The 121,689-nt window shown below is 56.6% G+C and overlaps 9 protein-coding genes across 13 annotated transcripts; 6 read left to right on the top strand and 3 right to left on the bottom strand.

The window, feature by feature from the left end:
• Nucleotides 1-2,716: 2,716 nt before the first annotated feature.
• Nucleotides 2,717-9,569, bottom strand: PRNP (prion protein). The gene is made up of 2 exons (XM_056508566.1): nt 9,513-9,569; nt 2,717-5,041 (listed from the first exon to the last, which is right to left on the bottom strand). Exon 2 carries the CDS (start codon nt 5,037-5,039, stop codon nt 4,257-4,259), a length of 783 nt encoding a protein of 260 aa, XP_056364541.1. The 5' UTR covers nt 5,040-5,041; nt 9,513-9,569; the 3' UTR covers nt 2,717-4,256.
• Nucleotides 9,570-23,386: 13,817 nt separating this feature from the next.
• Nucleotides 23,387-29,826, bottom strand: PROM2 (prominin 2). The gene is made up of 23 exons (XM_056508568.1): nt 29,564-29,826; nt 29,348-29,397; nt 29,050-29,252; nt 28,826-28,946; nt 28,569-28,632; nt 28,401-28,490; nt 28,098-28,297; nt 27,941-28,015; nt 27,790-27,853; nt 27,514-27,673; nt 27,251-27,403; nt 26,803-26,926; nt 26,146-26,237; nt 25,987-26,071; nt 25,736-25,882; nt 25,579-25,650; nt 25,413-25,505; nt 25,263-25,316; nt 24,877-24,957; nt 24,296-24,364; nt 24,079-24,168; nt 23,855-23,961; nt 23,387-23,741 (listed from the first exon to the last, which is right to left on the bottom strand). The coding sequence occupies exons 1-23, from the start codon at nt 29,778-29,780 to the stop codon at nt 23,678-23,680; spliced, it is 2,475 nt and encodes an 824-aa protein (XP_056364543.1). The 5' UTR covers nt 29,781-29,826; the 3' UTR covers nt 23,387-23,677.
• Nucleotides 29,827-32,444: 2,618 nt separating this feature from the next.
• On the top strand, nt 32,445-40,055 carry DUSP11 (dual specificity phosphatase 11). Of its 2 annotated transcripts, none has more exons than XM_056508570.1 (9): nt 32,445-32,518; nt 33,380-33,455; nt 34,629-34,760; nt 35,800-35,923; nt 36,361-36,421; nt 36,676-36,722; nt 37,313-37,388; nt 37,789-37,890; nt 38,920-40,055. In XM_056508570.1, exons 1-9 carry the CDS (start codon nt 32,484-32,486, stop codon nt 39,248-39,250), a joined length of 984 nt encoding a protein of 327 aa, XP_056364545.1. In that variant the 5' UTR covers nt 32,445-32,483; the 3' UTR covers nt 39,251-40,055. The 2 variants fall into 2 exon arrangements, with proteins under 2 accessions (XP_056364545.1, XP_056364544.1); XM_056508569.1 differs by having other exon boundaries at nt 32,449-32,518; nt 37,786-37,890.
• A 259-nt stretch (nt 40,056-40,314) lies between these two features.
• Nucleotides 40,315-56,026, top strand: STAMBP (STAM binding protein). Of its 2 annotated transcripts, none has more exons than XM_056508571.1 (10): nt 40,315-40,376; nt 44,292-44,513; nt 49,037-49,112; nt 50,041-50,136; nt 50,768-51,095; nt 51,778-51,902; nt 52,578-52,715; nt 54,346-54,458; nt 55,034-55,133; nt 55,531-56,026. In XM_056508571.1, exons 2-10 carry the CDS (start codon nt 44,311-44,313, stop codon nt 55,585-55,587), a joined length of 1,236 nt encoding a protein of 411 aa, XP_056364546.1. In that variant the 5' UTR covers nt 40,315-40,376; nt 44,292-44,310; the 3' UTR covers nt 55,588-56,026. The 2 variants fall into 2 exon arrangements, with proteins under 2 accessions (XP_056364546.1, XP_056364547.1); XM_056508572.1 differs by having other exon boundaries at nt 50,771-51,095.
• Nucleotides 56,027-60,526: 4,500 nt separating this feature from the next.
• Nucleotides 60,527-64,359, top strand: ACTG2 (actin gamma 2, smooth muscle). The gene is made up of 9 exons (XM_056508573.1): nt 60,527-60,633; nt 61,401-61,572; nt 61,657-61,785; nt 61,866-61,976; nt 62,515-62,599; nt 62,670-62,831; nt 63,003-63,194; nt 63,829-64,010; nt 64,101-64,359. The coding sequence occupies exons 2-9, from the start codon at nt 61,447-61,449 to the stop codon at nt 64,242-64,244; spliced, it is 1,131 nt and encodes a 376-aa protein (XP_056364548.1). The 5' UTR covers nt 60,527-60,633; nt 61,401-61,446; the 3' UTR covers nt 64,245-64,359.
• Nucleotides 64,360-65,177: 818 nt separating this feature from the next.
• Nucleotides 65,178-68,555, top strand: DGUOK (deoxyguanosine kinase). 2 transcript variants are annotated; one of them, XM_056508576.1, is made up of 7 exons: nt 65,178-65,300; nt 65,626-65,738; nt 65,817-65,998; nt 66,334-66,481; nt 67,088-67,203; nt 67,296-67,395; nt 68,146-68,555. In XM_056508576.1, exons 1-7 carry the CDS (start codon nt 65,222-65,224, stop codon nt 68,230-68,232), a joined length of 825 nt encoding a protein of 274 aa, XP_056364551.1. In that variant the 5' UTR covers nt 65,178-65,221; the 3' UTR covers nt 68,233-68,555. The 2 variants fall into 2 exon arrangements, with proteins under 2 accessions (XP_056364551.1, XP_056364549.1); XM_056508574.1 differs by having other exon boundaries at nt 65,232-65,300; nt 65,626-65,998.
• A 5,842-nt stretch (nt 68,556-74,397) lies between these two features.
• On the top strand, nt 74,398-103,396 carry TET3 (tet methylcytosine dioxygenase 3). 2 transcript variants are annotated; one of them, XR_008842040.1, is made up of 11 exons: nt 74,398-74,601; nt 88,692-90,909; nt 92,221-92,311; nt 93,076-93,169; nt 93,522-93,730; nt 94,841-94,991; nt 95,309-95,398; nt 95,501-95,638; nt 95,968-96,304; nt 96,610-101,761; nt 101,942-103,396. XR_008842040.1 is itself a non-coding variant. In XM_056508577.1 (10 exons), the coding sequence occupies exons 2-10, from the start codon at nt 88,737-88,739 to the stop codon at nt 98,343-98,345; spliced, it is 5,019 nt and encodes a 1,672-aa protein (XP_056364552.1). In that variant the 5' UTR covers nt 74,398-74,601; nt 88,692-88,736; the 3' UTR covers nt 98,346-103,396. The 2 variants fall into 2 exon arrangements, 1 of the variants encoding a protein (XP_056364552.1); XM_056508577.1 differs by having other exon boundaries at nt 96,610-103,396.
• A 3,409-nt stretch (nt 103,397-106,805) lies between these two features.
• Nucleotides 106,806-108,453, top strand: BOLA3 (bolA family member 3). The gene is made up of 4 exons (XM_056508581.1): nt 106,806-106,884; nt 107,440-107,563; nt 107,715-107,803; nt 108,322-108,453. Exons 1-4 carry the CDS (start codon nt 106,855-106,857, stop codon nt 108,385-108,387), a joined length of 309 nt encoding a protein of 102 aa, XP_056364556.1. The 5' UTR covers nt 106,806-106,854; the 3' UTR covers nt 108,388-108,453.
• A 61-nt stretch (nt 108,454-108,514) lies between these two features.
• Nucleotides 108,515-112,861, bottom strand: MOB1A (MOB kinase activator 1A). Its single transcript, XM_056508580.1, has 6 exons — nt 112,355-112,861; nt 111,608-111,774; nt 110,772-110,865; nt 109,735-109,868; nt 109,494-109,657; nt 108,515-109,043 (listed from the first exon to the last, which is right to left on the bottom strand). The coding sequence occupies exons 1-6, from the start codon at nt 112,366-112,368 to the stop codon at nt 108,966-108,968; spliced, it is 651 nt and encodes a 216-aa protein (XP_056364555.1). The 5' UTR covers nt 112,369-112,861; the 3' UTR covers nt 108,515-108,965.
• Between the last annotated feature and the right edge of the window lie 8,828 nt (nt 112,862-121,689).

Below are 121,689 nucleotides of genomic sequence, written 5' to 3' on the forward strand. Positions count from 1 at the left end.
ATGCAGCAACTTTTTGGAGCAGGGATGTCCCCGAGGCCACAGCCTTGTCCAAATCCTCAGCATCCCTGGCCGAGGAGCAGCTTCTGGGCTGTACAAACCCACCCACACCTGCAGTGCACCCAGGGGTTTTTATTTAATGAGCTCATTTGAAATCACCAAACGAACCCGGCAGAACCTCTGGCCGCAGCTCAGATTTGCATTTTTCCACCATTTATTTTGCATCCAGACCCGAGTTAAGCTTCAGACTCTGCATCCCTCAAGAGCATTTTCTGCTCCTGGCCCTGATTTGAGCTCAGAAACGCTGCAGGAATGACCCCACACTCCTAAATCACATTCTCGAATTTTTCTTGCCTTTCCCCTCCCGTCAGTGAGAAATACACGGGGATGCTTCTGATGCGGGAAGGATTTTCCACACGGAGAGCCAGGACAAGGGGAAATGTTTCCCACTGCAGGAGGGCAGCAGTTGGATGGGTTTGGGAAGGAATTCCTGGCTGGGAGGGCGGGGAGGGGCTGGGATGGGATTGCCAAAAAAGCTGTGGCTGCTCCTGGATCCCTGGAAGTGTCCAAGGCTGGGTTGGACGGAGCTTGGGACAGCGGGAGGTGTCCCTGCCGCGGCAGGGGTGGCACTGGGTCACTGGGTGGGATTTAAGGGATTTATGGTCCCCTCCAACCCCGGTTTCATTTCCAGACCCCTGCAGAAAAAAACAAAACAAAACAATGGGAAAAAAAAAAAAAAAAAAAAAAAAAACAACAAAAAAAAAATCTCAAAACAAACAAAGAAAAACCTCTTGCCAGCCATTAAGGCCCTGGTTAATCAGCTCGTGCTGCAGAACGAGACTGACCTCGAGCATCCCCGGACGCCGAGATCCTCGGGATGCGCTTTCCAGGTGAGCGGTGGAGTCAAACCCAGGCATTTCCCAGCCCCCAAACAGATTCCGGGGCACGGAGCGGATTTTTTGGGATATTCAGCCGTGTGAAACCGGCCCCGGGCGCTGCAGCCCGGCTCGGACGGGAGATGGAGCTGTTGGCTCGGGATCCCGACAGCGGAGCCGCCGCAGGGAAAAACCAGCCCCGACTGAGGTCCGGGTTCATTGTATCCCAAGCCTCTAAATCAGACTATTCCTCCTCCAGCTCTCTGCAAACTGGGCAGCTCTGCACCAAAATTCCTCTTTTTACGGCTTTTTCCAGGCAGGAAAAAAGTATTCGGTTGGTCTGCCTGGATGGGGAGTGTTTATTTGTGGAGATAAAGAGTGGTGTGATGAGAGATTTGGAGACGACTTTAAAACACCAACCTCAGGTTTTATTGTATTTACACTTTGGGGTGTGTTTATCACCATCCTGGTAAATCAGAAACTCGTCTGTGCATGGCTCCTGTGCACACCCAGGATTTGGAGTGTTTAGCTAATTAATTAATTTCTCTGTTTCACCAGATCACTCCAGGGAGCCCAGAGGAGTTATTTGATCCAGCTGTCCTTAAAGGACACAGGAGTTCAGAGTGTGTCACCCCACTTGGGTGTTCCCAGAGCCAGGAAAGTTCTGACCTTCCCTGCTGAGCAAACAGCTCCAAAAATCACCCTAAACCCCTGTGATGGGTAAAAAAAAACGGGTGCTGTGTGTGAAGGGAGGGGGACATTTTATTTTTAAACTCCTCTGAGTGTTGCCCATGTGTTTCTCATGGCTGGGAGGGAGAGAATTGAAGATGGGGGTTTTGGGGTTTAAAATTAGAAATTTATAGTTCTGCTGCTGCTGAGGTCAAACCTCCCCAGGGGAGTTCACAGTGCAAGTGCTGGGAGCCTCTTCCTGTCAATACCCACGGGTTCTCAGAGAATAGAGGGATGTTTTTCTTCATTCCTTTTTTCCCTCGTTTTGGATAGGGTGAAGCTTTTTCCTCCCTGCTTTTGGGGAAGTGCCTGGAAGTGCCCAAGGCCAGGCTGGATGGAGCTTGGGACAGTGGGAGCTGTCCCTGCCATGGCAGGGGTGGCACTGGGTGGGATTTAAGGTCCTTCCAACCCAAACCACTCCAGGACCCCAGGATTAATTGCCCAGGACTCCATGATTAAGTACCCAGGATCCCATGATTAATTGCCCAGGATCCCATGACTGAGTGGCCAGGATCCCATGATTAAGTGCCCAGGATTTCATGATTAAGTGTCCAGGATTTCATGATTAAGTGCCCAGGACCCCATGACTGAGTGCCCAGGATCCCATGATTAAATGCCCAGGATCCCATGATTAAATGCCCAGGATCCCATGATTAAGTGTCCAGGATTTCATGATTAAGTGCCCAGGATTTCATGATTAAGTGCCCAGGATCCCATGATTAAGTGCCCAGGACCCCATGACTGAGTGCCCAGGATCCCATGTCTGAGTGGCCAGGATCCCATGATTAAGTGTCCAGGATTTCATGATTAAGTGGCCAGGACCCCATGATTGAGTGCCCAGGATCCCATGATTAATTGCCCAGGATCCCATGACTGAGTGGCCAGGACCCCATGATTAAGTGCCCAGGATCCCATGATTAATTGCCCAGGATTTCATGATTAAGTGCCCAGGATTTCATGATTAATTGCCCAGGATCCCATGATTAAGTGCCCAGGATCCCATGATTAAGTGCCCAGGACCCCATGATTGAGTGCCCAGGATCCCATGATTAATTGCCCAGGATTTCATTATTAAGCAGGGCTCGGGTCAGGCTTAACGCCACTGAAACAGCAAATGTAAAAACTCCTTTATTAGACAGAAACTGGAATGAGACAGAAATTAGAAAACACATCTTGGATTGCAGCGATACCATTGGTGCGAGCAGGGGGAGGAGAAAAGGTTAACAGGGACTGTGGGGCTCGGGCCAAATTTGCTGCTGGAAGGGAACAAAGGCTCCCTCAGGCTGGGGAGAGGGGACAGGGAGGGCAGAAAATGTGGGAAATGTGGAAAATGCCGCTTCTGTTGCGTGGAGGGGCCGCCGGGGGCTGGAGAACGAAGGAGGCTGCCGGGCACCTTGGCTTGATCCGTTTTAATTGGTACCAGACGTGGAACACTGAGAGAAGGCTCAGCACTGCAAATCCCGGGCATGCACCGTGACAGGCTGTACAAAACATCCGCTTATCACAGAGTGTGGGGCACCTCAAAGCCCTGCTTCTCCGGTGGCTAGCCTCAAACGTTCATTTTCTCTCTATTTATATATATATATTTATATAGAATATATCTTCACTTAGCTTACACCAATGCAAAACAAAACAAAACAAAACAAAAAAAAAAGAGGAAAAAATATCTCGTTCAGGACAGTGTTATTCAGTGCCTTGCAAAATAAAAAATAAAAAATACACGAGAGATATTAAATCGAGCTCGGTTCGACAAGCGCAGCGCCACGGATGTTACAGCTCGTCCCCAGCCCAGCATCGACACGAGAAGCCAGAATTCCACCCGTTGCTTCCACAGGCCAAAGGAATTACTCACAAATGTGGCTTTTTTTTAAGCATCTCCCTTCCCAGCCCGTTTTTCCCGATGCTGTTTGCTGTACCGGCGTGGTTTAGCCGGTTGCAGTCTCTTGCTACATGCTTGACTCCCCTGAGAATCCTTTCTGCTGCATTTTAACGTCCTTATGGTCCAGGTGCTGAAGTATGAACACGACTTGTCACCTAGAGCATCCAAAATAGCTTTTTTCCCAGGCTGTAACACCATTTTGGGGGTGTTTGGGGCATTCAGCAGCATTTTCTGCCTCTAAAAACCGACTGGTGCTTCAGCCTCGCTGTGACAGGGAGTAAAAAATGACTTTATTTTGGTGTTGCTGCAGAGGGGGGGTTGCAGCATGCAGGGTGTGGAGTGGCAGCTCTTCATGTACGTGGGGAAGGGAATTAATTTTTTAGGATTAAACAGTTCAAATTGCAACCTGGCAGCTCGAAAACCCCTCTGAAGTGCCCTGAGGTGCCCCAGGAGGAGGGAGCGGGGGGCCTGGGGGGCGAGATGAAACCCTGCCTGTTAACAAAGAGGATTTTTGGAAACGCTCCTGCGGGGATGCCAGGGGGAGCTCCCCTCTGCCTGGTCCCTCTCGGGGCGGCCCCGAGGAGGAGGAGGAGGTGAAGGCCGCGGTTTTGGGCTGCAGCGCCGTCCCGGGGACGCGTTTGGGGCAGAAAAGGAAATTTTCATCCCGTTGCCTGAACCGGGGAGCGCCCCGGGCGCTCCTCACCAAACCCAACCAAGCGCGAGCGGGGCGGGGACCCCTGGGGGACACGGGTGACACCTGGAAGGCGCGGGCAGCTCTAGTGCAGGGCGAAGAGCAGGAGGAGCAGCAGGGCGGCCAGCGAGGCGTCGGCGAGCGGCGGCCGCACGCCCGAGGCCAGCCGGTACTCCTGGTACTGCTGGATGCACATCTCGCGGATCACCTTGGTCACCACGCGCGCCTCCAGCTCCGCATCCGTCTGGTTGGCGGGCGCCGCCTCCGAGGCGTTGCGCCTGGCGGCGGGGCCGATGTTGTGCTCGGTGACGGTGATGTTGAAGCAGTCGGCCACGAAGACGTCCTGCGGCACGGGGCCGCGCTGGTCGCGGTAGTCGCGGTAGTAGACCTGGTTGGGGTAGCGCGCGGCGTTCTCGTTCCACCAGCGGTACTCGTCGGGGCTGTCGAAGCGGTAGTGCATGCCCGACATCACCCTGCCCATGGCGTAGCCCCCCAGGCCCCCCACCACGGCGCCCGCCGCCGCCGCCCCCGCCACGTGCTTGAAGCTGGGCTTGGGCTTGGGCGCCTTCCACGGGTTCTGGTGGTAGGTCCCGCCGCTGGACGGGTTGTAGCCCTGCCCCCAGCCCGGGTAGCCGGGGTTGTGGGGGTAGCCGGGGTTGTGGGGGTAGCCGGGGTTGTGGGGGTAGCCCGGGTTGTGCGGGTAGCCCGGGTTTTGGGGGTAGCCGGGCTGGCGGGGGTAGCTGGGCTGGCGGTGGCTGCCCCCGCCCCAGCCGGGTTTGCCTTTGCCCTTCTTGGCGCGGGCGATGTCGGTGCAGACGCCGAGCAGCAGCAGCAGCAGCAGGCAGCGGGTGCCGAGGAGCCGGGCCATGGCTGTGGGGACAAGGACAGCGTCAGGCAGGGCCGCACCCCTCGCTCGGGGGCACACAAAACACGGCTGGGCCCTTAAATCCAGCTGCAGAGTAAACTGTGTTTATCCTCCCTCCCACAAACCCTTTACTTCTAGATAAATGTAAAATATTTTATATTTAAATATATGTGTGTGTGTATAGTATGTGTATTCATATATATGTGTATATATGTATTTTTATATATGTATATACTTATATATGTATATATAGAAGTATTTATGCATTAGATATATGTATATATTATTTATATATGTATTTATATATGTGTATGTGCATTCATATATATGTATATATGTATTTTCATACATGTATATATAGAAGTATTTATGTATTATATATATGTATATATTGTTTATATATGTATTTATATATGTATTTATAGATACATTGAATATATGTATTTATATGTGTATGTGCATTCATATATATGGATATATGTATTTTCATATAGGAGTATTTATGTAATATATACATGTATATATAGATACATTGAATATATGTATTTATATATAATGTGTGTATAATACATGCATTCATATATATGTATATATGCATTTTTATATATCTATAGAAGCATTTATGTATTATATATGTATATATTATTTATATATGTATATATACATATACATTTAATATATGTGTTTATATATAAAATGTGTGTATTTATATATATATTTTAAATATATGTATTTATATTTATCCCCCAACAGGACCCTGCTGCTGGCAATGGCAGCTTTAAGCGGTGAAAGAAAAGCTCTTGGGAGAAAATGCTTCGTTCACCCGATTTCGAGGTAAAACTCCGCTTATCTTATCAGAGCTGCCCCGTCTGAGGGCAGCAATGAGATTCCTGCCGGGCAGGATCGGCGCCGGGAATGGATCCAGCCCGACCCAAAGCTCTGGATCACTGAGATCCGCCGGGAGGGCAACGCCCAGCCCGGCCCGGGGGGCTTCTCTTCCCAAATTCAGCGTGTTTTACCCCAAATTCCTGTTCATGGGCGCCAGGCCTTAGCTGAAAACCGGATTTTTTTTTTTGTTATTCAGTGTTTGCCAACATGCATTGACTCAGAGCATCCACTGACTCAGCGCTTGCTGTTGGCATCCCGGGCATCTCCCACCCCGGCCCGGGGGCTGGCGAGGCCGAGACCCCCGTGGCTACCGAGCCATTCCCGCCCCGGTGCAAAATCCGGCCGAGCAAACCCACAGCAGGGCTGCAAACCCCCGGGAAAAACACATCCCAAACTGCCACAGCAGGGCTGCAAACCCTCGGGAAAAACACATCCCAAACTGCCACAGCAGGGCTGCAAACCCTCGGGAAAAACACATCCCAAACTGCCACAGCAGCCCTGCAAACCCCCGGGAAAAACACATCCCAAACTGCCACAGCAGGGCTGCAAACCCTCGGGAAAAAACACATCCCAAACTGCCACAGCAGGGCTGCAAACCCTCGGGAAAAAACACATCCCAAACTGCCACAGCAGGGCTGCAAATCCCCGGGAAAAACACATCCCAAACTGCCACACTAGGGCTGCAAACCCTCGGGAAAAACACATCCCAAACCGCCACAGCAGGGCTGCAAACCCTCGGGAAAAACACATCCCAAACTGCCACAGCAGGGCTGCAAACCCTCGGGAAAATCACATCCCAAACTGCCACAGCAGGGCTGCAAACCCCCGGGAAAAAACATCCCAAACTGCCACACTAGGGCTGCAAACCCTCGGGAAAACACATCCCAAACTGCCACAGCAGGGCTGCAAATCCTCGGGAAAAAACACATCCCAAACTGCCACACTAGGGCTGCAAACCCCGGGAAAAACACATCCCAAACTGCCACAGCAGGGCTGCAAACCCTCGGGAAAAACACATCCCAAACTGCCACAGCAGGGCTGCAAACCCTCGGGAAAAACACATCCCAAACTGCCACAGCAGGGCTGCAAACCCTCGGGAAAAACACATCCCAAACTGCCACAGCAGGGCTGCAAACCCTCGGGAAAAACACATCCCAAACTGCCACAGCAGGGCTGCAAACCCCCGGGAAAAACACATCCCAAACTGCCACAGCAGCCCTGCAAACCCTCGGGAAAAACACATCCCAAACTGCCACAGCAGCCCTGCAAACCCTCGGGAAAAAACACATCCCAAACTGCCACAGCAGCCCTGCAAACCCTCGGGAAAAACACATCCCAAACTGCCACACTAGGGCTGCAAACCCCGGGAAAAACACATCCCAAACTGCCACAGCAGGGCTGCAAACCCTCGGGAAAAACACATCCCAAACTGCCACACTAGGGCTGCAAACCCCGGGAAAAACACATCCCAAACTGCCACACTAGGGCTGCAAACCCTCGGGAAAAACACATCCCAAACCGCCACAGCAGGGCTGCAAACCCTCGGGAAAAACACCTCCCAAACTGCCACAGCAGGGCTAAAAACCCTCGGGAAAAAACACCTCCCAAACTGCCAAACCCTCCGGGTGCCTCCCCGCAGCCCCGGATCGCCGCTCCCCCGGGTTCAAAAGCGTTTTTCCACCTTGCCCGAGGCTGAGCCGTCCCCCCAAAATCGCCCCTCGCCTGCTGGGGAGGGCGAGAGGAGCGCTCTGGGTGTGGGTGGGCGTTTCTCAGCATCCCTGGATGCGCCTTCTGGCTCGTGTTACAGCAAGAAACAATTCCGTTTGGGTCCTAATTTTTTTTTTTTTTTTTTTTTTTTTTTCCCGGTTATTAGTGGAGCAGCTTCCTACAGAGCCACCCCAGGAATAACCTGAAGGCTGGCAGGAGATGCTGAGCTTTACCGAGCAGCCAAAAAGGCCAAACAAGCCCCTGTTTAAACCAGAATTTTCCTGTTGCCACCTAGACACAGCTTTGTGGGCCACAAAAAGCGAATTGATCACTTTGGGTTCGTTAATGATGCTTTTTCTTCCCTTCCCCTGCCAAAAAAAAAGTAAAAAAACCCTGGTTTTATGTCCAGAAATGTTTGAATTAAAGCCCTTCAAGCTCAGTGGTTTTGATGGGATCGTTAGCAAGACCATAAATAAAAACGCTGGGGAGATGCACAAGCCTGTCCCTGGTGACAGGCAGGAATTCCAGCCTTGGAATTGCTTTTTCATGGAAAAATCTGGGCTGAAGGCGCCCACTCCGGAGCGGGTTCGCTGCCTCCCTCAGCACCCACCCGCTGGGGGCAGGGATGAGATCAGGGGGGTTAAAAATAGCCAAAAGGCAGGGGAAAAACAACCAGCTCCTTGGGTGCTCGGGAAAATTAAAAACGGAGGGGGAAAAGGCAGCAAAAAATTTAATTAAATATATTTAATTTTGGAAATATCACTCCCCGCTGTGAGCTCCTATGAGGGGAAAAAATCAGGCCCTGGTTGAGGAGGGGTTCTGGCAAAGCCCTGCGATGGTTTTATGGAAGAAGTCGCAGGGTTTGATGCTGATTCAAGAACCTTGGAATGTCGCAGCGCCCGGCAGCGCTGAGCTGCTCCTGTAATTGCTTTTAGAGCTCTGATAAACAGGGCACAGACGCTAATTAATGAGCGAGGAGCTTCGCCCCAGATAAATGTGTTCCCTGGCACAAACCCTTCATGGGGGTCAGGAGCCGCTTCCGGGGAATCCGGGAGAATTTTTTTCTCCCAGGAAAAAAAAAATCCCAGATTCTCTCAGAGAAGAAAAATCCCTGGCTGGGATCTCTCTGCTCGGAAATTCTATTTATGGCCTGACCATGACATTAATATTAAATTATAAATGGAGTGGATTCACACTCGATCTATATTTTTTTTTTAACCTTCTTCCTCCAAATTCGCCCAAGCGGAGGATGCTGGAAATGAGGAATTAATTCAGGTGGTTTGTGCCGGAGCTGATTTTTATCCGTGCCGGAGGAACCCTGCGCTCCCTTGGCGGAAAATGGAGGCTGCGAGGAGCGATCGCAAGCAGCAATTATGTGCTCGGCGTTGGCAAGGAGGAGGTTCCGCTCCGGAGGGGAAAAACCAACAGCAGGGTGCCAAAATACCCCTGGAAATAACCTTGGGGAAGGCCCAAGGGAAAGGAGGGAGGAAAAGGGAGGTGGGAAGATGCTCGGGGCGGGAGGGGCGCGTCCCGACCCTCCTGGCGATGCTGGGGTGAAAATTCCGGCTTGGGCTTCTGGGGATCCGAAATATAATGGGAATTTCCCCGGGTTTAGAAATCTCGCCCTCACCGCTTTCTCTTTCACCTCTCCAAACAACGGGGGAGTAGCTGGAAAAAGGCAAAACCCTCCGAGAAGAAATTCCCCACCAGCGCTGAGTAAACAAGGTGTGGGCAGGAGCAGGGCTCTGCCTTTAAGGAGCCGCTGGAAATGGCAATTTTTAGGCGGCCAGGGCAAGAAAAGAGGCAGCCCCGCATGGGGGTTGAAACCCCCGCGTCTCCCGGGGTTGATCCCTCCCCGAGCCCCGTTTTCCCCGCACTCACCGGCGGCGGAGGCGCTGCCCGCTCGCTCCGAGGTGATTCAGCCCCGCAGCTCCGCGCAGGAATAAATAGCGAGAGGGAGGAGCCGAGCCCGGCTCAGCCCGGCCCGCGTCCACCGCCCACCGTTCATCACCCATCGTTCATCACCCACCACCCAAAATCCATCCCCTTCCCCGGGAAAACCGCAGCCCGCTCCCCGCAGCCCCAAATCCTCCCCCCGGGCACGGGAAATCGCGGCAGTTCCACGGTTTTATTGAAGGATTGTCAGGGTGTGAGGCTGAATGTAAAATCCTGGAATATTGCAGCAGTTGGATTTTATACTGAGGAAACACCAGGGCTTGAGGCTGATTTGAAAATCTTGGAATATTGCAGCACCTGGATGGTTTTATTGAAGGATTGTCAGGGTTTGAGGCTAAATATAAAATCCTGGAATACTTCAGCACCTGGATGATTTTATTGAAGGATTGTCAGGGTTTGAGGCTGAATGTAAAATCCTGGAATATTGCAGCAGTTGGATTTTATACTGAGGAAATATCAGGGCTTGGGGTTGATTTAAAAATCTCAGAAAACTGATGGCTTTATTGAAGATTTATCAGGGTTTGAGGCTGATTGTAAAATCCTGGAATATTGCAGCACCTGGATGGTTTTATTGAAGGATTGTCAAAGTTTGAGGCCTATTCCAAAATCTTGGACTACTGCAGCAGTTGGATTTTATACTGAGGAAATATTTGAGTGTTGGGGATTTTGGGAAATGAAAACATGTGGGTGGTTTATTGAAGAAATGTTGGTGGGGCCATCAGGATTTGGGAATCTTGGAAAATTGCAGTGCTTTGATGGTTTATTGAAGAAATAATGATGGACTCACCAGGATTTAGGGCCAGTTTGGAAGTCTCAAAATATTGCAGCATTTGGATTATATACTGAGGAAATATCTAGGCTTGGGGATGATTTAAAAATCTTGGAAAACCACACACACACACACAAAAAAAAAAAAATCTTGGGAAACCACAGCACACTGATGGTTTGATTGAAGAGTTATCAGGGTTCCAGGCTGATCTGAAAATCCTGGAATATTGCAGCAGTTGGATTTTACACTGAAGGAATATCAAGGCTTGGGGAAATCTTGGAAAATTGCAGTGTCTTGGTGATTTATTGGAGAAATACCAAATGGAATGAGGAGGTTTGGGGCTGTTTTGGGAAAATTGGAAAATTGCAGTGCGTGGATTTTTTTATTTGAAGAAATATCAGGGTTTGGGGTGGGTTGGAAATCTGTCCTGGGAGAGGACAGGATGCTTTTAGCAGCTGCTGACTGCAGCTCCAAAGCCATTATCCCACGGAACAGAGCTGCTCCCAGGGCTGATGGAGAGGAAATAAAACCCTCAGACCTGTGGGAGAGAGGATGGATTTGTGTTTCAGATCTGCCTCCCTCCTCCCAGAGGAGCAGAACTCACTCCTGCAACCTCACTTTACGTCAGGGAATCCTGGAAATGCCACAGAAGAAAATTAAAAATCAGGGGATGGCAAATTCGGGTTTTTCAAAGGGTTTGGATACACAGCTGGAATATACAGAGACCTGAAGACCAGAATGGGGGAGTTTCCCAATTTTTAGGGGTTTCCAGATTTGCTGTGGCTGCCCCTGGATCCCTGGCAGTGCCCAAGGCCAGGCTGGAGCACCTAGGACAGTGGGAGCTGTCCCTGCCATGGCAGGGGTGGCACTGGGTGAGTTTTAAGCCCAAATTTCAGAAATTCATGATTTTAACATGGCCAAAACCCTCCTGAGGCTGCCCAAAACAGCTGGACCATCCTGGACCACAGAGCACATCTGCATGGAAAAGGGATTTTGCCTTGTGATCCCTCTGGCTGGGTTAGCTTAGAATAAATAAAAGTGGTTTCTGCCTGGCAGGGAAATGGGAAAACATGGATATTAATTCAGGCAGGAGAAAATGGAATAGGCAGGATTGAGGCCTGTGGAAGATCTACCCTACAGGAGAAATTTATTCTGTGTGTGGATGAGCAGATGGCTCCTGATTGCCTGGTTTGAGTTTAAATACTCACCCAAATCCCATGCCAGGAAAAGAAAGAAACAGAATGGGCTGGTTGAGATGAATTAATCCTGCATAAATCTAAAAATCAGGGGTTTATTGTAACAATTTATTCCAGAAGAATAATAGCAGCAGAAAATTATTTATCTGAAAAGAACATTTACTGAAAACCATGCTCTGGCCAAAACTGAAGAATAAACCATTTTTTCCCTTCTGGAAACAGAATTTCTGTTTGCAGAAATAAAGACATTTGGTCAGATTCCAGCTGCACGTAAATCAGGAGCAGCTTATGGATTATTAATGAATTTTTAATTTATCGTAGAAGTCATCAGAGCTGAGATCTCCCCACCAGCAGCTCTTTAATGGTTTTTTTTGGTTTTTTTTTTACATCCTGGGGTAAAATTTGTCTCAGCCTCAAGCCAGGAGCTCCATTGATCTCCCCTGGAGGTTTGGAGGAAGTGGAAGCAGCAGAGCAGGCCCTGAGCCAGCTCAGAAATCATTAATGGGATGAGTTTTTCAGTAACACTGACTTTGGTTTAATGCTGAGCTGGGGAGGGAGGAAGGTTCATCTCCTTCGTCACCTCCATTGATTTTATGTTGGTTTTTTATCACTTTAATTCACGAAAACACTTTTATTCACCCAGCTCTGGCTTTGCAAAGGCAGGGAAGGCATCCAGGTGGTTTTTGGGGATGGATTTTGGGGTGATCTGGGGGGTTTGAGGAAAGGGTGAAGTGCCCACCCTGCCCTCACTCACTGGAGCCAAAAAAAAAAAAAATCCAAACTCCAGCTGAGATTCCACTGAGTTCATCCAGAAACCTCCTGAAACTCTCCAAAGGGGAAAATAATGGAGAATAATTGTTTTCAGAGGGTTGAGGGGATGTGTTTTACAGAGCTTGGCTTGTCCCCTAATGGAATTCTCACCGTGGAATTGTCCCTTTGAAGCAAAACTGGATTTTTCTTGGGAATTCTCTCTGGATTCTCTCTTTGGATTTTCCTTTTTTTTTTTTTAATTTTAATTATTTTTCTTGGGAAGGTGATACTTGGCTGCTGCCTGGATGAGAGCAGAGAAAATCCAATTTGGGGACAACCAAGGGTGGTGACAAAACCTCCAGGGGCACTTCCTGCCCAGGCAAAAGGAAAGATACCACTCAGGATTTTCCCACCTCAGTTTATAATTTTAAAAATTTGAGCCTTTATGAGAATATTTCAAGTTTTTTTCATGGTGAGGTTTTTGGTGCTCACTTGGGCTGTGCAGCCCTGCAGAGAGTTCTCCTTCCAGAGGGAAAAAATGTCATTTTTAGCCCATTTTTGGTGGCAGAAAGACTTTTCCATGCTCAGGGAACCTTGACCTGCGCCATCATTCTGTGGATTGAATGGATGGGATTTCTCCTTTGCTCTTGAAACCTGGATATTTTTCAGTATGAAGAAAAAACAGGATAAAAGGAGTGGAAAAAAGGGATAAAAGGTGTTCAGGGCCAGCTTGGATGGGACAGTGGAAGTTCTGATGAGATTTAAGGTCCTCTCCACCCAAACCATCCCGTGATTCTGTGATTAATTAATTTTTTTACCTTTTCTGGGAGGGAAAACAGGCCAGGAGGAGGAGGTGGGAGGAGCAGGGCATTAATTACGTGCTGTTCCAGGGAGTCATCGTTATGTAACCCACGGTGGGGAGGAGGAGGAGGAATCCCAGCAAATCCCAGAGAAACGTGCCAGGAGAGGAAAATCACCCGGCCAAACTTCCCACCAGCACCTTCCAGAGGGGTTTTCTCCTTAGCCCTGCAGGGAAGCCAAGGAAAAAATAATTCAGTTTATGGCTCTGCAGCCAGGGCAGCCCCAGGGCTGGGCAGGAGTTGGTCCCTTCCCTCTGGAATTAATTCAATATTTGTGTCTTTTCTGTGGCAGTGGACACTGGAATATGAAATTTTGGGGGCTGCACTCACCCTCCTGAGCTCTGCTCGTGGACAAGGCCTTAAAAAGGCTCTAAATGGTCCTCTATGGGTTATAAGTGTTCATCCCTTGGGGTAAAAATGTTCCTCTATGGGGTTAAAAATGTTCATCTTTTAGGGTCATAAATGTTCATCTATGAGGTTATAAATGTTCATCTTTTAGGGTTAAAATATTCATCTTTAGGGGTTAAAAATGTTCATCCATGGGGTTATAAATGTTCATCTTTTAGGGTCATAAATGTTCATCTATGGGGTTAAAAATGTTCATCTTTTGGGGTTATAAATGTTCATCTTTAGGGTTATAAATGTTCATCTTTTAGGGTTATAAATGTTCATCTTTGGGGTTAAAATATTCATCTTTGGGGGTTAAAAATGTTCGTCTTTGGGGTTATAAATGTTCATCTTTGGGGTTATAAATGTTCATCTTTTGGGGTTATAAATGTCCATCCATGGGGTTAGAAATGTTTATCCATGGGGTTATAATTATCAGTGGGGTTATAATTATCAATAGAGTTATTAATCTTTCTCCACGGGGTTGTAACTATCAATAGGGTTTTAAAGGTTTATCCAGGGGGTTAAAATGATCCTTGGGGTTAGAACTCTTTATCCATGGGATTAGGATTTTCCACAGGGGTAAAACTCTCTATCCATGGGGTTATAATTATCAATAGGGGTAGAATTTTTTTATCTATCATATAATTATGAGTAGGGTTATAAATGTTTATCCATGGGGTTATAACTATTTATAGGGTTAGAAATAATTATCCATGGGGTTATAATTATCAATAGGTTATAAATATTTATCCATGGGGTTATAACTATCTATGGGGTTAGAAATAATTATCCATTATAATTGTCCATAGGGTTATAAATATTTTTCCATGTGGTTGTAACTATCTATAGGGTTAGAAGTATTTATCCAGGGAGTTATAATTGTCCATAGGAGTAAAAATATTTTTCTATAGGGTATAAATGTTTATCCATGGGATTATGATTGTCCATAGGGGTAGAACTCTTTATCCAGGGATTTATAATTATCAATAGGGTTATAAATGTTTATCCAGGGGGTTATAAATCTTTATCCATAGGGGTATAATTATCAGTAGGGTTATAAATGTTTTTCCATGGGGTTATAACTGTCTATAGGGTTAGAAATAATTATCCATGGGGTTATAATTATCAATAGGGTTATAAATCTTTATCCATAGGGTTATAATTATCAGTAGGGTTATAACTGTCTATAGGGTATTAATGTTTATCCATGGGGTTATAATTGTCCATAGGGGTAGAACTCTTTATCCAGGGATTTATAATTATCAATAGGGTTATAAATGTTTATCCATGGTATTATAATTATTATTATTATTAGGGTTTTCAATGTTTATCCAGGGGGTTATAATTGTCCATAGGGGTAGAAAAGTTTATCCATGGGGTTATAACTGTCTATAGGGTTATAAATCTTCATCCATAGGGTTATAATTATCAGTAGGGTTATAAATGTTTTTTTCCATGGGGTTATAACTGTCTATAGGGTTAGAAATGTTTATCTATGGGGTTATAAATGTTTATCCATGGGGTTATAATTATTATTATCAGTAGAGTTATAAATGTTTATTTCCATGGGGTTATAAGTGTCTATAGGGTTATAAATCTTTATCCATAGGGTTATAATTATCAGTAGGGTTATAAATGTTTTTTCCATGGGGTTATAACTGTCTATAGGGTTAGAAATGTTTATCTATGGGGTTATAATTATCAGTAGTGTTTATCCATGGGGTTATAATTGTCCATAGGGGTAGAACTTTTTATCCAGGGGTTATAATTATCAATAGGGTTATAAATCTTTATCCATGGGGTTATAATTATCAGTAGGGTTATAAATCTTTATCCACGGGGTTATGATTGTCCCTAGGGGTGGAACCCTTCATGCAGGGGTCAGGAAGGTCCCTGAGCTGCTCCAGCCTGCTCAGGTGATGACCCCAGGGCTGAGCTCGCTGCTATTCCAGGCAGGTCCCTGTAAGCTCCTTACCCTCCCCCAGGGGTGCACCAGGCCTGGCCACACAAAATAAACCTTTCCATAAAAACCCTCAGCAGCAGAATTCAAACCTTACTATTCCAACTAAATAACCTATTAAATTCCCATTAAAAAAAAAAAAAAAAATCGATTTACATAATCTTTTACAGATTATTACAATATAGTATTACTATTAGAATATAGAATATAGAATATAGAATATAGAATATAGAATATAGAATATAGAATATAGAATATAGAATATAGAATATAGAATATAATACAATATTTTGTATATTAGTATATTGTATTATATAATATATAGGATATACTTTCTATATTACATTCTGTATTATTACATATATTATACATATTTTTATATATTCTTATATGTTGTATGATATTATATATTATATTATATGTATTATTACATTATACTATAGTAATATATACTATACTATATACTATAATATATAATATTATAGTATGACATTATATAATTATAATTAACATAAAATATTAACTATTATATTATTTATTGTATCGTATATCAATAATTATAATATATTATTATATTTATCTATTATTACAATATTACAGTCTATTCTTGTAATAAACCACTTTGCACCTGCAAAAATCAAAAATCTACCCCATAAATATCCATTTAAAAATATAAATATATCTCCAAAAAATTGAATGAACTTGTACATTAAGCATTACCAACCAATAAATTAAGTTTCAATAAATTACGAACAAAATAAATTCCAACAGGTACCTTATAGCAATCATATAGATATCAATTATATAAATAAAAATTCGGCTATTCTGCATAAAAAAAAAATCAAATATCCTCTCCAACTTTATTACAACAATATAGCTCCCAAAAAATTCTTTTGGCCTCTCCCAGGCATCACCGGGGTGCTAGAAGGTAAAAGAACAGCTTTTATTAAAAAAATAAAATTTATTTATTAAAAAATAAATAAAAAATGCTGGTTTTGGGGGGAAAAAAATTAATTTTGGTACAAAAACTGGTGTTAAAAGTGCTTTAAAATGGGGGGAAAAAATCGATTTCTTGTGTTGGAGGCTGTGTGCGATGAATTTCTGGGAGATGGGAGCAGCGGCTCCGGTTGGGAGTTAAAAATAACCGCGGGGGCAGCTGCTGCAGGGCTGCAACAATCCCCTGCTGTGCGGGAAAAGCCTCCAGAAAGGGCTCCTTGTGCCCTTTGTGATGGAGAAAAATCCCTTTTCTGCTCTGCCAGATCCTCCCTGCGGCTCCAAACCTTTCCCAGAAATCCCGGGGTTCCCATGAACTCTGAAATTCCATTACCCAGCGCCGGCTCCTTGGCAGGAAAAAGTGGATTTTTAATTTTTTTTTTTTTTTCCCCTCGGAGCGGGACGGTTCGCACAGGACTCACCGGGAGGTTTTCCCTTCTTTTCCTTCCCTTCTCTCCCGGGTTATTTTGGACACTCGCGATCCCCTGGGAGGAACTTTCCGGGCTGGGTGACATCAGGAGCTGAGGTCACCTCCTCCAAAATAACCCGCCATGGCTCAGGCGCTCCTTCCCACCGCTTTGGCACCCATCCCAAAATTTTGGGATTTTTGGCACCTCGGATGCAGCTCCGGGAATCGCTCCGGGGAGCTCAGAGCGTGCAGGGACTTGTTGAAATCAGGGCATTGACATTTAATATTTTTGGGACAAGGAGAATGTTCTGGGAGCTTCTTGTGGGTAGGAAAAAATCTCATTTTTTTTTTTTTTTCCCCTCTGGGAAAAGAGGTTGGGGGTGAGCTGGAGAAATGCAGATAATGACTTGATTTTTATTTTAAAAAAAAGAAAAAAAAAAAAAGAAAAAAAAAAAAAGTCAAGCAACAGACTGAAATAAGGGCCAGGTTGGAGGTGGAGAAATAATTTTTAAAGTAGAATTTAAAAATCAATTTCAAATTATTTTTTTAAATTATGGGGGGTTTTTTTTTGGTTTTTTTTTTTTTTTTTTTTTTTTTTTATTTTTTTTTTTTTGATGCAGCCATTTTTGGCCCAGGTCTTCTCCTTGTTTCTTCACCTGAGAACTCAACAAGCTGTTCCTGCCCTGACCTGCTTTCTTGAGGAGGATGAAATGATTAAACCACACGTGTAAATCTTCTTACCCGAGCTGGGGAGGAAATTTCCACCCGGATTTTCCCCTTTCCCCCCATGGGAATTGTTCCAGGGACTTTGTGGTGTTCACTCTTTTTACTCTGAATGAAAATAAAAATAAACGAAGGAATCAGGCTCAGGAAATGTGGGCTGGGGGAAAATCTGGTTTTATCCATTAGGATTTATAACATTGTGGAACAATTTCCCTCCTGTCCCTTTTGGGGCATCTCCCAGCTGGGATGAAGACCCCAGACCCCACAGTAAAACCTTAAAGTGCTTTTCAAGCAGCACTTTCAAGGCTCTTTATGAAGTTTATCTCTATTAAAACACCAGGGAAGTTTTATACACCAAATATTCCATCACTAAATGTCAAATCTGCCCTTTGACCCTGCAAGGGGAGTGTGTTGGGTTGATGTGGCCAGAAATGTGAATTCTGTCCCCATCTGCTGCAGCCGGGTGGGGCAGTGACCCTGATCTCCTGGGAGATATCTCCTGCTCATGGGCCATCTTTAAACCAGCTGGGCAATCATCTTTATCTTCCCACAGCCCATCCTCCCTCCAGGAGATATCTCCTGTTCATGGCCAGTGAGTCCCAGGGCATGACTGATAAAATTCCATCATCCCATGGGAGATGCTCCACCCAGGGGGAGGAGCCAAACATTTCCTACCCAGATAAAAACTGAGATTTGGAACACCAGAGCAGCCTTTTCCACTGGATTCCAGAGGAAATCCAGACCCTTCCACATCATCCCTGGAGCTTCAGAGGGAACTGCACCTTCTCCAGGAGCACTGCTCCAGCTGAACCACATCTACCGCTGCAGGAGGATGCAGCCACCATTGAATGGGACTGTGCCAACACCCTGACTGACTGACGGGTGTCAGCTTGGATTCTGACTCTGGCAGGGCTGGGATTGTTCTGTGTAATACTGTATTTCTATTTTAATTTTCCTAATTCCCATATCTTTGCCTGAGAGCCCCTTAATTTCAAATTTATAATAATTTTGAGAGAGGGGGTTTACATTCTCCATTTCAAAGAGAAGCTCCTGCCTTTATTGACAAACACCTGTCCTTCAAACCAGGACAAGGAGCTGCCCACAAGGAAAATTTTGCCATCCCGAGAGCAGGAAGGAGCCAAAACTCGGAGCCTGGCGCGAGGAGCAGCCCAGGGAGGCTCTGAGGATGCTCAGGATGCTCCTGCGGGGTTGCCATGGGCACGGCGCTCCCGCGGGGCCGTTTCCGTGGAGACGGAGGGATGCGAGGGATGCAGGGGCGGAGCTGGAACGCTGCTCCCTCTGCCGCAGCTGCTGGAAATAAACCCTGCTCGGAACCACCCCGGAGGTTTAGCCCGGGATAAATGCTGGGTTCCACCTGGAGCTTGAAGACAACTGGGGTTCAAAAAGGTTTTGTACAGGAAAAATCCGAATTTATTTCGAATTTATTTTTAATTTATAGCGTCTCCCCCAAGGCCCTCAGGGTGATTTAACTCAACACTATTGAAAACCCCAGATAAAACTCCTGCCTCTGACCCAGGATTGTGCCACGGGAAGGTGAGAAATGTAGGAAATGAGGAAATGGTGATGAGGGGTTTTTCCCCATCCGGAAATATTTTGGATAAAACCAGAGCTCGTGAACAGAGGTTGTGCCAGTTTTAGGGGCTGAGTGGAGGCAGGAGCACTGACAATTCTCCCAGAGGATTTCTCCTGGAGTTTTTCCCTCCTCAGCTTTTCCAGAGCAGCTCCCAGCAGCTCGTGGAGAACACCAGGGCAATTAAAGCCTTGTTAAGCCTGGAATCAGCAGGCCAGGAGCTCACAGGCCCTCAGGGCTGGGGAGAGCTGTGATCCAACGAGAGGAAAGATCCAGAGACATCCAGCACAAGCTGCAGGGTGGCTTTATCTTGTTCTCCTCCCAGATCATGGAGGAGAAGGTTTGTAAAGGATGGAAATAAACCTGGCTGGGAGCAGCACCAGAGGCCAAAGCCCAGCTGGGGACAGGCTGTTGTACCCCAGAGATAAAAAAAAAAAAAAAGGATTTTTTTACCCCAAAAGGACTTTTCCTGCCCCTCAGTTGTCACTAAAGCTGCCACCCCTGGCAGGTGCCCTTTGCACCTTTGGCCACCTTGGCCCCTGGTTTGGCTTCCTGTGCCCCCCCCAGCGAGCCCAGGGGGACTTTGGGCAGAGAGCAACGATCAGAGCACAGAAAATGAAGGAATTTGGGTTTGCATTCACAGCAGGAGGTCAGGGCTGGCACCAGAAGCAAAGCCCCGCCCACAGCCATTAATTAACAATTAATAATCAGCATTAATAAAGCACAGTTTGTATTTCCCAGGGTGTTTCCTTGCCTGTGTTCAGGCCTGAAGGCTCCAAAATAGTTTTGTGGAGTCAATAATCCAAGGAGTTCTCATGTTAAAAACAAAGGGAAATGGGAGCAAAACCTCTGGGATTTGGTTTCTCACAAAGCTGGGTTTGGGAGTCAGTAGGGAATCAATCCATGCCTCAAAAAAAAAAAAAAAAAGGGAAGTTTGGCACAATTCCACCAACTCCTCATCTGAGATTGAACGAAATTCAGCAGGGAATTGAGATCTGGCTGCTCCCTCACCCATCGCTGGAGCTCTGCTGCAGAAACAGCTTCAAAAGGAACATTTTGGGCACGGGGATGAGAATCTGAACAACTCTCCATGGCAGCTGTGTCGAGTCTCTGCTTCCTGAGCTGTTTTTAGGGGACAATGACAGAAACAGATGGAAGAGGTCACGGATCCTTTTTGTGGAGAAGAAAAGGAGGTTGGTGCTCAATGGAAAACAGGGAGAAAAATCGAGGGAAGTGGAATAAGAATGGTGAAATTGAATGCTGATAGAATTGCAGGAATGAGCTGATCCTGACAGAACTGACCAAACTTTTCCTGCATTTCTCCTCAGTTCCGGGAATAAAGAACAATTTTTATCCTGGAATAGGAGCTGGGGAGCAGCACCTGGGCTGAGCTGAGCTCCCAGCCCAGCAGGGAGAGCTGGCAGAGCTGCAGCCCTATGAATTATTGATTTTTTTATGAATTATAGACACTTCCCAGGGCAGCAGGGACAGCAGGAGGGAGGTGAGGTATCCCAGGGGCTGAATTCCAAGGGGGATTTGACAAGGGAAGTGGTTTAAGCAACACCAGTTAAGTCCTTAGAGGGCAAAGAACACAGGACCACATAAACTGAGATAGAAAAAAAAACCTCAAAGAACACAGATCCAGACAAACTGAGAGTGAAAAACCTCAAAGAACATAGATCCAGATAAACTGAGATTAAAAAAAAACAAATTCAAAGACTACAGATCCAGAAAAGCTGAGATTGGAAAAAAAGCCTCAAAGAACATAGATCCAGACAAACTGAAATAGAAAAAAAACAAACTCAAAGAATACAGATCCAGAAAACTGAGATAGGATAAAGACCTCAAACAACACAGGTCCAGATAAACTGAGATAGAAAAAAACCCAAACCCCTCAACAGATAATTTAAAAATGCATTTAAGATTTAGAAATGAGCTGATTTTAGTTTTTAATTCACCAATATAAGTAATGGAGGAGAGGCAACGTGCCTTTGTGAGGGTGGTTAATGATGAATTCTGGTTTTGCTTGAGGTGAGCAATCATTATCCAGCTCATCCTCCCTTTTTAATTTTTCCCCTACTAACAAAGTGCCCTCCAGTTGGTTTAGGGCAATTTTCTAGACAATTCATGGGTGATTTACCATTAACTCAAAGATCCTCACTTTTTTAATCCATCCACACCCCAGGCAAGGAGCAGAGATATTAATGGATCCATAACAGACATTTATTTTGGGGAGAATTCCTTGCCATTTATTACTTGTCTGTTATTTATGTGGCCCAGCTACAAGAAATAAGCTCAGGATGAAGATCCAGCTGAATTAATCTCATTTGTCTGCAAAGCCACTGGATTTGATGACCTCAAAGCTCTTTTCCAGCCTGAACAGCCCTGGGTTTGTTTCTGTGATTTCTTTAATCAGTGGATGGCCTCAGTAAACATTATTGCTTTTATGTTATTTAGCCTTTAAAGTCGATAATCCCTTTGCTCTCCTGCACCACCAAGTGGGTATTACAGCGTTCAAAATAATGACTCTGCCATGAAGAGGGGCTTATAAAAAATAATTTATAAAAACAAGGCAAGCCTCTCCTTTTTAATTATCTCAGAACTTTGTGGCTTCAGGCCTTTGGAGTGCATCCAGCTGGGAGCATTTTGTCTCCTGACTGAAGCCCAGGTAAGAACATCACTTTTCCACACACCTCTGCCCACCTCAACCCCCTCTGACCCCAAAATCCTCCTTTTTAACGCTGATTTCTGATGGTTTCCAGATGGGCTGAGGACATCTCCGGGGATGGGGGTTCCTGCAGAAATCCTTGGGGCTTTCCACTCCCCAAATCCCTTTGGAAAAAGCCTTTCCAATGCTGACCTCTGCCGGCTGAGGAGCTGCTCAAACCAGCTGGCTCCGGGCAGTAAGAACCTAAATAATGCATAAACCAGGTGTTTTTATGGTTGCTGGCCGTGGGTAGGAAAAGCCTTTTAATAATGCATAAAAATGGGGCGTTTCTCTCCGGGCTGGCAAGCAGAGAGCATTTCAGGGAGGGAAATCCTCGTTTGGTGGATGTGCAAACTCCTCCGTGGGTTTTTGTGAATCATTTGGTGGTTGGACAAAGCCCTGAGAAAGCAGGGGATGAAGGATCTGAATGAAAAGTGGGAATTTCACACCAAAAAAAGTCACAAATTTGGCTTTCTTGGGATGGGGGGCAGAGCCCTCTGTCCACACCAGGGGATGGATCAAGATGATTTTTTAATGTCCCTTCCAACCCAAACCATTCTGTTATTGTACTCACAGCAAACCTTTCCTCCACCTGCAGCTTCAGCCTGGATCCCCCACCTCTAATTAACATCTTATTAAGTTCTAATTAATTACAGCTCGAGGCCAGGAGGGGTTTTGTGTGCTGGTTACTGGGGGGGTGGAGATGGGGGTGCCATGGGCCATCCATGGCCTCAGCCCAGGGCCCCCTTGGCCCTGTCACCCCCGTGTCCCTGTCACTCCCCCAGGCCCACCGTGTCCCTGTCACCCCCCTGTCCCTGTCACCCCCTCAGAGCTGGCCCTGGATCCCATGTCCCTGTCACCCCCATGTCCCTGTCACCCCCTCAGACCCCAGAGCCCCCTCAGCCATGGCTCCCCTCAGCCATGGCCCCCCATGTCCCCAGAGCCCCTCAGCCATGGTCCCCCCTCCTCCCCAAAACCCCTCAGCCATGGGCCCCTCATGTCTCCAAAGCCCCTCAGCCATGGGCCCCCCATTTCCCTAAAGCCCCTCAGCCATGTGCCCCCCTCAGCCATGTGCCCCCCTCATCCCCAGAGCCCCTCAGAACCGTTCACTGTGGATACGGGAATGCGATGCCGCCAACAAAGGAGCCAAGGACAACTTTTTAGGGGAGGGTTTAATGTGCCCCACACCACCAGGGGTCCCGGGGATGAGGAATTGTCGTGGGGCAGCGGCGGGCGCCCTTCCCTGAGGGTGTGAGAGGGGTGGGGGGAGCCGGGGGAGCCGCCCCTCCCCTCCCAGCCGGGATCAGCCGGGCTCCGGGAGCGTCCCCACGGGTGCTCAGCACCCCCGGGATCCCAAATCACCGGGAAGGACACCGAGAAAGAGACGGCAGAGGGATTCAAAACCCTGAGAGGGGGCAGAGGGATCCGGAGCCCTGCAATGCTTTGGGTTTGTGGGAGCCCCTGGAGGATCGGACACGGGTTATGGAGCCCCTGGAGGGTCGGACCCGGGTTTGTGGGAGCCCCTGGAGGGTCGGACACGGGTTATGGGAGCCCCTGGAGGATTGGGGTCGAGTTTGTGGGAGCCCCTGGAGGGTCAGGCTCGGGTTTGTGGGAGCCCCTGGAGGGTCGGACACGGGTTATGGAGCCCCTGGAGGGTCGGACACGGGTTTGTGGGAGCCCCTGGAGGGTCAGGCTCGGGTTTGTGGGAGCCCCTGGGGCACCGCACCCGGCAGAACACCATCCTAGAGCTTGAGCGCCGTGACACGGGGGATGTGGAAGGGACAGGTCTCCTCTGAGCCCGTGGAGCTGCAAAGAAGAAGAAGCACGGGGGATGGTCAGGGAGGAGCCCACATCCCCTGTCCCTGTGTCCCCCCCATCCCCATGTCCCCCCTGTCCCATGTCCCCCCTCAGCCTCTCACATGAGCCGGTTGCGGATGGGGCGGAAGTGTTTGGTGAGTCTGACGGCGAAGATGATGTTGGGGATGAGGAAGAAGGTGCAGCAGCCCAGGCTGAACCAGAAGGCGTTCTGCAAGGAGAGCGCACGGGGCTGAGCTGTGCGGGGAGGGCGGGGCAGCCCCCGGGCTCCGGGAGGGTTTGGGGAGCCTCGTGCTCGCCTTGGAGCCCCACGGAGGGCGATCCTTACCCAGGGGTCAGCGATGCGGTCGCACAGGATGACCCGCCCGTTGTCCAGGGCCGTGGCGAGCGGCTGGCACGAAGCCACGTCCTCCCTCAGCTGGAACGAGGAGCAGGGACAAGGCGTCAGCCCACGCCTGGCTGCTGGGGCGCATTTTGCTTGCGGGAGGGATCCGTGGGGGCTCCTGGACCCCAACAATCCCCGCGGGGTGACGGGGAGCACTCACCGTCTGCCCGACCCAGTTGAGGTACTGGGCGAAATACCGCAGCTCCTTCCTGGTGAAGCAGCCGAGCTCCTGGGCAGGGGAAAGGCAGCGCGGATGGAACTCCGCGTTTCCCCAGCGTGGATGGAACCCCGCGTTTCCCAGCGTGGATGGAACTCCGAGTTTCCCCAGCGTGGATGGAACCCCGCGTTTCCCCAGCGTGGATGGAACCCCGCGTTTCCCCAGCGTGGATGGAACCCCGCGTTTCCCAGCGTGGATGGAACTCCGAGTTTCCCCAGCGTGGATGGAACCCCGCGTTTCCCCAGCGTGGATGGAACCCCGCGTTTCCCCAGCGTGGATGGAACCCCGCACTCCCCAGCTCGGATCGAACCCCGAGTTTCCCCAGCTCGGATCCAACCCCGAGTTTCCCCAGCTCGGATGGAACCCCGCGTTTCCCCAGCCCGGCTCCAGCCCCCTCTGGGCCACTGTGGGCTGGAAAATGAGAGTTGAAGGTTCCCGGTACTCTCCCTCAGGGCCCTGTTCTCCCTCTTTCCTCCTCGCTGTGGGGAATTCTACCCCCGATGGTTCATCCAGCCCCGCCTCACCTGCCGCAGGATCTGCTGGGCTTGCACGGGCAGCCGGGCTTCCACCGAAGCCGTGGTGGCCAGCGTCCTCTTCACCCGCTCCTGGGGAAGCACAGGGAGGGCAGAGCATCCTTAGGGCCCGGAGCAGCGGGATGGGTGCCCGAGGGGAGCAGGGAGCAACGCCGAGCTCCAAATCGGGTCTGGTTGCCGGAGGGCAGGGAAAGGGATGTGCCCTGAGCAGGGGGATTTCTGATTTGCAACAGCAAATCTAATCACTAGAGGAAACCGATTTTCCTGGCTGGCATTTTTCCTGGCTCTCTCATCACCCTGCAAATGTGGGGTTTTTTGGCAGATGGGACCCATGGGGAACCACAAGTTTTTTGGGGCTGGAAGAGACGCGTGAGTACCTTGAGGTGCGGCGCCAAGCGGGAGAGGAACTGGACGCTTTCCCCCAGCTTTGCCTGTGGGACAGGGAGGTGAGAAAGGCTCAGAAACCTCTTTGTCCCCTTCAAGGGGGTGCCAGTGGCACCGCTGCCACCAGCCCAGCACGGACTCACCACCAAAGCCTCCTGCGGCTGCACCGTGGAGTTCTGCATGTGCCACAGCGCCCGCGCCTCTGCTGCGAGCCGCCCGGCCACCGTGCTGTTCCTCTGCGGGGCACAGCGGGGTGAGCGCGTCCCCGTGGCCACCCAGGGCTCCCCCGCCGCTCGCCCCGCCGCTCACCTGCATCTTCTGCAGCCCCTCGAGGTTCCTCGCCAAGCCGGGCAGGCTGGTCTGCACCACGGGGATTTTCATCTGCGGGGAAACGGAGTCGGGGGCTGCCCAAAATCCAGCCCCGCTGTGGGGCACATCCTGCAGCACCACCGCCAGCACCCCTCACCTCCTCCTGGAAGCGCCCGTAATCCACCTCGTCCACCCCGCTGCGGGCGAAGGTCTCCAGGTCCTGCCTGCCCTCGCTGCGGAGGAGCCGCACGTCTCCCAGGTTCGCCGTGAAGTCGCCCAGGCGTTTTTGGAAATCAGCCGCGTACTGTGCGGGTCAGACAAGGGGTTCTTCAGGGCTCCCAGTAGCCCCAGTACAGCCCGTGCGTTCCCCTGCCGCTGCCGGCAGCTCTGGCCGGAGCCAGCCCTCACCTTGGGGGTTCCCAGGTGCTCGTCCAGGTCGTAGGACCTGTCGAGCTGCAGCACCTCCCAGAGCCCCGCGCCGCTCTTGCACTCCCTGGAAGGCAGAGGGACATTGGCAGAGCGATCCCGAAGCCGCCCCGGCTGCCCGGGGGGTCCTGCGGCGCTCACCGGTACGCGGAGCTGAGGTTGGAGTCCCTCCTGAGGTTGAGATGGTGCGTGACGTTCATGGACGGAGGGAGATTCCCGGGGGTGTCGATGAACTGGGCCGAGGAGGAGGAGAACCAGGGTCAGGGTAAGGCACAGGCGCTCCCAGCAGTGGTTCTGGGGGTGCTCTGCCCTCGCAGGTGCATCCTGGGGTAGTTCAGGGTAGCCTGAACTAATTTTGTCTTTATTTGCTCACGGTAGCCTGAACTAATTTTGCCTTTATTTGGACATTACCACTGCGGAGCCTCGCAGGGTGTGTTTGGAGGGACAGCCCCGTGCTGGGATCTCCCGTGTGTGTGTGTGTCACTGCCGTGGGAAGAGTCCCGATCCCAGCCCCGCTCCCCCAGTCCCTCTCCCAGCCCCATCACACCGAGCTGCCTGTCCCAAGCACCCCAGGGATGCCCAAGGATCAGGAAACAGCAATTAGGAAGTGAATTAGCAGCACAAGGGCAATTCCCAGCTGATGATGCAAATCCGAGGAGCTAATCCTAAACTTAATCGTCTGGTCTAGGACGGGGCTTTTCCAGTCGGGTTTAGGGGGAGGACACAGAGGCTTTGGAGATGTTCTGGTGCACGGAAGGAGAGATTTCCGGGGCGATGGGTGGATGTGTGGCCACCCACCTTATAAATCTCCTGGTTGACCCAATTCCTGCAAACCAGCGTCTGGATGTTGCCCCCGACCAGGAAGGTGGCGAAAACCAGGAGGATGAGGAGCCAGGAGAACAGGAAAGCCAAGCCCACGCCGCTGAAAGAGGGAGAGGAGGCGCCGGTGGTGGCTTTGCAGACCCGAGCGGGCAGGAAGGGGCCTGCCCGTCCAGCTGCAGCCCCGCGGCTCCTTCCCGAGCCCGGGCACGCCGGGCTGGGCAGGGCGCTGGGAGCGGGGTGTGCCGGGCAGCGGGAGCTGCCAGCTCCCAGGGAGGAGCAGCTTCTCCCAAACCTGCCGGCGCAGGCGGCGGCTTCAAAAGCTTTTCCGCTGGGACGGCTCCCAGTCCCTCCCTTGGCTTTGCCTGGGTTTTTTTGAGGGGTGTGTGAGATGGAGCAGCCCCCCAGCATCCAGAGAGACTCTTACACCAGGAGAAACTTGGCGCCAGCTTCTCCTCGGCACTCGTAGTCACTGGGGTCCTCCCGCTTGGAAAGCCCGTACGCCCCCAGGGCCATTCCCGTCACGTTGCAGGCGAGGATGAGGAGGATGATGGAGCACAGCACCGTGCCCGCGATCCACCTGCAGGGAGCAGCAGCAGGGCACGGCCTCGAGATGCGGGGCTGAGGCTCCTGGAGCTCGCGGCCCTTCTGTGCTGCACCCCCTGCGCCCCGTCCTGTCCCCAGTGTCACCTGTAGCGCTCGAAGCGCTCCGCCTCCCGCAGGTACGGCTGGCTGCGCTCCTCCGCCTTCAGCAGCGCCTCGCTCACGGGCCGCGTGTAGTCGGGGAGGGGGAAGCCATCGGCGATGGACTGCACCTTCTCCGCCGTGCGGGCCAAGTCTCCCCGCAGATCTGCGGGGTCAAGGCTGTGCTGGACGGGTGGACGGTCCCTGCACCCCACCCTGTGTCCCCAAGCCGGGATTCAGCGCGTGGAGGATGTCCCCACTCGGTGTGGCAGCCCCACTCACCCTGGATGACCTGCGCCATCCTCTCCACGGCCAGCTCCGGGATGGAGTTGAAGGTGCCATTGCCCTGCAAGGAAAGAGGGGGTGCTGAGCAGCTCAGCTGGAGCTGCCTGCTGGACCCCAACCCCCCACTCTTCACCCTGACTCCCCCAACCTGGCGAATCATCTCCGCAAAGTCACTTCGGGGCAGACCGGCCAGCGCCTTCAGCACCTTCTCCACCGACGGCACCTTGGAGTGGGAGAAGGAGCCCGTGAGCCGCGGGCCGGCCGGGAGGGGAGGTGGCGCGGGGGAACACGGGCCCCGTGCCCACCTTGCCGTAGTCGGCGCCCAGCTCCAGCCCCTGAGCCCTGCCCAGGACGCTGGCGCAGGAGGTGCAGCGCGGGTCGTCCAGGAGCGCGACCACGCGGCGCCTTCGTTCCCGCAGCGCCGGCTCCAGCTCGGCCCGCGCCGCCGCCAGCGCCCGCGCCGTCCTGTGCAGAATCTGTAAATGGTGCAGCGAGGTCTGTAGGTCTTAAAGAGAAAGCCCAGGGCTAGTTCACGCTGCTCCGCTCGGCCAGCCCGGCGAGGCTTCGGCCCCGGGGCGGTCCCGGGGACAGCCGCGCTCCGGCCGTACCTCCGGCCCTGTCCTGCAGGTCCGCCAGCGCCGCGTAGGTCATGGCCTTGAGCTGCCCGTGGATGGAGAGCCCCACGCTCCTGCTGAGCCCTGCAAGGCACCGAGGCACCGTCAGCGCCTCATCCATCCCCGGGGCAAGCTCGGGGTGCCGCCGGGCGCCGTGCTTACCACCCAGGTCGGAGATTATCTGCTTTCGGGGCACCTCGAACTTGTCCACCACCATCTGCACCCCCTGCAAGGAAAGAGGAGCGGGTCAGGAGGGGGCAGCAGCCGGTGGCAGGGGAGGGAGCCCCGAGTTGCTATTCAAAATACATTTTTAATGCAGCCACGTCACCTCCTCTTGCCTGTCAAACTACCCCCTGAGGGAAATGCGGCCATCCCTGGGCAGCGCCCCATGCCGGGGGCGAGGCCGCTCGGGGACCCACCTGGGGGACATTGGCAAGGTGCTGTCGCAGCGTGCGCAGGGTGGAGGGCACAGCCCCCAGCCCCGGCTCCATCTGCCCCTTCACCCGCTGGCTGGTGACGAAGGCGCAGGTGACGCTGATCCTGCGGGGGATGAGCAGGCGGTGACGGCGCTGCCCGGCAGAGCCTCCCCGTCCCGGTTTCTCTCTCCCAGTGGGAGTTTTGGGGGGTGATTTGGGGGACTCACAGGATGACGAGGGAGGTGAAGGACAGGCAGGCCAGCAGGCAGCGGCGGCGGCAGCCCAGCGAGCGCCGGTGGGCGCGGAGGCGACCCCCGCACCGCCGCCGGCTCCGGCAGTAGCAGAAGCACATCCCGGCCACCGGCACGGCCACGGTGAAGAGCAGAGCCACGGCGGCACAAATGACATAGCCCAGCTCGTACTGCACCACCTGCGGCACGGGAGAGCCTCGTGGGCACCTCTGCACCGAGCTCCGGGTGCCCTGAGCCATCCCCGTGGCGTCCCCCGCCCCACATCCCGGCTCACCTGCGACGTCCGCACCGAGCCGGGGTCATTCAGGACTGTCCTGAGCAGCTCTGCAAAAAAATAAATCACGGCACAGGTAGAGGAGGCCCCACCCGGTGCATCCCCAACCCTCCTGGGGCAGCAGCACCGGGACAGAGGCAGAATGCTCCTCCTGAAGCCCTGGGTTCCCCTGGAGCCGCTCCGGGGGTGAGTCGCAGCCCCCGGCTCGGGGCTCACCTGTGGGCAGCGGGTTTTGCTGGATGAGGTCCAGGCAGCTCCGGACGAGGCCGTAGAGGGGATCGAGCGAGCTGGGCACGCGGTGCAGCGCCGGCACCCGGATCTCGGCGTGCCTGTCGGTGAAGCGCAGGACGGCGCCGGGGCCGGAGGGGTGGCACTGCTGGCTGGCAGCGGGATGCAGCAGCGCCCAGGCCAGCAGCAGCCCGACCGCCCGCATGGCTCCGGCCGCGGCGAGCAGAGAGCCGGGGCTGCTTCAGCCTGCGAGCGGGCGGAGGGGCATTCCCGGCCCCGGACGGCTCGCTGCGGCTGGGCTGCTGCTCCGGGAAACCTGCCTGACGGGTCAGCCGCCGCGCAAAGCCCAGACGCTGCCGTGGCTTGTTCCCCCCACAGGCTCCCCGGGGCGGCTGGGCTTGGCGGGGCTGCGTGGAGGCGTCTCCCAAACCATCCCAGGCCTGTTTCGCAACCCTCGGCATCCCTGAGTCACCGCCGCGGGGTCCCCGCTGTCGAGACCTTTCCCCGAAGCCATGGCAAAGCCCCCCCGGGGTTTTGGGGAGAGGGGCGGGGGGTGGTGAACCCCCTGTCCTTGGGCTGGAGGGTGCTCCAACCCTCTACAGCCGCCTTGGAAGGGGGGATCTGGGATTTTGGGCATCACTTGGGGAGTGGCAAAGCCCTTGTGGGGGGACCCTCATGTGTGGATGGGGTACCAGGGGGTCAGAATCACGCTTTGGAAAAGCATCCCGGGATCCGGGGTAGCAACAAGAAGGCAGAATAAGGAGGAACACATGGAGAGGGCCCCTGCTGCCCACTCGCCGGCCGGGTGTGAGATGAGTTTTCCAGCCTCAGCCAGCGCCTGTCTCACACCCCGAGGCGGCCGCGGCTCCTTCCCAGGCCCGGATCCTACTCCCCGGCATGGGTCGAGCGCTAATTACAGGCTGGGCTAGAAGCGCAGGAGGTTCAACCTGATCTCTGGGTGCGGGGGGAGCAGCCCCGCTGTGCCCGGCAGCCCCGGGGCATCCCGAGAGCCGGGACCCTGCTCGGCCGGGCGGGTCGGACCGGCCCTGCCCAGCGCCGCCTGCCCACGGCCCCGTCTCCCCGGCGTTGATGCTAATGCGGGTGGTTCCCCTCCCTCTGGAAAAGGGGCTTTCCTCCCAGCAGCTTTTTTCCAGGCTGGTCCCCACCACCTGCTTGGGAATGGGATGTTGCAGACAGGAAAATCCTGTCCCGGCTCGGCTTGTCCCATCCTGGGCCAGAAGAGCCTGGGATTTTCAGCACGGCTCGTTCATGAGTGAGTGTGTCTGTGCACGGCAAGGGAGCCCCGGCTGCCCACACTGCTGCTGGGGCAGTGATGGGGAGGATTTCCCACCGTGATTTCCCATCCTCACGATGATTTCCCAACCACAACCTCGATTTCCCATTCCCACGGTGATTTCCTAACCCCAATCTGGATTTCCCCATTCCCCAAATCCACGAGGATTTGCCATCCCACCACGACTTCCATGCCCACGATGATTTCCCATCCCCACAATCATTTCCCACTCCCGCCATGATTTCCCATGGTGATTCCTCCATATCCACGATCTTTTGCATGGCCAACAAGCTTCCGTCCCAACAATATTTTTGGGAGTGGAGGCGATTTTCATGTCCAAGGGGAAGGGATGGAGTGCCACAGTGTGCCCCAGTGGTGGGAGGGGATGATTTTGGGATGGTTTTGAGTTGGTTTTGTTCTCTCTCTTCCTTGCCCAAGGTACAAGTGCTGCTTCCATCTGTGTTTGAGCCATGCCAGAACAGTCTGACTGTGACAGGGAGCCCTTCAGGGTGGCACTTGTGGGATACTTGTGGGAATGGGGTAGGGATGCTGGTTCCAGGGATGCTGATGCCAGGATGGGGTCGGGGGTGCTGATCCTGGGAGTTCCAGTATTAATTAGGGATTATTGATTATCCCGCTCCTGGGGATGCCAGCACCAAGTCAGGGTTCTGGTACTGGCACAGGCAGGGGATGCCAGTCCAAGGTGCTGCTGGGACTGGGACGGTGATACTGGTACCAGCAAAGAGGCGCTCACACTGGAGTCATGGTTCTGGTGCTGGTACTGGGGCAGTGGGGCTGCTACTGGAGCAGTGACACTGGTTCGGTCCCGATGTGGTGGCACTGGTTCAGTCCTGTGGCAGTGATGGGCTGGTCCCAGTTCGGTGGCTCCAGTTCAGTCCTGGTTCAGTCTCAGTTTGGTGGCTCCAGATCGGTCCTGGTTCGGTCCCGGTTTGGTCTCAGTGAGGTAGCGCTGGTTTGGTGACTCCGGTTTGTTTCTGGTTCAGTGGGTCCTGTTCGGTCCCGGTTCGTTCCCAGTTCGGTGGCTCTGATTCGGTCCCGATTCAGTCCTAGTTCGGTGGCTCCGGTTCGGTCCCGGTTCGGTCCTGGTTCGGTCCCGGTTCGGTGGCTCCAGTTCGGTCCCGGTTCGGTCCCAGTTCGGTCCCGGTTCGGTGGCTCCAGTTCGGTCCCGGTTCGGCGCCAGTTCGGTCCCAGTTCGGTCCCGGTTCAGTGGCTCCAGTTCGGCGCCAGTTCGGTGCCGGTTCGGTCCTGGTTCGGTTCCGGTTCGGCCCCAGTTCGGTCCTGGTTCGGTTCCGGTTCGGTCCCAGTTCGGTCCCGGTTCGGTCCCAGTTCGGTCCCGGTTCGGTGGCTCCAGTTCGGTCCCGGTTCGGCGCCGGTTCGGTGCCGGTTCGGTGCCGGTTCAGTCCCGGCTCGGTGTCCCTCCGCTGCAGTGCCGCCCGTGACCGCTAGGCGGCGCGAGAGCCCCAGGGCGCCGCGCGGGGGCGTGACCCCTGCTGGGCGTGGTCTCTGCTTGGGGGCGTGGCCTCGCGTGGCTCCGCTGGGCCGCGCGGCGGGCGCGGAAGTGACGTCACTCTCGAGCGCTGCGCCGTCGCCATCATGGCGGGCAGGGGGTCCTGCCGCGTCCCGGAGCGGTGAGCGCGGCCTGAGCGCGGTTCCTCCCGGCCGGGGGCTCCCGCCTGCGGGGAGGGACCCAAAACCCGGCCGGGACCGGGCAGTGGCGGCGCTGCTGCACCGTCCCATGGGTGCCGTGCGGTGGGGAACAAGGGACTCTGGGGCTGAGGGGTTTGAAGGTCCCAGGGCCTGGGGAAGCTTGAAGGATTTCTGGCCGGGGTGGGGATTGAGGGTCCCTGAGCCAGGGGTGGTTTGGAGCCCAGGGCCCAGTGGAGTTTGAGGGGGGATTTGGGAATTCTGGGTCTGGTGGAGGTTTGAGGGCTCTAGGCTTGAGTGTCCCGAGAACTGGGGGGAGTTTGAGGTTCCCTGGGCTGGACAGAGCTTGAGGATCCCCAGACTGGGGGAATTTGAGGTTCCCTGGGCTGGACAGAGTTTGAGGATCCCCAGACTGGGTGAGTTTGAGGGTCCCTGGGCTGGACAGAGTTTGAGGATCCCCAGACTGGGTGAGTTTGAGGTTCCCTGGACAGAGTTTGAGGATGCCCAGACTGGGTGAGTTTGAAGTTCCCTGGACAGAGTTTGAGGATGCCCAGACTGGGTGAGTTTGAAGTTCCCTGGGCAGAGTTTGAGGATGCCCAGACTGAGTGTTTGCAGTCCATGGGTCTGGGCTCCCTGGCCATGGGGGATTGTGAGGCTCTGATGCCAGCGGGAGGTTGAGGCTCCGCGGTGCTTTGGTGCTTCCCAGGCTGGGGGGAGTTGTGTTCCCGGCTCTGGGGGGGCCCTGCCCGGGGCTCTCTGGCCCGGGGGGCTCTGCCCGGGGCTCTCTGGCCCGGGGGGCTCTGCCAGGGGCTCTCTGGCCCGGTTTCACCCCCCTCTGGGCCCAGGTGGACCGAGTACATCCCGCTGGGCCGCAGGATGCCGGGCACGCGCTTCGTGGCCTTCAAGGTGCCCCTGAAGGAGGTGAGGGGCCAGCAGGGTCCTGGGGCACTTTGGGGGGTGACAGCTGGGGGTGATGTGGCTTGGTGGGGATTCCTGGAGGGAATTTGCTGAGATTTTGGGAATGGGGCAGTGGGGGTCAGTGTGGTGCCTAGAAAGGCTGAGCTGGAGCAGACACTGGGCAGAGCTAAAAAAATAAAGTGGATATTTATTGAAAGGCCTTTAATGAGCAGTACAGGAGCCTGGCCAGGTCTGCACCCAGGATGGATCCTGGCCATGAGTTTTCACACTTTTAGAAGTTTTGGTCCATTTACATATTAGAGTTAATTTGTCCAATCACCTTCACACTATGAAGTCCTGTCCTTGTTTGCTCTCTTCAGCTCCCTGTTTATGCTTTTGGGGCCTGAAGCTGTAATGATTATACTTGGCTCTTAAGCTGGAAAAGAATTGTTTTGTCTGACTAAACTTTGAAGAGAACTTGCTAACACACTTACAAAGCTCAGAGCTATGTGCCCAGGCAGCATGGAATCTGAAAAATATGAGAGCTGAAACTTAAGGCATCAAGTATGGCAGCAGCTGGGCCTGGGGCTGGGCTCTGCTCCCAGACAGCAGGGACAGGAGGAGAGAAAATGGCCCCAAGCTGTGCCAGGGGAGGCTCAGGCTGCACATCAGGAGGAGTTTCTTCCTGGGAAGGGTGGTCAGACCTTGGAACTGCCCAAGGAGGTTTGGGGTCCCCACACCTGGAGGTGTCCAGGGAGCTCCTGGACGTGGCACTCAGTGCTGTGGGCTGGGCACAGGGTGGGGATGGGGCACAGCTGGCACTCCATGGGGTAGAAGGGCTTTTCCAGCCTCGGTGATTCTGTGATTCCACATGTTTGAGCTGAATCCCAACTTCCACCAGGAGAGCTGCAGTGCCTGGATGTGTTTGTCACTGCGGGGTTAAAGTGTTCACTCAGCCCTGGGAACTCTCAGCTGAGCTGCCCCAAAGCTCTGAGGCTCTGAGCACATCCCTGTCCACAGAACTGGATGAGTTTTAATGTCCTTTTCAGCCCAAACCCCCCCAGCATTCAGTGCCCAAACTGGTTTTTCCTGCTGCAGCCTTTGCCCCTTGCTGAGCCCTTCTCCCTGATCTCCTCTCCCCACCCATCACAGCACATCCACATTTCAATAACTGCTTTAAAACATCCTTTCCTGCAGAGCTTTGATCGGAACCTCCTGCCAGAAGAGAGATTTTCCCCTCATGACCTCATCAGGAGGGTGGAGGAGAGGAAGGAGGAGCTGGGGCTGATCATTGACCTGACGTACACCACGCGCTACTACGGCCGTGAGGTCGGGGAGGATTTGGGATTCTCCTCAGATCAGCAGCCAGAAAAATATTTGTCTTTTTTGGGAGTAGAATACCTGAATCTTCATTGTGCACAGTTTAATGTTATATGTTATGCAGTGGTTTATAAAGGTTTCCTGGAAGTTTTACCTGCTTCGTTTTTTCTTATGTTTTTTTTTCTTATAATTTTTCCTTATGTGGTTTTTTCCTTTTGTGTTTTTTTCCTTATGTGGTTTTTTCCTTATGTTTTTTCCTCCTTGCAGTTTTTTTCCTCCTTGTAGTTTTTTTGCCTCCTTGCAGTTTTTTTAAATAAGATTTTATCAGTATGTGACACCTGAGAGAGCCTGGAATCCTCTGGCAGGGGGTGAGGTGAAGCCTCAGGAGAAAAAAAGAGCAAAGGCAGGAGAAATAATCCAGAATATTGGTACTCTGTCCAGGGAGTGAAACTTTTCTTACTAAAACTGTGTGCCTAGCTGGGACTCAGTTTTTTCATGCAGGAAAAGCAAATTTTTTTAGTTAAATAACTCATTTTATACAGTTTTACAGACTTTGTGTTGAACTCTTATTGGCTGATCATTTTCTTGCCCCCTAACTCATTGGTTTAAAGGTGTTCTGTGTGTCTATGCTAAAAGACTTCCTTTTACTTAGATGTTTTCTACTGATCTTTTGCATCTACTGATTTTTATACCTTTTTAAATGATTTTTATGGGACAGATCTTTTGCTTATGCAGGTGCACACTTATTTTCTTACTACAATAATTTGTGGTGTTAAGTGGCTTTTCATTTCTAAGGTTTCTTTTGTATGGGAACTTCTACAAACTACTGCTAGCAAGGTTTAAATTATACTATATAAATATATTTATACTTATATTTTATATTTACTAGATAGTTTTCTTTTATTATGTCTCTATTTTTGTAACAAACTGTGTAGCTGCTCTTTAGGGCTTGGTGGGAAAACTCATCTTCTCCTGGTTAATTACCTGGGATTCTTTAATTAATGAGAAATTTGTGTTTTTTCTGGAGTTGATTGAGTTTTTCCTGCAGGAGCTGCCACCCACCCTGCGCTACTGCAAGATCCTGACCATGGGGCACGAGATCCCAAACAGAAAAACCATTCTGAGGTTCAAATACCTTGTGAAAAAGTTTCTGACAGCAAACAAAGACAATGGTGAGTGTGGATCCCCCTGACTGCTGCCAGCAGGGATTTCTTTTCCTGCTCTTGACTATGGGAATTTCAAGGCAATAAATTGGTTTTTTCCTCTGATACTCCTGGACAGGGCTTGGAGCAGCCTGGGATGGTGGGAGCTGTCCCTGCCCATGGCCCTGGGTGGGCTGTAAGGTCCTTTCCAGCCCAAAGCATTGCAGGGTTCTGTGATCATTTGAGCCTTAATTGAGTTGGAGCTCTGGGGTTGTGCAGATGAGCTGCCAGAATTAATGAGTTGATGAGCTGAGTGCTAATTAGACACGGCCATGGTGATGTGTGGGGTTATTTCTGTTCATTGTGCTGGTGTCACTGCTGGGGGGTTGATGCAGATGGGCTCATTTTGGGGAGATTGGAGAGATTTGGGAGGAAAAGCAGCTGAATGTCCCCTGTGTGTGTTGCAGATAAACTCATTGGGGTGCACTGCACACATGGCTTGAACAGGACTGGCTACCTGGTCTGCAGGTGAGTTCTTGGTCAGCTGGGGGGCAGTGGTGGCATTCTCAGGAGTGATTTGTGTGATCCCAGACTTGCAGGGATTTACAGCTTTTGCTAGGGGGTGTTTTCACCCCAAAATCCACCCCAAAATACTGATTTTCCATTGGGGAACATGAATAAAGGATTTGAAACTCCCCAGTCATTTATTTCCTGTTTTAATCATCACTAAGCCCTCAGTGTTTTCATAATTAATTGTGTAATTTGATTTCTGCTCTGTGCAGGTACCTGATTGATGTTGAAGGCATGGAGCCAAATGCTGCCATAGAATGTGAGTATCCTGCTGGCATGGGGAGTGTTCAGGGAGGTTTGGGATGGCTCCAGGGAGGGGACTGTGCTTGGGGAAAGGGGTTAAAACCCTTCTGGAAGGTTTCAGTTATTCAGCAGCCCCAGGGGGTCACTTCTTGTGGTGGTTTATTTATCCTTATTAAAAAAAAATCAAATCCCAAATTAAAAAAAAAATCATAAACTAAAATTTCATTTTTTTGAACTATTAGAAAACTCTTTTTCCCCTGTAACACATAAAAATATTATAAAGTAAATATAATTGTTCTAACTATAGATATATGTAAACAGTAGTGTTTAGAATAAACAAATGTTAAAATTACTAATTATTTTCTATGCATTTTCAGTAGAAATAAAGTAGTCTAAAGTATTATTTTTTTTTCTTATAGTTTCTAGTAATAAAGTTTTTATTTGTACCATTTAAATTTAAACCTGTATTGGCTTCCTCCTAATCCTGCCTCACAACAAAAAAAAATTCAAATTGATAATCCCAAACCATTAAATTTATTGGTGTTTCTACCCAGTTACAAACTAAAACCAAAACACTTGTGTTGGGGTAACTCTGTCTCTCCCCAGTGTTCAACAAGTGTCGAGGGCATCCCATAGAGAGAAGCAACTACATCCAGGATCTGCAGAAGAGAGCCCTGAAAAAGTGAGTCTGGCTGTTCCAGGAGTGAGGAGAGCTGCTGTGAGCCTCAGGGGCTGCAGGAGGGGAGGTGGGAGCTGGGACAGCACACAGGGAGAGCCAGGGCAAGGGAGAAATGGTGAAAACCCACAGAGGGCAGGGTTAGGTGGCATGTTGGGCAGAAATCCCTCCCTGTGAGGGTGGTGGTGGAATTCCCAGAAAATCTGTGGTTTCTCCATCCCTGGAAGTGTCCAAGGGCAGCTTGGAGCAGCCTGGGACAGGGGAAGGTGTCCCTGGCCATGCTGGGATTGGAGCTGGGTGGGAAAACCCCAATCCCCCTTTTCTGGGTGTGAGACAGCTGATGTGATCACTCTGTTTTTCCTGTGAAAACATCTGGAATTGTCTTTCAAATTCCCTTCAAAAGCAGCTGTGAAGTGAAGAGCTTGGGCTCAGATCTCTCCAGGAGCAAAGGCAGTGCCCCAGCCAAGCCCCCAAAGCAGCTGGTGAAGCCCCCCCTGGCAGTGCCCAGGTAGGTGTGTGCCCCTTCCCCTGGCAGCCTCAATTGCTGCTCCCAAGGGTGGTTGTTGTGGTGCTTTGTAAAGATTTCCTGAAATTTCAGCAAAAAACCAATCAAATCCCAAATAAAAAGAAAAATCATAAACTAAAATTTCTTTTTTTAACTACTAAAAAAACCCTCTTCTTTCCCTATAACACATAAAAACATTATAAAGTAAATATAACTGTTCTAACTGTAAATATAAGTAAACATTAGTGTTTAAAAGAAACAAATGTTAAAATTACTAATTATTTTCTATGCATTTTCAGTAGAAAAAAAAGTAGTCTAAAGTATTATTCTGATTTTTAAAATAATGTTTCTCTTTGTACCATTTAAAGTTAAACTTGTACTGCCTTGCTCCTGAGCCTATCTGACAACAAAAAAAAAAATTCAGATTGATAAACCAAACCCACTATATTTATTAGTGTTTCTACCCAGTTACAAACTAAAACCAAAAGGAATAAAATTGGTATTTATGGACAAGATTCACCTTAGGCAGTGCAAGAGCCCAGCAGGGCTACACCCAAATCAAATCCAAGATGGATCCTGGTTATGAGTTTTACACTTTTATAGGTTTTGGTTCATCTGCACATTGGGGTCAGTTGTCCAAGCACAGCCCCAGGACATGAAGTCTCAGCCCCCTGGTTTGCCCCCCTCCCTTAGCCATTGTTTCTGCTTTTTGGCTGTCCTTGATTCTCCAGCTGGGAAGGGATTGTTTTGTCCATCCACCCTGGGAGGAGAATTTACTAACACCACCATGAGGTTTCAGAGTTAGACATTAAGAAGCAGAGATTCTGAAAAATATCAAAGCTAAAACTCAAGGCATCACCTTGGGGGCATGGAAAACACTTCCTGCTGAAACCCTCTTGTCAGGAATCAGCAGTGAACCTCTGGGTGTTCTCATCTTTCAGGCAGCAGGAAAAGGCTTTGGGTGCACCCAGAGGGGCCCAAGGTGTTCCCAAGCAGCCTTTTTTGGGTGCTGACTCCCACATTTCCTTGCAGGAACCCTGGCAGCAGCAAGAAGAAGCAGTGGCCTGGCCCCACAGCTCAGGAACAGCCCCAGGAGCTGGGACACAGGCACGGGGCCCTGGGCCAGGGGCAGCTGCAGCAGAAGAAGCTGGAGCAGAGGCAGCTGAAAAAGCTGGAGCATCTGGAGCAGAGGCAGCAGAGCTGGAATCATCTGGAGCAGGAGAAGCAGATGAAGCAGAATCACCTGGAACAGAAGAAACAGATGAAGCAGAATCACCTGAAGCAGAATTATTTGGAGCAGAGGCAGCAGAAGAAGTGGAATCACCTGGAGCAGAATCACCTGGAGCAGAGGAAGCAGAAGTGAAATCACCTGGAGCAGAATCACCTGGAGCAGAGGAAGCAGAAGAAGTGGAATCACCTGGAGCAGGATCACCTGGAGCAGGATCATCTGGAGCAGAGGAAGCAGAAGAAGTGGAATCACTTGGAGCAGGATCACCTGGAGCAGGATCACCTGGAGCAGAGGCAGCAGAATCACCTGGAGCAGAGGAAGCAGAAGAAGTGGAATCACCTGGAGCAGAGGAAGCAGAAGAAGTGGAATCACCTGGAGCAGAATCACCTGGAGCAGAGGCAGCCCTGCAGTCTGGCCCCCAGGAACTGTTGGCTTTCCCCACCCTCCAAGAAGCAGCACAAGGAGCTGCTGCCCCCCCAGAGCCCCCAGCCCCAGGAGCCCCCGCCCGCCAGGAAACGGCGGCGCAGGAAGCACAGAGTGGGGGAGCAGGACATGTCCTGACAGCACTGGGAGTGGGATCCGTGGGGAAAAGCCCTCCTGGGGCTGGAGGGAGCAGCTGTGCCTCGCCCAGGAGCTGCCAGGCTGCTTTTTAATCTCTTTTTCTCTTGCTCTCCCCAGCACCGATGCTTTTACAAGGAATTTTTTAATCCGATGCTGATCCATGAGGGATGTGGGGAATAAAAATAAACACAGACTCAACCAGAGCTGGAATAATCCTAAAGAAACATGCTCAGGCATCCCTAGGACCTTCAACAAAACGGGCTTTTGTTGATTTCCTCAGCACATAAAAGAAACAGAACTGGCTGTGTAAACACGAGGGTTTTTTCCCTCCTTTTAACCCACTTTTGCTAAAGTAAATTTCCACGCTGTGCAAACTGCAGCCTGGGTGTGGAGCAGTCCTTTCCCCTGAGGGGCCCGCGCAGGATCCGCGCTGCGGGGGTTGGGCGCGGTTTTGGGGTGAGAACGGCCGGGTTTGGGTTTGGGTGGAGCGCCGCCTCTCCACGGGCGCTGCCCCTTTAAGACCTGCCGCTGTGACGTCACGGCGCACAACGTCCCATTGAGGCACCCAGGCGGAAGTGGGCGGTGCGTTGCCGCATACCCGGATTTTGCGGTGAATTCTGATTGGCTGTCGGAAGCGAGGCGGGGCGGGTGGGGGAGAACCCGGAAGTGCTGAGGGGCGAACGGCGGCGGCGCTCGGCAGGTCAGGGCCGGGCCGGGGATGGGGGGTCCGGTGGGATGGAGGGTCCCGGCTCTGCTGGGGGGAATCCCTCTGAGCATCGGGGGCGGCTTCAGGCGGGCTGCGCTGGCTGTGGGAACTTCGCCTTGGGGAGGGGGATCTGCTTAGGGAGATGTTTCCCCTCAGGACAGGGGATCCGGCGGGCGGCTCTGCCTGGGCCATCATTTCCCCTCAGGGCAGAGGGATTCGTTTTGGGGCTCTCCTTTTGGAGATTCTGCAAAAGATTCCCTCTTGAGGAGGGCGGGGGCTTTGGTTCGGCGGCTCTCTCACTTTTGGTGGAGGAGGAGGAGTCTTGTGGAGGATTTTTGGGCTCGCTGCTTCCACAAGGAATCCAGCAGCTCCTGTCTGTGGTGATTCCCACATGGATCAGGTCATGGTGCATTCCTGGGGTGACGGGAGTGCCTCCCACAGCACGGGCAGAGAGGGATTTGGGATGTTCCCGTTGGGCCAGGATGAGTTTGGGGGGATCCTCTTGGCTCAGGATGGATCCTGTTGGGTCAGGATGGATTTGGGATGGATCCTGCTGGGTCAGGATGGATTTGGGATGATCCTGCTGGGTCAGGATGGATTTGGGAGATCCTGCTGGGTCAGGATGGATTTGGGATGGATCCTGCTGGGTCAGGATGGATTTGGGATGGATCCTGCTGGGTCAGGATGGATTTGGGATGGATCCTGTTGGGTCAGGATGGATTTGGGATGGATCCTGTTGGGTCAGGATGGATTTGAGGGATCCTGTTGGGTCAGGATGGATTTGGGATGGATCCTGCTGGGTCAGGATGGATTTGGGATGGATCCTGCTGGGTCAGGATGGATTTGAGGGATCCTGTTGGGTCAGGATGGATTAGTTGAGGTGGTGCTAGGGCATGGGTTGGACTCGATGATCTTAAAGGTCTCTTCCAACCTTGTGGTTCTGGGATTTCTGTGGATCTGTGATTCCGTGATTTCTGTGACTGTGATTCCATGATTTCCATGACTGATTCCATGATTTCCATGAGTCTGTAATTCCATGATCCCGTTACTCTGTGACTCCATGATTTCCATGACTCTGTGATTCTGTGATTCCATAATTTTCATGACTCTGTGATCCAATGATTTCCATGTCTCTGTAATTCCATGATTCCATTATTTCCACGACTGTGACTCCATGACCCCCTGACTCCGTGATTCCATGACCCCATGATTCCATGAGTCTGTAATTCCATGATCCCATGATTCCATGACTCTGTGATTCCGTGATCCCATGACTCTGTAATTCCATGATCTCATGATTCCATGACTTTGTAATTCCACGATCTCATGATTCTGTGACTCTGTGATTCCATGGCTCCATGACCCCCTGACTCTGTCATTCCATGATCCCATGACTCTGTGATTCCATGGCTCCATGACCCCCTGACTCTGTAATTCCATGACCCCATGACCCCCTGACTCTGTGATTCCATGATCCCATGATTCCATGAGTCTGTGATTCCATGGCTCCATGACCCCCTGACTCTGTCATTCCACGATCTCATGATTCCATGAGTCTGTCGTTCCATGATCCCATGAGTCCATGATCTCATGATTCCATGACCCCATGATTCCATGACTCTGTGATTCCACGATCTCATGATTCTGTGACTCTTTAACTCCATGATTCCATGACTCTGTGATTCCATGATCTCATGATTCCATGACTCTGTAATTCTATGATCCCATGATTCCATGACTCTGTGATTCCATGATCCCCTAACTCTGTAATTCCATGACCCCCTGACTCTGTGATTCCATGATTCCATGACTGTAATTCTGTGATCCCATGATTCCATGACTCTGATTCCATGACCCCTGACTCTGTAATTCCATGACCCCTGACTCTGTGATTCCATGACCCCCTGACTCTGTGATTCCATGACCCCCTGACTCTGTAATTCCATGACCCCCTGACTCTGTGATTCCATGACCCCCTGACTCTGTAATTCCATGGCTCCATGATCCCATCGCTCTGTGATTCCATGACCCCCTGACTGTAATTCCATGTCTCCGTGATCCCATCGCTCTGTGATTCCATGCCCCCCTGACTCTGTAATTCCATGTCTCCATGATCCCATCACTCTGTGATTCCATGATCCCATCGCTCTGTGATTCCATGTCTCCATGATCCCATCGCTCTGTGATTCCATGTCTCCGTGATCCCATCGCTCTGTGATTCCATGTCTCCATGATCCCATCGCTCTGTGATTCCATGACCCCTGACTCTGTAGTTCCATGTCTCCATGATCCCATCACTCTGTGATTCCATGCCCCCTGACTCTGTAATTCCATGTCTCCATGATCCCATCACTCTGTAATTCCATGACCCCCTGACTCTGTGATTCCATGTCTCCATGATCCCATCGCTCTGTGATTCCATGACCCCTGACTCTGTGATTCCATGTCTCCATGATCCCATCACTCTGTGATTCCATGACCCCTGACTCTGTGATTCCATGACCCCCTGACTCTGTGATTCCATGACCCCCTGACTCTGTGATTCCATGACTCCTGACTCTGTAATTCCATGTCTCCATGATCCCATCACTCTGTGATTCCATGACCCCCTGACTCTGTAATTCCATGGCTCCATGATCCCATCGCTCTGTGATTCCATGACCCCCTGACTCTGTAATTCCATGGCTCCATGATCCCATCGCTCTGTGATTCCATGACCCCCTGACTCTGTAATTCCATGACCCCTGACTCTGTGATTCCATGTCTCCATGATCCCATCGCTCTGTGATTCCATGCCCCCTGACTCTGTGATTCCATGTCTCCATGATCCCATCGCTCTGTGATTCCATGTCTCCATGATCCCATCACTCTGTGATTCCATGTCTCTGTGAACCCCCTGACTCTGTAATTCCATGTCTCCATGATCCCATCACTGTGATTCCATGACCCCCTGACTCTGTAATTCCATGGCTCCATGATCCCATCGCTCTGTGATTCCATGACCCCCTGACTCTGTAATTCCATGACCCCTGACTCTGTGATTCCATGTCTCCATGATCCCATCACTCTGTAATTCCATGTCTCCATGATCCCATCGCTCTGTGATTCCATGACCCCCTGACTCTGTGATTCCATGACCCCCGACTCTGTAATTCCATGTCTCCATGATCCCATCACTCTGTAATTCCATGACCCCCTGACTCTGTGATTCCATGACCCCCGACTCTGTAATTCCATGACCCCATGATCCCATCGCTCTGTGATTCCATGTCTCCGTGATCCCATCACTCTGTAATTCCATGTCTCCATGATCCCATCACTCTGTGATTCCATGACCCCTGACTCTGTAATTCCATGTCTCCATGATCCCATCACTCTGTAATTCCATGTCTCCATGATCCCATCGCTCTGTGATTCCATGATCCCCTGACTCTGTGATTCCATGTCTCCATGATCCCCTGACTCTGTGATTCCATGTCTCCATGATCCCCTGACTCTGTGATTCCATGGCTCCATGATCCCATTGCTCTGTGATTCCATGACCCCCTGACTCTGTAATTCCATGTCTCCATGATCCCATCACTCTGTAATTCCATGACCCCTGACTCTAATTCCATGTCTCCATGATCCCATCGCTCTGTGATTCCATGTCTCCATGATCCCATCACTCTGTGATTCCATGTCTCCATGATCCCATCACTGTGATTCCATGTCTCCATGATCCCATCACTCTGTGATTCCATGTCTCCATGATCCCATCACTCTGTGATTCCATGCCCCCTGACTCTGTGATTCCATGTCTCCATGACCCCCTGACTGTAATTCCATGTCTCCATGATCCCGTCTCTGTGCCTCCATGCCCCCACGCCCCCGAGCCCGTTCCCCCCGTGACGGCCGTGCCTCCCGCAGCGCCCGGCCCACGTGGATCATGCCGGGCCCCGGCAGCGCGGGGCTGGCGCCGGAGGAGCGCGTGCGGCGGCTGATCCAGGCGGGGAGCAGCGTGGAGGTGAGCGAGGACATCCCCCCGCGGCGCTACTTCCGCTCGGGCGTGGAGATGCTGCGCATGGCCACCGTCTACTGCGAGGAGGGCAACCTGGAGCACGCCTTCATCCTCTACAACAAGTACATCACGTGAGTCTGGGGCTCCGGGGGCGCTGCGGGGTCACAGGGACAGGAGAGCTCCACAGCTCTGGGTTCCCGAGGGATTTGGGTGCCACAGCTCTGGGTTCCCGAGGGATTTGGGTGCCACAGCTCTGGGTTCCCGAGGGATTTGGGTGCCACAGCTCTGGGTTCCCGAGGGATTTGGGTGCCACAGCTCTGGGTTCCTGAGGGATTTGGGTGCTACAGCTCTGGGTTCCCGAGGGATTTGGGGTGCCACAGCTCTGGGTTCCCGAGGGATTTGGGTACCACAGCTCTGGGTTCCCGAGGGATTTGGGGTGCCACAGCTCTGGGTTCCTGAGAGATTTGGGTGCCACAGCTCTGGGTTCCCGAGGGATTTGGGTGCCACAGCTCTGGGTTCCCGAGGGATTTGGGGTGCCACAGCTCTGGGTTCCCGAGGGATTTGGGTGCCACAGCTCTGGGTTCTGGCCTGAGCTCTGCTCCCGAGTGATTTGAGGTGCCACAGCTAGTGGGACTGGCCAGGAGATCTGGGAAAAGTGTGAGGCACAAAGCCTCAGATGCAGCTCAGACTGACCAGGACACATGGGACAGGTGAGGCACAAAGCCACAGATGCAGCTTGTTTGTGTAAGTTTTCAGAATCCATAATCCCAGAAAACTTTAGCTTGGATACCATCCACTCCAACCCTCTGCCCCAGCAGGGTCACCTGGAGCAGGTGACACAGAGCCAGGTCCAGGTGAGTTTGGAATGTCTGCAGAGAGGGAGGCTCCAGCTGTTCCAGAGCTCTGCCCCCCTCCATGAAAAGAATATTTTCCTCCTGTTGAAGTTGAACTTCTTGTGTTTGATTTATGGTCCTCACTCCTTGTCCTGTCACTGGGCACCAATGGAGGAGACTGGCAGCATCCTCTGGCAGCCTTTTGGGATGTTGGTATTATGGGAATGAAACTCCCTTGGGAACCAGGCTGATCTTGGGTCACTCTGCCCCTCTGGAGACTCCTGCCAGCAGCAGAGAGATTTTATCGACCTGGAGGTCAAAGTTTGCAGGTGTTTCATCACCTCAGTTGGCCTCAGTTTTTCTCTAGCTCAGCTGTGACATCCTAGGTCTGGGCAGGGATCTGTGGTCAGGGATTTTTGTATCTGGTATCTACCTAAAGGATCGAGGCTGGGTTGGGGTGTCTCTGCTAAGCCACCTTCAGGGGAGAAGCCAGTTTTGCTCTGAGCCTGTTTTACTCTGATCCTTTTACTCTGAGCCTGTTCCACTCTCTACTCTGAGGTTACTACAGCCTTCCACTGCAGGGAGTTTCTCCTTTGGGACCAGGGACCACTCGGGGATTTATTTTTACACCTCAGCAACAAAACCCAGCCTGCTCAAACACAGCTGTGGGTGTTTAAAGGGATGAAAACTCTGATCCCAACACTGCAGTGTCCTGTTCCTGTAGGGTTTTTTCCCCTTAATCTGTCCCTCCTGCTCCCACCCAGTGCCACTGGTGTGGTCTGTGCTGTGCCCACTCTCCCCACTCACCCAAAACAGGGTTGGCATCTCCGTGGGCATTTTCCCTCCCTGCCCCTGTGTGCAGGGTTGCTGCCCCTTAAACCCAACACATTTTTCTCTGATTAGCTTTCCTCCCCACCTCGCACTTCCTGAGCTTTTATGGGCATGGTGGCGAGGGCCTGGGAGGCTGCAGGGGGAGCTGGGAAGTGTAAAACCTTTGGGAAGGGTTCCAGGAGGGTTACGCAGCTGGGCCCGAAGAAGAAACTTTTTAACTAAACAAATGAGCTGGAGGCTGGTTCATTGTAGCAGCCAGAGGGGCTGGGGTGTGTTCCCAGCAGCTTTCAAATGATTCTCCTGGAATTTCTTGTCTGGCTGCTGGGCTGCCAGGAGGGTGCAAAACCTGACCCCTGACCAATGTGAGCTCCTGCCCTGGATTGTCCAAAGACAGGAGCTTGATGCCACTGTCATTTCTTCCAGGGAAGATGGGAGGCTGGAGCTCGAGCAAAGGTTTGATGTTTCCTAGATCCAGAGAGCAGGAGGAGGCACTGGCAATTCAGTGGAGCCTCTCATGGATTTGCTCTGCTCTCCCTTTCCTAGGAATGGGGTCAGGCTGGGAGAGGTGGGGGTGTTCAGCCCGGAGGAGAAAATGCTCTGGGGAGACCTGAGAGTCCCTTCTGCTCCTAAAGAGGGGTCAAGAAAGAAAGAAAAAAGTAATAAGACACAACTTTTCTGTTATATTTGGGCTCCTCCATTTGCTTGGATCAGCTCCAGGAACTCATGGGGGTGTCTCAGGGCCTCCAGAGCCACTGGCTTGGCTGGGCACCGGAGCTGGGCTTAAAAATAGTCCTGGCTGTGGCTGCTGGCTGCCAAACAGCTGCTGCTTGCTGGGCTTGGGAGCATGCAGAGGTTTGAACCAGCCCAAAACTCCTGGCCCTGGGAGGTTCTGGTCTTGCCAGGCCTCAGCAGGGCTGTGCATAGGAAACATGAGGAGTTCCAGCCCTTCCTGTGCCCCATCCCAGGCTGCCACTGCAGCTCCTGCCTGGAGTTTTCCTCTGCCCCATCCCAGCCACTGCAGCTCCTGCCACTGCAGCTCCTGCCTGGAGTATTCCTCTGCCTGCCTGAGCCCTCCTCTCACCCTCCTGCCCACTTTTTTCCCCCACTTCCTGACTTGTGGAAAGCCAGCTGTCTCTGCTGGTTTTTCCATCCTGCCCAGGCCAGCATCTGCTCTTAATCCTTCCTAATTAATCCCTTCCATTTTAATCTACAAGCTGCTGGCAGCGCTCGGGGCCTTGTTGTGTCTCCTTGGCACAGTGACCTACTTCACACCCCCAGCTGGGAGCAGGGACCTCACTGGGGCTCTGGGAGGGAGCCACAGCCTCTGCAGGGCTCCAGGCTGTGCCCTGGCCCTGCTGATCCTGCATCCTCACCAGGAGCACTCAGGGAGGCAAAAAGTCCTTCCTTGTCTCTGAGGGCTTGGAGCAGCTGCCTTTGTTTACTGCACACACAGAGGTTTCTCAGAGTTTCTCTGCCTCCTGAGTTTTTCCTGCTTGGCTTTACTTGATTGGTTTGTTCTGCTCTCTGTGGCACTATTATTCTCTCTGTGGCACTATTATTCTCTCTGTGGCACTATTATTCTCTCTGTGGCACTATTATTCTCTCTGTGGCACTATTATTCTCTCTGTGGCACTGTATTCCCTTCTTCCCCTTCTTCTTCCCCTTCTTCTTCCCCTTCTTCTTCCCCTTCTTCTTCCCCTTCTTCTTCCCCTTCTTCTTCCCCTTCTTCTTCCCCTTCTTCTTCCCCTTCTTCTTCCCCTTCTTCTTCCCCTTCTTCTTCCCCTTCTTCTTCCCCTTCTTCTTCCCCTTCTTCTTCCCCTTCTTCTTCCCCTTCTTCTTCCCCTTCTTCCCTTTTCCCTTTTTAATTCCCTTTTTCCCTGTGCCTGGGCAGGAGGCTGGAACATCCTCCTGTGGGTGCACAAGCAGGAGGAGGGCAGGGATTTGGAGTTATCCCCAAAGCTTTGTGGATCCCAGAGCCAGCAAAGCTCTGCTCACAGGAGGGAAGGGCCTGGCTAAGCTCACCCTGAGCACTCTGTCACTGCTGGGGACTTGGTCACAGATTAACTCAAGGAGCCTCAGAGAGCTGAGCCAGAGTGAACTGCCTCTTGTTTGTGGGATTTTCTCCTTGTTTTAGTGCTCGTAGAACTCCATGGAAGGATCTCACTGTGGCATTCCAGCACTTAAAGGAGGCTCCTGAAAAAGAGAAGAGAGACTTTTTGACCTGGGCAGTGACAGGACAAGGGGAACAGCAGAGCTACAGATTGGATGTTAGAAAGAAATTCTTCCCTGTGAGGGTGGGGAGGCACAGGGTGCCCAGAGCAGCTGTGGCTGCCCCTGGATCCCTGGAAGTGTCCAGGCCAGGCTGGAGGGGGCTGGAGCAGCCTGGGGTGGTGGAAGCTGGGTGGGATGGTGCTGAGCTCCGTCTTCATTTCCCTCCCCAGAAGCAGAATTCTCCCTCCTGCCTGGAGAGCCTGGGGTGCTCAGGCTGCAGAGCCCAAAGGCTCCTGGTGCAGCAGGGGCTGTTGGGAACTTGCTTCTTGCTTTTAGCTCACCTGCCAGTTTTCCCTGGCCAAGGTGTGAGTTAATTTCCCCTCCTGCACAAACTGTGTCCCTGCAGAAGGACAGGGAGCTCTGAGTCAGCCGAGTCCTTGAGCTCGGGTGGAATCCTGGGATGCTCCCAGCTGTGGGCAGGTGCCCAAGCACCTCCCTGAGTCACCTCAGTGCCCTTGGTGGTTTAGAGCAGGTTATTAATGGTTCTCTTCAAAACAGATGAGTTTATCCCTGAGGATCACCTCCAGAGGCCAGGTGGAAGGAAAACCTGTGTGAGGCTCCCTTGGGATTGAGTGAGATCTCCTGAGCACTCCTGAGCTCCAGGGGCTGTTACGGGCTGGAGGGTTCCTGCAGACAGACAGACTGCCTGAGAGGGAGCACAGGGATCCCCAAAACACCACTGACTGTCCTGAGCTGCAGCTTCTGTCCCGTTTTTGCAGGCTGTTCATCGAGAAGCTGCCGCAGCACCGCGATTACAAAAGCGCCGTCATTCCTGAGAAGAGGGAGACGGTCAAAGTAAGTGGGGACAGTGCCAGGTCTGGAGTGGGAATGTGGCCAGGATCCTGGACCCTGGGCTCCCATGGCTCTGGGATGAGTGATCCACACAAATGCTGAGAAGCCTTGGCTTGGCCAGGCAGTTCTGACCCCTTGGGAGTTCAGTTCTGGGCCCCCCACTCCAAGGAATCCATTGTGGGGCTGGAGCGTGTCCAGGGCAGGGAATGGAGCTGGGGAAGGGGCTGGAGCCCCAGGAGCAGCTGAGGGAGCTGGAAAGGGGCTCAGCCTGGAGAAAAGGAGGTTCAGGAGGGACCTTGTGGCTCTGCACAACTCCCTGACAGGAGGGGACAGCGGGGGTAGTTCAGGCTCTGCTCCCAGGGAACAGGGACAGGACAAGGGGAAACGGTCTCACATTGCACCAGGGGAGCCTTAAGTTGGATACTGGGAAATTCCTTCCCCAAAAGCATTGTCCAGTCCTGGCTTCCACCATCCCTGGAAGTGTTTCACAACACCTGGGGACCTGGATTAGTGGTGGGCATGGCAGCTCTGGGGGAATAATTGAACTCGATGATCTTGGAGGTGTTTTCCAACCTAAACAATTCCACAATTCTCCAGGTTATGGTTTGGAGAGTTCTTATCCCATTGCACTGGACTGGCAGTGGTGTCCAGTTTACCTCCTGTTGAGCACTGAGGTGTCCTTTCTTCCCTGTTCAACTCCATGCTTTTTAAAGAATGTGTGGTCCATGCTGGATGTCCCAAGCAGTGATTTTCCAGGGAAATCCTTGGAATCTCCCAGCCACAAGAAGCTGCAGCTCCTCCGCTCAGTGTTGTCCAGAGGAGGAGAGGACAGCACTGCCTGAGCTCTTGCTCAGTGATTTTGGTGTGGTTTTTGGACTCTTCAGCTGCTGGGGTTTTGTTTCCCAGGCTGATGCTGTGTTTCCTCCCCCAGAAACTGAAGGAAGTAGCCTTTCCCCGAGCTGAAGAGCTCAAGGAGGAGCTGCTAAAGAGGTACGCCAAGGACTATGCTAAGTACAAGGAGCAGGAGGTGAGTGACAGGAGACTGGAGGCCTGTGCTCCCCAGGAGCCCCTCAGCCTCTCAGGGTTTGGAAGCTCCAGGGCTCCCTGGGTGCTTGGGAATGTCCAGTCTGGGTGGCCCCAACTTTTCCAGGCTTGTCCCCTGCGGGTGACTCTGTCAGAGGTGTCCCTGCCTCTTCTCCCTGTGCCTGAGCTGGGGCTGCTGGCTTGGGTTGTTCTCTCTGTCCCAACACCACATCCAGGTCTTGCAGTCCAGAAACTCAGTGTGGGCAAGGATCTGGGGTTCTGTGGGCAAAGCAGTCACCTCTGCAGTCAGTTTAGCTCTGGACAAGTGTGACTTTAGAGACAGGATAGAGGGAGATCAACCTGGGACTGTGATTCCATGGAAGAGGGAGGGTAAAGCAGTGGTTTTCCCACCCTTGGTCCAGCTGGCTCTGGATCTGTGCCCTGCAAGCTGAAGTTTCCTTGCAGAAAATGCTGTTTGCTGGTGATCATTTGCAGACCCTGGGAATGGCTGGGGGTCTGCAGAGGCTTCGTGTTCTGCTCTGGGCTGGTGTCCCCCTCTCTGCTCCTGTCCCTGGGCATGTTCCTCCTTGGAGCAGGAGGAAGAGGAGTAATTTGCACCCACTTTGGCTTTGCAGCAGCAGCTGGAGGAGGAGAAGACTCGGGTAGCCCTGATGAAGCAGCAGCAGGCAGAGCAGGAGCAGTTCCACGCCTTCGAGGAGATGATCCGGCGGCAGGAGCTGGAGAAGGAGCGCCTGAGGATAGCACAGGAGTTTGGAAAGCCAGAGCCAGAGTCTGTGGATGGACCCCTCATCCCTGGCGTGGAAAAGCCCCCAACAGACCTAATCCCAAAGGTTCCAGTCTCTCCAGTTCACCCAGCAAGTCCATCAGTGGGGACTGTCCCGTCCAAACCTCCTGTTGTGGACAGATCTTTGAAGCCCAGTGCTTTGGGGAGCACAGAGAACAGTTAGTACCTCTTGGAGCATCCCTTCTCCCCTGCTGGGGCTGAGCCAAGCACAGCCACTTTTTCTGGGAGCCTCTTGGAATGACCTGACCATGGCTCCATCCCTCCTGGGTGTTTGCTGTCCTGAGCCACTGGGTGTTGTCCAGTGAATGCTGACAGGGCTGGGGGGAGCTGTCTCCTCTTCTGAATGTGCCCTCCCTGCTTTTCCAGCCCAGTCTCTCTGCTGTTCCAGGGTCTGCAGCCTGTTTGCCTTTCCTCCATTCAAGTACTTGCTGGAGAGTGGGGTTTAGCTCCTGGCTGGGCTCATTGAATCCTCCTCCTGACCAAATTCTACTAAATATGGTTCCAAAATACTGATTTCAGCATGTCCAATGGCTGAGTCTTGCCCAGCAACACATCCTGCTTTAAATAACATTTTCTGAGGGTGTGTGGTTTAATTTTTGCTAACAAAACACTCCTTTTGATCCCCTGCTAGAGGATCCTTCCCCTCTCCATCTCCCTTTTCCTCTTCTGAGAGAAGTGGTGCCTGTCCTTTACCACGTGTCCGAGTGGCACATTTCCCTGAGCCTGCCACTGGAAGGGGACTTGATCTTCCCAGGTGGATTTTCTCCATTTCATCCCTTCAGATCCTGCCCTGGGGCACCACCAGTGCAGCATTGCTGACTGTGCTGCCCTCCTCCCCAGGTGCAGGTGTGGATGTCCTGCGCCAGGTGATTGTCCCCAGGGAGCTGTGCCACAAGTTCCTGCAGCTGGCTGACGCCAACACGGCGCGGGGCGTGGAGACCTGCGGCATCCTCTGCGGGAAGCTGGTGAGGAAACACCCCCACGGGCACCCCAGGAGTGCCACAGGGACTGTGTGGCACAGTGCCACGGCTCTGGGAGTGGCTCAAGGACTCTGATTTTTGTCCTGGAGTTCTTCAGTGTGTTGTCAGGAATTATGTGCCCCTCCCTTTCCTCGTTCTTGGTTTCCCAACCCTGAGCCCCCATTCAGCTTCTCCTCTCCCCTTGGTGACATTCCTGGTGGCAGGCAGCTCCAGGCACTTGTCCTTTGGGTGGCCCAGCTGGTGGCCCTCACTCAGGACACTGCTCTCCCCAGACTTTGCGTGCCCAGGTTTTGTTGGCAGCTCCAGCCCATCTGCCCTGAGACACTCCCACAAGTTTGCTTTGAAGCAAAGTTGTTTGATGTAGCAACTTCCTGCAGTTCAGCTGCTTCCAGACACTGAGGATGGTTTAGGGATGAGGCATCATCCCCTTCTGAGTGGAGAGCTGGGTTTGGGGGGTGTCCAGGACTTCTCTGAGCTCCTGTGGGTGCTCTGCACAGCAGGGAGAATGAAACGGGAAGAAAATCCTGCAACTCCTTTGCCAGTAACTTGGAGCTGCACCTGCAGATGGGTGCTGGATGCATCCATGGGCTTGTTCCAAGGCTTAGGAAATTCCCTCATGTCTGGGAGGTTACAGCCTGCTGTGCTGCCACTGCCTTGCAGATGAGGAACGAGTTCACCATCACCCACGTCATCGTGCCCAAGCAGCTGGGAGGGCCTGACTCCTGCACCACAGAGAGTGAGGAGGAGCTCTTCATCATCCAGGACCAGCATGGCCTGGTCACCCTGGGCTGGATCCACGTGAGTCCCCTTGCCCTGCCACTTCCCTGGTCTCCAGCCCCAAGGGGAAGGGCTGCTGGAGGAGAAGGTGCTGGAGGAGATGGCAGGAATGGGCAGCAGCCTCTGGTTGGGTTTTCTCTCTGGTACACTCTCATTCACTACTCTGATGGAGAAATCCAGGCCTGGCTAATGTTTGGGTCCCTTCCTAAGCCTGGTTAATATTTGGGTCTCTTCCCAAGCCTGGTTAATGTTTGGGTCCCTTCCTAAAGCATCAAGCCTTTTGACAGGGAGGGAGGAAAGGTTTAGATGAGATATTGGGAAGAAACTTTTCCCTGTGAGGGTGGGGAGGCCCTGGCACAGGATGCCCAGGGGAGCTGTGGTGGCTCCTGGATCCCTGGAAGTGTCCAGGGCCAGGCTGGACAGGGCTGGGAGCAGCTGGGACAGTGGGAGGTGTCCCTGGCATGGCAGGAGTGGCACTGAGTGGGCCTTAAGGTCCCTCCCAACCCAACCCATTCTGGGATTCTCTGGAAGTGGATCTCAGACATGAAGCTCATGTTTCCTCCAGCTAAAAGCCAACTCTGTGGTTCTGTGGGGGCACCCCAAGCTCCTTTCCTAGAGGGACACATCTCCCACCCAGTGTCCCTGTGCAGCCCTGTGCTGTGAGCTGTGCCAGCTGCAGGCTCCTCCCCGTGTCCCCACGGAGCCTTTGGCACTGGGATCCCTGCCAAGCAAAGCTGAGTAATCTCTCGAAAGCAGCAGCTGCCTGAGGGCTTGGGCAGGGAAGTGCTGCTGCTCTGAGTGCCTGCTCCAGGGCCACCTCTGCAGTGACAGTGACAGTGACACCTCTGCCTCATTCAGGGACCCCCTGCAATTCCTTTGCTGGTCTTGGCAAAAAAACAACCCAAGCAGCAAAAGGAGCGAGGGCTCTGAGCAGGAGCTGAGTGAAACGTGGCTGTGAGCAGGAGCTGGGTGAGGTGGTGCCTGTCAGGGTTGTGCAGCCCTCCATGGGATGTGATATCCTCCATGGGATGTGATATCCTCCATGGAATGTGATATCCTCCATGGAATGTGATATCCTGGAGTGCTGTGGCACCCTGGGATGTGCTGAGCCCCCAGAGCTGCACTTCAGGAACAGGAATGTGTGAAGTGCCCTGCAAGGACTTTGTTGTGACTTCAAGGTGTGATTTTTTGTGGGATGTGGCAGGAATGTAGAGCTCCTTTTGTAGGTAACACCACATGGAGAACAGGAGCACACGTTTTAGGACAATCCAAAAATAAAGGGGCTACAAGAGAGCTGGAAGGGACTCAGCACAAGAGCAGGGAGTGTGGTAGGACAAGGGGGAATGGCTGCCCACTGCCAGAGGCAGGGTTAGATGGGATATTGGGAAGGAATTCTTCCCTGTGAGGTTGGAAAAGGGCTGGGATGGAATTCCCAGAGAAAGCTGTAGGTGCCCCTGGATCCCTGGATCCCACAGCTGTGACAGTGGGAGGTGTCCCTGCCCCTGGCAGGGGTGGCACTGCATGAGCTTTAAGGTCCCTCCAACCCAAACCACTCCACAATTCCACGAATTCCACCCCAGGTGTGTCCCCTGTCCACAAGGCTCCCCTGGCAGGTCCCTGCTGTAACTGCTGTCCCCTGTGCCTGTTGCAGACCCACCCCACCCAGACAGCCTTCCTGTCCAGCGTGGACCTGCACACCCACTGCTCCTACCAGATGATGCTGCCAGAGTCCATCGCCATCGTGTGCTCCCCCAAGTACCAGGAGTGAGTGTGGGCTGCAGGAGTGAGGGAGGGTGGGCTGCAGGAGTGAGGGAGGGTGGGCTGCAGGAGTGAGGGAGGGTGGGCTGCAGGAGTGAGGGAGGGTGGGCTGCAGGAGTGAGTGTGGGCTCCAGGAGTGAGTGTGGGCTGCAGGAGTGAGGGACAGTTCCAGGAGTGAGGGAGGATTCCTGTAATGAGGTTGGTGGATTCCAGGAGTCAGTGTGCATTCCAGGAGTCAGTGTGCATTCCAGGGGTCAGTGTGCATCCCAGGAGTGTGGTCTGGGGAGGCTTTTCCCCCTGCCTGGGCTGTCAGCCCCACCCTTCCCCTCTCAGCTCCGGGCCTGGGGCTGGACTGTCGCAGTGTGGCTGGACAGCTCCTGTGAGCTGTTTGCAGGGGCTGTGCTTGGGCAGGGGCTGCCCAGCCCTGACAGGAGGTTCAGAGCTGGGGAGAGGAGTTTCCCAGGAACTGGGGTGTCCCTCAATCTCTGCTCCTGCTGGAGCTGAATGGCCCCAAAGGTGTCCCTGGGGATGTGGCTGGGCCTGCAGAGGCTCGAGCTACAGAGCTGCTATTCCTGTTCCAGGACAGGGTTTTTCAAGCTGACAGAGCATGGCCTGGAGGAGATCTCATCCTGCAGACAGAAGGGGTTCCACCCTCACCCCAAAGACCCCCCTCTCTTCACAGTGAGTTCTGTGGGGGCTGTGGGGAGGGGAGTTGCTGTGTTGTGCCCTGATTTAAATCCACATTGAGGTGCTGGGGTGGGACCAGGAGGCTCAGCCTAGCAGGGGCTGCTCTCCAATTCCCAGAGTGGAGGTGCAGGAGCTTCCCAAGGTTTTCCAGGTGTTGGGGGTGTGATGCAGAGCTCCTGGCTGCAGCCCAGGGCTGTTTGAGGGGGGATTTGTGTTTGGGGCCTGCCATGGTCACAGGGCAGGGCCAGCAGTTGGGGTGATCCAGGGAGCTGGATCCAAGGGCTGTTCTGGGAAAGCACTGGCTGCAGGTTGTGTCAAGAGGAAGAGGAGACTCACTTGAGCTGTGGGAACATCTGAATAACCCCCTGTCCCCTGTTCTCCTCTCTTCCAGACCTGCAATCACGTGTCAATAGTGGAGAGAGACGTGGTGATGATGGACCTCAGATAAACCTCTTGCCTTGTCCCTTCTCACAACCCTCCTTTAGGCCCAGGGAACCGGTTTTGTTCTCCTGTAGCAGATGATTTCCATGTAGTGATCCCTCCCTCCCTCCCACTCCGTGGTGGAATGGGATCCCTGCCCTCTGCAGGAGCCCCTGGCCCTCAGTGCCTGGCGTGGGGCTGCCAGGGGCTCCAGCTGTGGGGAGAAGCCAGCTGGGAGCTCAGACACAGAAGCCAACACTAAAGCAGTTGTTTAACTCTAATCCAAGCCTTGAATGGCCTCCTGGGGAGGTTCCCTGTGACTTGCTGCAACCCTGAGGTGTGGAAATCTCTTCAAGTGCTTTTGGGACTTGTCCAGTTTAACCCATGTCCTGTTTTGTCCCTCATTCTGGGCTGCTCCATCTCAGCACAGCTTCCAGGAGCAGATAAATCTTCCTATTTAAAATTTTCCTGTGGTTTAAAATCCAGCCTTGCTGACCCCTCTGACCCCCACAGGAGCTCAGTGCTGCTTCCCTGCACTCCTGTGTCTGCCCAGGAAGGGAAGAGAGCCCAACCTCCTTTGGGATCCCTCTGTCAGCATTTCAGGGCTGAAGGTCCCTGCATGTGGCCCTGCTTTGCACCCCAGCAGCGTTTAGGGATGTCTGGGCACTTCATCCCTTTTCCTGCCTGGGGGATGCCCTGGTGTTACCCTGGGGGAGCTGGGTCTCCTGGCTGCCACTGCCACACCAGGAGGGGATTTCCAGCAGCTTTGGCCACTTCCATGCTCCCAGATCCCTGACTGTCTCTGCACATCCCAGAGCAGCTGGGAGCCTGTCCTTGCCAAATCCCAGCCCTCGGTGACGTCGCTGCTGTGCAGGACCCTCCTGGAGGTGCTTTAGTCGGGTGCCAAGCCGAGATTTTCCTTCCCCGCCCTCGGGAGGGAGGGGAGCAGCAGCGCTGCAGGGTGGGAGGCAGCTGCACGTCCCAGAGCCCGCAGCAGGCTGGGATGGCCGGCACATGGCAGGGCTGGGGCTGGGGCTGCCTCCCCACCTGGCAAACATCGTGTCCTGAGCCCGTACAGCCAGCAGCCCGTGGCTTTCACACATGGACGGGATTACCCAGCCCGGCCTCCTGTGCCACTCCTCTCCTTTGAGCTCTCTCCGTGGGGTGGGGTCTGCCTCGGGGGTGGGGGCCATCCCTTTCTTTGGGGGGTGCCGCCTTTGCGTGACAAGTGCTGCTCCCGGCTTTTCATTTTTGGGAACAGGCTGGCCCCGGGGGCGGGAGGGGAGCGAGGGGCCTTGGGGCATCTCTGGGAACTCGTTTTCAGCCCTAATTAATTTAAGCCATGCTCGGGAGGAGGGTGCAGTTTCCATGTAGGACTGTTCATCCCGCAGCTGTGCACAGCTCCTCACCCCCAGGGCTCCCCTGGAGCAGTGTGGGGACACGGAGTGGAAAATCACATCTTGCAGAGCAGCAATTCCTTCAGATCCGTGGGGAACATCCCAAGGGATCCATCCCAGCTCCCCTTCCCAGCAGGTCTCAGCAGTGAGCTGGCTCCAGGAGAGGAGCTGGTGGCACATCACCCCTTTGGTGCTGTCCCAGTGACTGACAAACCTTCCCAGGGAATTTTCCACCTTCCTTGGAGCAGGGAGTTCCTCAGGTCGGGACCCAGCTGCCACCTCCCTCCCAGCACTGCTCCCTGAGCCCCCAGCTTTTTTCATTCCATTTTTTCACCCCAAGTCCCCGGGTTCCTCACTTTGTGTGTCAGTGAATGTCAAGTTCCTGGCACTGCTGCCAGGCTGCCCTGGCTCTCCAGATGTGCCAGATGTGACTGTCACACCTTAAAACCACCCAAAACTGGGGTGGATTTGGGAGGAGCTGAACCCGAGCTTACACCACACTCAGCAGGAATGATTTATTGGCTGGAACAACGCGGGCCGTGCGTTTCTGAGGGGGCTCCCGCAGGCAGGGAGCGATGCTTATCTCCAAATCCCTCTTTTCACACTTGTGCCCATCCCCAGCAGCATCCCGCGAGCTCCCAGCGCTGAGCATCCCCCCGCAGAGGGAGGCGCCGAGCGCTGGCGGCCGCCGGCAGGTTTGAAAAGCGGCGGCCGAGCGGGGCTCGCCCCTGCTGCTCCCGGGGCTGGCCCGTGCCGGGGGATGCCTGGCGTTCCTGCGAGCATCCCGGGCTGGATTGGCTGCGGGGGACAAACCTTGCCTTTTTAGGCTGCGCTCCGCCGGCCCCGAGAGCCTGGCTGCTGCGCGGTGCTCAGCACAAGCTCCGGCGCTTCTGTGTTTTGCTCTCGAGGTTTGCAGTTTGTTGCACAGGGCGTGGGTATAAAGGGTCCTGCCGGGAGCTGCCAGCTGCAGCTCAGAGCAGGGAAAGAGAGTGGGGGGGTTGTAGGAGTTCTAAGAGATAAGAGAGGGAAGTTAGAGAGAGATTTTTCTCGTTTACAACACAATAAATCTTCTATGTTGAATATTCTAATTTCTACTAACCAATCTAATACAAGATACAAATTCTCTAACATTTACATACAACCTATAGGAATAACTACATTACCATGTTTTACTACTCTCTTATCTCTAAACCTTATCTTGGATCCTTCCTGTCATGCCTGGAGAGGGTCTCTGCTGCTCTTTGGTATTTGCAGCAACTGGGATTATCTTAACAAAGAGAGAAGATCTTCAAGCATCCACGTTGCTGCTTTCCAGCTGCTCAGTGGAAAACTGCTTTCATTTCAATCTCACTTATGGTGAGATATTCCATATTCTCAAAATCTTTTGCTAGGCAATCATATTTATAAGGTTTTCCTGATTCCTCCTTCCCAACACGGCCCTGCTGCAGCCCTGCTGGGCCAGGATGCTCGGGGATCCCCCAGGGATGGGGACACCAGGGCTGCTCTGTCCCCAGCACCAGGGGTGAGTCCTGCAGCTGCTCAGGGGGACCTGGGGTTGCTGGGAGCAGCCCAGGAGTCAGGGATGTCTCTGGGGTTTGGGAATGTCTCCCTGCCTGGGTTGGGATGGGATCCTGCCACTGACAGCTGTGCTGCCTCCACATGGGGCTCTCCAGCTCCAGCAACTCCCTTTTCCCACCCCCACTCTGCTGGGTTTGGGAAATAATTTATTTTAAAGGGTTTTATTTTCCAAGGTTGTCATATATGGCAGCCTTTCCCCTCAGTGACCTCATGTTTGGCAGGGACCCAGCCATGCTGGGGTGTGGGGTTGGAGCAGGACCCCAGGGCTGGGGGTGTGGGGGGGACACCAAGGGCAGGGCCAGGGGACAAATCCAGCCCCTGTGAACTGTTTAACAGGGAAAGGGAACAGCCTGACACAGCCATCCCGGGGGACACTGGAGCTGTGAAGGACTGGCAGTGTTGGGGACACACCATGTCCCTGTCCTGCCCCATGGGTGACAGCCCAGAGGGGACAGAGCCATCCCTGGGGACACTGGAGCTGTGAATGGAGTGGCAGTGCTGGGGACACACCATGTCCCTGTCCTGCCCTGGGTGACAGCCCAGAGGGGACAGAGCCATCCCCGGGGGACACTGGAGCTGTGAATGGACTGGCAGTGCTGGGGGGCTCCTGTGTCCCTGTCCTGCCCCATGGGTGACAGCCCAGAGGGGACAGAGCCATCCCTGGGGACACTGGAGCTGTGAATGGAGTGGCAGTGCTGGGGACACACCATGTCCCTGTCCTGCCCCATGGGTGACAGCTCAAAGGGGACAGAGCCATCCCTGGGGACACTGGAGCTGTGAATGGAGTGGCAGTGCTGGGGACACACCATGTCCCTGTCCTGTCCCATGGGTGACAGCTCAAAGGGGACAGAGCCATCCCTGGGGACACTGGAGCTGTGGAGGACTGGCAGTGCTGGGGACACACCATGTCCTTGTCCTGCCCCATGGGTGACAGCTCAAAGGGGACAGAGCCATCCCTGGGGACACTGGAGCTGTGAATGGAGTGGCAGTGCTGGGGACACACCATGTCCCTGTCCTGCCCCATGGGTGACAGCCCAGAGCCTCCTCCCTCCCTCTGGAGCCATGAGGGACACCAGGACCTTTGGGTCCCTGGCCGGTGGTGTCACCCTGCAGCTCCTTGTCACTGCTCCAGTGCCGGAATGTCCCTGCCCCAGGCTCGGGACCAGCCTGGGCCTCCCGTGCCTCAGTTTCCCTCGAGCCCCTCCAGCCCCGGGGGGTGACTCCGGGGCATCTCTGCTGCCTCCCTCGGGTGCTCCGGGACGCTCCCTGCTGAGGGCCCGTTGTCCTTAAAAAGGCAGCCAGGAGTTTGGGAGCTGCTGGTTGGTTTGGGCGCTGCCAGGGCCAGGGGCCTCCGCGGCTCCGCTCCCCCTGCCGAGGCTCGGCCGGGACAGCTCCCAGCCCGTCCCTTGAGGGCTCATCCCACCAAAACCCTGCCGGGAGGAAGCAGAACCGGGCTCACCCTCAGTGCGGGGCTGGGATTTGCACCCACACCCCCTAACCGGGCTCAGGTCGGACATTCGGGGCACGAGGGGCTCTGGGACACCAAAAGCCCAAAACTGGGGGCGGAGAGAGGAGAGCGCGGGGAGAGGCTGGATCCAGGAGCGCCGGATGCCGGGGCTGCGGGGGGAGCGATGCACCAGCCCGGCCGCGCCGAGCTCCCGGCCCGGCCCCGGGGTGTCCCCACGGCGGGGCCCAGCTCCCACCCCCACCCGCGGGGGGATTCTCCACGCGCTCCCCGGCAGCTGGAGACACTTCCACCTCCTTTTTCCCAGCCTGTTGCTTATAAGGACTTGTGTCTCACTTGTTTATCGGAGCGGAGCATAAAAGGAACGGACTCACAACTCGGCCGTTGCCTCCCAAGCATCCCTACCATACATTTTCCTACAATAATTAACCGTGCTGGGTCCTACCACCAGCCCAAGGTCAATTTAATGAAATAAAACACCTTATATGGCCATATGGCCAACACACCATCACTGAGCCTATTTAGGGTCTTTGTTTAGAGCGGATCCGCCTCTGAGGTTCCTCGGGCTCGCTGGTATTTATACCCACGGCACATCGGGGCTCGGTCCCAGAGGAAAGGAGCTCTCGCCTCTGTGGTGAGTACTGCCCTGCCCAGCCCTGCTTCCCTTCTTCCCTGGAGGAGAGCAGGCAGCAAAGGCATCCCGGGGGTGGGGTTTGGGGTGCCCCAGCATTTTTGGGGTGGCCCCAGCTTGGTTTGCATCGCCAGCCTCGGCACGACCCCACAGCTGGGGGCCTCGCTGGAGGTGACAAGAGCTGGGCTGAGGCCAAAGCAGGTGTTGCTCTTGCAGAAATCCCTGTGATTTGGGGTTTTGGGGGTTTTTTTTGTTGGTCTTTTTTTTTCTTTTTTTTCTTTTTTTTTTTTTTTTTTGCTTTTTGGGCTCCTGCAAGGTTTTGCCAGTTTTCCTCTGGATTCAGGAGCTCATCCTCTGCCCAGGGGGCACCCCCTCGGGAAGGGCAATCTTTCCCCCCCGTTTTTGGGAGTGGATGCAAGGTCGGAGCAGCAAAAGGCTGCTGAGACAGAAGCGGATGAGAGGGCATCACCTGGCACCCCCAGCCCAATTTTGGGGGGCACCAGTTGGGCATGGCAGCACCGGAGCTCCCCGGGCAGGAGGAGCAGGGGGCTTTGGCACCGATTTTGGCTGGAGAAGGACGGAGGAGCAGCAGCAGCGTGGAGCAGCACCCAGGGGAACGAGCATCACCCCTGTCCGGGGTCAGGCTGCCCCTGGCACGGCCCAGGGAGGATTTTGCTGCCCGAGGACTCCAACATTTCCAACCCCAAATCCGGAGGCGCGGGATGAGCCCTCGTCCCGCGGCCGCTCCCTAACGCCGCTTCCCCCGGCAGCTTCTCCCCCAGGTCCCCCCGAGCACCGAGCGCCGCCAGCCCCAGCATGTGCGAGGAGGAAACCACCGCCCTGGTGTGCGACAACGGCTCCGGCCTCTGCAAGGCGGGCTTTGCCGGCGACGATGCCCCTCGAGCCGTCTTCCCCTCCATCGTGGGGCGGCCCCGGCACCAGGTGGGTACGGGGGGGGCTGGGGCGGCCCCCACCCCGCTCTGGTCACCGGGACGTGGCTAACGAGGCCTCTCTCGCCGGCGTTAGGGTGTCATGGTGGGCATGGGGCAGAAGGACAGCTACGTGGGCGACGAGGCGCAGAGCAAGAGGGGGATCCTCACGCTCAAGTACCCCATCGAGCACGGCATCATCACCAACTGGGATGACATGGAGAAGGTGAGGCCCTGCCGGGGCGGGGAGAGGGCTCAGCCCTGCCTGTGCTTTGGGGTGACACCCCAGTTCTTTGCCCGCCTTAGATCTGGCACCACTCCTTCTACAACGAGCTGCGTGTGGCCCCCGAGGAGCACCCGACCCTGCTCACCGAGGCACCCCTCAACCCCAAGGCCAACCGGGAGAAGATGACCCAGGTACGGCACTGCAGGAGCCCACGGATGGGGCTGGACCCTCCAAAACCACAGGGAGGGCTGCGGGATTTGGGGGTTTTGTGGGGTGGGTGAGTGCGGGGTGAGGTCCAGGATATGGGTGGGAAGTTGCCTGATCCCCCCAGGCGTCTCTTGGCAGCACGTGGACCTGCAGGATTTGCCCCACCATGTGCTCCCCATGCTGTGCATGGCCCACATGGCTCTGTGCCCTGCAGTGACCCATCTGTGCCACCCCTTGACCCCATTTCCCACACCGAGCAGGGCCCCACGTGGCTCTGTGCACAGCTGTGGCTCACATTTTAGTGCCACCCCTTGACCCAGGTGTTTCCCAGAGCGGTCCCTGTGCCACACTGCCCCACGTGTCCCTGCAGTGCCACCACCCGCCCGTTTCTGCATGCACCTCAACCATCTGTGTGTTCTTCCATGCAGGAAGGCACAGCCCCCAGGGGCTGGGGTAGGGTGGGCAGTGCTGGTGACCCCCGTGCCCCCCCTAACCCCCTGCCCCTCTCCTTTTCCCTCCCAGATCATGTTTGAAACCTTCAACGTCCCCGCCATGTACGTGGCCATCCAGGCCGTGCTCTCCCTCTACGCCTCCGGCCGCACCACCGGTGAGTCGGGGCCCGTGGGCGGCAGGGACCAGCCAGCCTGGGGTGTCCCCTCACCTTCCCCCTGTCCCAGGCATCGTCCTGGACTCCGGGGACGGCGTCACCCACAACGTGCCCATCTACGAGGGCTACGCCCTGCCCCACGCCATCATGCGTCTGGACCTGGCCGGCCGCGACCTCACCGACTACCTCATGAAGATCCTCACCGAGAGGGGCTATTCCTTCGTCACCACGGGTACGGAGCGGGGGCGGGGGCTGGGGGACCCCCCGGTGCCACCGGGCTGGGGGACGGGACCCCGCGGTGCCACCGGGCTGGGGGACGGGGATCCCCCGGTGCCACCGGGCTGAGGGACGGGGACCCCGCGGTGCCACCGGGCTGAGCCTGTCCCGCCATCGTGTCCCGCAGCCGAGAGGGAAATCGTGCGTGACATCAAGGAGAAGCTGTGCTACGTGGCGCTGGACTTCGAGAACGAGATGGCCACGGCCGCCTCCTCCTCCTCGCTGGAGAAGAGCTACGAGCTGCCCGACGGGCAGGTCATCACCATCGGCAACGAGCGCTTCCGCTGCCCCGAGACCCTGTTCCAGCCCTCCTTCATCGGTGAGCCCGCCCCCAGCGCCCCCAGACCCTGTTCCAGCCCTGGTTAATCACTGAGCCCGCCCCCAGTGCCCCCAGACCCTGTTCCAGCCCTGGTTAATCACTGAGCCCACCCCCAGTGCCCCCAGACCCTGTTCCAGCCCTGGTTAATCACTGAGCCCGCCCCCAGCGCCCCCAGACCCTGTTCCAGCCCTGGTTAATCACTGAGCCCACCCCCAGTGCCCCCAGACCCTGTTCCAGCCCTGGTTAATCACTGAGCCCGCCCCCAGCGCCCCCAGACCCTGTTCCAGCCCTGGTTAATCACTGAGCCCACCCCCAGCGCCCCCAGACCCCGTTCCAGCCCTGGTTAATCACTGAGCCCGCCCCCAGTGCCCCCAGACCCTGTTCCAGCCCTGGTTAATCACGGAGCCCGCCCCCAGCTCTCCCTGGGAGAGGTTGCCCCATCCCCACCAGTGGCCCTTTGGGATGGGCCGTGTACCAGCTCCCGTGGGTACCCACAGAGATATTTTGGGGTTCCCCCCAGCCCTTTGCACCGCAAATGGTGGGACAGACCCCTGGGCGTCCAAGTGTCTCTTTTGGGGAGCCCTGAGGAGGCACAGGCGGGGGGCAGGAGGGTGACAGTCCCCTCCCTCCCCAGGCATGGAGTCTGCCGGGATCCACGAGACAACCTACAACTCCATCATGAAGTGCGACATCGACATCCGCAAGGACCTGTACGCCAACAACGTCCTGTCCGGGGGCACCACCATGTACCCGGGCATCGCCGACCGCATGCAGAAGGAGATCACGGCGCTGGCCCCCAGCACCATGAAGATCAAAGTAGGTGCTGGGTGACCCGCCCGTGGCCGCCAGCAGCCCAGCCCTGTCCCGGTGCGGGCGGGGCCGGTCCCACAGGCTCTGTCTCCGCAGATCATCGCCCCGCCGGAGCGCAAGTACTCGGTGTGGATCGGCGGCTCCATCCTGGCGTCCCTCTCCACCTTCCAGCAGATGTGGATCAGCAAACCCGAGTACGACGAGGCCGGACCCTCCATCGTCCACCGAAAATGCTTCTAAGCCCCCTCCCTGCCCCGTGGGGGACCCTCTGTGCCCAGGCTGGGGGATCCCGCTCCTCCTCGGACCCCGCTGCTCCTCCCCACCGCCCACTGCGCAATAAAAAGCCTTTTCTCCAGGCTCTGCACCTTTCTGGGGAGGTCCGGGGCTGGGAGGGCTGGGGGGCACTCAGGGTCACGGGGGTGGGGGAGCCCTGAGCTCACACTGGCACCCGTGTCCTGCTGAGAGCCTTGACTCTGCCTTGATGCCCCCAACCCCGTGGCAATGCCCCCACCCAATATCAGTGACCCCAACCCCATGGCAATGCCCTCCACCCCATATCACTGCCCCCAAATCTGAGCTGGTGACCCCAGTCCCACGCTGGGGACCCCAACCACACGTCCATGCCCTTGACCCCAACCCCCTTTCGAGACCCAATGTTGTTTTGGTGACCCCAGCCCCATTTTGATGTCCTTGATCCAAGGACATGCTGGGGACCCCAACCCCGTGCTGGCAACCCCAATGCTGTTTTGGTGACCCCCAATGCTGTTTTGGTGACCCCCACATTGTTTTGGTGACCCCAACATTGTTTTGGTGACCCCAACCCCATGTTGCTGCCCTTAGCCCTGTACTGGGGACCCCAAACCTCTGCTGGGGCCCTCAAAGTGGTTTTGGTGACCCCAATGTTGTTTTGGTGACCCCAACCCCATATTGATGTTCTCAGCCCCATGCTGGTCACCCCAGTGTGATTTTGGTGACCCCAATGTTGTTTTGGTGACCCCAATGTCGTTTTGGTGACCCCAACCCCCCTTTTTGCGCCCTCCCTCTCTCCCCTGCCCCCCGCGTTGCTGTGGACAGCGTCTCATTTGCATTAATTACAATATCGCCCCCAGCCCCCCCCGTTCCGCCCCCCCCCGCTGTTTCCGCCCCTCCGCCCACTTCCCGCGCGATGACGTCACGGGGGCGGCGGCGCGCGCCGCTGATTAGCATCTCATTAGCATATGACGCGGGAAGGCGGAAGCCGTGGCGGGATGGGGCGGTGCGGGGCCGTCCTGAGCCTGGCCCTGGAGGGGAACATCGGTACCGGGGGGACAGAGGGGGCGGCGGGGGGAGCGGGAGGATTCGGGGTGCGGTGGGAGGGGGCGGCGCAGGCTGCAGCACCGCGAGGTGCGAGTTAATGGCTGTAATTATCTTAATTGGCGCCGCTGTGCGGGGCAGCCCAAAACCCCGAGCTCAGGGGAGTTGGGAGGGGGGACACAAAGGCTCCCCCCGGGTGAGGGACACCCAGGCTCACCCCACATTCCCAGGAGCTGGGATGGGGGGCACACCCAGGCTCACCCCATATCCAAGGGGCTGGAACGCAGGGGACACCCAGGCTCACCCTGCTCTCTCTCTGCTCCCACAGCCGTGGGGAAATCGACCTTCCTGAAGCTGCTGGGTGCCACCTTCCCGCGGTGGCACCTGGTGACAGAGCCGGTGGCGCAGTGGCGCAAGGTGCCGGCCGGTGGCACTGCCCAGGTGAGGGCGATCCCAACCACACCCCGGCCGTGCCAGCGCCACCCCGGGACCCCCTCATGTCCTGCTGCCCCTCCTCAGGCGCCCGTGGGCTCTGCCAACCTGCTGCAGATGATGTACCAGGAGCCAGCCCGCTGGTCCTACACCTTCCAGACCTTCTCCTGCATCAGCCGCCTGAAGGCGATGCTGGAGCCGCCCGACGAGGGGCCCCCCGAGAGCCCCCCCCCCGTGAGGGTCTTTGAGCGCTCCGTGTTCAGTGACAGGTACCCAGCACCCCAAAAAGAGGGATGAAGGGACTGCAGCTGGGTTGTGGTGTTGGGTGCTCAGGGTGAGCAGAGCCCAGAGCGATGCTCGATTACAGGAATGGGATTTTGGGGTGATTTGGGGGCTGCCCCATCCTCACCTGTGTTGGGTGATGCCAGGCTTGGTGGGCATTGCACGTACCACAGATTAGGGATTTTTGCCTTAATTTAACCACCTGCAGCTCCTCATTGGTACAAAAAAAAAAAAAAAAAAAAAAAAGAAAAAAAAATTTAAAAAGGCTGTAAAGCCGCCAGGGGCATGGAGTTGCCTTTCCCCTCTCTCCATCCCTTCCCAGGTACGTCTTTGCCAAGAACCTCTTTGAGGCCGGGCACCTGCAGCCCCTGGAATGGGCCATTTACCAGGACTGGCACGATTTCCTGCTGCGGCACCTGGGGCCCCGCGCCGCCCCCCACGGCTTCCTGTACCTGCAGGCCAGGCCCCAGGTGTGTGCCGGGGGCAGGAGGATCCAGCTCCGCCTGGATCCCGGCAGAACCGCCCAAATGCTGGGGTTTCACACCAATCTCTGCCCTGGAGCAGCAGCTTCTCTTCCCATGGGAATGTGGGCGGGAGTTTTGCCGTGGGTTCCAGGGCGGGTTTTGGGGAGAAGGGGCTGCAGCATCTGCTGGGTTTGTGCTTCCCACGTTCCTTCTCTGCCACTGACCCCCCGTTTTCCTGCATCCCGCTGTCCTCCCGTCTGTCCTGCTGTCCTCCTGTCTGTCCTGCTCTCCTCCCGTCTGTCCCACTCTCCTCCCCTCTGTCCCACTCTCCTCCCCTCTGTCCCGCTGTCCTCCCGTCTGTCCCGTTGTCCTCCCCTCTGTCTCGCTGTCCTCCTGTCTGTCCCACTCTCCTCCCGTCTGTCCCGCTGTCCTCCCCTCTGTCCCGCTGTCCTCCCTCTGTCCCGTTGTCCTACCCTCTGTCTCGCTGTCCTCCTGTCTGTCCCGCTGTCCTCCCGTCTGTCCTGCTCTCCTCCCGTCTGTCCCGCTGTCCTCCCGTCTGTCCCGTTGTCCTCCCCTCTGTCCCGCTGTCCTCCCTCTGTCCCTCTGCCCCAGACGTGCCTGGAGCGGCTGCGGCGGCGGGCGCGGCAGGAGGAGGGCGGGATCCAGCTGAGCTACCTGCAGCAGCTCCACGCCCAGCACGAGCACTGGCTGGTGGACAGGACCACGGAGTGAGTGCCAGCCCGGGCCCAGCTTTGGGGTGACCCCCGGCTTTGGGGGTGGCTGTTTGGGGGTTCCATCCCTCCCTGTCTCCCTCCTGCAGGATCCACTCTGCGGAGGCGCGGCGCGCGCCCGTCCTGGTGCTGGACGTGGACAAGGACTTCGAGCACGACGTGGCCGTGCAGGGCGTGCTCATGGCACAGGTGGGGTGGCACAGCTGGGGTGGCACAGCCCCGTGGCTTCGCAGTGGCTCCAAGCCTCCACCTCTGTTCCATTTTCCTCAGGAAAAATAACTTCCACATTGTAGGTCCGAGGTGGTTTAAACCCCAGCTGTGCTGGTATCTCCCCCAGTGCATTCCTACACCATCCCAGTTCCACCCCAGTGCATTCCTACACCATCCCAGTTCCACCCCAGTGCATTCCTACACCATCCCAGCGCCAGGGCCGTGCCAGTGCCATCCCTGCACCATCCCAGTGCCAGGACCATCTCAGTTCCGTGCTGGTGCCACCCCAGTGCCACCTCTGCACCATCCCACTTTCCTCTCAGTGTGATCCCAGTTTCGTCCTGGTACATTCCTACACCATCCCAGTTCTATCCCAGTGCCATCCTGGTGCCACCCCAGTGCATTCCCACACCATTGCAGCATCAGGGCCATGTGAGTGCCCTCCCAGTGCCAGGACCATCCCAGTTCCATCCTAAGGCCATGCCAGTGCCATCCCACGGCCATCCCAGTACCAGGACCATCCCAGAGCCCCCCAGTGCCATCCTGGTGCCATCCCAGTGCATTCCTATGCTATCCCATTTCTATCCCAGTGCCACCCCAATGCCACCCCTGCACCATCCCAGTTCATCCGAGTTCCACCCCTGCACCATCCCAGTTTTATCCTGGTGCCACCCCTGCACCATCTCGGTGCCATCCCAGTGCCACCCTTCAGCCGGGCTGTCCTTGCAGGTGGAGGATTTTGTGACATCGCTGAGCGCCGACACTTTGTCCCGCCCCGGCCCTGGTGCAGCCGGGGAAGGGGCAGCGTCTGCCTGAAATCCCGATCCCAGGACAAGGGACACGTCCTGGTCTCCAGCTGCCCCTCAGCCTGTGCTGGGCCAGGGGTGGATTTGAGGTGGATGCTCAGATCCGTGGCAGGAGTTTTGGGGCGCCAGGGGGGCTCCCCGTGCTCAGGGGACCAGATCCTCGCTGTGACCCCCTCCCCATCTTTCGGGATCCCCTGCTTTAGGGATCCCACTGAAGGGATTTCCTGCGCTGCTTGAATTCCCATGGGAAATCCCGGTGTTTAGGTGACACCCAAACCCCGTATTTTGTTATTTTGTATCTCGTTTTTTCCCCGTAAATTAAGATCAAATCTCTGCGGAGTTGCTCCTGTCTCGCACCGGGGCTGTGGAGGGTCGGGGCGGCTCTAGTGGGGTCACGGGGGGACAGTGTTCATATTTCCCCCAGTTTTGGGGTGTCGTGATGAGGGGGACAGTGCCCTGGGGCTCTGCCAGGCGTGGGTCAGGATTTGGGGGGAAAACCGAGGGGATTTAGCACCTCAAAGGGGGGTGGGGGAGTGAGACCCTACAGAAAGAGCTGCCCCACAGGAAGCGGGGGGGGCGGATTGGGGTGGGGATTTGGGAGGCTGTGGGGTGGGATATGGGGCCGGCAGTGGGGGAACTGGGGTAGGGTAGGGGAGATCTGGGGGGCTGTGGAGCAGGATCTGCTCGGGGTGGGGGGGGGGCTCCCCCCTGGGATTTTCTCTGGAGACCCTACAATAACACAGAGCGAGACCCCACTAACAAAAACAACAACAACAGAGGAGTGCAGCTGGCGGCCCTACAAAACCCTACAAAACCCTACAAAACCCTACAAAACCAACAGGGTGGTGCAAGCCCCCCACACACCACCCTCAACAATCCTAGAAAAACAACCCGGCGCACCCCCGCACCCCCGCGACCCTACAACAACAACAACAACAGCCCCGCAGCCAAACCCCCGCGCACAGCTCCCAGCCCCGCTCTCCCCGTTATCCCCGAGATCCCCCAGCCCCGGGCGCCCCCCGAGCGGGGCCCGGAGCCCCCCGGCCGCCCGGCGGGTCCCCCCGAGCGGGCGCTGCAGAACAAAGGAAGCAGCAGAGCAGGAGCGGCGGCGGCGGCGTGCGGCAGCTCCGCGGGTCCCCTCGGGGTGCCGGCGACATCCCGAGCCCCCCCGTGCCCCCGCCGCCCCCCGGCCGGGAGTGCGCTCAGCCCCCGCTCGCAAAGAGGGGACCGAACCCCTTTTTTATTTTATTCCGGTAATCACTCTTTTCTATCTAAATTTGGGGAGGGGGGGGAGGTGGAAAGTTGCCGGTGCGCGGCTGAAGTTGTGAAGTTGTGCCCAAGCAGGGTTTGAGGGGGGAATCACAAAAAAAAAAAAAAAAAAAAAGGAAAAAAAAAAAAAAAAAAAAAAAAAAAAAAGGAAAAAAGAGGAAAGGAAAATGGGGTTGGAAGAAGTAAGGGGTGGGATTAAAAGCGGGGAGGCAGCACTTCGGTTTTGGGGGGGTCGGGGGAAGGAGGGGTGGGGAGTCAGCGGGGCCGCCCCCCCGGGGTGGAATCGGGTGGAAATTAAAAGTCGGGGTGACTCGCGGCTCCGCTCGGCTCTGTCCCCGCAGAGCTCGGCGCTGTCCCCAGGGCGGGGGACGCGGTGACCCCGGGATGTCCCTGCGGCCGCGCAGGGGGCTCCGCCAGCCCGGGCCAGCCGCCCCCCCGGCGGGGGGGAGCCCCGAAATCTAACGCTGCCGCCGGGGATGGAGATGGAGAGGCACGAGGGGCTCCTCAGGGAGGTGAGCGATCCCCAGCTGCTCCAGCCCATCCGACCCCCCTCTCATCCCCGCACCGCCACTTCTCGGGGGGTCTGTGGCCCCCTTGGAACGTCACCGTGACTTGGAGGGGGCTCGTCGGGGTGGGCAGGGAAAGCCCCTCCTCGGTTGGTGGATGGGTTTGGTTTTTTAAGGGTATTTCCGTGGAAAATGGGACTTTCTGCAGCCTTAAAGGCCGCTTTGATGCCTTAAACCCACCCCCCCAAAAAAATTTTAACTCGTCCCTGGGGCATCCCCAAAACAGCGCCGCGGGACGGGTGGAACAAAACCCACCTTTAAACCGAATTCCTTGGAATTTCTTGGCGTGAGAGAGCAAAACGCTGCATGAAACCCATCCTGGTGCCATCGGGGGGGAGGTGGGGGTCCCCAAAAAGAAGGGGGTGGCAAAGGAAGGGGAAGGCAGAGCCGTGCCCGGGGGGAGCATCTCGGAGCTACAAGTTGCGGCATTTTCTTCACCCCAAAATTCCAACGCTTTCCTTCGGCACTTCTGGTTTTACCGGCCGGGGTGGTTGTAACCGGGATCTCGCATTTTGTGCCCAAGCAAGAGCCAGGGAAAAAGGGTTTGCGGGGGGAGATGCTCCAGCTGGGGGGTCTCCAGCGTGGGAGGGAGAAACATCTGCTTGGCGCTGATTTTTGGTGCTTTCCCCTCCGCCAAAAAGAAAATGATTGGCACTGCTTTACTTCTTTTTTTGTGGTATCGGGGGTGAGCGGCTGCCCTGCGCCTCTGAGTTGTATCCAGCTGGTTTTTCCCTTGGAATATGGAAAGGGTGGGATGGGGTGGTGGGGGGTTGGCACAGGTGGTTTGGCGAGGCGGGGGAAGGACTTTGCCCTTGGCACAACGCCGGTGAAAACCGAGAACTGGCGGCGAAGGGATTGTCCCCGGCGCTTTTCCAGGCAGGGTAGGGGTGACAAAATGATTTTTTTTTTTTTTTTTGTTGTTGTTAGGATGCTGCTGGGGGCAGGGTGGGCAGAGGGGGGATCCGGGCCTGGGTGTGCCGCAATTCCCACGTCCCGGCGTCTCTCCCGGGGTGCTTTGGCAGCCGCAGCCGCCCGGGCAGCCAGCACCAGTTCCACCAGTTCCTCCAGCTCGGGCCGGCCCGGCGGAGCCGGCTCTGCCCTCGCAGCTCAGCCGGGAGCTCCTGCTGGTCCCCTGGGGGCTGATTTCCTGCTGCGTCCCCATCCCTGAGGGTTTGAAGAGGAGGAGGAAGAGGAGGAAGATAGCAGAGGTCAAGGTTTAGCTCCTCTCCTCACACTTCTCCGCAGAGCTGAAAGCCTACAGAACCTTTTTCAGAGGCAAATCAGTAAATACGGATTCCCCTTGCCACAAACGACAGCCGGGACACTCCGTCGGTGCATCCTTCTCACTTTGGAGATGCTCTAGCCCTGCCTTGAGAACTGCATGGTCACCCTGGAAATCCGGGATAAGCCAGTAAAATGTCAGGATGCCTCTGGAGGCTGTTTTAAAAGCAAATCGGAAGCAACAGCCTGCGCAGGAAAATTCTGATTTCTTCCTCAGTTCCTACTTCTTCTTCAGTTTTGGAGAGGCACATTCATAAACCATAAAGGCAAATTATTCCTCGCGGCTCTCAGACCCTCTCCTGCCTTCCCAGGCGGCTCTGGGTGTCTTTCCCTCTCATTTGCATAACTAATCAACGTCTTGGGCAGCCGCTCATTAGCGCGGAACACTCCCGTGTCCGCTCCAACTGAGAGAAGGATGCTCCGACCCGTCCCGCTCAGCTTCGGCGAGCAAACCCTGGATAACCCCCACAGAAAACCCCGTTCCCAGCAGGAATGGGCACACCAGGCCCCCAAATCCGCTTTGGTTTTGCGGTTCTGGGACGTGGCGCAGCTCAAGGTGTCCCTGGGGCATTCCCGGCGCTCGAAAATTCCCGTTCATCCTCGAAACGAGAGCCCCTAACTGAATTTGGCAGCCAGGCTCGAGGCCGAGCGCTGGCGATTAGGGATAATCTCATTTAAAGCATTACTAATAAAAGTTACTAAATTTGTCCATCTCCGAGGCTTTCCCTGGAGCGTTGAGGTGGGATTTTTTTTTTTTTTTAAATATATTTTTTTTTCTGCCAGCGTGAAATCGCCCCAAAACGTGTCCGACATCTCCAAAAGCAGCATCGGGCTGATGGATGGGGTGAAGGACGGGCTGGGTTTGGCTCGTTTTCATTCGGTGTCACCTGCAGGAGTCACCCGCCTGCTGGGGGCTGTCCCCGGGTGATCCGGGGCGATTCTCACCGTGTCCGTGCCTGGAAAATGGAAATATTTGTGATGTGAGCAGCTCCAAGGGCTCGGGAGCGAATCCGATGGATGCTGGAGCGGAGGAGGAGGAGGAGGACGGGAGGGAAGAGGCGTCTGTCGGAATTAAATCCCCGCCGCGCTTTTTGCAGCGAGTTCTTGGCGGCAGAGCCGAGCCAGGCCGGGCAAAAGGGGTTTGCAAACCGGGGAGCCGCCGTGCCAGGCTGGAAATTTGGTGGAAAACCAGTTCCCTGCACCAGTTGATCCCATTTATTCCCGTGGGAGTCGCAGCTCTCGGAGCAAAGGTCGGGTCCCGGCGGGCTCTTGGCTCACGCGTGGCCTTTTCGGGGGAGAAAAAGGGAATATTGCTCCAGGGAATGTTGCTGGGATGGGGATGTCAGGTCTGTGCTTGCTCTTCCACCTGGATTCGGGTTTATCCAACCCAGTGGGCATTTTATGGGTCCTCAGAACCCGGTGAAAAGCACTTTTCTAGGGAAACCTTTGGGAATTTTGAGTTTGTGGCTGTTCTGCTGGTGATTCAGCCGAGAAATCGGCTTGGGAAACTCTTCCAGGAGCGTCACCTCCAAGCTCGGATGGAGAATTTTTGCGGGAATTCCCTCTCATTGCTCTCTTTTTTCCTTTCTCTGTCTCGTGCTCCCCCCAAAATACTTCTGTGCATCACAGGGGGACCTGCCGGTTCCTCCAGGAGCTGAGTTCCTCCAGAACTTTTTCAAGGATCCAGCCCCACCTTAACCCTTTGGCCGTCCAATTCCCACGGGACAACTCCCTCAATTCCCCTCTTTCTTCAGCAGGGCCTGGATTTTGGGGAAGGAAGGGCAATGAATGGGGCAATGTGCATGTTTTTGGAGGAGGATTTAAATCTTTCGAAGGTCTGATGTCCCCAGATTAATTCAGGGACCCAAATTAGTGGTGTCCCCAAATTAATGGTGTCCCCAAGTTCATGACGGCCCCAAAGGATAAATGTTCCGAAATTAACCCAATCAAATTAATGTACCCAAAAAACATTAAGAAGGTTGCCAGGGGTTTAATGGCAGGAGAAAATCGGAGGGAGGGGTATGAAGAGCGTTTTGGGAGCTCCTGCAGCTGCTCTCCGGGTTTTTGGCTGCTCCATCCCCCGTGTGGGCTGATGCCTCAGTGTCCTGGGGGGACAATGACACAATGACCAGGGTTTGGGGGTTCTGTGACCCCATTTTGGGGTTGTGGCCTCGCGTGTCTGTGTCCCTGTCCACGTCCCCCTTGTGTGTCCTCTGTGCCTCACCTGCACCCCCTTTGTGTCCCCCCTCGTGTCCCCAAATCCCTCTGTCCCTCGCTGTGTCCCTGCTGTGTGGCCCCACTTTCCCCGCCACAGTGTCCTCTCGTGTCACCCGTGTTTCTTCAGTGTCCCCCCTCCCGTGTCCCCCAGTGTCCCCCAGTGTCCCTTCTCCTGTGTCCCCCAGTGTCCCCCAGTGTCCCTTCTCCTGTGTCCCCCAGTGTCCCCGTGTCCCCTCTCCCGTGTCCCCTGCGTTTCTCCCTGTATCTCCCTGTGTCCCCTCTCCCGTGCCCCCCACGTTTCCCACAGTGTCCCCTCTCCCGTGTCCCCCGTGTTTCTCCCCGCATCCCCCCAGTGTCCCCCGTGTTTCTCCAGTGTCCCCCCTCCCGTGTCCCTCACGTTTCCCACAGTGTCCCCATGTCCCCTCTCCCGTGTCCCCTGTGTTTCTCCCTGTATCTCCCTGTGTCCCCTCTCCCGTCTCCCTCACGTTTCCCACAGTGTCCCCGTGTCCCCTCTCCCGTGTCCCCCGTGTTTCTCCCCGCATCCCCCCCGTGTCCCCCCCCGTGTCCCCCAGTGTCCCCCGTGTCCCCGGGGGTCCTTCGGCCGCTCCCCCCCCGCTCTGCTGCCTCAGTTTCCCGCGCCCACGAGCCCGCAGTTCCCGCCTTTGGGGGTCCCCTCTGCCCCCTCCCCGCGCCCGCCCCCCCCCCGTGTCCCCCTCATGTCCCCGCTCCTGCGCAGCGCAGGGAGCGGGCGGGCGGTGCCACTGCGTGGGGAAGGGGGGGGGCTGCGCGTGGGGGGGAAAGGAGGAGGAGGAGGAGGAGGAAGGAAGGAAGGAAGAGGAGGAGGAAGGAGGAGGAGGAAGGAGGGAAGAAGAGGAGGAGGAGGAGAGGGGGGGAGCAGGGATGCGGCGCTCATTCCCCCCCCCCCGGCTGCAGCGGGGCGGCGGTGAGGGAGCGCGGAGGAGAGGGAGACAAGATGGCTTCCTCCTGAGGGCCGGCGCCGTGCGGGGCCGGCGGGGGCTGCGGGGGCAGCGCGGGGCAGCGGCGAGGTAAGCGCACCCCTTCCCCCCTCAAAACACTCCCTCTGCACCCCCGAAAACCCCCCCTAAAAAAAACAAACAATCCCTCCGGGGTTTGCGGGGCGGTGCGGGAGAGGTTAAAGCCCCCCCCCCCCCCACCCCCGGTGCTGGCGGCCCCGCGGGGCCGTGAGGACAAAGCGGCGAGGCCTGGGGAGGGACACACGCCCCGCGCCACCGCCCCCGTTTTGTGGCTGTTTTCCTTCTTTTATCCCTTTCCTTTCCCTCCAGCATCGCTTCGTTGGGGGGTGGGGAGGGTGAAGGGGGGGGGTGTGGATAAGGTTGGCAGGGCGATAAAGCCTGAGGTCCACCCCCCGCCCCCCCGCCGCCCCACATCGTTATTCCCCCGTGTGCTTTCCGCCTTTATTAATCACTATTTGCATGAACTCATCCCGGCCGTCCCCGAAATGTGCTGAGCTCAGAGGTGCGGCGGGGTGATGCGAACAAGGGCGATGAGGCTCCCCGCCGTGACGTCACCGTGACGTCACCCGGCCGGTGGCAGCTGTCATCCCTCGCCGTGACGAGGCCCCGGGGTCCGGCGCGGGCACCCCCCGCTTTTCGTCACGGTGATGGAGGTGGGCACAAAAAACCAGCTGCTCCTCCTCAGGGGGGTCTCACTCGCCCGCCCAGGCGGCGGTTTTGGTGATCCCGGTGCCAGGAGCGGCGCGGTTTGGCAGTTTTGGCACCCGAGCGGCTGCGGATGCTGGTGGCTCCGAGGGACGTCGCCGAGGTCAGGGGCAGAGCGTTGCCAAAAACCGCGCGTGCGGCCGCCCCGAAGTTCGGGAGTCGGCGGCGAGCGGCTTTTGGCAGCACGTGTTTTCGCAGGGATGGGGATGCTCCGGATCTCGCACCCGGCGCGTGCGCCCGCCAACGCCGGAGCTGCCTCCGGAGCGGCGGGTGCTGTGCAAAAAGGAAAAAAAAAAAAAAAAAAAAAAAAAAGGGAATCATAGATAGAACCGGTGGCAGGTGCCGGGGCGGTGGGTTCGGCGCCGTTCTGGGTGCCGGGATGCGGTGAGAGGTTGCATCATGCTGGGAAGGGCTGGGCACGCCGGAGCAGAGTCCTCGCAGGTTGTTACGGTGGCCCCATAAACGAGTCTCGGTCTTGGCCTTTGGCACCTCGTTAGCGCTGACGAGGTTTGTTTTTTTCGGATTGCCCGACATGGACTCTTTTTCGCAGGTAATTAAGGGGGAAGGTGGCTCCGGAGCTGGGGAAGGCAAAATGTGCGTGTCCCCAGCATTTTGGCCTTTCCTTTGAGGGGCTTTGCTGGCCCAGCTGGGAATGGGGATGGCAAAGTGCTGTCACAATGGCTCTGGGATACATGGTTGTGCTTTGGGTCTGCGTCCCAAAAAGCCCCTGCTGGGGTGTCGCTGGTTCTGGCACACTGGGAGTGAGCTGTCTCCATGGCACTGGAGTCTCCAGTCCCCTGCCTGCATGTGCTCAAGTCCCCAGTGCCTGTCCCCGTGCCATCAAGGTCCCCAGTCCCTTTCCTGCATGTGCTGCTGACCCCAGTTCTTGCTCTCATGAGGTCCCCGGTGCCCTGTCTGCATGTGCTGGGGTGCCTGGTCCCTGTCTCCGTGCCGTTGGGATATTCAGACTCTTTCCTGCATGTACCAGTGTTCCCAGTCTCCATTCCCACAGGATCGGGGTCCGTGGTCCTTTGCCTGTGTGTGCTGGGATCCCTGGTCCCCATCCGTGTGACATCGGCGTGTTCAGTCCCCTGCCTGCATCTGCCAGGGTCCCCTGTCCCTGTGGCAGTGTGTGTCCCTGTCCCCATAGCACTGGGGTTCCCTGTGGGACTTTCCCAGTCCCTATCCCCGCTGCATCAGGATCCTTGGTGCCCTGCTTGTGTGCTCCAGTGTCCCCATGGCTATGGCAGCCGTGTCCCTTGTCCCCCACCTGTGCACACTTGGGTCCCCGCTCCCCGTTTCTGCAGCACTGGCATTCCTAATCCCTTCCTTGCATGTGCAGGGTCCCTTGTCCCCATTCCAATGCCACTGGGGTCCCCAATCCCCTGCCTGCATGTGCAGGGTCCCTTGTCCCCATTCCAATGCCACTGGGGTCCCCAGTCCCCTGCCTGCATGTGCAGGGTCCCTTGTCCCCATTCCGATTCCATCAGGGTCCCAAGTCCTCTACCTGCATGCACAAGAGTTCCTTCTCCCCATTCCCAAACCTTTGGTGTCCCCAGTCCCTCCCCTGCGTGGACAGGGCTCCCTTGTCCCCATTCCTGTTCCCCTGGGGTCCCAGTGCTCTTCCTGCCTGTGCTGGGCTCCCTTGTTCCCGTGACACTGGGGTCCTCAGTGCCAGCATGTGCCAGCTTTCCCTGTCCCTGTTGCTGTGGGTCCCCATTCCCTGTCCCCGCCGTGTCCCTCGCTCCACGTGTGCTCGGGGAGTCCTCTCAAGGGGAGGTAATGAAGGAGCCAGCGCCAAACCCACTGTCCCTGTCCCCTCGCTGTCCCCACTGCGGACAGGGATGAGAGAGATGCCCCCAGATCCCTCCTGGGGACACCCCCCTGCTCCCTCCTCTGCCAGAGCTTTAATCTCGGTGCTTTGAGCTCTGTGTAAAAGGGTGCCAGACCATTTCTGAGGATGAAAGAGCTTTTTTTATTTATCCCCCGCTCCCCGGGCCAGCATCCAAGGGGAGATGAAATGAAACGGGAAGAGGCTGGAGGTGAAACAGCTGCGATCGGCTCTGTCCCCGCTCCACATCTGCCCGCCACACCACTGCCAGCCCCGCAAACACAGCTCAGCCCCAGTTTTCTCCTCTGTCCCGGGGCCAAAATCCCCTTTTCCTGGGTGGCAGGGTGGCCTGGGTTTGCAGGCAGGGCTGTCGGAGGCAGCGGTGTCGCGGGGACAATGCAGCGTGTTTGTTTGCTACAGCTAAAATGGCAGTTCTTAAGGGGGAAAAAAGAGAGCGAGAGTGAAGTGCTTCTGCACATCCAGTCGCAGCATCTTTTGATTAAATGAGATTTTGCTGTCGAAGAGGGGGAGCTGGGGACCACGAGCTCCTGAGCCTGCAGTTCCCATCGCAGCCAAATGAGGAGAAAAAAAAAATTCTGAACCCCCCCCGAGCCCTGAAAACGCTGTTAAAAAAAAAAAAAAAGGATTGGGAGCAAGTTGTAAATGCTGCAGTTGTCAGTGCGGAGGCTGGGGACGCCGTGGGGTGGCCGGAGGGTTTGTCACTGCAGGGCTGGTGGCACAGCCCCGCTCAACACAGCTGGAAGGGATGGAGGAACATCCCAGAGCTGCAGCCCGCCGTGCTGGGATGGAGCAGGGAGTGGGGAGCAGGATGAGGAGCGACAGAGTGAGGGGCTCCAAAGACCCTGAGCCTCTGAGGAACCCGGGGGTGTTACAATTAAAGCCTCTGCACTTAGGGCCGTTGCATTGAAGCCTCTGCAGTTAAAGCTCAGGTGCCTAAATCCGCGCCAATTAACGCCGTTGCAATTAAAGCCCTGGTACTTAATTAATGCTGTGGCTGCACCAGCCCTGGTGGCAGCTCTGGCTTCTCGCAGCTGTGCCAGGTGCCTCCATGAGCCTCCCTGGTTGGGATGGTTGGTGTTGGAGCACTGGGAATGCACTGCGAGTGCACTGGGGCATACTGCGAGTGCACTGGGGCACAGTGGGAGTGCACTGGGAGCACACTGGGAGCATCCTGCCTGTCCTCTGGAGCACATTGGGAGCGTTGTGCCTGCCCTATGGATCACACTGGGATTGCACTGGGAACACACTTCCTGTCCTCTAAATCACACTGGGAGCACGCTGGGATCACACTGGGAGCACGCTGCTTATCCTCTGGATCATACTGAGATCACTCTGGACTCAAAGTGGGATCACATTGCCTGCCCTCCGGATCGCACTGGAATCACACTGAGATCGCATTGGGATCGCTCTGGGATCACACTGAGGTCACACGGGGATCACACTGGGATCATACTGGGATCCCGCTGGGATCGCACTGCCTCTTCCCTGGATCATACTGGAATCACACTGGGATCATACTGAGATCAACTGGGATCACACTGGAATCACAGGGGGCTCACACTGATATCACACGGGGATCACACTGCCTCACCTCTGGATCATACTGGGATCGCGCTGGGATCACTCTGGGCTCACACTGGGATCACTCTGGGCTCACACTGGGATCACGCTGCCTCCCCTGCGGATCAGCCGCCGGCCGGAGCACGGAGCCCAGAGCACGGAGCACGGAGCCCAGAGCACGGAGCACAGAGCACGGAGCCCAGAGCACGGAGCACAGAGCACGGAGCACGGAGCACGGAGCACGGAGCACGGAGCCCGGAGCACGGAGCGCGGAGCACGGAGCGCGGAGCACGGAGCACGGAGCCCAGAGCACGGAGCGCGGAGCACGGAGCACGGAGCCCAGAGCACGGAGCCCGAAGCACGGAGCCCGGAGCACGGAGCCCGGAGCCCAGAGCCCGGAGCCCGAAGCACGGAGCCCGAAGCACGGAGCACGGAGCCCGAAGCACGGAGCCCAGAGCACGTAGCACGGAGCCCAGAGCACGGAGCACGGAGCCCAGAGCACGGAGCCCAGAGCACGGAGCACGGAGCCCAGAGCACGGAGCGCGGAGCACGGAGCCCAGAGCACGGAGCCCGGAGCACGGAGCCCGAAGCACGGAGCCCAGAGCACGGAGCACGGAGCACGGAGCCCGAAGCACGGAGCCCAGAGCACGGAGCACGGAGCACGGAGCACGGAGCCCGAAGCACGGAGCACAGAGCACGGAGCCCGAAGCACGGAGCCCGAAGCACGGAGCCCAGAGCACGGAGCACGGAGCACGGAGCCCGAAGCACGGAGCCCGGAGCACGGAGCACGGAGCACGGAGCCCAGAGCACGGAGCACGGAGCACGGAGCCCAGAGCACGGAGCACGGAGCCCAGAGCACGGAGCACGGAGCACAGAGCGCGGAGCACGGAGCTCGAAGCCCGAAGCACGGAGCGCGGAGCACGGAGCCCGAAGCACGGAGCCCGGAGCCCGGAGCCCGAAGCACGGAGCGCGGAGCACGGAGCCCGAAGCACGGAGCCCGGAGCACGGAGCACGGAGCCCAGAGCCCGGAGCACGGAGCCCGGAGCCCGAAGCACGGAGCCCGAAGCACGGAGCACGGAGCGCGGAGCACGGAGCCCGAAGCACGGAGCCCAGAGCACGGAGCACAGAGCACGCTGCCTGCCCGCACATGGCTTTTTTTAGGTTTACAAACATGAGGGCCCCGAGCACGCGGCGCTTGCCCCCCTCCTTCCCCGTGAGTCATCAACCCCGTCACCGCCACCGAGGCCGGGGAAGCCGGAGGCGGCGTCGGCGCTTTCCCCCGTGGTGCTGCTGACCCCAGCGAGGGGAGGGAAAAAAAGCAAAACCAGACTTTGTTTTTCTGTTGTTTCACCATTGCCGTTTCCACTTTTGGCGAGCAGGACGGGGAGGGTGTGGGTGGCGGCGGTGGCTGCCATCGCGGCTCGTGGGTGGTCTGTGGTGAGGTGTTTGTGGAGAGGACCACGGAGCTGCTTGGAGGGTGGGAAGTTGAAACGTCACTGGCTTCCCTCACCCTTTGTTGGTTTTGTTTCTGTCGTGTTGGATTTAAGGCAATGCCGGTCGGTGTGGTTTTGGGGATGGGTGAGAAAAAGCTGGTGAGACCCCAAAATGTTGGCAGAGGTTCTGGCAAAAGCCTCCTGGGGGCCCGGCAGTGGCGGTGAGCGTGGAGATGCCAAACCCCCGCGCTGAGCTCATCGGCTGAGGTGGCTCTGGTGACTCAGCAGTGCCGGTGCTGACTCAGCGGCCCCGGCCCCCGGGGAGGCGGTAGGATAGCGGGCGAGCTTGAAATTTTTGGGTAGAAAAAGGGACTTCTTTGTACAGCGCTCTGCAGTTTGCTGACGCCGAGCCAGCATCCGTGCTGCCAGCACGTTTTCCTCGCCGTGCACCTTCCTCCAGCTTTGGGAAAGGGATTTCATCCAAAGGGGTCCCGTCTCCCACCTGCCACGAGATGCTTTTCCCCACGGGAAACGGATCGTGGCGGCGAAACCAGCTGCAGGTTTGGCAGGGGCGGCGTTTTCCCTGCTCCCAGCTGGGGCAGGGCCCGACTCCCACTCATCTCCCGGCTCCTGCCCGCCGGCCGTCGCGCCGCCGACTTGCCCGTGCTTGCCGGGTGGGAGGTGGCAGCACACACGGTTCTCCTCCTCCTCCTCCTCCTCTGCTGAAGGTCGTGCTGTGCGGCGGCGTGAGGAGCCCCACGTCCCGGGGAGGGGGGGCACGGCAGCATCCCCCAGGTATGAGGGGATGGAGATGAGCTGGAGGGGAGCCAAGCACCCGTGGCTGCTGGCTGGCACATCCCTGATTTGCACCTGGGGATCTCCTCTGTTCAAAGTGGGGGGCAAAGCCTCAAAAACTGAGGTGCGGTTTGGTCAGTGCATGGCTGTGGAAAACCTTTCCTCCTTGCTCCTCAAAATCTGGCTTTCCTCCTCTCGGTTTGCAGTGCACGGGGGCTGTGGGGGCTGGAGTGGCGGGAAGGGATGGAGCCTGGTCCTGTGGGGAATGCTGGCAGTGGGGCTGGAAAATTGGGCTGCAGTGGGATGGGAAATGCAGTTGGGCCGGGTGAGGGGTAAGGAGAGGCCTTTCCCACATGGAACATGCACTTCCACTTCCTTCCCATGCGTGTCCTCTTCCTTCTCCACCCCTATCCCCTTCCTGCCTGTCCCTTTTCCGTTCTTCCCCTTGTTTCCCTTCCTCCCCATCCCCATCCTCCTTTTCTATCTCTGCTTCCCCTCTTTGCCCACCCCTTTTCTTCCATTGCTTTTTCCCCTTCCTTCCCTTTTTCACCTTTCTCCCCATTTCTCTTAATTCCCTTATTCTCCTTCCCTATCCTCTTTTTCCCCATCCCCTTCTTTCCCTTATCCTTCACCTTGCCTTTCTCCTTTCCCTTCATCTCCTTTCCCTTATCTCCTTCCTCTTTGCTTTAATCTCCTTCCCCTTATTCTTCTTCCACTTCCCTCTTCTCCTTCCTCTTTCCCTTCCTCTGCCTCCTTCCCTTTCTATTTCCCTTCTTCCCCTCCTTCCTCTTCCCTTTCTCCCCTTCCTCTTCCCCTTCCTCCCCATCCCTCCTTTCCCTTCCCCAGACGGAGCAGGCACGGTGATTCAGCCTTGCCAAGCCGGCCCCGGTGCCAATGTGGGAGCCGGCACGAGGGGAGCCAGCTGTGTTGAAACAAAAATAGTCCCGTGGGGTTTTTTTGGTTTTTTTTTTTTTTCCTCCCTCCTTCTTTTCCCTTTCAAGAGCTCAGCCCTCTCCGTGCCGGGGCTCCGTGCCGTGCCAAGCCTTTCCCGTGGCCGCGCCAGCTGGCGGCTCCCGGCTGGGCAGGAGCAGCGCGGGGGGAACGCACCCGTGGCTTGGCCGCGGCTGCGGCTTCCCAAAACCTGCTGCAGCGGGAGGGAGCTCCGCTGGGAGCGGCTGCTGGGGCAGCGCTCGCCTGTCCGCGGTGCTGAGCGTCCCCGAGTGTCCCTGCCGTGTCCCTGCTCTGTGTGTCCCTGACCTGAGTTTCCCTGCTCTGTGTCCCTGCCCTGAGTTCCCTGCTCCATGTCCCTGCCCTGTGTGTCCCTAGCCCGAGTGTCCCTGCCCTGAATGTCCCTGCCCTGAGTGTCCCTGCTCTCTGTGTCCCTGCTCTGTGTCCCTGCTCCATGTCCCTAGCCCGAGTGTCCCTGCCCTGAGTGTCCCTGCTCTGTGTGTCCCTGCTCTGTGTCCCTGCTCTGTGTCCCTAGCCCGAGTGTCCCTGCTCCATGTCCCTGCTCCATGTCCCTGCTTTGTGTCCCTGCCCTGAGTGTCCCTGCTCTCTGTGTCCCTGCTCTGTGTCGCTGCTCCATGTCCCTAGCCCGAGTGTCCCTACTCTGTGTCCCTTCTCTGTGTCCCTGCCCCAAGTGTCCCTGGCCTGAGTGTCCCTGCTCCATGTCCCTGCTCTGTCTCCCTGCTCCATGTCCCTGCTTTGTGTCCCTGCCCTGAGTGTCCCTGCTCTGTGTCCCCGCTTGTCCCTGTTCCATGTCCCTGTCCTGAGTGTCTCTGCTCTGTGTCCCTGCCCCAAGTGTCCCTGCTTCATGTCCCTGCTCCAGATGTTCCTGCCCCTCGTGTTCTGACCCCAAGATCTTCACTCCAAGTATCCCCCCCTCCAACATTCCAACCCCAAGCCTTCATTGAGCATTCCTGCTTCAGACATCCCTTTGCTGGGCATTCCTGATCCCAGAAATCCTCTCCCTGAACACCCCAACCCCAAACATCCACACTTTTGAATATTCCCACCCTAAGCATCCATTCCCCAACCATCCCGACCTCAAACATTCCCACCTCAAGCATCCCTTCCAAAAGGGAAAGTACTTTTCTTGGAGGAAGCGAGGCGGTTGGAGGTGGGAACAAATTTTTTTTTCCACCTTGTAAAAATCCTCCATCTCCCTCAGAAGCCCCCGGTACTGGTGTGATGCTGGTGCAGGAGCTGGGAGTGGGACTATAACACATTCAACCAGCCCATCATACCCCAAAAAGGAGGAAAAGAGGGTGGAATTGTTGCTCCAGCACTATTCAGAGAGGGGTGGTGGTCATGGGGCACCCCAAAAGAGCTCCAGGGACCTGGAGCAAAGCGGAGCCGGGCTTCCCGCAGCGCAAATCAGCTCAGCTCCCTCGGCATTGCCGTTATTCCGGCTTTTCTTGGGGCTAAATGAGGACAGGAGTGAGCAGCTCAGCCCCAGCGCTGGGGTCAGCCGGGGCCATGGAAACAGCTTGGAAAACACGGCGGGAGAGGCGGCGGGAGGCAGCGGCACCGTGGGTACCCCAGCCGGAGGGAGCCGGGGGGAGCTGGGGGCTCTCACCGCTCTCACTCGGCACTTGGCCTTCCCACATTTCCTTGGATTTCCCTTTTCAGGGGCATCCAGTTGGATTTAGGTCATCTGCTCCTCTTCCAGCCTGCCTCCCGCTGGCAGCTGGGGGCTGTGGCTGGCTTGGGAGCGGGAAGGGCTTTCCCATCCCTTGGGGTCCAGCGGTGCAGAACGGTGCTCCCCAGGAGCATCCTGTGTTTCCAGCAGCACTCCCGTCCCTGGCACAAGGGTTGTGCCGCTCAGGGATGCTCAGGGCTTCCCCCAGCGGTGCCCCCAAGCCACCATCCCAACGGAGGATCCCCGGGGCTGTTGCCAGAGGAGGAAAACCACAATGCGAGTGCCGGGGCTGGCCGGGCTCCACCGGCGCGGGGCCGGCAGCCAAGCTCCCTCTTGGCTGGCCCGTGCCGCCGGCTGGCAGCGGCTCCCGTGACCTCCGCGGCTCCCGGCCGTGCCCCCGCCGCAGCCCCGGCACACGGTGCCCCCACAGCCACCCCGCTGCGCCTGGGAGGGGCTCAGCATTCCCACCGAGCTTCCTCCCCCCTCCTCTGCCCCCCAGATTCGCCACTTTTATTCCAATTGTGTGGTTTGTGCAGTGCGATGATGTCAAGCGTATGTGCCGAGTTGCTCCGTTCTGACCCATTTGGAGACAGGTTTAACAAACTCCCAAAATACTTATTTTAGGGAATCTTTGGGGCCCTGGTGTGGGTGACCAGGTATTTTGGGAGGATGAGGGATTTAAAATCCATTCCTTACTGGTTTTGGGTGGGTTTTGTTTGGTTTTTGTACCAGCAAAGGGTTGAAAGGAATAATTTGAAAAAGTGAAAAAGGGGAAAAATAACGGGGGAAAAGCGAGTTTGGAACTCAGGCTGTAAGGAGGATGGACGGACGGACGGACGGATGGATGGATGGATGGATGGATGGATGGACAGATTGTCTGTCTGTCCTACTGGGGACCCAGCTTGTCCCTTGTTTTTGGGTCAGTTTGAGGCTGCTTTGGGATTTGGCTGTATAGCACTGTGGAGTATCCGGGTTCCTGGCCATGCAGGGGATGTTGGATGTATAGGACACTGGATATATAGGGTTGCTGGGTATATAGGACTCAGAAATTTAGGGTTGCTGGTTGTTTAGGGATGGTGGGTGTATGGGATTGTGGAATATCTGTGTTGCTGGATATATTGGGTTGCTGGATGTGCAAGATTGCTGATTTTATAGGGCTGATGGATATATAGGGATGATGCATAGATAAGGTTGCTGGATATGGACTATATGGACTGCTGGCCATATAGGATTGTTGGAAGTGTTGGTCCCATGCTTGGGTCTATTGGACTTGGATATCTAGGGTTGCTGGACATGTAGGATTGTGGAATATTTAAGGTGCTGGATGTCTGAACTGCTGGATTTGCAGGTTGGTGGAGATGTGAGATGATTATATAGGGCCACTGGATGTATAAGTTTGCTGGACATAAAGGTTCTTGGTTGTATAGGTTATATAGGGTGGGTGGATATATGGGATGGATGGATATACGGGTCTCAGGATGTATAGGGGAGCAGGACCTGTAGGGCACGGGGATCTGTAGGGCAGTAGGATCTACAGGGGAGCAGGACATAGGGCAGTGGATCTCTGGGGCAGAGTGATCTCTGGGGAAGTGGATCTCTGGGGCAGTTCTAGGGCAGTGGATCTCAAGGGCAGTGGATCTATCAGGCAGTGGATCTCTGGGGCAGTTTTAGGGCAATGGATCTTAAGGGCAGTGGATCTCTAGGGCAGTGGATCTCTAGGGCAGTGGATCTCTAGGACAATGGATCTCTAGGACAGTGGATCTCTAGGACAGTGGATCTCTAGGGCAGTGGATCTCTAGGACAGGTGGATCTCTAGGGCAGGGGATCTCTAGGGCAGAGGGATCTCTAGGGCAGGGGATCTCTAGGACAATGGATCTCTAGGACAGGGGATCTCTAGGGCAGTGGATCTCTAGGACAGGGGATCTCTAGGACGGTGGATCTCTAGGGCAGGGGATCTCTAGGACGGTGGATCTCTAGGACGGGGGACTCTAGGACAGGTGGGATCTCTAGGGCAGTGGATCTCTAGGGCAGGGGATCTCTAGGGCAGGGGATCTCTAGGGCAGGGGATCTCTAGGACGGTGGATCTCTAGGGCAGTTGTTCTCTAGTAGGGGGGATCTCTAGGACGGTGGATCTCTAGGACGGGGGATCTCTAGGACGGTGGATCTCTAGGGCAGGGGATCTCTAGGACAGTGGATTTCTAGGGCAGGGGATCTCTAGGGCAGGGGATCTCTAGGAGGGTGGATCTCTAGGTCAGGGGATCTCTAGGGCAGTGGATCTCTAGGGCAGTGGATCTCTAGGGCAGGGGATCCCTCGGGCCGCTGCTCCTGCCCCAGCAGCCGGAGCTGTGGCCGCTCCTCCCCGCCGGGTCCCCCCCGTGCTCCCGTGGGGGTCGAGGCGGCTCTCGGGGCCCGGCCAAGGCCGGCGGGCGGCGGGGCCGGGGTGGTGCCTCCACTGTCCATCCGTCCGTCTGTCCATCCGTTCATCCATCCGTCCGTCCGTCCGTCCGTCCGTCCGCCGGCCGGTCCGTACGTGCGCGCGGCGCCGGCACTAATGGCTCCTGCAGCTGCTTTGGCAGGGGGCGGGGAGGGCCGGGGCTCCCGGGGCTCCCGGGGCTCCCGCTCGGTCTCTCCTGGCCCGGACGGTGCCGCCGCTTCTCCTCCCTGCCCTGCACACGTAAGTGCCGTCCCCGAATCCGGCACCGCGCCCCCGCCGCGCTCCCCGGCGCTCGCAGCCTCACAAACGGCTCCGGACTATTCCCAGGGAGCGCAGCCCAGGCTGGAAACGCTCCAAGCCTCTGTGGTTTTTGTTGTTTTTTATTTATTTTTTTCCCCCCTCCTTTCCTTCGCTGTGTTTAAGGCATTTAAACTAGGGGATGAGGGGGGCAGATTTTTAAAAAAAAAAAAAAAAAAAAAAAAAAAAAGGAGGAAAAACGGATTAACAAAAAAATTAAGTTTTTGTCCTCGCGGGGATTTTGTCCCCTTTTATAGCGACCGGAGGATGCAGAAGGGGATGTGCAGGGCATGTAACCCGAACCATATCGCTTGGTTTTCTCTTTATTTTAATTTATTTCTTCCCCTCCCCCATTGCCTCCTCTCCCCAGCTTTTCTCCTTTCCCGGGGTAAATGGAAGGAGGTCCGGGAGATTTGGGCAGGCGGCAATTTTTCCGAGGAAAATAGGCTGAGGGCGGAAGAATTTGTGCCCACGGCAGAGACGGGGGGATTGCTGCGGGTGCAGCCAGAGTTGATTTTGGGGGAGAAGCTGCGAGGTCTTTCCATCTCCCAGCCAACAGGGGCCAGGAACAAAAGGAGGTGGATGGGAGAGCCAGGGGAAAAAAAAAGTTATATATATATATGTATGTGTGTGTGAGTTTGTGTGTGTGTGAAGTTTTCTTCCTCCACTGATTTGGGGAAGGTTGTGGGTTTCGGATTAACCCTTTAGGAGCAGTGGGGGATGTTTCCTCCATCCTTCAGTTCACACGATGGGCTATTTTCCTACATTCCCAGCCTGGTTCCATAACCCAGTTTATGGGATGGAGCAGCCCAAGGTGCCTCCCCGGCCCTGCGGCTGTTTTCTGGGGCTTCCCCTGTCCTTTCCCTGCAGGTTCCTCCCTGGGGCAACCCTTGGGGCCTCTCCCCACACGGAGCAAAACAGGTTTGCCATCATTTCCCCGGGCTGGCATCACCGCTGCGACACTTTGGGGGCACCAGCGTGTCCCGCGGAACCCTTGAGGTGGGGTCAGGGTGTTTATCTCCCCGGCGCTTGGGAAAATCCCCTTTGGTCGGGCAGCAGCAGGAGGAGGAGGAGGAGGAAGGTGACGGCGTAGGAAGGACGGGCGAGGCCGGGTTTGCAAAGGAGAGCGGAGGCGTGCTGTCCCCACCCTGCCCGGGCTGCGGGGCAATCGCTTTCTCCCCAGACCTGCCGGACTGGTCCCATCGCTCCGCGGATGCCCCGGAGGCACCGGAGCCCCTCTACAAACCCACGGAGCACCGGGGTGATGCCGCAGCGATCGCACCGTGCTCCCCTGGGTGTTTTCACCGCTGGGGAAAAAGGTTTTTTTGGAAAGAGTCGTGCTGGGAGTGGTTCCTCCGAGGTTTCGCCGGAGTCAGCAGCCTTCTTATCTCTCCAGCGTGGCTCTGCTCACGCTCTCAGCGCCGAGAGTGAAGGACTCCGTGGTGCCTGAAGGGTTAAAACAGCCACTCACGAGCACTTTGAACACCGGCTTCACTCGGAGCAGTAACTTTGTATTTCGGGTCTCCCCACGAATCTGAGCGGCTGATCCTTCCCACGAGCCGCCGTCCAGAGGCAGGAAACTCTGCCCACAGCCTCTGCTTGCTTTGGCACGCTTTTTCCAGTGAACTTTGCTGTATTTTTAGCTTGCCGGAAGCTCCCCCTGGTTATCGGCAAACGGCCCGAAATCCTCAGTGCCGAGGTGGGACAGCACTCAGAGAACACAAAGACCCCCCTCCATCCCTGACAGAACCCTTTGGAGGGTCTTAGTCGGGATGTCCAGCCCAGAGCTGGGGCTTTGGGCTCCCTGGGTGCCACCGCCTGGCGCTGGCGTGGCCGGGTGGCTGTGGTGGCTTTGGTGTGTCCCTGGCAGGGCCCCGGCGCTGCCGGGCAGCCGTGTTGATACAGCCGCCGGGTTATTTGAGGTGAAAGCAGCCCCTGGCACCGGCGTAGCCAACTCGGCGGCTTCCTGCCGTGCCGCGGCTCCCTGGCTGCTCCCGGCCAGGATGTTGGCTCATGGCACAGCTCCAAAAATCCCCCCCTCTCCTCCTCGTGCTGCTTCCTTCACTGGGGGTAAACTGTGTCACCGCAGCCAGGGACACCCTCCCTGTCCCAGCCCGTGCGTGTCGCGCTCGGCGGGTGATGGAAATCCCGTGAGCAGTTTCGAAAGCGAGTGGCGGGGTGGGGACGTGGGTGGCACGGGGCCGCCTTCCGAGCCGAGCTGCTCCTCGCTCAGCCGGGCAGAGCCCGCGTGGCTTTGCCAGCGGCGATCAGTTTCTCGCGTGGGTCGTCTGCGTCTTCATCCCTCTCTCCCGGTCAGAAAATGAGACGGGGAAAGGGGAACTAAAGGAAACGGAGGGGAAAAAATACGGTTGGGGGCGCCGGCACGTGGGGATTCTCATGTCTCTTCTCTGTCCCTCTTCACAGACAGGTTCGGCGGGCGACGCGGTTGATGGACCCAGCAGAAGCCAAATGGAAGAAGGGCCAATTAATTATGTGGAAGAAAGGCGGCTGAACGAGGGCAGCGGGCTGAGCCTGGTGAATGGGGGCCGGCCGGAGGCGGGGGGTCCCGTGCTGATGGAGCCCAGCGGGTGGTCGCCGGGCCAGCCGCCCGCCGCTGGCAAAGCCCACTTGGAAGACGTCCGGAACCTCGTGGCCTTTTCAGCGGTGGCCGAAGCCGTTTCCTCCTACCGGCTCCCGCCGCCGGGGTCGCCGTCGCTGCTGTACGAGAAGTTCGACTCGGAGATGAGCCGGGGCGGGCTGGGCACGGCGGACGGGGTGCCACGGGGAGAGGACCTGCACGCCCTCAAGGCCGCCCTGGCTTTGGCCAAGCACGGTGTGAAGCCCCCCAACTGCAACTGCGACGGCCCCGAGTGCCCCGACTACCTGGAATGGCTGGAGCAGAAGATCAAGACAGCTCTCGGAGAAGAGCTGGCGTCCCCTCGGTCCCGCGCCGCCGCCATCCCCCCGCCTCCTCCCCCAGAAGGTGCTATCGACCCCCAGCCGGTGCCTGAGGCTGCCGAGCCGTGCCCGCCCGACGGCCTCCCCTTTTCCCAGAGCGCACTGACCATCGCCAAGGAGAAGAACATCAGCCTGCAGACCGCCATAGCCATCGAAGCCCTCACGCAGCTCTCGGCCGCTCTGCCCCAGCCCGCGGGCGATGGGCAGCCCCCGCCGCCGCCACCCCCCGCCATCCCCTTCGGCCCCGGCCCCCTCGGCCCGCCGGGGGCCGCGTGGCAGCGAGGGGATGAGCCCCGGTACCCTCCGGAGCCGGGAGCGGCACCTGAGCCATTTTTCGGCGCGGCGCCTCCGCGGGGCAACTTCGCAAACACTTGGGGGCTGGAGGCCGAGGGGGCAGCGGGGGCTGGAGACCCCATGGCAGAGCTGGAGCAGCTGCTGGGTAACGCTGACGACTACATCAAGGCGGCTTTCAAGAGACCCGAAGCGACGAGCGGCAAAGTGGCAGCCCCCAAAACAGAACCCCCCGAGCGAGCACCCAGCAAAGAAGCACCGGGCGGCCCCCGCTTGCCGCCGGCATCGCCGGAGCCCGACCTGCACAAGAAAACGCAGCTGGTCCTGCAGCAGCATCTCCACCACAAGCGCAGCCTCTTCCTCGAGCAAAGCCTGGCGGCGGCGGCACCGCCCCCGGACCGGCCGAGCGGCTGGTGGGCTCCCAGCGCCCCGGCCGCGCCCCCCAAGCCCTTCGAAAAGCAGCCCAAAGAGAAGAAGAAGAAAACGCCGCCCGAAAAGCCCCCGCCGGCCAAACCTCTCCGCAAGCAAGTGCAGATCAAGAAGGCGAAGCAGAAGGACTCGCAGCCGCTCTTCCCTCCCCTCTGGCAGATCAGCCTGGAGGGGTTTCGGGCGCCCGCCGAACCCCCCGCCGAACCCCCCGCCGAAGAGATGCAAACGGAACTGCCGCCGCCGGCCTTCCCGCACCAGCCTCTTGCACTACCCCTGCCCGCCGCATGCCCCCCGCCACCAAACCCCCTGGACGGCGTCCCCCCGGCTTCCGACTCTCAGGAAAGGGGTGCCCCCGGCGGGGGCCCCCAAATTCACTCGGCGCCGGCGGGCTCGGCTGGCTCGGAGGAAGCGCCGGCTGCCCCCCCGCCGGCCACCTCAGCTCCCATCATGGTGGATGACAAGTTGGAAGAGCTCATCCGACAATTTGAAGCCGAGTTTGGGGAGAATTTCAACTTGCCGCCTCCCGAGACGCCTGGGGCTGCCGAGCTGCCGGGGGGACCAGCACCAGCCCTGCAAGGGTCCCCCCCCGCCACTGCCACCGCCACCGCCGCCACCGCCGCCCCGGCTGCGAGCGGCGCTCCCCAGGCCGGACCCAAAAGCGTCTCTCCAGGGAAGGCGCTGCTGTCAGAGCAGCCCTTCACTGCCCGCTCCCCCAAACAGATCAAAATCGAGTCTTCTGGTGCTATCACCGTGGTGTCCACCACGTGTTTTTACTCTGAGGAAAGCCAAAACCCGGACGCGGACAACGCCGACAGAACACCCACCAAGGACGAGGTGCCGCTGACACCCACCCTGAGCGGCTTTTTGGAATCTCCGCTGAAATACCTGGACACGCCGACCAAAAGCCTCCTGGACACCCCGGCCAAGAGGGCACAGGCAGAATTCCCCACCTGTGACTGTGTTGGTGAGCGAGCAGCCGTGCTGGGGGTGGTGAGGAGGTGGCTTTGCAGGGTGGGATTGGCCTGGGTGGGTGCTGGAGTGAAGCCGTGGCACCAGCAAAGCCCCGGGTTCTGGGGAGGTAAGGCACTCACGTGGGGAAACCCCAGTGCTGTGGCATCAGATGTGGGGGTTCTTTCTGACCCCCCAGGTGCTCTAAGGCACCAAACTCTGGAGCTCTATAGGCTCTGGGCTAAGCACAAGCTGCACTTTATTAGTGGGATTTATGATTATTAATTTATTTGCTTGTAAATGGCAACCGGAATGAGCCCAAACTCCATAGAGAGGAGGGAAAGCTTTCCTAAAGCTGCTCGAACCCAATCTGCCAGGAAAAGATTTGTTTAGGGGCTGGGAGAAGGGGGTTTCCCCTCCTTCCACTTCTCTGTTTCCTCTTTCCGTGGGAGAAAGAAATGCAGCAGGAGCCAGTGCTTTATTGGGCTGGGTGCTGTTGGAGGCTGTAATAAAATGAGCCTTTTCCACGCGTCCCGTATTGATCCCTGTCTGGACAGCTGCAGCCCAGCTGAGCCCGGCTTTCTCCTCGGCCTGGCTCCCAGCCAGCTGGACATGAGGGGAATGAAAATCAGGGCAGTGAAGAGCAGAGGGATGCAAAGACAGAGCAGTCCTGGCCTTGGTGCCGCACGCAGAATCCTGGGGCTCCTTTGTGCCCTGGGGCATCCATTGCTCCCCACACCGGCTCCTTTGTGCCCTGAAAGCCCCCGGGGGTTTGTTGTGTGTTGGTGGCAGTGTCCTTCTCCTGAAGCCCCAGGATCCTCTCCTTGCAGCCCCAGGATCCTCCTGCAGCTCCAGCATCTGTCTCCTGTAACTCTAAGGTCCTCCTGTAGCTCCAGTGTCCTTATTCTGAAGCTCCAGAATCCAGCATGCTCCTCCTGTGTTTTGAACACTCTTTTCCCGTAGCTCCACCATCCTTCTCCTGAAGCCTCAGGATCCTCCCACTGCCCCAGTGTCTTCCAGTAGCCCCAGCATCACTATTTCATAGCCCCAGGGTCCTCCTGAAACCTCAGCATCCTTCTCCCATAGCCCAAATCCTTCTCCTGTAGCCCAAATCCTTCTCCTGTAGTCCCCTCATCCTTCTGCCTCTCTCCCAAGCTCATTCCTCACACAGGCTCAGCCAGCTCAGGGCATCCCATGAGCATCCCCAAATCCTCTGGGAAAAGGCTGAAGCAGGCAGCAGTAACTTCCTGGGGTGTTTGGAATCTTTTGGGGCAGCTGGCAAAGGTGCAGATCCCAAAATCTCTGTTCCCCTCTCCCGTCTCTGCAGAGCAAATCGTGGAGAAGGATGAGGGGCCGTACTACACCCACCTGGGCTCGGGGCCCACCGTGGCCTCCATCCGGGAGCTCATGGAGGAGCGGTAAGAGCCCCTCACACGGGCCAGCACGGGGCTGGGTCCTGGCAGGGCACTGGGGTCCTGGCAGGGCACTGGGGTCCTGTCAGGGCACTGGGGTCCTGTCAGGGTGAGCGGGGTCCTGGCAGGGCACTGGGGTCCTGGCAGGGCACTGGGGTCCTGGCAGGGCACTGGGGTCCTGGCAGGGTGAGCGGGGTCCTGGCAGGGCACTGGGGTCCTGGCAGGGTGAGTGAGGTCTTGGCAGGGTGAGCGGGATCCTGTCAGGTGAATAGAGTCCTGTCAGGTGAATAGGGTCCTGTCAGGTGAATGGGGTCCTGTCAGGGTGAGTGAGGTCCTTTCAGGGTGAGCAGGATCCTGGCAGGGCACTGGAGTCCTGTCAGGGTGAGTGGGGTCCTGTCAGGGTGAGTGGGGTCCTTTCAGGGCACTGGGGGCTTGAGAGGGCGAGTGAGGTCCTATCAGGGTGTACAGGGTCCTGTCAGGTGAATAGACTCCTGTCAGGTGAATAGGGTCCTGTCAGGTGAATGGGGTCCTGTCAGGGTGAGTGAGATCCTGTCAGGCGAGCAGGGTCCCATCAAGAGAGGGAGGCTTGGAGAGCAAGTGGGGTCCTGTCAGGGAATTGGGTGTTTGTGAGGATGAGGGGGGGTCTCCTAAGGATGAGTGGGGGCTCCTGAGGATGAGGGGGGCTCCTGGGAGTGGGTGGGGCCCGTGAAGGCGAGTGGGGCTCTCAGCCATGTGGGGGCAGTGGGGTGACGGCCGTGCCCCCCCGGCAGGTACGGCGAGAAGGGCAAGGCCATCCGCATTGAGAAGGTCATCTACACGGGCAAGGAGGGCAAGAGCTCCCGGGGCTGCCCCATCGCCAAGTGGGTGAGTGAGTGCCTCTCGTCCCCCCTGCAGCCTCCCTGAGCTCGTCCCCTCCGTCCTGGGGAGCAGGAGTTCCCCTGCTGGTGTGGTCACAGTGGGCAGGGGAGGGCTGGAAAGGAGGAAGTGAGGGAAACTCCTTGGGGCTTCCCACCCTCGGCCTGTGCAGTTCCAGCAGCTCCCCCAGCCTCCCAAAGCCCACAGGGTGAATGCAGCCATGGGACACGCCCAGCTCTGCCCCCACACACCCCACAGGGCTCTGGGGAAGGCATCCAGCACATCCAGCACCCACCTGTGGGATCCCCCCACCCCGGGAGGTGTTTGTTGGTTCCTCTGACTTGGCCCCTCTGTTTCGCAGGTGATCCGCAGACACAACCAGGAGGAGAAGCTGCTGTGCCTGGTGCGGCACCGGGCCGGCCACCACTGCCAGAACGCCGTCATCATCATCCTCATCCTGGCCTGGGAGGGCATCCCCCGCACGCTGGGGGACACGCTGTACCAGGAGCTCACCGACACCCTCACCAAGTACGGCAACCCCACCAGCCGCCGCTGCGGCCTCAACGACGAGTGAGTCCCACTGCCAGCACGGCACAGCACAGCACAGCACGGCACAGCACAGCACGGCACAGCACAGCACGGCCGGGCGGGGACACGGGGTGGGGACACGGGGCGGGGACATGGGGCGGGGATATGGGGTGTGGGAATGGGATGTGGGAATGGGATGTGGGGATGGGATGTGAGATTGGGATGTGAGAATGGGATACAGAATAAGGCATGGGAAAGGGATGTAGGAATGTGATGTGGGAGCAAGATGCAGCGATGGGATTTGGGAACAAGATGTGGGAATGGGATGTACGAATGGGATGCAGCAATGGGATGTGGAAACGGGATGTAAGAATGGGATATGGGAACGAGATGCAGGAATGGGATACAGCAATGGGATGTAGGAATGGGATGCAGGAACGGGATGCAGCAATGGGATTCAGGAACAGGATGCAGGGATGGGGTGTAGGAACGGGATGCAGCAGTTGGAGGTAGGAATGGGATGTGGGAATGGGATGCAGCAATGGGATGTAGGAACGGGATGCAGCAATGGGATGCAGGAACAGGATGCAGCAATTGGATGCAGCAATGTGATATAGCGATGGGATGCAGCAGTGGGATGCAGCAGTGGGATGCAGCAGTGGGATGCAGCAGTGGGATGTAGCAATGGGATGCAGCAGTGGGATGCAGCAGTGGGATGCAGCAGTGGGATGCAGCAGTGGGATGTAGCAATGGGATGCAGCAGTGGGATGCAGCAATGGGATGCAGCAATGGGATGCAGCAGTGGGATGCAGCAGTGGGATGCAGCAATGGCATGTAGGAATGGGATGCAGCAATGGCATGTAGGAATGGGATGCAGCAATGGCATGTAGGAATGGGATGCAGCAGTGGGATGCAGCAGTGGGATGTAGCAGTGGGATGCAGGAACAGGATGCAGCAAAGGGATGTAGCAATGGGATGCAGCAGTGGGATGCAGCAATGGGATGTTGCAATGGGATGCAGCAATGGGATGCAGCAGTGGGTTGCAGCAATGGGATGCAGCAGTGGGATGCAGGAACGGGGTGTGGGGCTCCCTCCCGCTCCCGGAGCTGCCGGCACCGGCGGCTGACGCTCCTGCTCCGTGTCCCCCCGCAGCCGGACCTGTGCGTGCCAGGGCAAGGACCCCAACACCTGCGGCGCTTCCTTCTCCTTCGGCTGCTCCTGGAGCATGTACTTCAACGGCTGCAAATACGCCCGCAGCAAAACTCCCCGCAAGTTCAGGCTGGTGGGAGACAATCCCAAAGAGGTGGGTGATGCAGGTGGAGCAGGGTGGTTTGGAGCTCCTTTCCTCTCAGGATTTTGAAAATAGGATTCCTTGTGGGATTTATTATGGACTAGGGAGATGAGGAAGAGAATGGGGCCTCTGTAGAAATCCCAGGGAAGAGTCAGAGGGTTGAGCAAGTGAAAGCACAACAGACAATGAGGTTGGAGGTTGAACTGACAAATCCACACGAGGAATTTAAGCCACGTGCTTTGTGCCATGGATATGGTGGGAAGTACTGGGTGTGGTGTCTGTGGGCTCTGAAGCCCCTGGGTAACATCCTCCTCTTTTCCCTACCACAGGAAGAGCTGCTCCGGAGAAGCTTTCAGGACTTGGCCACCGAGGTTGCTCCGCTTTACAAGAGGCTGGCGCCGCAAGCCTACCAAAACCAGGTCCTGGTCATCCCATCCCTTGGCAGCGGTGGCCACACAGCTGGAATGGGTGCAGGGTGGTGGTGTTGGGGGATTTTGGGTAACCAGCTCCTCCTTCCACAGGTCACCAATGAGGATGTAGCCATCGACTGCCGGCTGGGCTTGAAGGAGGGGAGGCCGTTCTCGGGGGTGACAGCGTGCATGGACTTCTGTGCTCACGCTCACAAGGACCAGCATAACCTCTACAACGGCTGCACCGTGGTAAGCAGCTGCCAGGCAGAGCTTTTTGAGGTGCTCTCCCCTAATTTGGGATGCTCCTGTTTGATTGGCTCCATCCCCACTTGTCCCATCTGCATGACTCCAGGTCTTTGATGTGGACACATCTCACATGAGCTGCTCAGGTCTAACAGGGACCAGCACCTAATTTTGTCCTACCCAAACCCCATGGGAGGTTTCCAAATAGCGGATGGGGACCAGAGCATGCTGGGGGATACCAGGCTGGTTGTGGCTTCACATCAGTGTGGGGAGGTTTGGCTTGTCCAGCACGAGCCACATCCATCAGCATCCCACTGACAGCCTGCTCTGGCCAGGTCTGCACGCTGACGAAGGAAGACAATCGTGTGGTGGGGAAAATTCCTGAAGATGAGCAGCTGCACGTCCTCCCCCTCTACAAGATGTCCAGCACGGATGAGTTTGGCAGCGAGGAGAACCAGAACGCCAAGGTGGGCAGCGGGGCCATCCAGGTGCTCACGTCCTTCCCCCGCGAGGTCCGCAAGCTGCCTGAGCCCGCCAAGTCCTGCCGGCAGCGGCAGCTGGAAGCCAGGAGAGCTGCTGCCGAGAGGAAGAAGCTGCAGAAAGAGAAGCTGATGACCCCAGAGAAGATCAAGCAGGAAGCGCTCGAGCTGCCCACGCTCCAGCCAAATGCAGGTAACGGGGGCAGGGTGAGGTCCTGCCGCCCTGAGCCGCCCGGAAAGCGCATGAGGGGATGGGGTTGGGTTGGGCACTTTCTTGGGCTGCTGTGTTGTGGTGCTGGATGGCACCTCTGTGCCACCTGGGTTTTCACGAAGGTGTGAATCGATGCCAGTGCGCCAGGTGATGGCAGCCTCTGCTGTTGGCTGGCAAACCTGTCACTGTGGGATTTCTGAGTCCGGCCGGCAGTTTTGGGGTCCTGGCTCCCCTCAGGTGGCTTCCTCGGCCGGCAGGTCACGGGGACTGTGTGTGCTGTCCCACAGGTATGGCGTTGAAAGGCGGGATATCCCCGCAGCCGCTGAAACCTTCCATCAAGGTGGAACCCCAGAGCCATTACAACGCCTTCAAGTACAACGGCAACGCGGTGGTGGAGAGCTACTCGGTGCTGGGCAGCTGCCGGCCCTCCGACCCGTACAGCATGAACAGTGTTTACTCTTACCATTCCTACTATGCACAGCCCAATCTGCCTTCCGTGAACGGGTTTCACTCCAAGTTCGCGCTTCCCTCCTTCGGGTATTATGGCTTTTCCAGCAACCACGTGTTCCCCTCGCAGTTTCTCAATTACGGGGCGCCCGAGAGGAGCGGGAGCAGCTGGGTGAGCAACGGCTACGAGAAGAAACCCGATGTCTCAGCGCTGCAGGAGAACCTCAACCACTCCTACGGGAACACCAATTTCCCTGAGCCCATCCCGCACAACGTGCGGAGCAAAAACCATCACCAGCGCACCTACGAGCGAGCCAACCGCTACGCCAGCCAGCAGAAAGCAGCGGCGGCAACGGCCGGGGCGCACAGGACTAGCTCGGGCTCGGAGGAGGCACCGGCGTTTGCACAGAACTGTTTCAGCAACCGGCCCATCAAGCAGGAGCCTCCGGACCCCCCGCCCGCCATCGAGCCCCTCCCCAGCGCCGCGGCCATGCCCGGCCCTGGCTTGACGCTGCCGGCCGTCCCTGCGCACGGCACGGCACCGGAGCAGCGGTGGAGCCCCTTGAAGGCACCACGGGGCACGGCTTCCCCCGAGAGGACTAGCACGGCCGAGGACTCGTGGAGCGCGCTGGCGCCGGGCTCAGGCGGGCGGGAGAAGCTGAGCGCCTTCGACGCCGCCGTGCGCTTGCCACCGCCGGAGAAGCAGTGGTCCAGCGTCCTGCCGGGAGAGCCGGCGGCGGCGGCGCACGGCTCGGGCTTGCTGCCCAAACCTTGGAGCCCCTGCAAGCTGGGGGAGCCGGCGCTGGCCGGCACGGGCACCCCGAGCCTGCTGGGGTCACTGGGGTTCAGCTCGGCCCTGCCAGGGCTCCCCAGCTTCCCCGAGGAGCCGTGGGGCTCCGTGAAGGCAGAGGAGCGGAGGACACCGGCTCCCAGCCCGGGGCTGCCGGAGAAGCCGTGGGAGGCAGCGGTGGGTGAGAAGGGGGCGGCAGGGCCCCGCCGGGAGAAGCCGTGGGACCCCTTTGGCCTGGAGGAGGATCTGCCGGGGAAGGCGGTGAAGGAGGAAGAGGAAGAGGAGGAGGAAGAGGAGGAGGAAGAGGAAGAGGAGTGGTCGGACAGCGAGCACAACTTCCTGGACGAGAACATCGGCGGCGTGGCCGTGGCGCCTGCCCACGGCTCCATCCTCATCGAGTGCGCCCGCCGCGAGCTCCACGCCACCACCCCGCTGAAGAAACCCAACCGCTGCCACCCCACCCGCATCTCCCTCGTCTTCTACCAACACAAGAACTTGAACCAGCCCAACCACGGCCTGGCGCTGTGGGAGGCCAAGATGAAGCAGCTGGCGGAGCGGGCTCGGGCCCGGCAGGAGGAGGCGGCGCGTCTGGGGCTGCCGCCGGACGCCAAAGCCTTTGCCAAGAAGCGCAAGTGGGGCGGCGCGTTGGCGACCGAGGCGCCCAGCAAGGAGAGGAGGGACTCGGTCCCCACGCGGCAGGCGGTGGCCATCCCCACCAACTCCGCCATCACTGTGTCCTCCTACGCCTACACCAAGGTGACGGGCCCCTACAGCCGCTGGATCTGAGACGGAGGCGACCGCCATGGCCCCATCTTACCTCAACCCTCGGCAGCGCCGCAGCCCGGCGTTGCTTCGTGGTGCTTTCTCCTCAGGCGTGGGGGAGAAGAAAACAAAAGTAAATAGACAAAACCGAAATGAAACACAACAACCACAAAAAAAAAATAAAAAAAAAAATAAACCCAACCCATAGGAAACGAACCCAAGGCGTGCGCTCGGGAGCAGCGCAGCCGGCGCGGGCTCACACCGTCGGAGAGCTGCGCCCGGCGAGGAGTTGGCAAACCAAGCAAAACTTGGTTAAAAAACCCGAGAGGAACGATGCTGTTTGATGATTTTAGGTAATCTCTTATTTATATCTCCATGTTTTTTAATCTAGCCTCGGATGAATTTCCTAGCGTCCTTTCGCAAGGAGAGGTTTTTAATTCCACTTAAAATGGCCTATTTGTTGGATTTGATTTTATTTTATTTTTTACTCCGATGACAACGACGAAGCTGATCTTTGAAAGAGAAGCCAACATTGAAAAACCACCTTAATCATGAATCCAAACCAACCTGAACACCAAACCAGCTTAAAGGCAAGAGGTGACTCCCTCCAGCTCCGCCACGTGGGGGCTGGTGGGACTTTGTGCTTTACCGTCAGCAGGACACGCTGAACATCCGATTATTTTTATTCCAAGGACCTAAAAACACCAATTTTGCAGCTCGAGGAGTCCTGTCTCACAGCAAGGGGAGCCAGCGTTGTCCCGGGACGGCGCAGCTCCGCTCGGCTCCTTGCCTCCGGCGGGATCGGTTCTGCTGCCACAGCGCAAGCCGGCGTCTCTCCTGGCGCCGAGACCTCAGGACACGTCCGGGCTGGGGAATGCTGCTGCCGGGGGGCTGCACTCGGGCTTGGACTTGGGGCTCCTTTGCCCACGGCCCCAGGGCAAACGGCAGCAGCAGCGTCTCCATAGGAGCCGACGGGACAAAAACAGAAGAAGAAAAAGAATAAAAAATAGAAAAAAACAGGAAAAAAACACAAACCAACCCCAAACTGTGAATAGCGAGTGTTGCTCTCTGTACATCACTGTTGCTAAAGTCTGGTGCTTTCCGTCTCCGGGGGACTTTCTCCGTGCAATCGGTTCTGGGAAGAGCGAATCCCAAGACTTGGCTGGCCAAACCCCCGCCGGGTCCGCCTTCCCGCCGGTGCCGGCGAGCCGCGGCCAGCGCCGCCGGGCTCGGTGCTCTTTCTCTCCCCGGGTGCCATCCCTCCTTCCTACGGATCACCGTTCTTCCCGCAAAAAAAAAAAAAAAACAAAAACAAAAACGAAGCGAAACCCCAACCCAACCAGTAACCCAGCAACGACGACAACCGCGTGGTGCTTTTCGAACACTCTCAGCCGAGACTTCCCGGCCCGGCACCGGGACGGACGGAGCGCGGCCGAGCTGCCCCGCGGCTCGCCCGGGGCGCGGCGTGGCCGGAGCCGGGGCCCGGCATCCCCGTGCTGGGGAGGGGTCGTTGCTTTTGCACTTTGAGGTGCCTTTTGGAGAGCCAGCGAGGCAGCGCCGACGCCGTCACCGTGCGGGATCACCTCGTGTCTGCTGTCACCCTCCTTCCCTCGCGCACGGGCACGGATCAGCAGGATCTCGGTAAAACAGCCTGAACATTTATGTGGTCTGATTTTAAACCTGTAAATAGGGAAAGAAATTTTTTTAAAAGCACTTTCACCTAGATTTAAAAAAAAAAAAAAAAAAATGAAAGCGAAACTTAAAAAGCAAACAACTCCCCTCTTTCCTCTCCCCCCCACTCCCCCCAACTTGAAGCAGTATGTTTTAAACAAGATTATTGTGGGAGAACTGTAAATACTGGCAGAATATTTAACATGCTTTGTCCGTCCTTCATCATTAATGAATTTTTTTTTTTTTTTTTGGTTCGTTTTTTTAACCGTAATCTGTAAAGTCGCGTATATTTGACAAGGAAACTCAACGAGCTATTCCCGCTTTTCTTACAAATACTCAATAGCATATCAGGATTGTAAGAGTCGACGGCAAGTCAGATTTTAGGGACGCCCGCGGGCGATGCCGGGTCCCGCCGCGTCGCTGTGGTTCGGGACGCGGAGCGGGGACCCGGCTGGTCCGGGGCCGGATTCGGGTGCCGGCCCCGCTGGCGTCGCCCGGGGTCTCTGGCTGGCGTGACGGGGGTGCCTTGGAGGAGGAGAAGGAGCGCTCAGAGAAGGCGATGGTCCGTGTAACCTGTCTAAGTCCTGCTTGCTCAGAGGTTTTTCGGTGCAGGGAGGGGTCGGTCCGGCGCGGCGTTGGCTCCGGCGGGTTCAGAGCGGGGAGCTGCCGGCGCCGCGGGTCGGGGAGCGAGAACTGCTGCAGTCTCACGTTTTTACACTACATAAACGTCTAACCTACCTCAACTCTCAGTCATTACAAATTCGCACGCTTCAGACTTCTACACAAACTCGAAATCTATGCACAGCTCTTTACCCCTTGCTGCTGAGAGGCTGTTTCCAAGCAAAATCTTTTCCCTTTACCCGTCCCGGCGGCCGCGCTCGTCCCGCCCCGTGCCGAAGCCGCGGGGGTCACGGAGCTCGCGGGGAGGGATGTTTTTAATGAGTGCGATGTGGGGGACCTGATTTTGCAGCGGGTCGTGGCCACAATGGTGCTAGAACAACACCCGCGGTAGAAACCCCAGGGAGGGCTCGGCACGGGGAGCCCCGACCGGCTCCTTCGTCCCGCTTTGGTTTTTCTGGCCGCGATGCTCCGCCTCGGGCAGGAAACGGGGGATGCCATTTGGATCCCCCCCTTATCTCGATGCTCTCGGGATGAGGCATGGGAAGGAGAAGGAAACCAGAATCCCTGAGGTGCCTCAATTGCTGATTTTTCCTTTTAATACTGGAGTACGCTTTGTGGGCTCTATAAGGCATATTTTTATTAAATGAAATCTTGTAATACAAACGGTGCTATGGTGTTTTAACAAACTGTATCACGCTTCTGCCTGATTCCATCTCGCTGAGGTGCTACTAATGTATATATCAAATTAAGGAACCAAGATTTAAGACAAGAAAAAAAAAAAAAAATTTAAGCAATGTCGTTGAGAGGGAAGTTTGCTATTCCGGAGCGACAGCTCGAGGCGTGCCGGGAGCCGGTTGGGTTTATGCAAACGGAAGGAGGTGCCGCGTCCGAGGGCGTGGTGGAGCCGTTCCCTGCGGGTTCCTGTGTGGTCCCGGGGTGAGGCATCAGAGGTGGCGTCCGGGGGGCTCGGCCAGGTGTGGTCGTGGTGCTCAGCAAGGTGTGGTCGTGGTGCTTGGCCAGGAGTGGGGTCATGGTGCTCAGCCAGGTGTGGTCGTGGTGCTTGGCCAGGAGTGGTCATGGTGCTCGGCCAGCTGTGGTCATGGTGCTTGGCCAGGAGTGGTCATGGTGCTCAGCCAGGTGTGGTCATGGTGCTCAGCCAGGTGTGGTCGTGGTGCTTGGCCAGGAGTGGTCATGGTGCTCAGCCAGGTGTGGTCGTGGTGCTCAGCCAGGTGTGGTCATGGTGCTTGGCCAAGAGTGAGGTCATGGTGCTCGGCCACAGCACTCGGACAAGTATGTGGTCATAGTGCTTGGATAGGGTGCTCGGCCAGGTGTATGGTCATGGTGCTTGGCCAGGTGTGTGGTCATGGTGCTTGGACAGAGTGCTCAACCAGGTGTGTGGTGGTCATAGTGCTCAGCCAGGTATGTGGTCATGAGGCTCAGCCACAGTGCTCGGCCAGGGTGCTCGGACACAGCCGGGTGTGTGGACATAAGTGCTCGGACACGGTGCTCGGCCACACGTGGTTGGTGTGGTGCTTGGAGGTGGTGCTCGGACACGGTGCTTGGTCACACATCATAGACACGGTGCTCAGACTCGGTGCTCAGGCTCAGTGCTCAGCCACACGTCATGGACGTGGTGCTCAGTTGTGGTGCTCGGCCACAGCTCATGGACGTGGTGCTTGGCCACAGCTCATGGACGTGGTGCTTGGACTTGGTGCTCAGGAACAGTTCTTGGCCACACCTTGTGGACATGGTGCTCAGTGCGGTGCTCAGTGCGGTGCTCGGACATGACGCGTGGACGTGGTGCTCGTCCCAGTGCTTGGCCACATGTGATGGACATGGTGCTTGACCACGGTGCTCAGACGTGGTGCTCGGACATTGGTGCATGGACACGGTCCTCAGACGTGGTGCTTGGACATGGGTGCATGGTCATTGGTGCATGGATGTGGTGCTCGGACATTGGTGCTCAGACATTGGTGCATGGATGTGGTGCTCGGACATTGGTGCTCGGACATTGGTGCTCAGACATTGGTGCATGGATGTGGTGCTCGGACATTGGTGCTCGGACATGGGTGCATGGTCATTGGTGCTCGGACGTGGTGCCTGGACACGCATCGTGGACGTGGTGCTCGGGCATGGTGCTCAGACGTGGTGCGTGGACAGGGTGCTGCTGTGTTTGGTGCTTGGACACAGTGCATGGACATGGTGCTTGAGCACAGTGCTCAGACAGGGTGCTCGGACATGGTGAGTGGACATGGTGCTTGACCACAGCGTGTGGACACGGTGCATGGACATGGTGCTCGGGCGTGGTGCTCAGCCATGCACCGTGGACGTGGTGCTCAGCTCAGCCGTGGTGCTTGAACATGATGTGTGGGTGGTGCTTGGCCAGGGCGTGGGGACAGTGCTTGACCACAGTGTGTGGACACGGTGCATGGACATGGTGCTCGGGCATGGTGCTCAGCCATGCACCGTGGACACGGTGCTCGGACGTGATGTGTGGATGTGGTGAGTGGACATGCTGAGTGGACATGGTGACTGGACATGGTGAATGGACATGGTGAGTGGACATGGTGAGTGGACATGCTGAGTGGACGTGGTGCATGGACGTGGTGAGTGGACATGGTGCTCGGACATGGTACATGGACATGGTGAGTGGACATGGTGAGTGGACATGGTGCTTGGACGTGTTGCATGGGCATGGTGAGTGGACATGGTGAGTGGATGTGATGAGTGGACATGGTGAGTGGACGTGGTGAGTGGACATGGTGCATGGATGTGGTGAGTGGACGTGACTGGACATGGTGCTTGGACTTGGTGCTCAGCCATGCACCGTGGACGTGGTGCTCGGCCATGGTGGGTGGACACAATGCTCAGATGTGGCACATGGACATGGGTGCTCTGCTTGGTGCTTGGACCTGGTGCATGGACTTGGTGCTTGGCCATAGTTCCTGGGCACTGTGCTCTGCTGTGGAGCTCGGCCACGATGTGACTGACTACAGCACAGCTGTGACTGTTGTGGACATGGTGCCTGAGCGTGGTGCTCGATGGTGGTGCTCAGGCACAGCGCATGGAAACGCCTGGACACGGTGCATGGACACCGTGCTCGGCCATGGTGCGTGGGCGCGGTGCTGAGCCGGGGTGTGTGGGCACGGTGCTGGGCTGTGGGGCTTGGACATGGCGTGTGGGCATGGTGGTTGCCCAGAGCATGGACACGGTGGTTGGGCACGGAGCATGGACATGGTGGTTGGGCACAGAGCATGGACATGGTGGTTGGACACAGAGCATGGACACAGTGGTTGGGCACAGAGCATGGACACAGTAGTTGGACACAGAGCATGGACACAGTGGTTGGACACTGAGCATGGACACGGTGGTTGCCCAGAGCACAGACATACACAGTGGTTGGGCACAGAGCATGGACATGGTGGTTGGACACAGAGCATGGACATGGTGGTTGCCCAGAGCATGGACACAGTGGTTGGGCACAGAGCATGGACACAGTGGTTGGGCACAGAGCATGGACACAGAGCATGGACATGGTGGTTGGACACAGAGCATGGACACAGTAGTTGGACACTGAGCATGGACATGGTGGTTGCCCAGAGCATGGGCACGGTGGTTGGGCACAGAGCACAGACACGGAGCATGGACACGGTGGTTGGGCACAGAGCATGGGCACGGCAGTTGCCCACCCTGCACGGACACAGTGCCCAGCTCGGTGCTGCTCAGGCACCCCCAGACCCAGCACAGACCCAGCACTGCCCGGCCAGGCCCAGTTCTGTTCCCCAGCAGCACCAACCCCGAACAGCCCCACGTCCATCTCTGTGTCCAGCCCCACGTCCATCTCTGTGTCCAGCACCGCATCCATGCCTGTGTCCATCTGTTTCCAGCACCGTGTCCATCACCGTGTCCATCTCTGTGTCCAGCACGTGTCCAGCCCATATCCAGCCCATGTCCATCTTTGTGTCCATCTCTGTGTCCATCTTTGTGTCCAGCCCGTGTCCATTTCCATGTCCAGCCCGTGTCCATCTCCGTGTCCATCTCCATGTCCAGCCCGTGTCCATCTCCATGTCCAGCCCGTGTCCATTTCCATGTCCAGCCCGTGTCCATCTCCGTGTCCATCTCCATGTCCAGCCCGTGTCCATCTCCATGTCCAGCCCGTGTCCAGCCCGTGTCCATCTCCGTGTCCGTCTCTGTGTCCAGCCCGTGTCCATCTCCATGTCCAGCCCGTGTCCATCCCCTGTCCAGCCCGTGTCCATCTCCGTGTCCAGCCCGTGTCCATCCCCTGTCCAGCCCGTGTCCATCTCCGTGTCCATCTCCATGTCCAGCCCGTGTCCGTCTCTGTGTCCAGCCCGTGTCCATCTCCATGTCCAGCCCGTGTCCATCTCCGTGTCCGTCCCTGTGTCCATCTCCGTGTCCATCTCCATGTCCAGCCCGTGTCCAGCCCCGCCCTGCCCAGGCTCAGCCCCGCGCTCCCGCAGCTCCTCGCTCTCATCCCCTCCCCGCCTCGCCCATCCCGCTTCTGCCCGGCTCTTTCTTTTTCCCTTTCCCCTCCTTTTTTTTTTGTTCTGTTTTGGTTTTTTTTTTAACTTTTTTTTTGGGGTTTATTGGTGCTATTCCTCCCCCCCGCGCTCCCCCCCAGGCAAATACCTCAGCCCCCCCCAGCCCCCGCCAGCGAGTCCGGGGTGAAGCTTTTCCGAAATCAGGGATCCTTTCGCAGCGGTGTTTCCTCCTTCATCTCCCCCTCTTCCTTTTCGCCCTCCTCTTTTTCCCTTTCCGCCCGGGTTTTTCCTCATTTCTCCGCATCCTTCAGGGATTTACAAAACCGCCGGAATTTCAACCTCATTTTAATTCCGGGAGCGAGGAGGTTTTTTTGGCCGGTGGGATTTTTTTAAAATTGTGTTTTGTTTTGTTTTTGCACCGCGGCGTGAAGGAAAAAGAGGTGGTAATTCCAAATTTAAAAATCAAGCGCCGTTTCTTCTCGGATTCGGGAATTCGGTCAGAGGCGGGGCGGGTGTTTCGGCGTTTTTGTTCGGCTTTTTTTTTTTTTTTTTTTTTTTTTTTTTGGGATAATCGAGATGGGGAGGTGGGACGGCGGCAGGTGGAGGGGGGAGACACCGCAGGGGTGTCCCGGCGGCTCCGAAAAATTCAGACTTGAAGATTTCTTGGTCGGCTCGGGACTGTGGTTACTTGAAATGAAGTTTTTTTCCGGGGCGGATTGAGGACCGGTAGATTTTTTTCCCATGTCTCAAGGCAATAGGATTAATGTGTATTAAACTGTAGATACTTCTAGGACAGTAAATTTATGCTGATAATTTTATTTTGTATAATTTTCCCTTTTTCTTTCCCCCCTCTTTGTGTTGTTTTTCCCCCCTTAACCTTCTTTTCTTTTCCCCTTTCCCCCAGTGTTTCAGTAAATTTATTTTTTAGGATGCCTAAAAATTGCAAGTTTGGATCCTCCCCCTCCCCTCTGGTTTTGGTTTTGTTTCTTTTTGTTCTGTTGTTGTTTTTTTTTTTTTTTTTTAATTTGTATTTTATTCTGAGTTGGCGCGGCCACGGGGCCGTGGGCTGTATTATTCCTGATATCTTTAAAATATTGTGGGTGTTTTAATAAATTTTATATTTATTTTTTGCACTCAACACGAGGCTCGTGTGGAATTTCTGCTGGAATGGGGCTGGAATGGAGGGGGAGAGGGGCGGGATGGGGCTCTGGGTGTGGGAATGGGGAGCAGGATTTGGGTTTTTGGGATTTGGGGGGGTCTGGATGGGGTTCTTAGGGGAAAGGCCGGGGGCGGAGCAGAACGGGGTCGTTTTTGTGGGGAGGATCAGGGTGGGGCCCCATCTGTGGGATGAGAGGTGGGATGGGATCCTGGATATGGGAATGGGGGCGCAGAATGGAACCCTCTTTAGAGGGTAGAGGGGCCCTGTGGGGGGCAGGAGGGGACCCTTTGCAGCGACAGGGGGAGGCCCTTTGTGGGGTTAGGAGAGGGCCCTTAGGGGCCGTGATGAGCTCTCTGTGGGGTCAGGATGAGACCCTTTGTGGGGTCAGGAGGGGACCCTTTTTGGGGTCCAGGTCAGGCCCTTTGTGGGGTCGGGGGGACCCCTCGGGGCGGGCTCGGGTGCCGCTCCGGGGTCCTCCGAGCCGCCAGGGGGCGCTCGAGCAGCGCAGCGCCGGCCCCGCCCCCTGCCGCGCTCTGCGCGCGCTGATTGGCTGAGCCGGGGTGACCCCGGCGCGCGCCCCGGGATGGCGGCGGCGGGGCTGGGCCGGGGCCGGGTGAGTGTCCGTCGGTCCCCGCGTCCGTGTGTCCCCTGCCCGTGCTCCCCTCCCGGCCCGTCCCCTCGCTGTGTGTCCCCCCCGGTGCCGGTGAGCGCGGCCCGCGCCCCCTCCCGGGGAGCGGCCCCGGGGCCGCGGTGTGGAGGGAGCCGTACCCGCCCCCTCGGAGCCGCTGTGCCGGTGTCGGGGGAAGGCCGCTCCCGTTCCCACCCCTCCTTCCCCGCGTTCCCCACCTTCTCCCGGTTTCCCCCTTTTCCTGGTGCCCCTCCCGGTGCCCCCGCTCCTCGCAATGTCCCCCAGGCACCGGTAGCCCCCCCGCCGCCTCGCCAGCCCCCGTTTCTATCGCCCGATCCTCCTCCCTCCCTCACGGTACCGGTGATGGCCGCTCCCGTTTCCATCCCTCCTTCTCCCAGTTCAGCCCCATCTCCCGATTTTCCCCAGCTTCTTGTGCCCCCCCTCCAGTGCCGGCAGCTTTTCCCTTCCCCTTCCCCTTCCGCTTTCCCTTCCCCCGGTGTTTTGGGGTCCCCCCGGGTCCTCAGGCCGGTTTCCCCCCAGCTCTTGCTGCGCTGCCGCTCCTGGCGCGGCTTCGCCTCTCAGACGGACGGGGAGTCGCGCCTGGCGCGGGTGCTGCGGGAGAAGTTCCCGCGGGCATCGGCCATCAAGGTGGTGGATATCTCAGGTGAGGAAAGGTTTGATTGTCCTCGAACACCCCCGCGTTTGCGGGGGGGCACCGAGTCAGTGCCCAGCCCCCCCGGGCTGCGGGGACCCCCGGAGGCGGAGCTGCCTCCCTTCGGCTCGAGCTTTGCCTTGAACTGACGGGAATTTCTCAGGAGGCTGCGGCGCCATGTACGAAATCCACATCGAGTCAGAGGAGTTCCGGGAGAAGCGCACGGTGCAGCAGCACCAGATGGTGAACCAGGTCAGGGGGCTGCGGGGGCTGCCCTGGGCAGGGATGGGAGAGGGGGAACGGGAGAGGAGGAATGGATGTAAGGGAATGGGAGGGAATGCATGTGAGGGAACGGGGGAGAGAGGGAAGGGCTGTGAGGGAGCAGCAGCAGCTGGAGTGGGTGTGAGGCACCCCTCAGTCCGGGCCCTGCACAGACACCCCAAACCCCACCCCGGGAACAGTGTCCAAACGCTCCTGGAGCTCTGGGGCCGTGCCCATTCCCTGGGAGCCTGGGCAGTGTCTGAGCACCCTCTGGGGGCAGAGCAGCACTGGGGAGTTGTGCAGGGTCCCCAAACTCTTTGGATTTGGAGACCCCTGCAGGGTCTGATTTGTACACACCCAGCACCGGGAATTCTTTGTGTGACTGCACAAGGGCCACACTGTTTATCTGATCCCAGAGCCTCCAGTCCCGTGGGGCTGAGGGTGCAGCACTCTGAGTGTGGGGCCCACCCAGGCCAGAGCTGCCCCTGATAGCTGTGCTTGCCTTGCAGGCCCTGAGCGAGGAGATCAAGCACATGCACGGCCTGCGCATCTTCACCTCAGCCCCCAAGCCCTGAGCTGCTCCCAGCACCAATAAAGAGCTCCAGGAGGGGCCAGGGCTGCCCCCCTGGCTGTGAATCCCACCCCGTGTTGTGTGGTCAATCAGGGCCCTGGGGGAGTGCAGAAGAAGAGGACAGGCCACACTTCTTAAAGAAGAGCAGGAAGAAAGTTTATTATTATTATTGCCTTTGCCACACAGGAGGGACCCGTGGGACATGCCAGAGCTGCTCCTCTTACCCAGGGACAGGGACAGCCCACCCTGGGGCCAGGCACTTCTCCTCACCCCCCATGGGGAGCTTAAGGCTCTGGGCCAAAGTGCACCTCTTTTATAAAAAACAAACAACAACAACAACAAAAAAAAGCGCTTCCAAAAATAAGCTTGAGCCGCTCCGGGCGTGCTCTCGGGCTGGAGAGTCCAGAGAGGAACAGAAGCTGCTCCAGGGCAGGACAGAACCTGCTCCACCTCCACCCAGCCCAGCCCAGCCCAGCAGCAGCACTGAGGCCACTCGGTGCTGTCCAGTCTCTGGAGCCAAGCGTGGAGGTGGCTGAAGAAGCAGAAAAGGAGTGGCCAGAAGGGTCCTCCCCTCCTGGGGGTTTATCTGTCCTTGGAGCCCAACTTCTCAATCAGCTCGTGCAGAGGAGCCAGCTCCCGCCTGTCAATCAGGCTGAACTCCTGCCAGGAGAAAAGGACACACAGGAAAGGAAGGAAGCTGGAAAAAGTGTCACCCTGCAGGTGGCTCCTGGGAGCAGCACTGCTCCTGTTCCTTGTGGAGAAATCCAATTTCAGGGCAACAAAACTTCTGCCATGTTGCTGTGCACAGCAAGTCACAGAACAGGCTTAAAAGTAAAAGAAAAAGGTGCTGGTGCTGCTCCTTCCAAGTTGATTCCCGAGCTACAAACCCTCTGAATTCTCCAATTGTGGTTTTGTTTGCTGCAGATTGGTAATTAAAACCCCAGAGGGAAATTCGAGCACTTACAGCCAACAAAAAACCCCAAACCCCACGAAAGCCCAGCACCACAAAGGGCTCGGTTGGGTATGCAGGGAGAGCTGGGGGTTACCACCAGCCATCTTGGAGATTCCAATGCAAAACCCAAGGGGGAAGGTGCATCCCTCCCAGCTCACCTGCACGAAGAAGATGAAGTGCTTGAAGGAGGTGTTGAGGTGAGCCTCCTCCTGCAGCCGCATCACCGAGTCGAAGTGCTGGTGGTAGATGTGGGCGTAGACCCGGAACAGCCGCTTCAGGATGGTCTTGGCCACTGACATGAAGTTCTTGGGGAAGGGGACGCCTGGAAGGCAGGACAGGCAGGGATCAGGGCGTGCCTCAGCCAGGAGGGGCTGTCCCAGGGCACAGAGCTGCACCCACCGATCTTGGAAGGGAAGAGGGTCTCGTCATCCAGCTGGTCCTGCACCCAGGTCATCAGGTAATCGATGTACTTGGGTGCTGAGCACTTGATGGGCTTCTTGATGTTGGTGCCGTCGGCCCAGTGGTACTCGTACCTGTGGGGTGGGGGATTCAGCCCTGGCTCCCACAGGAAACGTGGGATTTCAGGCCCTGATCCCAGGAGCAATGCCTGAGTCGTTCAGGGCTGAGGAGAGCAGAGCTTGGCTTGTTTGGGTTTCCTGAGCCAGCGGTTTCTGGCTCAAAAATCACAGAATCCTGAAATATCCTGATCCACTGGGATCATCAGCCCAGCCCTGGCCCTGCACTGACCCCCAGCAATCCCTGGCAGTGCTGTCCAAACGCTCCTGGAGCCCTGGCAGACTCAGGGCTGTGCCCATTCCCTGGGGAGCCTCTGGGGAAGAACCTTTCCCTGATCTCCATCCCAAACTGCCCTGGAACAGCTCCAGCCATTCCATCGGATCCTGGCCCTGCTTCCAGAGATCCACAGTGCCCTCAGATGTTAAAAGTGCCCCTCAGCTCTATGGCAGCCTCCTCTGACATCACCATTTCCTTCAAATGAGCCAAAAGCTGACCAAAGGAGCATCAGGGCCATCACCCCTCCCTGGATTAATTCCCCTCTTTCAGACCCAGCAATCTGGGTCACACAAGACTTCTCCCACAGCCCTTGGATTCCAGGGCACACCCTGGGATCACCTCACAACCACACAACCCCCTGTCCTCAGAGATGTTTTACAAGATCCCTGAAAAGCAGCAAAACTCTGTTTTTCACCGAGTACAAGTGCAAACAAGCAGGAAGCTGTGACAGGAAACAGCCCCAAAAATAGAGGCAGGAACTGGCAGAGCAGATCCTGCGGGGTAGGAGAGTTCCACGGCACCCTCAGGGTGCTGGGCTCACAAACTGAGAGCCATGGCAACCTCCCAAAGAGGATTCCCAGCTGTGGCTTTGCCCTGGTAAAATACACAATCCCATCCCTTCTCCAGCTCTGCCTGCCCCTCACCTGGGCCCTGCAGACATGACAGGGCAGCTGCTCTCGGTGCAGAACTCCGTGATGGTCCCGTACAGCATGTTGATCTGGTTGAAGAAATCCACAGCTGCAAAGGGAAAGTGCCCTGGGCTGAGCCAGGTGTGAGCACAGCGAGGCTGCAGCACCTCCCAGGGCTTCCTGTCTGTCCCACTAAAGCCTTGGCAAAACCAAACCTACATCACCCAACTTCCAGACATCTTAGCAATTTGGATTGATTTGGATTTTTCACCCTCATCTCCACTTAGCATTCCATGGAAAAAGTAGGTTTAGCTTCCTCAAAACCTGATGGATTTGGTAAAACAGGACAGACCTTCCTCAGGCTGAGCACTCCTGGCCTGGATCTCTACATTCCTTGCCCAAAATTACTTTTTTTTTCCTCTCTAACCTCCAAAGAAGCAAAGGTCAAGGCCAGGGGGAGCAGCTGCTCAAACCAAATTGGATCTGGAAACAGAAAACAAAAGAAGAAACTCCACAATCCTCGAGTTTGGAGGAAATGGAGCTCCACTTTCTCCCTGGATCATTTGTGCTGCAGCTTTTACAGCCAACAGTGCTGATTTTCTAACTCCCAAAAATACCATTCACAAACCAAAATCCCCTCTGTGAGCCTGACCTATGAAAAACCCACCAAAACCACAACGGTACAGCTTTGGTGCAGCTTTGTCTCTTCCTCCTTGCACAACACGCCCCTGACGTGGGCCCTGCTTCCGCTGCTTTTATCCCACCTCAGCCACCCCGGCCTGGGGAATTCAGGGGTTTGTTTGAGGATAAACCCCGAGCTTTTGGGGTTTTCCCTCTCTCAGAGGACTCACTGTTGACAGCAATCCACTCATTGAGGTCCTCCCCCTCGGGCAGCATCACGGCCTGCCGCAGGTTGCCGCTGCCCAGCGTGGCCTCGGCGTGTTTGAGGAGCTCGTACTGGTGGGATCCTTCTGGAATGTTCTTCTTTGGCTTGAATGTTTTTGAAGAGCGGCTCCCACTGAGAAGGGAACCGTGAAATTGGTATGGTTGGAAAAGATCCCCAAGATCATCGAGCCCAGCGTCCCCACGGTCACCGTCCTCGAGTGCCACATCCAGCCCTGTTTGGGACACCCCTTGGGATGGGGACTCCATCGCTGCCCTGAGCAGCCTTTCCAACCCTTGCAGCCAAGAAATTTCCTCTAAAACCCAATCTAAACGTCCCCTGGTGCACCTTGAGGCCGTTTCCTCTGGTCCTGTTACAGTTTCCCCACAGCTGAGGATTCCCTGGTACATTCCCTCCTGAGGGTTCTTTTCAAGGGCTGCTCCTCTCCACACACACCCAGGAACGCCCCCAGGCACAAACCACTCCACTTAAACCTTCCCAAAGAGCCCTCTGTGCCTTCCTCAGCTCCTGGAGTCCCCAGATCTTCCCCTCAAAGCCCAGCGCTCCCCTCAGCGAATCCCTTCAGCCTCTCCCCAAAATCCTTCCCCTCCTCAACCCCCTCAAAGAACAACCCTCCATCCCTCCCCAAACGATTCCCCACCCATAACCTTCCCCAGCCCCTTTTCCCTCCCCTGAGGGCAGCCCGGACACTCACAAGAGGAAGCTCATGGCGAGATGGGGCAGGCAGGGCTGAGGGCAGAGGAAACGGGGTGAGAGGAGCGGTAATGAACCGAGGGCAGCGGGAACGGGCTGAGGGAGAGAGAAGGGGAGAGGGGACTGGGGATCGGGAAGGGCTGAGGGATCGGGAGGAAGGAAGAGAGGCTGGGATGCGGGAGCGGAGAGGGCTGAGGGAGCGGACTGAGGGAAAGGGAAGGGCTGAGGGAGCAGGAAGGGCTCAGGGAACGGACTGAGGGAAAGGGAAGGGCTGAGGGAACAGGAAGGGCTCAGGGAACGGACTGAGGGAAAGGGAAGGGCTGAGGGAACAGGAAGGGCTCAGGGAACGGACTGAGGGAAAGGGAAGGGCTGAGGGAAGCGGGGCCGGGCTGAGAGAGCGGATCGAGCCGGGCCGGGCCGGGCCGGGCTGCGCCGAGGGAGCGGCGGCGGCTCCTGACGGGGACCCGCCCGCGCCACCAACTCTCGCGAGAGCTCCGGGAAGGGGCGGGAATCTCGCTGAGGGGGCGTGGCCCCGCCCTGAGCCTGGTTGCTATGGCCACGCCCATGGGGGGGGGCCAAGAAATGAGCGCCGAGAGCGCCGCTGGGACCCCAAAAAACGGGGCTGGGACCCCAAAAAACGGGGCTGGGACCCCCAGAGACACCGCCCCATGCACCTGGACACTCCGGAATAGGACCCCTGCACAGGAAGCACAGGATGAATCTGTCACCATCCTGAGAAGAGAACTTACTGGCCTGAGCTACCCCGCTTCAGGATTCCAACCATCCCCTTCCCTCAGCAGGAAATGAATACAAAGAGATGGAAGCGAAAAAATAACAACGCTTTATTGACAAGTGAGAAGACAACAGGTAGACCCAAAATTCCCGAGAATCCCTGTTTCCAACAGACACCCCTCCCCATGGGCTTGGGACCACCAGAAATGGGGTTGGGACCTTCAGAGACCTCGCCCCGTGGGTCTGGGCACCCCAGAAATGGGGCTGGATTAGGGTTAATGCTGACCTCAAACCCAGCCCAAATTCCAGCCCTTTCCTAAACTAAATCCCACATTTAACCCTGACCTTACACCCAACCCCAATTCCAACTCTAACACCCACCCCAGCCCCAATTCCAGACCCTGCCTAAGTCCTCAGCCATTGCCAGGAAGGAGTTTTTGCCCATTCTGGCAGCACAAGGCTGAGGGAGAAGAATGAATCCAAAAAGCCAAGCCCAGAGCTGTGCTGAGAATCATCCCTGGATTTTTCTGCCTGATCTCTCTGCCACGCTCTTGCTCCCCCCTCCCCTCTTTTTTCCCCCTCTCCCTCAACCTGACATTTACCGTTAAACAAAACCCATACCACTCTTTAGAATTGACCTTGTCCACACTCAAATAATCAGTCCAAGTCTGTTATGAGTTGTCAGATCTCTGTCAGCTTTATTTTCATTTCATCCAGAGCCCGGTAACTGCTCGAGGGGTCTCTGTCCATCTCACACTGGAAGACACTTTAGAGGGACTCAGGGGGGTGTTCCTGTGCCTCTTAACTCACAAAACAACTGGAGCCTTGAAGCCTGGCCATCACTTCAAGGTTCAACAGAAGTGTGATAGGGATGGAAGTGATCTCTGGGCTGTCCGGTGCTCCCCGCCCTGGGGTTGTGGTTTAGCTGCATTTTCATTGCAAGTGCCTCATTGGGAGAGTCAAGATCAGCCAAATTATCAGTCAAATGCCAAATTATCAGCCAAATTATGAGCCAAATTATCAGCCAAAAGCCAAATTATGAGCCAAATTATGAGCCAAATTATGTGCTGTTGATTTGATTTCTGGCAATCTCAATTCAGCCGGTGCCCCGAGATGCTCAGTTCAAAGCCCGTCCCTCTGGCTTTGGGAAATGTTTGGGAGGTCTGGGGTGTCTGTCACTCTCATGCTGGGGAGTTGGGGTCCTCTCCAACTGTCACAGATCTGAGGAGGCCCAGGGAGGGTCACTCTCCATTTTATCACTCTTCCTCTCCGTCCTCCTCCCATAAAGAGGGGGTTGGATGGTCCCCGGCTCCCTCCTTTAAAGGGGGTGACGTCCTGAGAATCCCCCAGCACGACAGCAGCAGACACACCCCCATCCCCAAACCCCAGAAGCATCTCCCACAGCCCCAGGGGCACTGAATCCCCAGGGGGAGGACAAAATCACCCCCAGCCCCCACTGATCCCCCCACAATACAGGGGTGGAGCCCCCCCAGCACTCCCCGGGTATGACAAGGGTGGAGACCACCCCGGGCCATCCCTGCTCCTCACCCTGGGGGAGGGCTGGGGGGTTGTGATTTGTTTGCATTTTCATCTCAAGGGACTCCTTGGGAGAGTCAATATCAGCCAAAGCAGGAAGAGGTTTGTAAATGTGTTGTGAAATTATTTCTGCTAGATTTACGCTGCCCGGAGCTTGGGGAATGCTCAACAGGTCTCTGTCCCTCTCGGCCCGGGGGATGCCTGGAGGGGCTCTGGGGAAGTATCCCTGCCCACTGGGGGTCTCCATCCTTCTCACCCTGCAAGAGTGACGGGGGGTCTCCGTCCTCCTGCCACGGGGGGTGGGGGTCTCTGTCCGTCTCCTTTTTTGGGGTCTCATCTTTCCATTTGGGGGCACCGGGTGGCCTCCATCCTCCTCACCTTACTGAGGGGGGCCAGGATTGTCTCTGTCCTCCACTACGGAGGAGCTGGGGCTTCATCATCATCACCTTGCTCGCAATAGGGATCCTTTTCTTCTCCCTCCTCCAAATACGGAGGGGTCAGGGCTTACTCCAAGCCTCCACCCCTAGTGGGTGGCGACCCGTCCTCAGCCCCGTCCATCGAGGGTGGGGTCCAGGCTCTTCTCCGTCCCCCAGCTAAGGAGGCAGAGGGTCTACTCCAAACCTCTACCCTTAGTGGATGGTGGCTGGGCTGCCTCGGTTCTCCTCGGGGATGGAGGGGCCCGATGGTCTCGGTCCTTCTCCGGGATGGAGGGGCCCGATGGTCTCGGTCCTTCTCCGGGGTGGGGGGGGCCCGATGGTCTCGGTCCTTCTCCGGGCTGGGGGGGCCCCGATGGTCTCGGTCCTTCTCCGGGCTGGGGGGGCCCCGATGGTCTCGGTCCTTCTCCGGGCTGGGGGGGCCCCGATGGTCTCGGTCCTCCTCCGGGATGGAGGGACCCGATGGTCTCGGTCCTTCTCCGGGATGGAGGGGCCCGATGGTCTCGGTCCTTCTCCGGGGTGGGGGGGGCCCGATGGTCTCGGTCCTTCTCCGGGGTGGGGGGGGCCCGATGGTCACGGTCCTTCTCCGGGGTGGGGGGGGCCCGATGGTCTCGGTCCTTCTCCGGGGTGGGGGGGGCCCGATGGTCACGGTCCTTCTCCGGGGTGGGGGGGGCCCGATGGTCTCGGTCCTTCTCTGGGATGGGGGTGCCCGATGGTCTCGGTCCTCCTCCGGGATTGAGGGGCCCGATGGTCTCCGTCCTCCTCGGGCATGGAGGGGCCCGATGGTCTCCACCCTCGACCTGTGTGGGAAGGGTCAGGTCATCCCCGTCCTCCTCCCCATACCGGGAGGGGCCGGGGGTCTCTGTTCGTGCTTACCTTGCTGTGGGCGGGGTGGTCTCCGTGGAGCGGAGTCAGGGGTGGGGTCTCCGCGCCCGTCGTTGCCGATCCTCCAATACTGGGGGGCAGGATCGTCTCCGTCTTCGCCCACTATGGGAATGAGGGGGTCAGGTCGTGTCCGTCCTCCTCTGCCACGGAGGGGGCCGGGTGGTCTCCGTGCTTACCTTGGTGTGGGCTGGGGTGGTCTCCGTGGAGCGGAGCAGTCTCTGGTGGGGTCTCCGCGCCCTTCGTTGCGGCTCCTCTGCTAAGCGGGGTCCGGGTCATCTCCATCCTCGTCCTGTGTGGGAATGGGAAGAGGGGGCAGGGTCATCTCCATCTGGTTCCCCTTACTGGGAGGGGCCGGGGGTCTCTGTTCGTGCTTACCTTGGTGTGGGTGGGGGTGGTCCCCGTGGAGCGGAGCAGTCTCTGGTGGGGTCTCCGCGCCCTTCGTTGCCGCTCTATCATTATGGAGGGCCTGCGCCATCTCCGTCCTTCACCCATTACTGGGATGAGCTGGGCTGTCCCTGTGCTTACCTTGGTGTGGCTGGGGTGGGGTCCGTGGAGCGGAGCAGTCTCTGGTGGGGTCTCCGCGCCCTTTGTTCCTGTTTCGCTGCTATGGGGGGGCTGGGCCATCTCCGTCCTTCACCCATTACTGGGATGAGCTGGGCTGTCCCTGTGCTTACCTTGGTGTGGCTGGGGTGGGGTCCGTGGAGTGGAGCAGTCTCTGGTGGGGTCTCCGCGCCCTTCGTTCCCGTTTCGCTGCTATGGGGGGCTGGGCCATCTCCGTTCTCCACCTAACACGGGGAGGAGCTGGGTTCTCTCTGGGATTACCTTGGTGTGGGCTGGAGGGGTCTCCATGGAGCGGAGTCATCGGTGGGGTCTCCGCGCCCTTGGCTGCGGGGCAGACGTTGCGGAGCGGGGTGGAGTGGAGCGGATCTCCTCCCGGCGCGCTCCCCTGGCTGCTCTCCGGGAGCGCCCTGCCGTTCCCGGGATCTCCTGCTCCTCCTGCCGCCGCCGCTGCTCCCGATCCCGAACTGAGCCGCAGGCAGCCACCGGGGCTCTTTATATACCCAGAGCAAGCCCCGCCCCTTTTGGGCACAGCCAATAGGAGCCCAGAAACAAGCGTGGGGGCGGAGCACCCAGCGTTCCTCATTGTGATGAAACAAAGAGGAGGCGTGACCACAGCGTGACCGAGCGATCTGATTGGTCGGGAGGAGAAAGAACATAAAATGGGCGTGGCTCGGGCCCGGGGTGGGGGGGCAGGTGTGAGGGCGGGGTGGGGCGGGGCCGGGGTCACGCCGGGATTTAAGCTTTAAATCTACATTTTTGCTTCCAGCACCTAAGCTTGGAAACTTTTCCCAAGGCCTCAGGTCAAATCCTGTATTCTTTTCTAGACTTTGATTGACAGGCCCAATGTTGTGAGAATTCCTTGCATTTTGAATTCCAACAGAATCTCACAGCCCCGAGGCTCTGTTGTGACATCAGGGCAGCACTGTGACATCACAGAACCTCACGGAACCGAGCGTCTGTCGAGACACAGCAGGGCCTGGGGAAAGGAAATCTCACTGCCAGAGCATTTTCTGGCTGTTAAAAGTTTGATTTGTTCCAGTTTTATCTGGGCCAGCACCCAGGGATGCTCGAGGGGTCTCCATCGCTCTGGGCCTGGGAAATGCTCGGGGGGGCCGGGGGGTCTCTGTCCCTCTCTCTTGAGGTGAGGTCTCCATCCCTCTGGGGACACCGCAGGGTCTCTGTCCTGGTTTGAAGGACAGGTGTCTGCCAACAATGGCAGAACCTTCTCTTTGAAATGGAGAATGTAAACCCCCTCCTTCCAAATTATTATAAATTTGAAATTAAGGGGATCTCAGGCAAAGATATGGGAATTAGGAATAACAGTTCTTTATTAGGAAAATTAAAATAGAAATACAGTATTACAAAGAGCAATCCCAAAGCACTGCCAGAGTCAGAATCCAAGCTGACACCCGTCAGTCAGTCAGGGTGTTGGCACAGTCCCATTCAATGGTGGCTGCATCCTCCTGCAGGGGCAGATGTGGTTCAGCTGGAGCAGTGCTCCTGGAGAAGGTGCAGTTTCCTCTGAAGCTCCAGGGATGATGTGGAAGGCTCTGGTTTTCCTCTGGAATCCAGTGGAAAAGGCTGCTCTGGTGTTCCAAATCTCAGTTTTTATCTGGGTAGGAAATGTTTGGCTCCTCCCCTGGCTGGAGCATCTCCCAGTGGGATGATGGAATTTTATCAGTCATGGGGTGGGACTTAATGAGCCAGCAGCAGATGATATTTTCCTGGAGGGAGGATGGGTTGTGGAAAAAGATAAAGATATTTGCCCCATCTTGTCTTAAAGATGGCCCATTAGCAGGTGGTATATGTCACGGAGATAAGGAAATCTCTACCCCACCCGGTTTATCAGATGGTGATAGAATACACATTTCTGGACACATCAACCCAACCCAACATCAGTGGGACTCCACTGCCATTTGCTACTTTTAATGTTCACAGCTGTCTAAACCAGTTTATTCTGCATGCCTGCTTTATCTTTCATTAAATATTCATTTATTGATATTAGACTCAGAAAAAACTCAGCATTATTTCAATCCTCCCCTATACAAATGGGGGAAATTAAAGGAAAAGTGAGTTCATCCAGGTTTATAGGTACAAATTGGGACATTTCCAGAAACTGATAACAAAATCAGGAATCCAGGAGGCTTCTGGATGAGCCGGACAGATTCCCTTGAGCTGGGGGCTGTGTCCTGGTGGTGTGGGGGATTTCAGGATTCGGATCTGGAATAGTTTGGGCTGGAGGGGACCTCAAAGCCCACCCAGTGCCACCCCTGCTATGGCAGAGACACCTCCCACTGTCCCAGGCTGATCCCAGCCCCATCTGGCCGTGTCCAAAGGGGCAGCCAGGGAGAAACCCGCTCACCTGGCTGGGGCTGGGAGCTCTGGCACCAGGGATTCCACAAATTCCACAGAACTCCATGGAATTCAGTTGATTCCATGGAATCTCAGGGAACTGAGGCTCTGTTGTGACACCACGGAACCTCACAGAGCCGAGCGTCCATCGAGACACAGCGGGGCCTTGGGAGAGGAAATCTCACTGCCAAAGCATTTTTTGGGTTTATTTCTCCCAGAATACAAGGTTCCATAGGGACTTTTTCCTCTTTCAAAATAAGACAGAGAGCCGGGTCTTCTAGTTGTTCTAGAAAGTGCAGTTTATTTTTCTTCTACAAAAAATATGAGTTCTTGTTACAAGTGTTGGCAGCATGGCTAGAAGTCACAAGGCTTATGGCTACAAGGTTTTTTAAGGATTTATTCACCAATAAAACACTGCCAACAAAGACATTTATGTTTCTAATTCAATACTAAGAAATTTTGTCTAATTGCAGTGTGACCATTCTTAGCCAATCCTGTTCTGGCACACAGACCTATTCTAAGACTTTTTGTCACATCTGCAACTACTTTTATTCTTTTTCTATCTTAAACTCCATAGCTAAACTTTTCTCACCTAAACATGTCTCTGCTTTAAGCTTTAAATCTACATTTTTGCTTCTAGCACCTAAGTTGGAAGCATTTCCCGAGGCCTCAGGTCAAATCCTGTATTCTTTTCTAGGCTTTGATTTACAGACCCAATGTTGTTAGAACTCCTTGCATTTTGAATTCCAACAGAATCTCACAGACCCGAGGCTCCGTTGTGACACAGTAGGACCTGGTGGAACCCAGGGCAGTATTGTGACACCCCAGAACCTCACGGAACCGAGCGTCCATCGTGACAGTGGGGCCTCAGGAGAGGAAATCTCACTGCCAAAGCATTTCCTGGTTGATAAAAGTTTGATATGGGCCAGTTTTAGCTGGGCCAGCACCCAGGGATGCTCGAAGGGTCTCCATCCCTCTGGGCCTGGGAAATGCTCAAGGAGGCCGGCGGGTTTCTGTCCCTCTCCCTTGGGGTGGGGTCTCCATCCCTCTGGGGACACCGCAGGGTGTCTGTCCCTCTCGGGGGTGAGCGCCCCGAGCATCCCCCGGTGTGACAGGGCCAGAGACCCCCAGCCCCGAACATCCCCCGGTGTGACACAGCCAGAGACCCCCAGCCCGGAGAGGCCTGAAACCCCCCGGGACCGCCCAGGGAGGAGGGGGACGGAGACACCCCCGGGCCCCCCGCCCGCCCGAGGGTCTCTGTCCTCTTCTGCACGGGATGGGCGGGGCTTTGAGCTTGGTTTGGGTGGCGAGTGACTCGTTGGGAGAGCAAAGATCAGGCACGGCACTTGATGTAATTTTTGCCAATTTTATTTTGTCTTTAGCTTTTTTGAACCGGGGCGATGGCCGGGATGGTGTCCGATGCTCTGTCCGGGTCCGTCCTCCTCGCCCCGAGGGAGGACCGGGGTGTCTCGTCGTGTCCATCTTTTCTGTGTGGGGATGGTGGGGGTGATCAGGACATCTCCGCCCGCTTCCCATAGCTGGGAGGGGTCCGGGTGGTCTCCCTGGTTACCTTGGTGTGGGTGGGGGTGGTCTCCGTGGAGCGGAGCAGTCTCTGGTGGGGTCTCCGCGCCCTTCGTTGCCGCTCCTCCGCTATGGGGGGCCAGGATCGTCTCCTCCTCTGCAATAGAGAGGGCATGGGTGGTCTTCGTCCACCTCCCTTTTGGCAGGCCGGGGGCGCGCCTGCCCGTTCCGGGGGGAGCACCGGGTGGTGGTGGGGAGCGGTGTCCGTCGTCCGTAGTTCACCCGGGGGATGCTCCAGGGGGTGTCCGTTGTCGTCGCCCCGGTGTCCGCCCTCCCCATCCCCGGGGGCTGATGTCGGTGTCCGTCGTTCCTCGCTCGGGTGTCGGTCGTCCGTAGTTCACCCAGGGGGATGCTCTGTCGGTGTCCACCCTCCGGGGTGGCGATGTGTCTCCGTCGTTATCCTGTGTGGAGATGTGGGGGGGTCAGGTCACCGCGGTCTTCGTCCACCATGGAGGGGGGCCGGGTGATCTGTGCTTATCGCGGTGTGGGCTCGGGTGGTCTCCGTGGAGCGGAGTCACGGGTGGGGTCTCCGCGCCCTTCGTTGCCGGGCAGATGGCGCAGAGCGGATCTCCGCCCGCTCGGTGGGTCTCCTCCCGGTGCGCTGCTCGGGGCTCCTCTCCCGGGGTCTCCTTCTTCTCCTGCCGCCGCCGCCGCTACTCCCGACCCGGGCCACCGGGGCTCTTTATATACCCAGAGCAAGCCCCGCCCCTTTTAGGCACAGCCAATAGGAGCCCAGATAAAAGCGTGGGGGCGGAGCACCCAGCGTTCCTCATTGTGATGAAACAAAGAGGAGGCGTGACCACAGCGTGACCGAGCGATCTGATTGGTCGGAAGGCGGAGGGCGCCAAAAGGGGCGTGGCTCGGGCCCGGGGTGTGGGGGGGCAGGTGTGAGGGCGGGGTGGGGGCGGGGCCGGGGTCATACCGGGATTTTGGGAGCAGCTCCGGGCGCTCCCAGTCCCTCCCCAGCTCTCCTGGAGCCCCTTCAGGCACTGCAAGGGGCTCTGAGCTCTCCCTGGATCCCTCCCTTCCCCAGGTGAACATTCCCAGCTCTCCCAGCCCGGCTCCAGAGCGGCCTCAGCAGCTCCACATCCTCCAGGTGAGGTCCCAGCTCTGCAGGTGGGGTCTCACCTGAGCGGGACCCAGGGGCAGAATCCCCCCGGAACTGGGGGTCAGCCCAGGGCACCTCTGCGGTCATGTCCAGCCTCTCAGCCACCCACACCGTGCCCATTGTGGGGGCTGCAGCGGTGACACCAGT

The sequence above is a fragment of the Oenanthe melanoleuca genome, chromosome 22 (assembly GCF_029582105.1).
Source record: "Oenanthe melanoleuca isolate GR-GAL-2019-014 chromosome 22, OMel1.0, whole genome shotgun sequence".
Classification (NCBI taxonomy): Eukaryota; Metazoa; Chordata; class Aves; order Passeriformes; family Muscicapidae; genus Oenanthe; species Oenanthe melanoleuca.

Excerpts from the sequence above, each read along its gene's own strand:
- TET3 (XM_056508577.1), top strand. The coding sequence starts at position 88,737 with ATGGAAGAAGGGCCAATTAATTATGTGGAAGAAAGGCGGCTGAACGAG. Across the intron at positions 93,731-94,840 it reads CGCTGCGGCCTCAACGACGA|CCGGACCTGTGCGTGCCAGG; the intron begins GTGAGTCCCACT and ends GTCCCCCCGCAG. Across the intron at positions 94,992-95,308 it reads TGGGAGACAATCCCAAAGAG|GAAGAGCTGCTCCGGAGAAG; the intron begins GTGGGTGATGCA and ends TCCCTACCACAG.
- DGUOK (XM_056508574.1), top strand. The coding sequence starts at position 65,252 with ATGGGGCGGTGCGGGGCCGTCCTGAGCCTGGCCCTGGAGGGGAACATC. Across the intron at positions 65,301-65,625 it reads GGCCCTGGAGGGGAACATCG|CCGTGGGGAAATCGACCTTC; the intron begins GTACCGGGGGGA and ends CTGCTCCCACAG. Across the intron at positions 67,204-67,295 it reads CTGGTGGACAGGACCACGGA|GATCCACTCTGCGGAGGCGC; the intron begins GTGAGTGCCAGC and ends TCCCTCCTGCAG.
- PRNP (XM_056508566.1), bottom strand. The coding sequence starts at position 5,039 with ATGGCCCGGCTCCTCGGCACCCGCTGCCTGCTGCTGCTGCTGCTGCTC.
- BOLA3 (XM_056508581.1), top strand. The coding sequence starts at position 106,855 with ATGGCGGCGGCGGGGCTGGGCCGGGGCCGG. Across the intron at positions 106,885-107,439 it reads CGGGGCTGGGCCGGGGCCGG|CTCTTGCTGCGCTGCCGCTC; the intron begins GTGAGTGTCCGT and ends GTTTCCCCCCAG. Across the intron at positions 107,804-108,321 it reads AGCACCAGATGGTGAACCAG|GCCCTGAGCGAGGAGATCAA; the intron begins GTCAGGGGGCTG and ends CTTGCCTTGCAG.
- DUSP11 (XM_056508569.1), top strand. The coding sequence starts at position 32,484 with ATGGCGGGCAGGGGGTCCTGCCGCGTCCCGGAGCG. Across the intron at positions 35,924-36,360 it reads GACAGCAAACAAAGACAATG|ATAAACTCATTGGGGTGCAC; the intron begins GTGAGTGTGGAT and ends TGTGTGTTGCAG. Across the intron at positions 36,723-37,312 it reads GCCAAATGCTGCCATAGAAT|TGTTCAACAAGTGTCGAGGG; the intron begins GTGAGTATCCTG and ends GTCTCTCCCCAG.
- MOB1A (XM_056508580.1), bottom strand. Across the intron at positions 110,866-111,607 it reads TGAGTGGATTGCTGTCAACA|CTGTGGATTTCTTCAACCAG; the intron begins GTGAGTCCTCTG and ends TTCCCTTTGCAG. Across the intron at positions 109,044-109,493 it reads ACTTCATCTTCTTCGTGCAG|GAGTTCAGCCTGATTGACAG; the intron begins GTGAGCTGGGAG and ends TTCTCCTGGCAG.
- STAMBP (XM_056508571.1), top strand. The coding sequence starts at position 44,311 with ATGCCGGGCCCCGGCAGCGCGGGGCTGGCGCCGGAGGAGCGCGTGCGG. Across the intron at positions 49,113-50,040 it reads AGAAGAGGGAGACGGTCAAA|AAACTGAAGGAAGTAGCCTT; the intron begins GTAAGTGGGGAC and ends TTCCTCCCCCAG. Across the intron at positions 55,134-55,530 it reads AAGACCCCCCTCTCTTCACA|ACCTGCAATCACGTGTCAAT; the intron begins GTGAGTTCTGTG and ends CCTCTCTTCCAG.
- PROM2 (XM_056508568.1), bottom strand. The coding sequence starts at position 29,780 with ATGCGGGCGGTCGGGCTGCTGCTGGCCTGGGCGCTGCTGCATCCCGCT. Across the intron at positions 28,947-29,049 it reads TTCACCTCCCTCGTCATCCT|GATCAGCGTCACCTGCGCCT; the intron begins GTGAGTCCCCCA and ends CATCCCCCGCAG. Across the intron at positions 27,854-27,940 it reads TTGCGGAGATGATTCGCCAG|GGCAATGGCACCTTCAACTC; the intron begins GTTGGGGGAGTC and ends CTTTCCTTGCAG.
- ACTG2 (XM_056508573.1), top strand. The coding sequence starts at position 61,447 with ATGTGCGAGGAGGAAACCACCGCCCTGGTGTGCGACAACGGCTCCGGC. Across the intron at positions 61,786-61,865 it reads ACTGGGATGACATGGAGAAG|ATCTGGCACCACTCCTTCTA; the intron begins GTGAGGCCCTGC and ends TGCCCGCCTTAG. Across the intron at positions 61,977-62,514 it reads ACCGGGAGAAGATGACCCAG|ATCATGTTTGAAACCTTCAA; the intron begins GTACGGCACTGC and ends TTTCCCTCCCAG.